Raw genomic sequence first — 144179 nt, forward strand, 5'->3', positions numbered from 1 at the left:
ATTGCCCACAGATGCTGTTGATCGTACAAGTAGAGAGTTTGTGCCATTCACTAGTCAAAATCCTGATCAGAGAAGAAAGGACTCTTGGGCATTATTATCACTGTGCCCAAGGTAAAGCAAGACCAGCCTTCTAATTTAGAGTCCTGCGAATACCCACGTCCAGGGATGTTGGCTTTTTGTTTTTGGTTTTGGTTTTGGTTTGGTTGTTTTTTTGTTTTATTTTGTTTTGTTTTGTTTTGTTGCCATCTGATCAGCACCCGTCAGACTCTTCCCAGTTGAGTGAAAACACAAGGAGTCATTTGAGGCCAGACAGCTTCAGGATGCTGTTTAGTGTGACAGTGCCACTGAGGAAAAAGGTATTTCAGCTAAAGTATTTGTCCTGCTAGCCTCTCCTGTGGAAAGTACATTACCAGTGCTTAAGGTATCCAATCAAGAAGCAGGAGTCTCATGACTTTCTGGAGACCAGGTTAAAAGTCTAGAAGCTTTTGGAGCCTCAGCAGGACATGACTTTTATGCCCCGCCACCTCATGGTGAAAATCTTCAGGTTACTTCCCACCAAGAGCTTCATGGCTCTTAAAGATATCTGCTGTTGTTTCAAGTTTATCATTGAATACTGCAACATCAGGCCTGCGGATTCCGGCTGGGTGCGAGATCCACAATATAGAGAGGATCCTTGCAAGCAGTACAAGAAAAAATACATGAAAGAGGATGTGTCCTTGGGCTGGTGGCAGCCCAAGCCTTATTGCCAGACATTGCCCTATGGGCCGGGATACTGGATGTGCTGCCATCGGTTTCAGAAGGGCTTCCCTGGCTGTAAGCTGGGTCCCTCCTTGCCACAGCTTTAATCAGGCAATCCAGAAGAAAGCAAAGGGACCAAAACTGAAGAAGAATACTAAAGTCTATGCGAGAGGCAACAAAAGGACCAATTTTTAAAATTGCAAAAACACCTACATCTACCATTCAAGTGAATGTTGCCTCTCAAAGCCATCACTCAAGGAGAATCTGTACTTATTTGATTGGGACTTCCATTGCTCAGGCATTTTTTAAACTCTCGCTTTAAATTAATTAATTAATTAGTTAATTAATTAATAAAAAATAAACTCTCGCTTTATGAGCCAGACAAGGAAATTGGTCTCCTTGTTTTATAGTGGTGCCTCCCATTTGGTCCAGGATGGTATCCCACAATTTGATTCATGTGGCTGTGATTATGCCCATTCTCCCAAATAAAATCCATCCTTAGAGGACAAAGACTTGCCATCATCAAGGACTTTCAGAAGAGTTCATTGCAAACTATGGAGACAATTCCCAAAAAGGGGTTCTAGAGACGTTGTAAACGCTAGCACCATATTTGAAGTAAGTGAATAGTGTCCTATGGAAAGAAGAACAGCACTCTCAGATGAAAAGTATGCTTACAAAGGAAAAGTCAGGCACCTTACCTGAGCCCTTGAATGCTTGCTCTGTGAGACTGAAGTTTGTGGTTGGAGATGGATTTCTTGCCCTGTGGTCTTTAAACTGTATGTGATGGTCGTCTTCTCACAGGGTTCTGAGAGTGCACATTAAACCTCAGCGCCTTTACCTGAGATGAGAGCTTTTGGCCCTCTGTAAATAATGCTATTAAAACCAGTTGTATATAGTGGACAGCAGACTGAACATAATCTCCACAATGCAGCTAGGATAGTGTTATGGCTATATTAATTGGGCTTTTTTATTTTATTATTGTCTCGTCTTAAATTGGTACATCCTGTATAAAAGATGAATGTTTCCAAAAAAACTATGACTGTTTCCTGTAAAATATATGAATGTTGGGATCCCTGGGTGGCGCAGCAGTTTGGCGCCTGCCTTCGGCCCAGGGTGCGATCCTGGAGACCCGGGATCGAATCCCACGTCAGGCTCCCGGTGCATGGAACCTGCTTCTCCCTCTACCTGTGTCTCTGCCTCTCTCTTTCTCTCTCTCTCTCTCTGTGTGACTATCATAAATAAATAAAAATTTAAAAAATATATATATATATGAATGTTTCCAAGAAGAAGCTCTAAATAGTTAAGAGATTAACCTGTTGAAGATATCAAATTAATGGTTTAACTGGACAACCTTAAAATTAGTACAGAGAACAATCCTGTTATATTTTAGCAATCCATCAAGTGTAAGAGGATATTATATAGTCAAATTATAACATTCTTGGCTACCTTACTCCTTCTGTCTGGTTATGATTTTTTTAATTTTAATAAAAACATTCATTTAAAAAATAATAATACTATAGTACTAGACAGTAGGGTCTAGTGAATATGAATTTTGAGGGGACACACATTCAGTTAGTAACAGGAATATATCACCAAGACTTATTCCACTATTAAAATTTTCAATCAGTTCTACCCACCTCCATTGTAAGAAATGGCAGAAAATAAAGAAAGATATGGGAAAAGAAAAAGCACAGTTGTGAGTATTTTCTAATCATCTGTTCATAATTTTTGTTGGTAGATGGTATAAGTCAGGATTTAACACTTTTTTTTTCAAAAGACAAGACCTACTATTCTAGGACAATCTATTTCAACTGCTATAATATGAATCCTTAATTTATTCTACACTGAACAACTACTACTGATTCTAAGCTTTCCTTTATTCCTAGTCCAGTAATTTGTCTATTTTTGTGGAAACTAATATTATATTGTTTTTATTACTTTAACCCTGTAGTTATTTTCATTGTCTATTGATGGGTTCAGTTGTTATTCCTTTTTTTCTGAAAATGTATTTATAGATATATTTTATTTATTTATTTATTTATTTATTTATTTATTTATTTATTTATATTATTTATTTGAGAGAGAGAAGGAGTGCATGCAAGAGGAGGGGGAGCAGAGGAGAGGGACGAATAGACTGTGCTGAGTGTGGAACCTGATGCAGGTCTCAATCTCATGACACTGAGGTCATGACCTGAGCTGACATCAAAAGACAGAGGCTCAAATGACTGAACCACCCTGGTGCCCATATATATATATGTATATATATTTATATATATATATATGTATATATGCATATGTATATATACATATATATGTATATATGTAGTTTTTAATTTAAAACTTCATATACCATCATAAGGTTTAAAATATCCTGCAACTTAAATACTTGATATCCCACAACTTAAGAACTGAGACTTAACTGAACTAATACATCTTATGTTAGTTTATAAGGGGATAAGATAGGCAAGAAAATAAAAATGTGTGCTATTTATAGAAATATATTCATAATTAATATATTATTATTCACTGAAGAAAATACTCTTACAAAAGTAGTCCTGATTCTGCAATTGGTTACATGGCTGTAGCTTGTATTTATAAGTATCTTTTTTTATAACCCATCCATATTTTCTTTGTCTTCAGCAATTACTTCAACTGGTTATAGTTCTTTGCATGATGGGACAACCAAAACTTGTATTCCTCAAATACATGAGTCATTTAGTCCTGCCTGAATTGAATTGTTGTAATTTCCCGTTGACACAATGTCAGAGTTTATATTCTCAGTGCTACTAACTGAAGTAGGAACACTTGCCTCGCCTTGATAAAATTTTATCAGGATAAATTAAAATACATCGTCAAGGGGGATCCCTGGGTGGCTCAGCGGTTTAGCGCCTACCTTTGGCCCAGGGCCCGATCCTGGAGTCCCGGGATCGAGTCTTGCGTCAGGCTCCCGGCATGGAGGCTGCTTCTCCCTCTGCCTCTTTCTCTCTCTCTCTCTCTCTCTCTTCCCCCCCCCCCGTGTCTATCATGAATAAATAAATTAAATCTTAAAAAAAATCATCAAAAAATTTCAGTGTGCAATACAGGTACCTGAGATTTATTTTGGAATATAAGTAAAGATAAATTCATGCATATGCATATATGCATATAAATTCATGCATTTATGACTGTTGAGTATAGCAATGAATATGTTGTTAAAACATAAAAAAGCTATTTAAATGCAAACTTGAATATCCATCTAAAGGAAAAATAGAAAGTGCATGGTGTTACAATGAAAACCATTATTTGAATGGCTTATAATTACTCAACACACCTTCCATTGTTATTGTCCACCCTCAACCCTCAGCTCTTTGCAGTTTCTCATGCATAGGCTTCTATTATATTAAAGTAATTGCTGTTTTTCACTATTCCATCATCATTTTGGTCTCTGTAACACCCTCTACCCCCACATACTAAACCATTTTCTTTATACACATTTTCACTTTTTTTTTTTAGTGAACTCCTCATTTTAAAAATCACATTGCATGCTTCTCCATTGTGAAATCTCCCATGAGTGAAATTTATAGATGTCTTATTTTCCTTTGCAATATCCCTGTGTTACAGAATATTTAATATTTTAGAACAACCTGCATTTATCTCCAATATATTTTGTGCTTCTTTTGGATACTAATGTTGTATATTTCAAAGTATGTACCTCTAGTACATCATCAGACAATAGGAATTGCCCTCAGAAATTACAAAATAAATGAACATTTATAGATATGCTCAAAATAGTATGTGAATGACACGTCCTTGTCATTTTTAAATTTTAATAAATTCATTTTATATGTGCATAAAAGGATATTAGAATATTAGGGAAACATGTTTGATAAACTAGGAGTCATTATTCATAAAAATGTTCCATTTTCATGAAACAGAGTTGCATAGCCATTTTGGGTTAGTAAGTTTTGCTTAAATCAGAATTATGAGGGCACCTGTGTGGCTTAGTCAGTTAAGCATACAACTCTTGATTTCTGCTCAAGGCATGATCTCAAAGTGATGAGATAGAGCCCCACATCAGTCTCCACTCTCAATAGGGAGTCTGCTGGAGATTCTCATTCTCTCTTTCCCTCTCCCCCTCCCCACTGCTCATGCATGCATTCTCTCTCTCTTAAATAAGTAAGTCTTAAAAAAAATAAGAATTAGAATTTTGTAATTAAGCAATAAATAATAATAATAGATTTAACAATTTATAAAAAATTAATCTGGAGATTTAAACCAACAGTAACTGGGTTTCTACAAGTAATCACATAAAAATCCATATGCATAGTATGCTGCTTACCATTTTAGAGTGTCTGTATGATGTAAAATATTTTGAAATGATATTTATCCAGTCATTTCTCTGTATGATACAGATTACATCCTAAAACTTTTCTTATTTTATCAATATTATGGCTGTAGAGTAAAATAACTTGATCATAATATTGCTTTTTTGCTTTAAAAATTTCATGAATTTAGGGTTAAATTAACATCGTCTTAAAACCACCGAAAAATCACTTAATGTAGATGGGTTTTATTATATGCTTACTAAGTTTCAGGAATGTATTTGATCTCTTATATTAATTGTATCTAATTTTATAATACATTTTCATTGTATTTATTTTTGTTAATTTTTTTAGCTGAACCAATTGATTGTCACAGAAATTAATTAGTTTCCTTCAAATTACTTTTATTGCTGCAGCCAGAAGTAGAATGCATGCCTGTAAAACTGCAGTCAGACCTATATCCTAGAAACCATGTTTTGTTTGTATTTTGTTCACTCATAAATGTATTAACTTACATCAAAAATTTATATAAAATAGTTTACTAATAAACATGTGGAAATTATACTACCATAAAATTTTAAAAATATCAAAGAACTACTACAAATTCTTAAAGACGTTGAGTTCCGTACAGCTTAGGTGGTAGAAGTTTCTTGACTAAAATATTTTTATGTTACTTTCAAATTTTTATGGGGCAACCAATTTTTAAAGATATTTAACACTAATTAGATAATCCATACTATTTTGTAATCTTGGGAAGTGGGAATGTGCTGGTTATTTACTTATTACCTCTCAAGCTGATGGTCCCCCTTATGCCCTGCTCTCTATACTGGGTCTAGGGATCCCTGGGTGGCGCAGTGGTTTGGCGCCTGCCTTTGGCTCAGGGCGCGATCCTGGAGACTCGGGATCGAATCCCACGTCGGGCTCCCGGTGCATGGAGCCTGCTTCTCCCTCTGCCTGTGTCTCTGCCTCTCTCTGTGTGTGTGTGTGTGTGACTATCGTAAATAAATAAAAATAAAAAAAAAAATATACTGGGTCTAGAATCTGAGGATCTGTTTTAAAACTACTTTTCTGTTAGTGTCTTAGGGTTATGACCATGCAAAGCATTGGTGGGTAATTGGAAGGCAACGGGACAAGGAACCTTCTATCTTTCTGTTTCTACATGAATCAGCATTTCTCCAGCCTCCAGGTTGGCTGGATATTCATATGTGTGTTTTGCACTTCAAACATCAGCTCTCTGAGCCTCCTCAGAGACACCTCAGCAGGATCCAGCTCTGTCTCTCTCAACAGTCTGAATCCAGGACATGAGTCTAAGGGACCCTCTCCAAGCTCCTAATTTTTGGCAACCCACTTCTTCCCTTTAGTTATTAATGCTGTGGATGGTATCTGTTTGCTGCTTCAGGGTTCTATCTGACTTGCAGCTTTCTCAACAACAGTGGAACCCATTCCCCATATCCCAGTCTAATAGGCAAACCAGACCTGGACTTCTCCACTACCAATATAGTACTTTGATCAGAAATATTTTATTTTTAAATCTGCAACCTATCAATTATTTGGCTTTATCATTGAGATATTTTATAAATTATATTTATTTTATACGGAGCAGGGGTTTTTTTAATACAAAAAGATTTTTTTGATTATTAAAACAAGGCAAATAAGATAATTCCTATATTCACACTTGTATAGATCTTACTGAGAAATTAATCATGGTATTTCAAACATTTCTGTCATATGTCCACCAGTGCTGACATTCCACATGGAAGCTAATCTTGACAGTTTCATGTGCTCCGATAGTTGTTCTTGCTTTTCTCTCCCGGTTGGAACATCCTTCTCTTGTACTTCTTGACCCTTTTCAAATTCAAAGGAAGTTACTTGAGGCTTGAAATGAGGCTTCACCTTTGATATTAAGTTTTTCAAAATGACAAAGACATTTTGTTACCTTTTCTGACAAAGAGTTCATTTTTCCTTTAATTGTATATATTCCAGAATTTATCATAATTTCTATAAATTTGGTGTGCACATGGTAGAAACAAGGATCCATATAGTCATCTATTTTAATTGATGAAATCCTTTAACATGGTATTTCATATATTAACTGAATTTGGTTGAATCATACAAATATAATAACTATAAATATGTTTAAAAAACATTATAGAAACCAATATCACCAATATTTTATTGCCAACAATACTTCATCCAAAATGCGGTACTATATTCTACTAAGAAATAAAAAAAAATCAACTAAGACCAATTTATATGTGAATGATAATTTAAGTATTTTCAGTTAAATTCCTAAATTTATTTACCTTTCTATAAGTATGTTAAGAAGTTGAAAGTCACTAATAAAATACACTGCTAAATAGAAATATAAGGCTTTGTTTTTAACACTGAATAACTTTAGTAGACAATTTTATAACCATAAATCTGTTCTATAACTGTAAACAAAAAAAGACTTTACAAAAAATTCATAAACAATTTAAGCAAAATAATACATAATTATTTTTACCAGTTAATATTGATTTTAACTTTGTTTATAGAAATCATAATTTCAACTAAAGTCTTTGGTATATACTCTTTGGACTATGGTATTTTCTTTTCATCCAAGTGGGCTGTTATCTAGCACTAACTACCTCTAATATATTATGATGGTATTGTTAAACTTGTTAGAATAAGCAATATTTAGCAAATGTGTTTTCTCTGAAATGAAGGTTAAATTTTCCCATTAAGTATCTGAACTTCAAAGATATATTTAGCTTGATATTTTTTTCTCTTTTTCTCTATAACTAGTTTTACCCCTCACTTCATTTTTCCCCGGGAAATTAAACTTCTATTACTATGCCTATCCATTCAACAGATTCTAATATTTAATTATCTCATGCAGGCTAGGCACTGATATTGTGGTAATAAATTGAAAAGATTCTGCTCTCACATTGGCTTACAGAATTTGTGGAGGTAAATGGTAAACAAATGAAGGTGCAATTAAACATGTAATTTTAATTGTGATAAGTACTAAAATTATCAGATGTAAAAAGTCCTGATGCAGAACATTTGCTTACTTTCTTTTGTGTCACATTTCTAGTACCAAAAACAGTGCTTAGCATGGCATAATCAGTAAGTTTTGTTTTTAGTGTTTTTTTAAACAAATGATTTAAAAAGACAAGATGTTTAATTTTCAAAAAGAATACAAAAGTGAGCGTCTTTTTTTTTTAAGTGAGTGTCTTCTATTAAAAAACACACTGTCCTTATGTAGAAAACAAATATGCAAAATTAAACAACAGTCTGAATCAGGAGATAACTTATATCAAAAGAATAGCAAAATGTGAACATAAGACATTTCCCAAAAATTAGGTTCAGATGCATTTGTCTGAAATTACTTCCCCTGGCATTGTAAAATGAGGAGCTCTGCTCAAGTCGAAGGGCTAAAGAATTACTTGATCCAAAAATTTGGATATTTGTTTTTTTTTTTAATTTTTATTTATTTTATGATAGTCACACAGAGAGAGAGAGAAAGAGGCAGAGACATAGGCAGAGGGAGAAGCAGGCTCCATGCACCGGGAGCCCGACATGGGATTCGATCCGGGGTCTCCAGAATCGCACCCCGGGCCAAAGGCAGGCGCCAAACCGCTGCGCCACCCAGGGATCCCCAAAAATTTGGATATTTGAATTGGAACTTGATGGCAAAGAATTTACATGTGTGGAAGGGGTATTATTGTGGTTATTGAAATACTAGAAGAGGAAAGCAAATCTAAATCAACCAGACTTAACAATAAAACCAAGAGGTAGTAAAAGGTATATTTTACATTGTGTTGCTCTTGCTTGAATCAAGATTTTCTAATAAATTAGAAGTAAAGTAAGAAAATTAATCAATTTCACCTAACAATCAACACGTTTCCTATCAAAGCATGGTATTTTAGAATGGATGCTTGTGCCCTCTCCAAAACAATTCATATATTGAAATCCTAACCCCTACTGTGATGGTATTAAAAGATGGTATTAAAAGATCACCTTTGGGAGGTGATTAGGTCATGTGAATGGGATTCTCATGAATGAGATTAGTGTCCTTATAAAAGAGACTCCAAAGAACTCTCTTGTTTTTTCCCACCATGTGAAAATAACTGAGAATGGACTAAGTCATGTGGGAAGCAATTTTCTTCCATTAAGAGAAACCCTTATGCAAGCATCATAAGATGAAGATAATTTGGTAGAGAATAATCATACTTCTTGCCTTCTATATACAAGGTGGCAAACAATGAAAAAAAAATAGCTAGTCTTATAAAGTTTATGAAAGCACTATATCTTCAAGTCTCAATAGAGATAGAAGATCAAAAAACATTGAAAATAATCTATCAATTTAATGCAAGTCTAATGGGGAAGACTGGATGATATAGAAGAGATTAAATAGAAAATGAACAACTAAGAAGAAAGAAGATTTCCAAACTATAGTTAATTTATAGAACAGTTATAGAGTGTAATTTGATGCAATTACAAAACTTTTTATACAACACTTAAAACAGTATTTTTAAAGTATTGAAAACATAAGAATTACATTGTTATTGTATCTGGCTTTGTAATCTATTTGTATTAAACTGTTTCTTTAATTATACAATTTTATTTCATAATATATCATGAATCTCAATGAATAAGAGTGGTTTTACCAAATGCCAAAAAAAAAAAAAAACACCCTCAAACATAGACTTCTTTTTTTTTTAAATATTTTATTTATTTAATCATGTGAGACAGAGAGAGAGGCAGAGACACAGGCAGAGTGAGAAGCAGGCTCCATGCAGGGAGCCCGACGTAGGACTTGATCCCGGGTCTCCAATATCACACCTTGGGCTGAAGGCAGGCACTAAACCATTGAGCCACCCGGGCTGCCCTCAAACATAGACTTTTAAAAGCAGATGTACTTAAATAAGTTGTTCAAAGAACAATTCCTAAGAGAGTTCTTAGTTAAACAATGTACACAGCAATATTTACAGTGTGGTCCTTGAAAAAGAAGTTTTTTTTTGAAAAAGAAGATTATATATCATACAGCATTACATTTCGGTGTAGAGACACAAGCTTTATTGTGAGTATGTCATCCTCGAAACATAACCAATTTTTTTGAGCCTCAATATTGTCAAATTAAACATCTTTAAAAGCAGCAATTCACATTTATAATCTAAATTAAGGATCATGTTCAATAAAATATTGCATCCTGGCATATAGTGTGAAATTGAAGTGTGGCATTGGGTACAAAAAGCAAATTCAAGAGTGTAAACAGAAAATAAGGTTGGGGAGAAACAATATCCACATTAGTTTCTGAGTTTCAATGGACTTTTACACAAGGATAATAGTACTTTAGAAAATAAAATTGTGATTTTTATTGCTCTAGGTCACTGCTATTGTTAAAGTTGATTTTTGATATATCCTTTTCAACCTTTGTAGTAAAAATTAAATAAAGAAACAAACAAAAGAGTAAGTTTAGTGTTATTTCTCTAGGCTCAAGTTTAAGCCCAATGTCCTTCCAAAAGATTGTCACTCACTCTAACCTAGTTAACCTAGTTAACCTTCACATTGCCCAAGTCATGGGCTTTGCATGTTTTAAAATGTTCAACTTTTCTCAATTTGAAGCTTATGGAAAAATGAGCTTAAATGTACATTATTTGTGATGTTTAGAATTTCAAAAAGTTTTGAAGACATTGATCATTAATGGTTATTTTACAAAGTTACTATATGTCTATTGTTCAACTAACTTCTCCAAGATTACACCTAAAATTATAACCAGAAAAAGAAAATATTTTTCAGTCTTTTTCAATAATTAAGTTTGTTCCTAAGATTTGCTGTACCAAAATTTTGTTTGTGTTTACATACTTCTGGATTTGAATCATATATTATTCATGTAAGCTTTAAGGGAAAACTGCTCCATTAAAATAAAAGTGAAGTCCAGAAAATCTAATTAAAAAATAATTACCATGAGTGCAAAGAAGTAAAAAATATTTCAGACTTTGAAAAATGCTTCTTCTATGTAAGCCTTACATTTGGTTATCACTATTTATTGAGATATTCAATATTTAATGTGGATTTACTACACCTAATAACATTTTTTTAAATGTAACCCACTCTAAATGTGTTCACTTGGGAGAGGCCCTCACTCATATTTCACTAGGGAAACAGGGAAAGTCATCAGAAAGAATCTCTTTAAATTCTTGGTAAAGACTCATTCATTTTGATAATAAACTGTTCAAGCATCTTAATTCTAACACATTAAATTCATCTCCATTGCAAAGAAAAACATTTCATTTAATACATGAGGGTTACATTATGGAAAATAGATTATACAAAGCAAGAATACATATAAAAGAAAATATATTAATTCTTAGCTTACAAAACATCTAAACAAGTCACACTTATTAGGGGAAATCAGCAAATTTTGAAATACGGCAATATCAAGGATTTTGAACATTTTATAAAGACTTTCTTACACTCAACCTTAACCCAAAAAGTAAAGAATAATTTTGACAAGTTTCATTGTTTTCTTAATGTGAGAAGGAAATATGAGTTGTTCACAGTTTATTTAGAGTCTATGATTGCCTCACATAAAGTAATGATAAAGTAAACATATAAACACTGAATTTTAAGAGAAAAAGCTAACATCACAATGTCTTTGCTTGATGTACTGTGTGTGTGGGTGGAGGGCACTCATTCTCTCTCTCTCTCTCTCTCTCTCTCTCTCTCTCTCCCCCCCCCTTCTAAGGGCATTAATCCCATCATGAGAGACCCTCTCTCTCTCTTTCTCCCCCTTTTTCTAAGGGCATTAATCCCATCATGAGAGACCCAACCTCATAACCAAATTTAACCCTAGTTGCTTATAAAGACTTTATCTTTATTTATTTATTTTTTTACTTTATCTTTAAACACCATGACAGTGAAGATTAGGGCTTCCACATATGAATTTTAAGGGGATGCAAATATTCAATCCATAGCAAGACTTCAAAAGATTGGTAGGGAAAGATATGGCAAGCTATATACTAAATGAGATACCAATGTCCTATAGGGAATTAAGAAGGAAATGCTCAAACTATTTATTTTTAAGTCTTATTGTCTCAATTATTTCTACCCTTAGCTTACCTTCCTCTTGAAGATATAAAAAGGCTAAAGTTAAAGAGGAAAGGAAAAAATACATTTGGAAGGAAAGATGAGTCCCTCGCTGTCACTGTCTCATCCTTATGGAGGGAAGTGGAGGGGGTGGTAGGGAATTTGTCATCATATTGACAGATCCCCTTGGAATTTGGGAACAGCAAACAATGTGCAATTCATGCATGAATAGCCTGAAGTTTTTGTATCTGCCTGAGATGGCAAAACAGGGAGCAACGTCATTGGGACTAGCTACACTTGTGTAACTTTGGATTATTTCTCATGTACCAGATGTGTGCCATGCAGAGAAGGAACCAGGCTGATGCCATTTACAATGCTGCTTCAGAGGACTATCTGGAGGGGTCATATAATGCCAGCAATAAGGTGGACGTCTGAATGAGCAGGCACTGAGAAAATCATAAGCAATCAGCCTAAGAAAATGCACTGCCTTAGTCAAGAAAATGGAATTTCAATATTCTCTAAGCAGTCATGTTTTAAGTGAAGAAACTGAAAATGTACTCTACTTGAGCATTATCTTTGATTGCATTCCGAACACCAGGAGAACCAAAATCAAGCCATTATGCAACTAGGCGAGTAAAAAATGTTTCTGCCCTTTAAACTTCCTTTTTAACCTTTTCTCTCACTGTTTCCCTAGGGAAATCATACTCCATGTTCAAAAAGCAAGGGAGAAAAATAAAAGAGTAAGTTAGGAAAAGAGAAAAGGTCTGCCAAACATTCCTTTCCCACTTAGAAGTCGACCTTGAAGGGGGCCTAGATCAGGGAAATGAAGAATCTTTACTTTAAATAAAGTTTAGTTTTGCTATATTACACAGGATAATTTAATTACTATGTAAATCTTTGGTGAAACTGAAAGTAACTGAGGAAGTTTTGTTGTTGTGTTGAGTAACCACAAAAGTGATGAAAAAAATCTTGAATTTTATCCTAGGAAAGGGAAAGAATTAGCCCCTCAGAATGGATTTGTTCAAGAAGTATGACCAAAAAAAGAATGTTTTCTCCTGCATCTTGTGGAATTCAACTCTAAATCTTCACTAAGCATGAAGTGAAGAATATTGCACAGTATTTCTGATGCACAAGACCTCTAAATGTTGTATAATTATAATATACCTAAGCAATAAATGGTGGTATCTGGGACTCAGATATAATTTGAGTAAAAAAAAAAATCCCCTCAATTTCTAGTGCTATTCTCTTTCTCCTGGGATCTTAGATCTAATTACTGAACTTGACTGAAGGCTTTTTAGAAGCTAGCAATCTTTTAAGAAGTTCACATGTATTAGTAACTATTTTAATCTTCACAAGAATGTGTATATGTGAGGAAACTGAGACAGGGGAAATTAAATGATATGACAGAAAGTAGAGGTAATCACCAGAGTCAGGATTTGAGCAATGGATGTGTACATTCACAGCTTTGTCTTAAATGCTGTGCTTTACTGTTTATTTGTGATATCTGATAGTCTGGATTGGTTATACAACTAACTCTTAAGGACCATATTTTGATGTTCCTTTATGGAAACTCACTCTTTCCGCTTCTTTCCTTAAATTCATCATGCAATTTGAATTAATTTGAACCATGCTGGGAAAATATTTTAACAAACTAACCAGTAATTACCAACAATGAATTATATTTAAGCTATAGATCATCCTAGACAAATTTTATATTTTTCAAATTCTCAATGTCTTCCCACTTTGTCTGATCTGATGTAGGTTAAGCATTTTATTAAATTCTCTATCAAAATTGTTTTTGTCAATTCCCATATAGTTTTAAAAAATTGTGATTAAGATTATAAGTTATTCATTACTTAACAGTTGAACTATTTTTTTTTAATTTTTATTTATTTATTTATGATAGTCACAGAGAGAGTGAGAGAGACACAGGCAGAGGGAGAAGCAGGCTCCATGCACCGGGAGCCCAACGGGGGATTCAATCCCGGGTCTCCAGGATCGCGCCCTGGGCCAAAGGCAGGCGCCAAATCGCTGCGCCACCCAGGGATCCCTGAACTATTAAAGTCCTATTAAGAATTCTCCCTTTTGGGGCAGCCCCATGGTGCAGCGGTTTAGCGCCGCCTGCAGTCCAGGGCGTGGTCCTGGAGACCTGGGATCGAGTCCCGCGTTGGGCTCTCTGCGTGGAGCCTGCTTCTCCCTCTGCGTCTTTCTCTCTCTGTGTGTCTCTATGAATAAATAAATAAAATCTTAAAAAAGAATTCTCCCTTTTACCTCTGCATAATGATCCTCTAATCCACAAGATGTATTTTGCTTAAAATCTTGACTGGCTGTTATTAATGACACTCTTATTTGTTTGTATTTGCCTGGCATGTTGTTAGCATCTTTGAAGAAATTGTTTGTTTATGAAATATTCCATACACATCTGTGATAGTTTGACTAATGGTTCACCAAAGATGTGCACACTGTAAACCCTGATGCTACACCTGTGAATATCTTAACACCACATGCAAAAAGGGAATCAAAATTGCAGCTGAAATTATATTTGCTAATCAGCTAATCTTAAAATAGGGAGATTATGCTGGATTATCAAATGGTCTCATTGTAAACACATGGGCTCTTAAGACTGGAAGATGGAGGCAAAGTGTGTCAAAGAGATTCAACAGAAGAAAGAGGAGGAGAGATCAAAGCATGAGAGGGGCTCAAGAAAGCAGACACCAGACAAGTAGAAGTCCTAGTCTCAGCAATCAGACAACATAAAGGACTAAAAAGCACTCAAATCAGCAAAGAAGTTCAACTTTCACCATCCACAGATGACACGATACTCCATGTAGAAAACCCAAAAGACTCAAGCAAAAAATTTTTAGAACTGGTACAGAAATTCAGCAAAGTTGGAGGATATAAAATCAATGCACAGAAGTCAGTTGCATTTGTATATACTAACAATGAGGCAGAAGAAAGAGAAATCAGGAAATGGATCACATTTACAATTGCACAAAAACTATGAGATACCTAGGAATAAACCTAACACAAGATGTAAAAGATTTGTACTCTAAAAACAAAGGAACACTCAAGAAAGTAATTGAAGAAGACACAAAGAAATGGAAAATGCATTCTATGTTCATGGATTGGAAAAACAAATATTGTTCAAATATCTATGGTACCCAAAGCAGTCTACACATTCAGTGCAATCCCTATCAAAATACCAGCAATGTTTTTCACAGAGCTGGAACAAATAATCCTAAAATGTGTATGGAACCACAAGAGACACTGAATAGCCAAAGGAATGTTGAAAAAGAACACAAAAGCTGGATGTATCACAGTTCCATACTTCAAGCTATTTTACAAAGCTGTAATCATCAAGACAGTATGGTTCTGGGACAAAAACAGACACATAATCAATGGAACAGAATCCAGAATCCAGAAATGAACCCTCAACTCTATGGTTAACAAATCTTCGACAAAGCAGGAAAGAATATCCAACAGAAAAAAAGATAGTCTCTTCAACAAATGGTGTTGGAAAAACTGGACAGCCACATGAAGAAAAAAGAAACTATACCATTTCTTTACATTATACACAAAGTAAACTCAAAATGGCTAAAATACTTAAATGTGGGACAGGAACTCATTAAAATCCTAGAGAAGAACATGGGAGCAACCTCTTTGGCCTCAGCCACAGCAACTTCTTGCTAGACGTGTCTTCTAAGGCAAGAGAAACAAAAGCAAAAATGAACTATTGGAATTTCAACAAGATAAAAAGCTTTTGCACAGCAAAGGAAACAGTCAACAAAACTAAAAGACAACCTACAGAATGGGAGAAGATATTTGCAAATGACACATCAGATAAAGGGCTAGTATCCAAAATCTATATAACTTATCAAACTCATCACCTCAGAAACCAAAAAAGTCCAGTCAAGAAATAGGCAGAAGACATGAAAAAACATTTCTCCAAAGAAGACATAGACATGGCCAACAGACATGAAAAAATGTTCAACATCACTTGGCGTCAGGGAAATACCAATCAAAACCACAGTGAGATACTATCTAACACTGGTCAGAATGGTTAAAACTAGGGGCACTTGAGTGGCTAAGCTGATTAAACCTTTGTCTTTGGCTCAGGTCATGATCTCAGGGTCCTGGGATTGAGCCCCATATTGGGCTCCCTGCTTAAAGAAGCAGGGATCTGCTTCTCCCTTTGCCCCTCCTGCTGCTCATGCTGTCTCCCCCTTTCTCTCTTGTTCAGTCTCTCTCTCTCAAATAAATAAATCTTTAAAAGGAAAGGCTAAAATTAACAACTCGAGAAACAACAGATGCTGGCAAGGATGTGGAGAAAAAAGAACCCGCTTACACTGCTGGTGGGAATGCAAACTAGTATAGATACTCTGGAAAACAGTATAGAGATTCTTTAAAAAGTTAAAAATAGAGCTACCCTACAACCTAGCAATTGCACTGCTAAGTATTTATCCAAAGGATACAAACAATGATTCAAAGGGGGCACATGAACTCTAATGTTTGTAACAGCAATGTCCACAATAGCTAAACTATGAAAAAATCCCAGATTTTCATCGACAGATGAATGGATAAAGACTCAGCCATCAACAGGAATTAAATCTTGCCATTTGCAACAATGTAGATGGAGGTAGAGAATATTATGCTAAGTGAAATAAATCAGAGAAAAACAACATGATTTCACTCATATGTGGAATTTAAGAAACAAAACAGATGAACATAGGGAAAGGGAAGGAAAAATAAAATAAGGTGGGTGAAGCTATAGAGGGAGGCAAACTATAAGAAATGCTGAACTCTAGGAAACAAACTGAGGGTTCTTGGAGGGGAGGTGAGTGAGGGGATGCAGTAATTGGGTGATGAGCATTAAGAGGGCATTGATATAATGAGCACTGGGTGTTATATGCAACTGATGAATCACTAAATTCCACCCCTGAAAATAATAATACAGTATATGTTAACTAAATCAAATTTAAAAGAATAAAATGAATACAAGCAGCATATGTAGGTGACAGCCTACAGGGAACTCAGTTTCACAACTAGAAGGAACTGAATTATTTCAATAATCTGAATGAGCAAGGAAATGGGTTTGCTTCTAGAATAGCCCTACCCACACCTTGTTTTTAGTCCACTCAGACCCATGTTAGACTTGACCTTTAAGAACTTTAAAATAATAACTCTGTATTATTAGTCACTAAATTTGTGATAATTTGTTATAGTAAGAATGTAAGACTAATATAAAAAATATTGTATATCAAAGTATATGCAATAGAATATTAAGGTGATACCCATTTGCCTCACTTTTGAGTACAGCCTGAATATAATAGATATCAATTACAAAAGTGAGTGTGAATATTATCCTTATATGTAATACTTATAGATAAAACGGAGGAAAATTAATTCTATAATTATTAGAGTTCTCAGAAAGGTCAAAAACATCAAAAGGGAGACAAAGGATAGAGAATTAAGTTCCGGAGTATTTCTTTGAAAAAAGCCCTGCTGTCACCTAAATTCCTGCTCCAAGGTCAGTGAGTTATACTTAAATTGAGAGATCCTTTGGAGAATTACTAAAACACGTTGTACATGACCCCTGCATTTGGGGCACACTCGATTGATTTTGAACTTAGGCCAATAAAAATATTGGGCAAATGAAAGAATTGGCAAGATGCTGTCATAGGAGAAAAGGCAGATGTTGGGAAAGAGGAAGAGAGATTAGAAGTACTCATAATCTTTTTCAAATTGATCTAAAATAAGTGAATCCCCAAACAGATGTAGAACTTGTAGAAGTGTTTACCTAAGGTGATTTTTAAAGGAATTTTATAATAGAGAAGTTATGCTAGGGGTAAGTCTCCAAAAGTTGTTCTTATAGGGTAGACATTGGTGAGCCAAAAGCCGAGAGAATATTCTAAAGGAAAATATGCTTTTTTCATTTTAGGACCTTGCAGTCACCAATGATAGGAGTCTCTCCAAAAGCAAAAAAGACAAAAAAGAAAAGTAAAAAACTAAAAACTCAAAAAAGTTCTTTACACTCAGGAAAGTGGCACTTTATATTGTCTTTATACCTAGAAAGGAGGAAATCTTTCATCCAGGTAAGAAGTAACCAGTTCCCTGAAATGAAACCTCTTTTATCCCACTGGAGGGAAGCAAAATATCAAGTAGCAAGTTGAGTCGGAGTTAAACTGTGAAAAAAGAACTGACCACAAACCAGTTCCAGATAAAAAGAGGCTGCCATTAGTAGACCTTAGCAGAAGGAAGAGCAAGGGAAGACTTAGCTACTTGTGAATATTAGAGTATGTAGATTTTAATTTTTGTACTGAAATCGTGTTGCCAATTTGAAGTTTCTTCAATGGTGTTATTACCTAAGAGCAAACAAAAAACTCCTGGAAGTAGCCAAGTGATCAACCAGAAATTTACTACTAGGGAAGAGAGGAGAAGGAATAGAAATTTACCATGAATAAGTTTAAAGGATGACAAGATAAAATAACTTTTATTATGATCAAATCAAAAGTTATGTTTGGGGATCCCTGGGTGGCGCAGCGGTTTAGCGCCTGCCTTTGGCCCAGGGCGCGATCCTGGAGACCCTGGATCGAATCCCACGTCGGGCTACCGGTGCATGCTATGTCTCTGCCTCTCTCTCTCTCTCTCTCTCTCTCTCTCTCTCTCTCTGTGACTATCATAAATAAAAATTTAAAAAAAAGTTATGTTTGTTCTGCATGCTTGATACAATTCAGTAAAAAATGTATTAACACATTTAAAAAATAGGACATTTCTTGGAGCATACTCCTCAATTGCCTATGTCTCTCATTCCACAAGGCTAACTAGTCCTATAAATTTTGTTTTTAGTTTTTTCTCGCATTTGGTAATAGTTTAATGTTTATTCATATTTCCCAATAGGATACATTCTTATTTTTTTATATTTTTAAAATTTCTATGAATGCTGTTTTATTATCAATTCCATAAGTCCCTTTTCTTTACTCAACATTTTCTTTTTGAGAGTCACTCATCTCGGTACTAGAACTTGTGATTCACTTATTCTAATATTAAAAAAAATAATATTTAGGATTTTATTGCTTAATTGCACAAGAATGTCTTTAACCAATCTGTTGTTAATGAAACTTTGTGTGATTTTGTTTTTCCTGTTATAAACAAGACTACTATGAATATTCAGATAGACATTTCTAGTACACATATACTCAATTTTATCTAGAATACCTGACATAGTCACATTCATTTTTTTTACTAAAATACTAACACATTTTGTTTTAGATTTATTTATTCTAAGAAAGATGAGATTAGACTTTATTTTTTAATGGACATCAATATTTTAAAGCTTTCAAATCTTGAACACATGATTTCTTTTTTCTCATATCGCTCATAATTTTTTATTTCCTTTGTCATTTATTCAGTCCTTAAAGAAACAGTTTCTTGCCTTTGTTTTTGGCATATATGTGTGTGGAAAGGTACTTTCAGCAGATAAATTGTAGAATTTTTATATTTGGATATCCTGTTATAGTAGAACAATAATAATAAAGATGATAAATACAAAATAAGACACTCCTGATATTTTTGTTTTATACATTAGAAAAGCAAGGATCGCCATTTGCTTATGATCACACAGCTAATCAGGGCTAAAATTAGAGAAAAAATCCTCTGTGTTTTTGCACAGATAGCAAGTTAATTATTGAACAGTTACAATATAGAAAGGATGATCAGTGTTAAACATTTCTGGGTTCGTTGCATTTATATTATTCTACTTAGACATGCAGATATTTTAACAAGCTCTTATTGTTGAAATAAAGAAACATACTTAATGTTGTAATGTTATTACATGAATATTTTGGCTTATAATCAATGGAATCTTAGAATTATAGAAAATTTATTTGCATAGCAAAGACTTATCAATAGAAACAACCGATAGGTAAGTCATGATCTTTTATTGTAATTAACTTTATTTGAAAAATATATATAATTTGTATTTTATTTATTTATATTCTAATGTATATGCTTATTTCATACATATATGAACACATATGTATATATGTATATGTATTATAAAATAAAGTAAAACTGAAAAGCTAAACAAGAAAGCCATACAATAATACATCTAAAAATTCAATGCAAATTGCTAAAGCTATATGCTGTATCTATATAAAATAGACAGCCTAATATTTATCACCTGGTTTTATCAGACTGAGTTAAGATCTGTAACAATCCATAAAGACAAATTGGAAGAAAAAGTTGGTATGTTCTTAAAAATTGAGAATCTTCTTCTAAGAAGGTAATATAATAGGCATTTTAATAATACAGCATCCCCGCCCACCCCCCCCCCTTACCTGCCATTTTGTTTTGCATGATTATGGTTACCATGGTAGGTGATGTCCTGAAGCAGATGATCCTCCTACTTACTATCAGAAGGTCAATAGTAGCCTGAAGGCTATGTCACAATGCCCATGACATTCCTCTCACTTCATCTCATCACGTAGGCATTTTATCATCTCATGTCATCACAAGAAGAAGGGTAAGTACAGTAGCATTAAGATATTTTGAGAAAGACAGGGACTGCATTCCTATAACTGTCATTTTAGTACATTGTTATGATTGTTCTATTTTATTATTGTTGTTAATCTCTTATTGTGCCTAATTTATAAATTAAATTTTATCATAGGTAGGTATGTATAGGGGGGAAAATGTGTATATAGGATTCAGTACTATCTGTGGTTTCAGGCATCCGCTGGGGATATTCCCTGCGGATAGAGGAGATTACTGCTAACTGTTCAGAAATTTCATGAGACCATGAAGCAGTCAATGACTGCCTTGGGATACCAACATTGTTTCTACCTCCTTAAAAGAATTTCTACCAGTATGCAATTAGTATTTGTCAAATTATCATTTTATTATTCTAATGTTTATAAACATTTAAACATTGTATCTAGTCTCACTTCAATCATAAAAAATGTGGGAAGACAATGAAAAGACTTTATAGATATTACATTATAAATGTTTGTCATCAAATACTACAATGTTGGCAACTTAATTTTTATTATTCACAGTATGCTAATATCACTTTAACTGTTCCCTTATAAAAACCTATGTGGAAAAAAATCATCATTGGCTATTTTGATTGGTATTTATTTTATTTTATTTTAAACTTAAATTATCATTAAATCTGTGAATACATTCATTCAGCAAATATTCTTAACATCTTTTCTTTCTAAGCACCAGAAAATATGGTAAATGTAAAAGAAAAGAATGAAACATAAAATAAAGGCTATACTCATATTAAAACTTAATTAGCAAAGATCAGTGCACTAAAGCCTGATTATTTACATTCAATTTGAATAGATTTTCTTTTACCAGATTGTTTATTCATTCAGCAAAACAAATGAATGAATTTGAGCATGTAAATCCTAGGATAAAACTGTATATTTGAAACCTATTCATTTCACTTCTCTTTAGTCTCTAACCAAAAGAATGGATTATTCTATTTCCAGGATGGTTCCACTAATTAAAAAATTATGCTGGAGGTTAGGAAAAATAGGCAGAGAATAGTTAACATAGTGATTCTCAATTTCCCATTATACAAACCTACTTCTTTCTAACATACAGAGACTATGTATTTTGCTGAGAATAGTGAATTCATCTGAAGAATCTTCAAAATGCTTGCAAATGTCTTCAGAAATTTAGTGAAAAGATAGGGCTTCCAACATGACCCTTCAGAGAGAGATAGTAAATGGCATCATCACAGATGGGGATATTTTTTCAAAATATGACAGTTTATTATGTAATCATACTTATGGATGTTCCCATTTTATTTTTAAATTTATTAATTTATTTGAGAGAGAGAGAGTGAGCATGAGTTGGGGGAGAGGCAAAGAGAGAGAATCCTTAAGCAGATTCCCCACTGAGCTCAGAGCCTGACACAGGGCTTGATCTCATGACCCATAAGATCATGACCTTAGCTGAAACCCAAGAGTTTGTTGCCTGACTGAGCCACTCAGGTGCCTCTGGATGTTCCCATTTTATTTTATTTATTTTTTTTTGGATGTTCCCATTTTAAACTATGGATTCAAACTGACAGAAATAGACTTTAAAATATAATTTTTTAAATGCAAAATAATGACTTTTTCTGATCAATATTTTCCATTTAAGTGGAGTTAACATGTATATAATTCTCAGAAAAGTAATCACATACTTGGTATTATTTCAAGGGTATATGGTTGAAAATTTTTGACTGTAACACACAGTGAAAAATAAAAATCTCAATCTAATTTTTGAATACAAAATGGAATTCAGATTTTTAAAATGCAAATCTTAATATTCAAAGACATATTTATTTTTATTTTAATGCTTATTTTTCAAGTGATATATATGTATGTGCATATGCACGTGTATATATATATTCAGGATTTATATATATATAAATATATACATATATAAAAATATATATACACATATATATATATATATTCAGGATATTATGCCTAATGCTTCTACTGTCTTCCTTAAATCTCTAATATATGAAAATCCAGAATATCTATTCCACAAATAAAAGTGCCTACATACCTCTTTGAGTCCTGCAAGTCACCCAAACCTATTTCAAAAATAGGTTTATATCACAGCAAATGAAATATAGATAGACAAGTGTCTAGATAAATTATTACTCTACCATAAACATAAAATTATTGACCAAATGTCTAAATGATTCTAGTTGGTAGATTTAGGTTTATAAAACCTATAATTTATATATGTAATATGTCCATCAGCTGAAGTTAGTAAATAATTGTTATTAACAATGCTGTTTTGCTAGTTAATAATGACTTATGAATCCTATTTACCACAAGGAAGAATAATTTGTTGGTTCTAACGACATTTAGGGCTACTTTAGTGCATGACTTCAGTACATACCTTTCATATCTAAGTCTATGTACACGTAGTGTCTAGAGCTATAAGGCACAGAGTGTGCAACTGTGCACAGTGGCTTTGTGTAGAATCCACTGATTATATATGCAAATGGAAGGCCATCCACAATTTGTCAACCTATGTTCCTACACTTAGTCCTGGTTTAAGGTTCAACAATACACGTAATATCGATAGCTCAGTTTATTCACGTGTAAAATAGGATTAAATTAGTATAATATTATAAAAGTTTTGTTTTATAAAAGTTCCATAGGTATAAACTACTGGATTCTGCTCACATAAGTAATCAAAAGTATAACTTAATTTAATGTTACTATTGAATTATAAATTCTTATCAATTTAATATAGCTATTATTTGATAGCATTAGGAAAACAATTTCCTGGCAAGATGAATAACTAGATATTTTGAAGTGATGTCAGTTTTAAGACATACTTAAAAATACTACCCATTAGGTGCTTATGATCAAGAGAAGTGTGACTTTAGAGAGCTCAGTCAAATGAATGATGCACAAGCCAAAGAGAAACACATTGGTTCATAACTATTATTTTCTCTACTTAGATCTTAAAGATTATGCCTCCTTTGTTTGGCACAGAAAACAAAAACAGATTTATAAAGAAGCATTCACAACCATGTCTACATGATAAGAAATCAGTCTAGAGTGCTTACAAACAAACCCATGTCTGAAGTAAAGATAGCTAGTTATTGCCCACAGCACTCAGTTTACTACGGGGAAAACTCAATTCTTTTTTTTTTTTTATCACAAAGGAACGTAGAATTGGGAAAAAATTAATTGTCAGAACCAGTAAGATTACCTGATGCTATAATAGAAGAGAGATTAGCAAGCAGAGGAAGAGCTGGGAGAAAAAGAAAAACTCTGATGAGAACACTTTATTTGTGAAATTTTGCAAATGACCTTCTGTAAAGAGTATATAAATATATCTAAGTTTAATGAATTTTCACTGGTGAAATTGAATTTATTACATCAAAATTTATTTTGATGAATTACTGTTACAATCCAACTAATGAAAATTCAAGATACAAGGAAGCACATGGACATTTTAAATTCTAAATGAATTCATTGGTAATGCTATATGAGTCTACCTTTGAACTCACTAAGTGGGATTTCTCAATCTCAGATGTATCTATCTTAGTAACTCAACATATTTCCTCTTTACTCCTTCATAACCTAGTAATCCAGGCAATTAAAAATAAAATTTGTCTATTGTAGAAAATCTTCAGTTTTATTCATCAATTCAACTTACTGAGTACTCATTGGATCAAGCAAAAGAATATAGTGATGAAGAATATATTTTTTATGAAGCTTACTTCTACTGAAGGATGTTGAAATTAATCAATATATACATGTAAAATGTCCAACATATTGTCTATTCATAAGAACAGAGAAAAATAAACTAGGGAAAGGAGAATAGGAGATTTTGGGGAGGTGTTGCAATAGCTCCAAATTTAGAACAGAGCTACTAGAGATTAGGTTTATCATTTATAAAAACTTGGAAGTTTATGGAAAAAGCAAAAATGCAGAGAATATCAAGAGATCAGCTCTAGGTGTGTTAAATTTTTTATATGTATTTGATATTCATTGGGGTTCATGAGTATGTTGTTCAAAGGAGAGATTTAGGTTAGAAATAGAAATTTATAAATAATTAGTATATGTATGTAGGTGGTATTTAAAACCAGGGAAACATATTGCCAAAGGAGTAAATATAGATAGATACTCAGTTCAAGAGCAGAACAGACTCTAGTGTTATGATGTTAGGATGTTTAGATAAGAGGAATCTAGCAGAGCTTACTGAGGAATACTGGCTAGAGAAAGAAGGAGAATAAGTTTACTGTGGCAAACTAGAAACCAAATGAAGAAATGGGTTCCAATGAGAAAATAAATTAAAATGACAAGAGAAATGTGATTATATATATGTGTGTGTGTGTGTATACATATATATGTGTGTATAATATGAAGTCTGATTATATGTGTATATATGTATATGATTATATGTGTGTGTATGTTTATATATACCCACACACAGATATAAAGATACATACACACATACAGTCTGTGTTAAATGCTGTTGATAAGAAAGATGAATATACAGTAACATGGATATTGTTGTAAGTGAAATGGGTTCAAGGGAGACTGGAAAGAGAAATTTGACACAATTTATACAGAAATTTCCTTCAAGGAATCTTGTGTAAAGAAAAGGATAGGGCTGTAAACGGATGGAAAATGGAGTCAATAGCAATTTTTTTTTTACTTTTTAAATTTTGTTTGTGTGAGAGAAATTTTAGCACATCTGCATTTTTATGGAAACAATCCAGTAAATAGAAATACTTGATGATATTGAAGAAAAGAAGGAATAGTATTATAAGGGTAAATACAAATTTAAAGAAAAAGTAATACTTTTTCCCATCCAAAAAGTGAGATACTCCATGTCTTACCTTTTCTTAGAATTTTCTAGAGACAGAATTTTCTTTAGGTAATTGTAAATTCTTTCTCTTCCCCTTTAATATATGTATGAAAATCACTTAGAAGCTAAATAAACCTCTTGCAGGTCTTACAGCCCAGGAATGTTTTTCTCAGGGACCTGGGAAGCTTCCCTTTAAAACACACCATCAAGGAATTTAAAGCCTTCATTTCACAGTTTCTGAGAGAAGGTAAGGAAGGGCTTTATTCCAAGTTGCAAAACTACCTTCTGTCATAAAGATAAACATTCATTTTTCCTTTAGATAAAGCCAATTAGCTAACACAAATGGTCAGAATTACAGGTGAATTTAGGATAAACTATGTGTAACCAACTGTGCTGTCAAGTCCTCTTAGTTAAGAACAGTTTGTCTTAAGAATACGCATGTCATGGGTTGTATCAGCTTGACTTCTATGAATGGGTGATTTTTTTTTTCTTTCTTTAGTGGACTCCCTTTGATGTACATCACATTCTGGTTCAATGCTTATTCAATGATGAAACTGTTTTCTTTCTCTTCTTTTGTGAAGAGCTATCCTGGGTTGGCAGGAAATTTTGTTTTTATTCCCCCAATAGCGTACAGTGACTAAGTAGAAAGGTCTTAGCTAGGAGCTGAGAGGTTGTTCATCTTTATAGAAAGAGAGAAAGTAACAATCTATGGCCACAAATAAGGTGAGTGTTTCATATTAAAGACAAGACAGCAGGCCCCAAAAAGAAATTACCTATGCCCCATATCACTGAACTGTGACTTAGAGTAATACAATTTCTACTCTCCTAGAAATGGGATCTTAAACCAGTCAGTTGGGAATCACCTGATCAGCACTAGTTAGGCAATCTGTCTGATAGACACCTGCCATTTCCCAGAAGAAAGTATCCTTGCAAAAATGAATCTGCTTTTTTTGTGTAGTGAAACTTCCTAGTCCTGCTCCTTTCTCAGCGTATAAAAGTCTTTCATTTTGTACAGCTCCTTTGGAGCTCTTATCTGCTAGATTGGTTCAAATTAATTTTTAAGATAAACTTAAAATTTTCAATATGCATCAGTTTTAACAGTAGAGATGGTGGTAAAAAGTTATGGAAACTCTCTTTTGATTATTTTTCTTTTCTTGGTGATAAACGGAAGTGAAGCCAACAATGAGAGGATATGATTTTTGAAGTGCAAAAGCCTAAGATCACAAATGGGTACCTAGGTGAGTGGGTGGGTACCTAGGGAGATAAAGAAATGTAGCACTTTTTCTAGGCATTGCTAAGGTCCATATAAGAGTAGTGTTGATTAATTTAAACTGAGTCAAATAGAATGGAGATGTTTTTCTCCAAATATCTTAAATCACAATAGCTTTTGTACCAACTTGGTGGAGAGTTACGGGGTTATGTCTCAGATCAGTAAGCATGAAGAACAATAGAGAAAAAGAGGATAAAGTCATTGAAGGTTTAAGCAAGATAATGATTATAGTGATTGATGGTAAAATTCAAACTGATACAAATATAACAGTTACTTAAGACATATTAATTGCCTATTAGAGACCAGACACTAGAATAAAATACAAAAAAGAGAAAGTCCTTTTTGTTTATCAGGGAGAGAACTGTAAATTTATGTAAACACATACATAAGTTTACTATCAGAATTGTTAAGCGCATGGAAAAATATCAAATGGGAAAGTAGATGTAGAACCTGGGAGGATACGTCAGGGTAGGCCTGACTGCAGAAGGTCTGAACTGAGACCTGAACACAAAGCTACCCTCGTAAGATTTGAGGGAATCACATTTTCAAAAAAAAAAAAAAAGTAGCAGTGACGACAAAGATTGAATGAGCTTGACACATGTGAAGGATCAGGTGTCCCCAGCACAGTCAATGAGGGTTAACTGGTTGAGGGGTAGATTTGGGGGGTAAGAAGGAGCCAGAACAGGAAAGGGACTTCATAGGATTTTATTCTGATTACAGTGGGAAGACATTGGAGGAAATTAAGCAAGAGAGAAGTCTTTTAAAAATACACCCCTTGAAAATATAACTATGGTCATTCTGTGGAGAATGGATGTGGCATCTAGAAGTGGATCCTGGGAGATCTGAGGAGGGTTGTTAAGGGGATGCAGGTGGGAAATGATGCCAACTTAGAATAAGGCTTTGGAAGTATAGATGACTAAATGATCAGATTCTGGTATGTTCTGCAGAGTGGCCTCACAAATATTAGTGAAGCATTAGAAATAGAGGTAAAGAAAAGAAGGGGATGGGCCTAAGATGAAAGATAATTATTGCCCTCAGCAGCTGAGTATTTGTTAGTACTGTTTACCTGATCTCTGCAACACTTGAGATATGAGAGTGAATTGGGTCTTAGTTTCATGTTCCTTTTTCAAACATATACATTACTATATACTTTTTTGTTCTCTTTGTCAAACCATCATCTAGGATTTCAGTTGGAGTTTTTGGTATGCTGACCAAGTCCTACCTCAAGAATGTACATCTCTTCTCTTTTCCTCTCTGTCTCAGTATTTCTTTAAAGTTCTAGAACCCTTGTCTCCCATATAAGAGAATGTGGGGGAATGGAAACAATTAGAGACAGTCCTCAATCAGTAGAGGGTGGAAGCTGTGGGGAGATATGCCAAACCTCCTTTCTTGCAGATGAACATTCACTCCTAAGAGGCAGTCTGTTCCTCTCAGAGGTCCTGATAAATTGACTACCCAATGGCTACATTGCATTCTCAGTAGTAGACCCTAATTGCCTTTCTCCTTTTCTGCCTCATGCTCTCTTCTTCCTTACTTCTGCTTTGTGGTACCATCTTCCAAATAAACTAGCTGTGTCTCAGTCCCTGTCTTAGGTTCTACATTTAGGGTAAACCAAACTAAATCATATGTTTTTACTTAAGGATAAAAATAGAAAAGAAAAATTCATTAAGGATAGCAATACTTCAAAAATTTCAGAGCTTAAGAACAATATAAAGAAACTCAAACTTGCTGATAAAGTGATAAGGTAAAAGGATTTTGAAACTAGAATTCTAGACTCAGCCTGTATATACAACTAGTATGGAACAAAAAATACAATTTTAGACATGCAGTGCCTCAGGAAATGTACTTCTGAAAAATTAGCCCATGGATTCACTTAGCAAAATAGTAACAAAAACATGAATTAAAAAGAAAACTATTGTGAATGAAAGAATTACCATGATAATTAGGGTCTGGTTGTAATTGCTCACCCCTGAAGAGTAACCAAGATATCTTGGTAGCCGTTCAGTGTACATATTTGAAGATCTACTTATGGGAAATTATCTGTATGACTGCCTGTAAGTAGTAAAGCTCAATTTATAGTCTTTATGTTCCATACTTTTACCCTGGGATAAAACATAGAGGAAATATAAGTTTTTTAGGTTCCTGAAGATTTTGTCTTTATCTTTTTAAATATTTTCTAGTAGTAAGAATTTAAAAAAAGTTGATTACATTTCTTCTGAATACTATTCCTGCATATAACGTATATTATCATATAGGTCTTTAAAAAGACAATAAAAATGACAAGATAAAAACTAAATTAAAATAGCAACTCTTCTTAAGTGCAGCATACCAATATGCTATCATAATAACCTCACATTGGATACCACTGCTACCAATATTAAGTTCAAAAGTAATTTCTAATGTAGATTAGGTTCCATTTAGTTTTATAACAAAAAGAATGTTGAAATTTCTCTATCTTTGATATCCTTTTTACCTGTTGGTAAACCTACTGATAAGTTTGTGGGCACATGGAATGCAAAAAAGTACTTTAGTGTACTTTTCTCATCTGTCCTTTATTTCCTAATTATAAACTGTTTTTAAGAAAAAAGAAGTTGAAATGAGAGGGAATACAGTGATACAAGCATGGACTTTGGAGATGGGAGGCAAAGGAGGCTAGGCAGAGGATAAAGATGAAGAGGAGGAGGAAAGGAAGGAAGAAGAAAAAGAGTCTCTGAGGCAATTTGGGATTTCCTTAGACGCAAAGGAAACTTCTCAGAAACTCCGCAAAACCCCACAGGACTCCTCCCTAATGTTCTGCTGTACTCTGAATACCTGGCAGGACCTCAGAGTGTCTGTGTGGTATGTGGAAGGGTTCCAAAGCTCTGAACTTTGCTAGTTTGGTAACCCAAACATGAATAGCAGTTGACCTAGAGAAAATAGGGACTGGAATAAAGGGGATTTCATTAGTAACTATTACATTGACAATTGAAGGGGACCATTAGACACTCTGGCCCCAAGAAACCAGGTTCTGTTCTCATGGCTAAAGGAGACTATTGATAATGATGTAGCTTAAATGTCTCATTCCCTGTTGGAATAAATGCTTAAAATCAAGATTAATTTGATTTCTCAAAAATGCACAGAGGAAATATATCTTTAGGATTTATAAACTAAAATTCAGAGCAGTTTTATTAATTGCCTCATTCCTAGGCATTCAGTCATAGAAATGTAAAAACAGTAGAATTGGGAATAAACTAGCATAAAAATAACTCCAGTTTGAATCCTATTGGTCTGATTTGCTTCAATCTCTTCTGTGACCACGGTTAAGCATGGAATCAAAGGCCGCTGACTGAACCACATGCATAGGTCCTGATTGAAGGATTTCATTAAAGACATAGAAAGTGTTGTATAATTATGATAAAGAGATAGTGTTTTTTATCTGGTCTTTGGCTGGGTTTTGTTTATTTATTTTAATTTGAACACATTCAGACAGATATTTTGGTTTCCAGTTCCCCTAGAAGCATATCCTGAGGCAAATATTCGCATGCAAGTAGTTTGAGTAGTGATCCAAGAAACTCTGGCAAGAAATGTGGAAGTGAGACAGAGAAGGGAAAACAGCCAACATGGGGTGCATTATCAAGTAAGCTCCTGCTGTGGGTAATTGGAGCTTAATCTTGCTGGTGAATTCTGGGAGCAAGTCTACAACAAGCACCTCAGAGTTATTCCTCCCATGGGGCAGGGGAGCCACAATATTAGTACACAAATTTCCATCATTCATTGGTTGAGGGCTTTCCTTGGGAACCTTAATCTTAGCACATCTGGTTGGCTCTGTGAATCTGAATGTAGCAAAAGAAAGCCCTCAGGCAAAAAGAATCACATGCTGGAATTTAGGAGGCCAGCTCAAGGACTGTGGAGATGGGGGCAGGGGAGGCAGGAATTAAGAAAAGCATACACAATACTTTTATGACAGAATTTACAGTTTTTTGATGTCTGGGTGTTTGATTTACTGATAAACGTGACTGCCTACCCTTTCTGTTCACAATTCAGACTGACATCACCAACTCTTTGATACACATGATTACAAATTTCTTACTATCTTAATGCTAGAAATGAGATTTTAGAAGAGTTTTGAAGGGAAATCACACCCAAATGAACTTGTATTTTTTTAAGACTTTATTTATTTATTTATTTATTTATTTATTTATTTATTTATTTATTCATAAGAGACAGAGAGAGGGAGAAGCAGAGATACAGGCAGAGGGAGAAGAAGGCTCCATGCAGGGAGCCTGATGCGGAATTCGATCCCAAAACTCCAGGATCACGCCTTGGGCTGAAGGCAGGCGCTAAACCACTGAGCCACCCAGGGATCCCCCCAATGAACTTATATTAAATTAGCATTCTGTAAAGATGTGCATGCAATCCAAAATTCACTTGGAGGGAGCCACAGAAATGTTTTCTGAAACATGAATAAATGATAGCAAGAGAAAAATTATGTATATCTTTCTTTTTCATATTCTGACATTACGAAGTTATTTGTTTAAGTAATAAAGAGCACTAATTTTCTGTTTTCCATATTCAAGCTTTCATGCCACTTAATATAATTGAACTGAAAGTATAGGTCATTTAGAAGGTTAATAAGAGAGATGAAGACGTAATTCAAATTTGATAGTCTTTGCTTTGGTAGTGAATTGATTTGGAACATTGTAGAGTAATGGAAAAGGATATGGTGCTGAAGTATGCTTATTTTAGTTCCACATGATTAAATTAATATTCATATAGGCAAAGAAGTTTGGGTCAAATCCTTTGATTATTAAACTCTTGAAAAATGAACAAAAATGAATCAAACCATTAAGCTGTATTATATAAGTCAATGCTAAATGTATGGATTGTCATGTTTTAAAAGATCTGTTATTTACCTTCCATTCATTTTTTTTCAAAACTCACATACATCTACAATATCATAGATCTTAAGAATACTGTACACATTTGTTATATCAATAGTGGCAGAGCCTGGTACTTTCTTTGGCCAAGTCATCTAAGTGGGAACACAGGCATTCATATTAAAAATCCCTATGATGTGACAAATACTTCCTATAATTTAAAAGATAATAACCCTGGTTATCTGCTTGCTAATTTTTGCTAATGCATATGTAAGTGAATACTAGAAATTTTGATGCATAAATAATAATGAATGATCACAACAGTGGTATTTTCAGCCTTATTGCTTCCAAAAACAGCTGGAGAAGAAAGGTTTGGTTATAATTCCTGATCTTAAACTTGATCAAAGAATATAAAATAAATGATATTTTTATTTCATTTTATAGTGTTCTATAATATTTACTAAAGTACACTGAGCGTTGAAAGGAAGGATAACTAGAAACAAGTAACTCATTTTATAATATCAAATTTAAAGATACAAGAAGTTACTAAATTTTAGAATTTCAGTGGATTTTAGACATAATCTTATTGGAATCATTCTTTTTGAATGTGAGAAAAATGACACTCAGCTTATTGGCATGCCTAAGCTGAGATAGTCAGTGGCAGCACCAACATTTGAGCCCAGACATCCTTTCTCTAAAGTTTATGTACAATGTATCATTGCTTCATTAAGAGTGGCAAGGGATCCAGTCTTCTGCAAACACCCGTAATTATGTTGTTCACCTATCTTAGAGTCAATATTTCTGTATTCCCCTAACTATGTAACACTGGTGATCCAGCATCTACAGCCCTGATTATAGTCCTATAGTAAATGGAGCAGAATATGTTAAATGTTTATTGGGAGCACAGCAGGGATTTAAGCTGTTTGTGGATGTGTATGCTCTAGATTATATATAAATCCTTGCCTAGCACACATGGCAATGTAACAATATTCAGCTCTGCCGGTGACCTTAAATAAAAAACCCCAGGCATCTTTACCCAGCTACTTACTCATTCCATTTGATAAGATTTTGGCTGATAGAAAAAGCTCTAGTTAAATGGTTCCACTGAAATGATGTAGATGAAATGTAGGAAAAACATGACTGCACTGAGGGGGAAATAATGGTGGATTATCCTTCCACTGAAAATAATGAATGAATAATTATTTCATCCAGGGAATTATCTATTAAAATAAACTGTCAAAGATCTTAATATGCTAATTTTTTAAAGATTTATTTATTTATTTATTTATTTATTTATTTATTTATTTATTTATTTATTTATGATAGACATAGAGAGAGTGAGAGGCAGAGACACAGGAGGAGGGAGAAGCAGGCTCCATGCCGGGAGCCCGACACGGGACTCAATCCCGGGACTCCAGGATCGCACCCCGGGCCAAAGGCAGGCGCTAAATCGTTGAGCCACCCAGGGATCCCCTCTTAATATACTATTAGATGGAGCCAGATATTTCCTACATTCAACTTATTCTCTCAGTTTGTTAATCATCTCTTAAACTTAAGACTAATCAGTTTAGGGTTCAGTTTGTTAGATCAAGACTTTGTTGTTTTAAACTTCAGTTTTTAAAGTACTAGGCAGCAACTATTGTATTATATGATCATTATATCTCTTATTGAAATTTATAAGAATTCTGTACTCAAATGTATTAGTATAACATTCATAAACTTGGGGGGGGAGGGGCAAGATGGCGGAAGAGCAGGGTCCCCATATCGCCTGTCCCCACCAAATTACCTAGATCACCTTCGAATCATCCTGAAAATCTACGAATTCGGCCTGAGATGTAAAGAGAGACCAGCTGGAACGCTACAGTGAGAAGAGTCCGCGCTTCTATCAAGGTAGGAAGACGGGGAAAAAGAAATAAAGAAACAAAAGGCCTCCGAGGGGGAGGGGCCCCGCGAGGAGCCGGGCTGAGGCCGGGGCGAGTGTCCCCAGGACAGGAGTGCCCCGTCCCGGAGGAGCAGGAGCTGCACCAACCTTCCCGGGCGGGCGGAAAGGGGCTCGCAGGGAGTTGGAGCAGGACCCAGGAGGGCGGGGATGCCCTCGGGCTCCCGGGGACACTAACAGGCACCTGCGCCCCGGGAGAGCCCCACACCCCGCGGCCGAGCTCCCTAAGGGCTGCAGCGCGCACGGCGGGGCCGGAGCAGCTCGGAGGGGCTCGGGCGGCGGCTCCGCGGAGGGGGCTGCGGGGCGGGAGCGCGAATCCACCAGCGCAGGCCCCGGAGCACAGGGCGCCGGGACACAGCCCAGGATCCGGCCTCCCCCGGGACAGGCAGAGGCCGGGAGGGCCCAGGACAGCGAGGACGCTCCTGCCCCGAGCTGAGCAGATCAGCGGCCCCGCCCCGGAGCCTCCAGGCCCTGCAGACAGAGAGCCGAGAGCCCCGAGCCCCGAGCCCCGTAGTTCCTGCGGAGGCTGAATCCAGGCTTCCAGAGTTGCCATAGCAACTGCTGCTGTTCCTCCTGGGGCCCAACGGGGTAAACAACCCCGCTGAGCCCGGCAGCAGGCAGGGGCAGAGCAGCTCCCCCAAGGGCTAACACCTGAGAATCAGCACAGCAGGCCCCTCCCCCAGAAGACCAGCTGGACGGACCAGTGATACTCCCCCGTGTTCCAATACAACTTGTTTCTGGCCACTCTGCACTGAGCAAAATGACTAGAAGGAAAACCTCAACTCAAAAGAAAGAATCAGAAACAGCCCTCTCTCCCACAGAGTTACAAAATCTGGATTACACTTCAATGTCAGAAAGCCAATTCAGAAGCACCATTACACAGCTACTGGTGGCTCTAGAAAAAAGCATTAAGGACTCACGAGACTTCATGACTGCAGAATTTAGATCCAATCAGGCAGAAATTAAAAATCAATTGAATGAGATGCAATCCAAACTAGAAGTCCTAACGACGAGGGTTAACGAGGTGGAAGAACGAGTGAGTGACATAGAAGACAAGTTAATGGCAAAGAGGGAAACTGAGGAAAAAAGAGACCTTCAATTAAGGACCATGAAGACAGATTAAGGGAAATAAATGACAGTCTAAGGAAGAAAAACCTACGTTTAATTGGGGTTCCCGAGGGCGCCGAAAGGGCCAGAGGGCCAAAATATGTATTTGAACAAATCCTAGCTGAAAACTTTCCCAATCTGGAAGGGAAACAGGCATTCTGATCCAGGAAATAGAGAGATCCCCCCCTAAAATCAATAAAAACCGTTCAACACCTCGACATCTAATAGTGAAGCTTGCAAATTCCAAAGATAAAGAGAAGATCCTTAAAGCAGCAAGAGACAAGAAGTCCCTGACTTTCATGGGGAGGAATATTAGGGTAACAGCAGACCTCTTCACAGAGACGTGGCAGGCCAGAAAGGGCTGGCAGGATATATTCAGGGTCCTAAATGAGAAGAACATGCAACCAAGAATACTTTATCCAGCAAGGCTCTCATTCAAAGTGGAAGGAGAGATAAAGAGCTTCCAAGACAGGCAGGAACTGAAAGAATATGTGACCTCCAAACCAGCTCTGCAAGAAATTTTAAGGGGGACTCTTAAAACTCCCCTTTAAGAAGAAGTCCAATGGAACAAACCACAAAAACAAGGACTAAATAGATATCATGATGACACTAAACTCATATCTGTCAATAGTAACTCTGAACGTGAATGGGCTTAATGACCCCATCAAAAGGCGCAGGGTTTCAGACTGGATAAAAAAGCAGGACCCATCTATTTGCTGTCTACAAGAGACTCATTTTAGACAGAAGGACACCTACAACCTGAAAATAAAAGGTTGGAGAACCATTTACCATTCAAATGGTTCTCAAAATATACCCTAAAAACTATAGAACACTTCTGAAAGAAATTGAGGAAGACACAAAGAGATGGAAAAATATTCCATGCTCATGGATTGGCAGAATTAATATTGTGAAAATGTCAATGTTACCCAGGGCAATTTACACGTATAATGCAATCCCTATCCAAATACCATGGACTTTCTTCAGAGACTTAGAACAAATTATTTTAAGATTTGTGTGGAATCAGAAAAGACCCCAAACAGCCAGGGGAATTTTAAAAAAGAAAACCATATCTGGGGGCATCACAATGCCAGATTTCAGGTTGTACTACAAAGCTGTGTTCATCAAGACAGTGTGGTACTGGCACAAAAACAGACACATAGATCAATGGAACAGAACAGAGAACCCAGAAGTGGACCCTGAACTTTATGGTCAACTAATATACGATAAAGGAGGAAAGATGATCCACTGGAAGAAAGACACTCTCTTCAATAAATGGTGCTGGGAAAATTGGACATCCACATGCAGAAGAATGAAACTGGACCACTCTCTTGCACCATACACAAAGATAAACTCAAAATAGATGAAAGATCTAAATGTGAGACAAGATTCCATCAAAATCCCAGAGGAGAACTCAGGCAACACCCTTTTTGAACTTGGCCACAGTAACCGGAGAAGGACAAACAGTGTATGTTCTCATTCATTTGGGGAATATGAATAATAGTGAAAGGGAATATAAGGGAAGGGAGAAGAAATGTGTGAGAAATATCAGAAAGGGAGACAGAACATAAAGACTTCTAACTCTGGGAAATGAACTAGGGGTGGTGGAGGGGGAGGAGGGCGGGGGGTGGGGGTGAATGGGTGACGGGCACTGAGGGGTACACTTGACGGGATGAGCACTGGGTGTTATTCTGTATGTTGGTAAATTGAACACCAATAAAAAATAATTTATAAAATTAAAAAAAAACATTCATAAACTTTAGACTTAAAGCGTAGGTACTATAAGAGCATTACATGTTAACAAGTGAAGTGTTCTATTTGGGAAGGGATTTTCAACTTTGGATATAAAACCAACTATTGTCTTACTTGATTTCTAAAAGTACATTGCTAGTCATAATCATCAAATACTGAGCCATCACAAAGGAAAAAAAGTGGTGTTGCATTTTTGTGTGTGAGAGAGAAGTTTCTAGGAGTTATAGACACACTTTTTACATAATCATCGTTCACTAAACAGCCATGAATATTTTGCACACATTCTTTTTCAGCATATGAAATTCAGCACCTGAAAAATGGAGTTAAACCTTGTTCAATTTAATTCAGAATAGTATAATAGAATGAAATTAGGTAAAATATTTGAGTACATTTTGAGAATGAAAACCAGTCTATAAATATTACCTCTACAAAAGTATTTGAGACATAGATAATAAAAAATAATTCTAAGTATAAAAAACCCAATAAACAAACTCTCATTAAGAAAGATGCTTTTTGGGTTGCCTGAGTGACTCAGTTGGTTAAGCATCTGTCTTGATCTCAGGGTCACAAGTTCAAGCCCCATGTTGTTGGGCTCCATGCTCCATGGGGAGCCTACTTTAAAAAAAAAAAATCCTTTTCAGCAATTTTAGGAATTGCTCTCTCTTTCTTTCTTTCTTTGTTTTTCTTTTCTTTCTTCTTGGTTTTTTTTTTTTTTTTTTTTTTTGGCTGATCACTTATTCTCAATGCTAGTAACATAACTGTAATCCTTAGCACTAAAATTTTTTTGCATGGTGCTTCTAAGTCCTTTTACTTCCTATTAGATTCTCTTTCACTGGCCTTATTAGGATTTTTTTCACATATATGAGCATAACATACAGTTATTACTCATTTGGCAAATCTTTGATTTTAATATGGCTTTTATTCAAGCCTGTAAACAAAAAAATACAGGTAAATCAGTGTCATCTTAGTATTCTTTCAGAGTTTGAGACAAATTTAGAGATCATCAACACAACTTTTTCATATTTTGCAAAAGCTACAATTTTAAATGATTTCTCCTCTATTATACAAATAAGTAATAAAATACCAAAAGCAGATTAACCAAGAACCATCTGAGAAACACAATGGATGCTAGAATCAGAAAATAGTTTGATTCAAGGATCTGCCATTTACTGGGTTTATAATATGGAGTCTGTGCCATTTTTTTTCACCCTCCTCAAACTCTACATGTGAGAAACTATTAATAAAAATAGCATCAGAAATCAAAAAGAAAAGAAAAAAGAAAAGCAAAAAAAAAAAAAAAAAAAAAAAAAACACGGGGGAGTATTTCTGTAGACTTTAAGTCCCTTGACTTCCCCTGGAACTGGTCCGTCCAGCTGGTCTTCTGGGGGAGGGGCCTGTTGCGCTGATTTTCAGGTGTGAGCACTTGGGGGAGCTGCTCTGCCCCTGCCTGCTGCCGGGCTCAGCGGGGGTTGTTTACCCCGTGAGGTCTCAGGAGGAACAGCGGCAGTTGCTATGGCAACTCTGGAAGCCTGGATTCAGCCTCCGCAGGAACTACAGGGCTCGGGGCTCTCGGCTCTCCGTCCGCAGGGCCTGGAGGCTCCGGGGCGGGGCCGCTGATCTGCTCAGCTCGGGGCAGGAGCGTCCTCGCTGTCCTGGGCCCTCCCGGCCTCTGCCTGTCCCGGGGGAGGCCGGATCCTGGGCTGTGTCCCGGCGCCCTGTGCTCCGGGGCCTGCGCTGGTGGATTCGCGCTCCCGCCCCGCAGCCCCCTCCGCGGAGCCGCCGCCCGAGCCCCTCCGAGCTGCTCCGGGTCCCGCCGTGCGCGCTGCAGCCCTTAGGGAGCTCGGCCGCGGGGTGTGGGGCTCTCCCGGGGCGCAGGTGCCTGTTAGTGTCCCCGGGAGCCCGAGGGCATCCCCGCCCTCCTGGGTCCTGCTCCAACTCCCTGCGAGCCCCTTTCCGCCCGCCCGGGAAGGTTGGTGCAGCTCCTGCTCCTCCGGGGCGGGGCTCTCCTGTCCTGGGGACACTCGCCCCGGCCTCAGCCCGGCTCCTCGCGGGGCCCCTCCCCCTCGGAGGCCTTTTGTTTCTTTATTTCTTTTTCCCCGTCTTCCTACCTTGATAGAAGCGCGGACTCTTCTCACTGTAGCGTTCCAGCTGGTCTCTCTTTACATCTCAGGCCGAATTCGTAGATTTTCAGGATGGTTTGAAGGTTATCTAGGTAATTTGTTGGGACAGGTGATTTGGGGACCCTACTCTTCCGCCATCTTGCCCCTCCTCCATAGAAAACCCAAAAGCCTCCACCCCAAGATTGCTAGAACTCATACAGCAATTTGGTAGCGTGGCAGGATACAAAATCAATGCCCAGAAATCAATGGCATTCCTATACACTAACAATGAGACTGAAGAAAGAGAAATTAAGGAGTCAATCCCATTTACAATTGCACCCAAAAGCATAAGATACCTAGGAATATACCTAACCAAAGAGGTAAAGGATCTATACCCTAAAAACTATAGAACACTTCTGAAAGAAATTGAGGAAGACACAAAGAGATGGAAAAATATTCCATGCTCATGGATTGGCAGAATTAATATTGTGAAAATGTCAATGCTACCCAGGGCAATTTACACGTTCAATGCAATCCCTATCAAAATACCATGGACTTTTTTCAGAGACTTAGAACAAATTATTGTAAGATTTGTGTGGAATCAGAAAAGACCCCGAATAGCCAGGGGAATTTTAAAAAAGAAAACCATAGCTGGGGGCATCACAATGCCAGATTTCAGGTTGTACTACAAAGCTGTGGTCATCAAGACAGTGTGGTACTGGCACAAAAACAGACACATAGACCAATGGAACAGAATAGAGAATCCAGAAATGGACCCTGATCTTTATGGTCAACTAATATTCGACAAAGGAGGAAAGACGATCCACTGGAAGAAAGACAGTCTCTTCAATAAATGGTGCTGGGAAAACTGGACATCCACATGCAGAAGAATGAAACTAGACCACTCTCTTGCACCATACACAAAGATAAACTCAAAATGGATGAAAGATTTAAATGTGAGACAAGACTCCATCAAAATCCTAGAGGAGAACACAGGCAACACCCTTTTTGAACTTGGCCACAGTAACTTCTTGCAAGATACATCCACGAAAACAAAAGAAACAAAAGCAAAAATGAACTATTGGGACTTCATCAAGATAAGAAGCTTTTGCACAGCAAAGGATACAGTCAACAAAACTCAAAGACAACCTACAGAATGGGAGAAGATATTTGCAAATAACATATCAGATAAAGGGCTAGTTTCCAAAATCTATAAAGAACTTATTAAACTCAACACCAAAGAAACAAACAATCCAATCATGAAATGGGCAAAAGACATGAAGAGAAATCTCACAGAGGAAGACATAGACATGGCCAACATGCACATGAGAAAATGCTCTGCATCACTTGCCATCAGGGAAATACAAATCAAAACCACAATGAGATACCACCTCACACCAGTGAGAATGGGGAAAATTAATAAGGCAGGAAACAACAAATGTTGGAGAGGATGTGGAGAAAAGGGAACCCTCTTACACTGTTGGTGGGAATGTGAACTGGTGCAGCCACTCTGGAAAACTGTGTGGAGGTTCCTCAAAGAATTAAAAATAGACCTGCCCTACGACCCAGCAATTGCACTGTTAGGGATTTACCCCGAAGATTCAGATGCAATGAAACGCCGGGGCACCTGCACCCCGATGTTTCTAGCAGCCATGTCCACAATAGCCAAACTGTGGAAGGAGCCTCGGTGCCCATCGAAAGATGAATGGATAAAGAAGATGTGGTTTATGTATACAATGGAATATTACTCAGCCATTAGAAACGACAAATACCCACCATTTGCTTCAACGTGGATGGAACTGGAGGGTATTATGCTGAGTGAAGTAAGTCAATCGGAGAAGGACAAACAGTGTATGTTCTCACTCATTTGGGGAATATGAATAATAGTGAAGGGGAATATAAGGGAAGGGAGAAGAAATGTGTGGGAGATATCAGAAAGGGACACAGAACATAAAGACTCCTAACTCTGGGAAACGAACTAGGGGTGGTGGAAGGGGAGGAGGGCGGGGGGTGGGGGTGAATGGGTGACGGGCACGGAGGGGGACACTTGACGGGATGAGTACTGGGTTTTATTCTGTATGTTGGTAAATTGAACACCAATAAAAATTAATTTATAAAAAAAAAAAAAAAGAAAGCAACTTTGGAAAAAAAAAATAAAAAAAAATAAAAATAAAAATAGCATCAAGCTTAAAGAATGTTGTTACTAACTCCATGCTTCTAAAAAGCAATCAAAATTTCCAAATTTATTTGTAAGATTAGTTGAATATTTACTTGTAATTTTTTTTTATGTTTTCCAACTCAAGTAAAATATGGTGGGAAGCATATGAACATCTTATGTTTGCTTATTTAAACTAAAAACAAATGAAAAAACAATACCCAAAGTTGTCTTTCTAGACATCATTTTCTGGAAATAAAGGTTGGTTTTTGTTGATGCCACGACATCTTGTAAGTCTAAAATATAGAAATTCATATGAACAATGAAGAATCCCTTCACTGAAAAAAAAAAAAAACCAGAGAATTACTAAATAGTTGATTGGCCAAATAACTAGAGAGTTATCAAAACAACTTATATAAACTATTGCAAGGCAGATAATTTTATTGTATGAATAAAGAACACAGATGTTTAAACATATGCTATCCTTTTCTAATTACAATTAGTTTAAGTTTTTTTATTATTATTTATTTATGATAGTCAGAGAGACAGAGAGAGAGGCAGAGACACAGGCAGAGGGAGAAGCAGGCTCCATGCACCAGGAGCCTGATGTGGGATTCGATCCCGGGTCTCCAGGATCGCGCCCTGGGCCAAAGGCAGGCGCTAAACCGCTGCGCCACCCAGGGATCCCCTTTTTTAGTTACAATTAGTTTAAAAGAATCTTAAAGGGCTATCAAGTATTTTTCATCATTTTCATTTTTGTTTGAATGTCAAACTTAATTGTTTGGCATACCTTAGTCAGAAGTAGATAACATAAAATTTTAACTCTGCTAGTATCTATGTGGTAGATGTTAATGTTTCAACTCTATCAATGAAAATTGCCCATTAATTCTACAAATTACATTTTCTCCAATATGAGGGAAATGGGCTACAAAAACTAGAAAGAGATAGGAAAAAAAAAAAGGGACCAGCACTCTCAACTTTCATCAACTCTCTCTTACAGAATTCTCAGCTTCTTCAAATTTCTATGTAGTGCTGTTGGTTTCTAGAACATTCTTTCTGATATGATTTGATCCTCAGTCATTCCTTGAAATTTGCCATCATGAATGTCTTGCATTTATATAGTCAAGAAAGGGTGTCTCAAGAGCACCTATGAGTTTCTGTCAAGTGAATGATTGTGAAATAAAGCTGTGAATATCTTTCCTTACCACAATTGAAGTTATTGTTACATAAGTATTTAATCAGCTCATGCAACTGCTAAAATTCAGTCAAAAGTTCTTTAGGCTTTATTTATGTTCTCATTTCAGCATTATTTTTTTTTTGGACATGGGTATGATCCAATGATGGTCATGTGATAAATTCAGTGACTGATATTCTACCCAAATGGCACCCTTTCCCAGTAAGATTTAAAGTTGCTCAAACAGATGGAGCCCTTATATTTCATTCATCATTACCTACATCCTGTCATATATGGAAAATACTTAACTCCTTCATTTATAATTAATTCACCTAATATTTATTCAAGATTATGCTGGAAAATACATTCACAGAAGAATTAGAGTATGAAGTGATAAGTGCAAAAGAGAATGCTGATTAATATCAGAGATTTAGAAGCAAGTGCCTGAGTTACTCTCTGTATAAACATGAATAAATTATTTAACGTTACTAAATCTCAGTTTGTTAATCTGTACTAATAAAGGTAATAATGACACTCATTTTATATGATGGAGATAAGGACTCAATAAAATTTTGCATTTGTCTACCTAACACATATAATAAATATTATTATTGCTTTTATTTTGTGCTTATTATTTCCACTAATGTTCAAATTGAGAAGGTGCAATTTCATCTGAGTTTAGAAAAACATTTGAGTCTAGAAAAAAATAGGTATTAGAGTGTGAGTGAAGATATATAAAGTCAGTCAATGTAGAAACAATAACATTAATAAAATGGCATATGATTAATAGAAAAAAGATTATAAGGGAAATTAATTTTCTGCTCTAATTTTGCCTAGTCCTCCAGAGTTCTTTAAAGAAAAAAGAAGGGTGCCTGCATAGCTCAATCAGGCATCTGACTCTTGATTTCCACTCAGGTCATGATCTCATGGTGGTGAGACAGAGCCCTAGTTGGGCTTCATGATCAGCGTGGAGTCAATTTGAGATTTTTTTCTCTCCCTGTGCCCCTGCCTCTGCTCATTCTCTCTCTCTCTCTCTCTCTCTCTCTCTCTCTCTCTCTCTCAATAAACAAAATCTTTTTTTTTAAGATTTTATTTATTTATTCATGAGACACACACAGAGAGAGAGAGACACACAGGCAGAGACACAGGCAGAGGGAGAAGCAGGCTCCATGCAGGGAGCCTGATGTGGGACTCGATCCAGGGACTCCAGGATCACACCCTGGGCTGAAGGCAGGCCCTAAACCGCTGAGCCACCCAGGGATCCCCCCCAAAATAAAATCTTTTTAAAAAGAGAGAGAAAGGATGCAGAGCAGAAATATTCAGAATAAAATTTCTAAAAAAATATATACAATTAGAAGAAAACTGTAAAACTCTAATTTGGTGTACTTCATCTTATAATTATTGTCGGGCTGGCGGGGGCCAACCCAAGGGGGATGGGGAGGCACCAACACAATGCCGGCAGACCCTCCATCTTGTTACCCTCACCTGGGGACTTTCCTGCCACCAGCAGACTGCCCAAGGACGCATCATCATGGGAAAAACAGGAACAATGCAGGAAACAGGAACTGCACCTTACCCAACCCCCCATATAAGGGCATAAGCAGTTATCGCCCCATACCGATTCCACCAGTAATATGCCCTAATACCTATCAACCCATACAGACACAACCCCTTACCGCCCCCCCCCCCAAAAGCTTGCATGTACTCCCCTGGGCGCGACTTCCTCGGCCCTGCAACTTCCCGGCTTCACTCCCTTGGGGGCCAGGGAACCTCACCCGAGAGTGCTTCCATTAATAGCTTGCCTCCACCCACCTTTGCCTGGCCTCTCTATTTCATTTCACTACCAACAGGATCAAACCTGACAATTATGGTTTAAAATATTACCTCTAAAAAGTGTTCTAGAAAATAATAAAACACACCTTTCAAATTTATACAAAACCACTTAGAAAAATTGGAGTTTTAAATGAGATTGTGACAATTAAATATGGTTATTGCTATAGATTTATCATAACTGTATTCTAACAAACATGCCTCACAAAATGAACGTACCTTTCATAGAATTGGGAAATTCGCATTTTCTTGGTTTGCATAAACATCTTTAGGGTTGTTAGAATGAAAAAAACATGAAGGCACTAATGCCATGACATTTAGGATAACATTTTGACCAAAACTGCTTTTGGAGATGCCTGGTGGCTCAGTGATTAAGTAAGTGTCTGCTTTTGGCTCAGGGTGTGATCCCAGGGTCCTGGGATCAAATCCCACATCAGTCTCCCTGCATGGAACCTGCTTCTCCCTCTGCCTGTGTCTCTGCCTCTCTTTCAGTGTCTCCCATAAATAAATAAATACAATCTTAAAAAAAAAAAAAACTTTTCAAATTCTTATTAGTTCTTGGCATTCAGCCACTTAGCTGAGCATTTTTGCCAATGCAAAGAAATGAGGGCAATAATCTCTTATTACATATATTCTGGAAAATTCTAATCTACTGGAGGAAAAGGCTTGTCTTCAAAATATATATCTACATGTCTTTATTCATAATTGCAGAGACATGTATCTTATTTTCTAGTCCAGAGTTTTTAGTTGTACAATCAGAACCCTCAGTGCATTGTGAAACCTATTATATTTAAAACACATTTACATAAAAGATGGTTCCATGGTATTTAAAAATGCCATGGGGAGAAAGATATGTAAAAAATCAAGTTTAAATTCTCTTATTGAGTTTGATAAAGCTCATATTCTTCCTTTGATTTTAATTACATATCAGTTTTTACAAATTATTTTAATGAGATTGTCATTGTCTACAATATATCATGGATTTCCATTAGAATTATTTTCTTTTTTGTGTTAGATTTGAATGATTCATACTGTCTATAAATTTTGACTTCTGTATCCATTAAATAAAAAACAGAACAGCAGACTTACATGATTAGGGCCACATATTTACATTAGGCAGTATCATTTGAAGCATTTGAGCTCTATCTGTGATGACTGGTTTCCTTTGAAACCAATTCCATTTTCTAAAGAAAACCTAAATGTAACCGGAAGGCAGCACATCACGGTGGTTAAGAGCATGGTAATTAAAGTCAAACACATGCTCAACAGTTTATTCTGACACTTAAGATAGAATTTTTCAAAGTAATGGAATATGCCAAATTTTAAGTTTCATAATCTGTTAAATGGGGACAGGGATAACTCCTCCAGTTTGTGTGAATTAAAATCATCTCTGGTCTAACAAGTAATAATTAAACTGCATTTTTTTAAAAGATTTTATTTATTCATGAGACATGGGGGCGGGGGCGCAGAGGGAGAAGCAGGCTCCAGAGAAGCAGGCTCCATGCAGGGAGCCCGATATGGGACTCAGTCCTGGGTCTCTAGGGTCACACCCTGGGCTGAAGGCAGTGCTATACCACTGGGCCACTGGGGCTGCCCCTAAAACTGCATGTTTAATTTAATATGGATATGAAGAAAATCATTCTTCCTATGCACATAAATGAAAGGCATTTCAAGATTTAATGATCAGAGAGAGGATATGGTTCAAGTTGAGGAAAATAAACCAGACCCAGATAGTAAATGATTATATAGGATCAGAGCACTAACAGCAAGAGTACATGAGGAAATGCCAGGGTGAAAAAATGGAAATCCAAAGCAACAGAAAGCATTCAGGTATTTATGTGTATTAGCACAGAGTATGTGAAAATGTGGTTCAGACTTTTGAGTTAGACAGATATGGACTGCATTTTAAAGCCAATTCAATTATTATCTGTGTAAATGCATTTATGACTCAGTCCACTCAACTGTAACAACAGAAAAGATAATATTCTCTCTGGCTCGTAACAAATGCTAATCATTGCTATTGATGTTTTGTAGTTATATTGGCAAAGGACTATCCAGGTTTTGAGGTACCTGAAACTGATACAATTTGTGGAGCCCTCTTAGGAAAAGAATGTAAATTGCAATGATCAATTTACATAAGAATATGAGTTTAGAATGAGAAAAGTAAATTACAAATTACAAATACCACAAATTTCACAAAGTCAAAAATAATGACAAAACAATTTTATTAAGGAACAGCTCTACACAGCTAAAGAATGTTTTATTTTTCCTAAAATATCATTGGCATATTTTATGATGACTTCTTCCTAGTACAGTGAATTCATAATGCAATTTTATGAAAGTTATAGTTCGCTCTCTCCTCTAGGTTACTTAATTAAAATTTATCTTAAATTATTATTATTAAAGAAAAGCTAGTTTAGAAAAAAGTTCACGAGTTCACAACTCAATACTGGAAACATCATGCAAATATTCAGAATTATTATTAAATTTGAATAAACCATTAACAAAATTCTTTCACTTATACTACAATAATGCAGGGCATTGCAAGTTTTCATTTGCTGTGATGTCTTAAATTTTGGCTGAACTGAAGCCACTACTTAGGTAGTTTACCGTGGATGATTCTACAGCATTACTTATATAATAGATTTTGTGTGTTGCCTTTGTCAATGTCAGTATTTTGTATCAAACCAACAACATAGATCATGGCCAATGAGTTCATACAATGCAATGATAAGCTGTAATATATAAAACATTCAGTCCACCCAGTAAGTACTCAATATTTGTTTTAATGCTGTAGGCTCATTCTCTACAAATACAGAATTTCTGATATATTCTACTTCACATAATTCCAATACAAGTAAAAAATTATTTTCTTACATTGTATATGCTGCATTACTGAGAATATTCCTGGAAGAACACTACTTTTTAAAACAGACATCAATGAGAACAAGGCTTCTTCATATAATATTATATTCCCCATGATAGTATAGTTTCCCACAGAATAGCTTCTGGCTCCAAATATTTGGAATCTTGTTACTCCTCCACTCACATCTGATGCTAGGCAGTTTGTCTTGCCATGGTGATGTCATAATATCATTTCAAGTTTTACTCCTCTGGCACAGTATGAAGTAAACTGACATGGTAGGCAGTAAAGTTACTTCCAGAAACCAGTTCTATTCCAAGACTGACAGCAAAAACTGCTATCGTTGGAGGTGCCAGAGTTAGACAAAAACATTTATTCCATGAAGTTCAGACTTTATCTACTCAATTTTTTTCTGGGCCAGATCCTAAAAAGGACTGTTAAGCACTCCAGCACCACACAACAGGAGAGATCAGGCCTTTATGTTAAAAATACTTGACCACATAAGTATGGATCAATTATTGGGTTTGCTTTTTTTTTTGGGGGGGGGATTCTATATTCCATTCCATTGATCCATTTGTCTGTATGTATTCCAATTTCATACTGTCTTGAATATAATATTTCATATTGTATTACTTTCTTTTGGCATTAGAAGGGAATTACCATAAATTTGGTGGCTTAAAACACAGAAATTTATTCTTTCATGGTTCTGGAGGTGAGAAATCCAAAATCAGTTTTACTAAGCTGATATCTAGGTGTCAGCAAAGACATACTCCATCTTTAGTCTTTTCTTTTTTTTTTTTAATATTTTATTTATTTATTCATGAGAGACACAGAGAGAGAAAGAGAGAGAGAGAGAGAGGCAGAGACACAGGCAGGGAGCCTGACATGGGACTCAATCCTGGGACTTCAGGATCACGGCCCTGGGCAGAAGGCAGGCACTGAGCTGCTGAGCCACCCAGGTATCCCCCTATCTTTCGTCTTAAGGGGGAAATCCATTCCTTGCTTCATTTAGCTTCTGGTAGCTGCCAGCACTCCTTGACTTGTGACCTCATCACTCTAATCTCTGTCTGTGGTCATATTGCCTTCTCCTTCTATGATCTGTCCCATCTTCTTCTGTTTCTTTCTTATTAGGATAATGTGTCATGGCATTTAGAGCCCACCTAAACAATACAAAGTGATCTTCTCATCTCAAGATCCTTTACTTAATCACCCCTGCAAAGAGCCTTTTTCCAAATAAAGTAAAATACACAGGTTTCAGATATTAGGATATTGATTTATTCTGTGGATATATTCATTTATTCAATTTCAAACTATTAAAGTAACTTTATACTTAGTTTTGAAAAATAGGCAATAAGAGACCCCTGGATTTGATCTTTTCAAAATTGTTTTGCTCTTATAGATCTTTGTATTTATTTTATTTTATTTATTTATTCATGAGACACACAGAGAGAGGCGGAGACACAGGCAGAGGGAGAAGTAGGCTTCTCAGAGAAAGCCCTATGTGGGACTCCATCCCAGGACCCAGGGATCATGACCTGAACCAAAGGCAGACACTCAACTGCTGAGCCACCCAGGCATCCCAATTCACTGAAGTTTTAACGGGATTATTTTATATCTATAGAATACTTTAGGGCATATTGTCATCTTAAAAATATTGAACCTTCAAATCCATTATTTTCAGACCTTTAATCTTTCTCAGCACTATTTTGTATTTGTCACTGAACAATTATTGCCCATATAATCACTGTCTTCACCCTCTAGTATTTTATGATTCTTGTTGCTATTGTAAATTATTATTTTTTTTATAATTTGATTTTTTTAAGTAACTTTTTTTGGAGATTCCTTAGGATTTTCTTTGTATGGAGTCAATAATTGTAAATAAGCACAAGTTGATTTATATTTCATTTTGTTACCTTGTTACATTGGTTAGGAGTTCCAATATAATGTTGGCTAAAAATTATCAAAGAGGATATCCTTACTTTATTCTTGTTCTTTATATTGTCTAGTTTTACAGTTTTTTTTAAGCTTTATTTTAGAGAGAGAGAGTGCTTGAGATCAAGAGTGAGTATGTGAGTTGGGGGAGGGGCAGAAGGAGAGAATCTCCGGCAGACTTTGCTGAACCTGTAGCCCTATATGAGGCTTGATCTCAGGGCCCATGAGATCATGACCTGAGCTGAAACCTCAAGTCAGTTGCTTAACAGACTGAGCCACCCAGGCACCCCTGGTTTTACTGTTTTTGTTGCAGAAAGGCACAATCTAGTACCAGTTACTTCATTATGACTATTCTGATTACCATAGCTGTGTCAGAACTTATTTTGAAACTGAGTGATCTAAATCAATGATGGCATTTATGTTGCTCATGAGTCTAATTTGGACAGCACTCAGTGTATCTTATATATCTTATATTTTGAGTAAAACTCAACTTAGATTCAGCTGGGGTAGCTCAAAGGCTAGGGCTAAAGTTATCTACAGGCTTTCTTACATTTTGGCAATTGATAGTGAGTTTAGGCTGATAAAGACTCTAAGTAATAAATAGGGATCTTAGCTGAAATATCCACATGTGGCTCTCTATGTTGCAGAATTTTGTTACAACATGATGACTGCATTCTGTGAGCAAGTGTCCTAAGAGACATAGCCAGACTAAAGCTTCATCATGTTTTATGTTGTGGTCACATAAACTACATTATTACTTCAATCAAATTTTATTTTTTGAAGCATTTACAAATTTATAGCCATTTGCAAGCAGAAGGAAAGTAGGCTTCACTTCTTAATGGGCATGGTACATTTCTGGAAAGGCAGGAATAAATATTCCTATAAATATTTCAAAATACAGGACGTGGTAATCATTCAATGATTTATTCTAAGGCTGTAATCCATTTGTGTATTCCACAAAAAATGAAAAATGCTACATGTTCATCCTAAAGTAATGAATTTACAATGAAGTATTATATAGGTGTTAAGAAGAGAAAGCTCTACATTTTTTTCCAAAGTGTAATTTCTAGGTAAATAAAACAAGTCCCCAAAAGTGTGCATGGTAGCATAGGTGATACAAAAATGAATATAAATACATAGGTATGTGTATATATGTCGATGACTCTCATAGAATACATAAGATATTAACAACATAACTGCCACAGGATAATGAAACTGAGTGACAGGAAGAGAGAGATAGAAGGAATAAATTAGCTTCCTTATTTTTTTTGTGGATTTTAAATATTAGAACACATGTAATTTTTATATAACATATACATAACTAGATAAATAGTATTAAGCTGAAAAGACAGCTGCTTATGTATCTTACAATGTGGTGAATATTTATCTTACAATGCGGTAAATATATTTTTTTTTATTAATGGTTTCTTTTTTTTTAATTTTTTATTTATTTGTGATAGTCACAGAGAGAGAGAGAGAGAGAGAGGCAGAGACATAGGCAGAGGGAGAAGCAGGCTCCATGCACCGGGAGCCTGATGTGGGATTCGATCCCGGGTCTCCAGGATCGCGCCCTGGGCCAAAGGCAGGCGCTAAACCACTGCGCCACCCAGGGATCCCCCAATGCGGTAAATATTATCAAAAAGATGTCATGAAGGAACTCTTGAATAACCCAGTACTTATGGGGAAATTGGAGATGACTTTACCAAGGAAATGACATTTGACTTGGATGTACTTTTTTCCTAATGTTGCCTCATTTCAGTACTCATATATTTATTTTATCATTTTACAATTAACATTTATTTTAGATTTGTTTAAACCTTCTCATTCACTGAATATACATCAGCTTATTCATTTTATTTTCTAATCATTGGTGATCAGAACTGAGTCCTGGATTCAGATGCATGTAACTGAACCATGAACATTAAACATGGGACATGCAATCTCAAAATGGGAAAGAGGAAGATTGATTTATACCTGTTGGCTCTCTCTAAGGAAATAGTATATTGAAGTTTGTGTTTATTTATTTATTCCCCCAAAAATGTTTTCAACCAAGATGAAAAAAATAATAATTTTATTAAATAACTAGATCATTCTGGAGTGCCTGGGTGGCTCAGTCAGTTGAGTGTCTAACTCCTGATCTTGGCTCAGATCATGATCTCAGGGTAGTGGGTTAAGCCCCTCATAGGGCTCTGTGCTTAGCAGAGAATCTGATGGAGATTCTCTCTTGCCTTCTTCCTTTGTGCCTCCTCCACCTCAAATAAGTAAATAAATCTAAAACAACAACAACAACAACAACAACAACAACAAAAAGTAGATAATTTACCCAAATACCTCAATATAGATTCCTATGACTGAAACATGGCTGACCCATGTGTTCTTTCCTTTACTTTGTCCATCTGGATAGTCTACTAAGTTAGAGCATATAAAAGTTTTCAAGATATATTTTCACCAAAGAGAAAATAAAATACAGACTGAAATTAGTTCTTATTGGTAAATATTTTCGGGAGGAAAATTATGCAGTGTCAAGTGGAAATAGACCTAACACAAACTTACTACTCTATCATAATTTGATCACATCAGGAGATCATAAGTATGCATTTTGGTAAATAAAGGACTTTAGGAAATCTGAAAGCCAAATAACAGACCTTATATGTCTAAGCTCTTCCGAGAATTCAATTGTTTTACCTTCATTACCAAAGTATTTTTTATAAAACATACAACTGAGTTTTGAATTCTACAATATGGTGTTTTTGTGCAGGGTTAAAAATGCACAGTTTTTAGTGACACAATTTTAAAAACTGCCCTATAATTATTCACTTCCAGTTAGTCACTATTTAGAGAATCATGACAGACATTCTAGAAGTATGTTTGAGAAATTGTTGCTGAATTTAGCACTTAGTTATTAGATTATGTTATTAGAAGAGTGCTAAATTTCAGGCATTGAAATTTAACAGACTCCTGAAACCTCTTGTTGAGGGTACTTGATTCTATTCCCATGGAAACTGTTCTGCCTTGACAAATAACCTGTAAGTAGTTTTTGAAAAAATGAGTGTTAGAGTTTTAAGCCTATGCTGTTGGTGACACTTTTAAGCATGGCAATATACTTCAAGTGATATTTCCCTTTCGTTAACTTTTTGGTATTACAACTAGAAAAACTAGACTTCTCATAAAAAATATTCCAAAATTAATTTTTATGAGTAGTTGGTATTTTATACTGTATGCAAAATGATATAAATACCATTTGTAGGTAGGCTGTAATAAATAAAAATATTATTTTCTCAAAACTTAGGGAAATGAAGTAAAGATATAGAAATAAATTTTTAAATAATAAGCCATAAATAAAATGGAATAATAATATGACAGAGTAAGAAGAAAAAAAGGGAGAAGGAGAAAAAGTAATGATGGATTAAATAAAAAACCAGCATGGTGAAAGACTTAAAGTAAAACATATCAATATTCACGATAAACTAAAAATATTCTAGGGACACCTGGGTGGATCAGCACTTGAGCATGTGCCTTTGACTCGGGGCATGATCCTGGAGTCCCAGTATTGAGACCCTGCATGGAGCCTGCTTCTCACTCTGCCTGTGTCTGTGCCTCTCTCTTTCTGTGTCTCTCATGAATAAATAAATAAAATGTTTAAAAAAATATTCTAAACTTCCAATTAGAAGAGATATATTGTCAAATGGGATATACATACAACACCCAATTACATGCTGCTTATAAGAAAACACTTTAAATACGGACATGAAAATATTAATAACTAAAGGATGTAAAAAGTATATCATGCTGATAATCAAAAAGTCTATAGTGTCTCTATTAATATCATCTAAAATAAATTCCAGAGCAAAGAATATCACCAAGGGCAAAGAAGGTAATCTCATGATTAAAAAAAAAGGGGGGGGTTGATTGATCAAGAGAATTTAGCACCTAATAATAGAGCTTCAAATACAGGAAATAAAACCTCATTAAATTATATGAAAAAATAGATAAACCCACAATCACAGTCAAATACTTCAGTATCCCTCAATAATTGATAGAGGAAATAGAAAATCAGCAAGAATATAGAAAATTTGAACACTCTGGATCAACTTGACTTAATTGACATTTTTAGGAGATTTTCTAACACCAAGAATGTTTTCTGCTCCATAAAATAAATCTTATTACATTTGAACAAAGTCAAGTCATATAATATGTTCTCGGATCACATTAATACAGAGTTGGAAATGAACAACAGAAAGATATCTGGAAGATTCACAGATTATGTGAAAAGTAAATAAAACACTTCTTAATTACCCATTGGTCAAAGAAGAAGAAATCAAAAATATTAAATTAGAAAGTATTTTGAATTGAAGTAAATGAAAACACAACGTATCAAAATCGATGAGATTCCCCTAAAGCAGAATTTAGAGATTATTTATAACAGTAAAGTCATTCTTAGATAGCAAGAATAATCTCAACTCAATAAGCTCTGTTTTCACCTTTAAGAAACAAAAAAAGGGAAGAGCTCAAATTGAGCAGAAGAAAGAAACCAGGAAAGATTAGAGAGAAAAATCAATGAAATAGCAAATGGAAAAATAATAAAGAAAATCAATAAAACCAATAACTTTTTGCTTGAGAAGATAGGTAAAACTACTCAGTGTCTAGCCAGAATGAACCAGAAAAACATATAGAAGGTACAAATTACCAATATCTGTAATATTATACAGATGGATGCCAAAGAAATATTGCAAAAGTGGTATGCCAAAAATAGGACAAATTAGAAGAGATTGACAAATTCCTTGAGATAAAAATCTATCAAGACTCAGTAAAGAAAAAATAACTTAAAAGCAGTATCTCTTTTAATGATATAGAATTGTAATTAAATTTTCTCATTAATGGAAACTTCAGGCCCAGAAAACTATACTGGTAAATTTTATGAAAATTTTTGCTTAATACAAATAACACTTACCTTGCAAAAACTTTTTTCAGAAAAAGTAAGAGGAAAGAATATTTTTCAACTCATTTTTTGAAACTGTCTTTACACTGATGCTAAATCAGACCAAAACATTACAAAAAAAAACAATCTATTTTTTAATCTTTAAAAAAAATTTAAAATTTTTAAAAATTTTATTTATTTATTTATTTATTTATTTATTTATTTATTTATTTATTTGAGACAGAGAGAGAAAGTCAGAGACAAAGAGAGAAGCAGGCTTCCCACTGGAAACCTGATGTGGGACTCAATCCCCAGATTGGGATCACACCTTGAGCCAAAAGGAAGATGCTCAACTGCTGAGCCACCCAGGCATCCCCCAAAAAGTCAATCTTTAGATCAATATCCCTGATGAGCATAGATGAAAGAAAAAAAAAAGCAAATTTTTGAAAGTCAAGTCCAATAATTTAAAAAATGATATTATATCATGATTCAGTAAAGTTTATTTTAAGAATGCAAGTTTGTTTAGCAATTATAAATTAATGTAATTTATTATATTTAAAAAATGAAAAACAAAACTCATATAATTATCTCAGAGAATGTAAGAAATCTCACTGGATAAAATCAAACATTATTTTTTGATAGCCACTGTCAAAAACTAGGAATGAAAAGCACACACAAAAATTTTTTTTAAATTAAAAAAAAAAGAAAAGCATAATCCTACCTGGTAAAAAGAGAAAAATCTATTGTTTTTAAGAAACATCTATATTTAATAACAGCTTAGTGATGAAACACTGAATAATTTTCCTATAAGATCAGAAATAAATGAAAAGATGTCCATTGGTGCTGTTCAACATTGTATTGAGGGTTCTGGGCAGTATAATACATTTAATAAATGAAAAGAAAGAGGGATGGATATTCAATGACAAAAAGGAAATGTAGAAATCTAATGGAATCTACAAAAAAAAAAGCTACTAAAACTAATGAGTTCAGCTAGTTTCTAGGTAAAAAGATGGATATACAAGCATCATCTGTATATTCATATTCCCTGAATAATTAGAAATTGAAATTAAGAAAGAAATATTACTTATATAGCATTAAATTTTTAAGACACAGAAAAACCTGACAAAATATGTACCAAACTGCTCTGAAAATTACACTATTGCTAATAGAAATTAAAGAAGGTTCAGATAAATGGAGAAATACATAGTGTTTATAACTCAGAAGATACAAAATATTATAGTGTCAAAGCCTTTCAAACTGTTCTGGAGATACAATGAAATCTTAAAATCCAGCAGGCTTCCTGTAGATAGTGACAAACAGATTCTAAAATTCATATAAAAACATAAAGAACCTTGTCAAAGTAACTGTTAAAAAGAACAAAATTTGAAATTTAGCATTAGTTAGTGTAGTAGCATTAAAAAAAAGACATACATTTCAGTCGAATGGAATAGCATCAAGAAAAAAATTCACAAATTTTGCATATCAAATCTGCAGATGGATATACTAAGGTAATTCAGGAAAGGATAGTCTTTAACAAATGGTTCTAGAGCAATTATATATCCATATGCAAGAAAAAAATTCCATCTATGGATTGCACCGTATACAAACACACACATATACACACACATTCAATGGACCATAGACCTAGTTGTTCATTGATTTAATTAGGGGCCAGCTGGAAAACATGGAGACACCTATAAGATTTTCCCCCTCAAAAGGATCCCTGAATTAAAGAAATACCTTTAAAAGCCCATGAGACTTGCTATAGTTAAAGAGGATTACAAATTTCCCATAATCTTGGAATGAATTAGTGACTCAGAGTTAATTATGATTTGGTTGACATATTATGTTTTAAATTCTGTCAGAAAGAGGGTGGAGTCAGCCAAGAGAGGAAAGACAGTCTCTTGTTTGAAAAGTTTTTTGGAAATTTTACCTCATTAGGGAAGTTGATAAGAGAAGAAAACGTTGGAATAGTTCATGATAAGATCACCTGTCTTAAATTTCTATCCTGATGATTGATTGACAAAGTTTGAGCCATGTAAAAATTATATACTAATTATTCTCTTTTATGTTTCACCTCCAACAAGTTTCAGAAAATGTATTTAACATCATATATTTCCTAATATAGTAGAGTGTGAATTATTCACAATATATGGCTTCTCAAATAGCTACTTTTGGTAACTCAGAATGGACTAGTCGGATAAAGGCAAAATTTAGGTCACTAGAATCTAAGATATTCTTTTTTTTTTTTAAAGACTCTTTATTCATGAGAGACAATAGAGGCAGAGACATAGGCAGAGGGAGATGCAGGCTCCCTGCGAAGAGCCTGATGCAGGACTTAATCCCCACCCTCCGGTATCACACCCTGAGCTGAAGGCAGATGCTCAACCACTGAGCCACCCAGGCCACCCATAATCTCATTAAAATAGTTTTTAATATATAATGATAAAAATATTATATATAGATATATATGCCATTGGCTTACTTTAGCAGCTAAAATATTTAATTGTATTTGGTAATAATGTAACTCAAATGTAGCTCACTTCTCAAAGTTATATATAAATAATATAATTTCAGTAATTTGAAGATGGGTGGAAATTAAGAGTGACAGAGGAAGATGGAGAGAATCTTAAGAAGCCTCTACACTGAGCTCCACACTGAGCAAGGAGCCTGTCACTGGGGCTCGATCTCAGTACCCTGACATCATGACCTGAGCCAAAACCAAGAGTCAGTTGCTTAACCAACTGAGCCATCCAGGTCCCCCTTGACTTCATAATTTAATAAAATTGCTGCTTATGCCCCATGTGGAATAGTTTGGCAAAAATGAATGTAGTTTGTTTATATTGTCCATTCAACCCCTTATGTATTATATGTTAGAAGACCCCTGCTGAGAAATGATACTGTTGGTTTCACACATTCTCTAGAGCCTTGTTTCTCATAAAAGCACACCTGAAATTTGGTTGCTTCAGCAGCCTAAAGAAATTTAGAGGAGCCTAAAATCATGGCAGTTAAAGTAGTTGGAAGCATGGTAGGCAGCTTTTTATCACATCTTATGGTATGTGTGTGTAGAGGGAAAGAGTGTTGCTGGAGGAATTCAGTGTACAAGGATCTACATGTTTGCCAAAAATGGTATCAGATTTATTCCTTTTATGCCACCCCATCTGGACACAACTTCTAGGTTCTGGGATCACATTTTCTTATACCAGAGTTACATGATCTAGTCATATATAAGGCTAACGGATCATTTTGTATAATTTAGCTTCTATTATATTTTTTACTGGACCACTGGTATATTTAAGGTGTCAACACAGCTATCCTTTCCATGGCCTGACAAATCATTTAGTTGGGGATGTTAATGGCAAGAACTTAATCACAACTATTTTTGTTACATAATTGTATACCGCTACCTCTTTAATCTGAAAGAAAAATACATCTGAATCCCATATTCCAAAATTTTATTAAAATTTATGAAAGATAACTATATTAAAATATCTTGCCCTAGTCTCTAGTGATGGATTTAGGTATTCATCTTTGCCTCTAAAGATAAATCTGGGAAAAAAAAAATAAAGATAAATCTGGGTAGAATGACTTAGGCAAAAACAAGGTGCAAATTGAATTCTTTTCTCCTTCCTCCCTCCTTTTTCTTCTGTCTCTTTTTTCTTTTTATAAGCAATAGTTAGAAGGTATCCATTTTATTTTTATTTCTTCAACCCTGTACTTTAACAACCAAGTCTAAAATTCTTTGTGTTTTATGGCTCTTTTAAGCTAATATGGTTTAGATTAGCATTCATTTCTTAACTACAATTAATAACTATTGTTTTGAAAGAAGGCTTGGTTCACAATTCCCAAATGATATGTTTTTCCATAATAAATTAAATTGTCCATATCATAAACAAAGCTTGGTGTTTACAAAAATAAACATAAGTAGGCATCACCAACGTATAAGTAAGGTAATCTTGGAAACTGGCATTGGTCTCATCTACAAGCTGCAACATTAGCTTGCTGATTGGATTAAGTATCAAGTCCTACAAAACAAATTGCTTCATTCCATTTTGTCAGTTTATCTGGATTGGTCTATTTATTGAAGAAATATTTAGAGAAATCACATTTGAATGGTGCATGCTTCCTAAAAAGAACTTGTATCTAGTAACAGAATGCTGGAGTTGTTCCTGCATTCTTTTTAGTTGCAACCAAACTAAAGTTGATCTTAAAGCAGTAGAGTTTTGAAGTGGGAAATAAACTTCTGAATTCTTTCCCTGAAAATAATTTCCTGTTGTCTCCTTCCACCAAAAATTCATATGTAGTAGAGCTTGGCTTAGGTTTTCGACTTTATTGATCTGAATTTGTGTCCATGTTTTTGTGAAATAATTGTGGATTTCTCTTTACTTATAGCCTCCTCTGCAGCCCACGTGGTCAGAGGCATACTGGGTTTCAGAAGCAGCAGGCTATCAACAGAGTGTTGCCGAGAAGCACCAGTGAAAGGATCTGCACAGTAGGGCTGTAGTCCCGTCATTTGCATTTCTTTTCACCATATTCACTCTTAGATCACCTCATAGAGGAGCTACAGCCCCTTCTTTCTCTTTCATGAAAGTTTTTCATGCACCACACCCCAGACCATGTGCCCTGGTACCTTCAAATCTAGCCTAGTAGCCTAGTAACAATAATGGTCATTCAAGGAGTTAGAATTCAATTAATGGAACATTTCCCTTTACCCAACATATGGTTCTTTCTGCTTGAATAGCCCACTCCTAACACTAGAAGTAAGGAAAATAACCAGCCTCCTCTGCTCTTTTCTTTAAGAAGAAGCCAGGAAATGGGACTCCAAGTCACAGCTTGATGGTCCCTTTTCCTTACTTATTTTAATACCCTGGCCAAATCTCTCCAGGTTGTTGGGACTTCCTAATTGTTCCAAATTATACATTTATCCTAGAAAAAAATGCTACTGAGCTTCGGTATCATACGCAAATTAAAATCATACTGTCATAAGTAATATAAACATGCTGTCAGTTTTTAAAACCTCAATATTCAGTAAGATGTAAATCATGCTTACTTTAAAAGGATGTGGTCACTGCAAGACACTGTATTTTTGGTAAAGACACAGAAACTACAGGGTAATGCAAACCCTAAGGGTGAAAGAAAATTGCATTTCATTTCAAATACTGTATTATATTGGCTATCAATCTGAAAGTATTTTTCTGACATTTAAAGTCAGTTAAGCACTGACATTTTAGAAATTCATCTCAATAATGTGTATAATTTACCATACAATTTGTTTATATATGTATACATTAAGATAAAATATATTCATAGTCATCAACAAATTGACATATATTAATTTTATCTGCATTAAAAATACTAGGAATCAATATTCTAAAAGGCCTTAAGAGCTGTGTTGTCAACAGTTACCCTCTCATAATCCTCTGGTAAAAAAAAAACATTATTCTTACCATGTTTTACAGGTGAAGAAACTTACAGGTTTAATGCCTCAGCTAATGATATACAGAAAGACAGCTACAGCAAGGGTCAACAATCAGAATTTATTTGGGGATGTCACTTTCAAACTACTGTTTCACATTGACCTCTGAAAGAAAATCAATTATATAGAGCTTACTGGCTTAGAGAATGTCAATGCAATGCAGTTTAATTCATCATTAAACCTGTACTGTCTATTTTACCAGTCTGTTGTTTTCTGTTAATAGTAATACTGAATAAAAAACCACAGCTGGGGAATAAGGAAACGTTTATTTATTGGGATGTCTACTAGACATCAGTAACATTCCTACTGAAGTGCTTTTCTATCACACTGAAGACATTTTTTAAAGGTTTAAATCCATTAAATGATATTGAAGCAGAAAGTAGAAGTGATCCTCATTCTATCGTACCAAATGTGAAGTACTATTGCTATAATTTCTGGAATTGCTTTAAAATATGTGGGGGAAATGAGCTTTCTCAATAAAAAAGAATGGATTCAAAGGATAGCTGGAGTGACAAAAAGAGGTAACTAATTTTCCCAATTCTAGATAGTTTCCTGTCTGACAAAAGAAAGCATATATCTATTTGGGATGGGGTGGGTGGGGAGCTTTGTCATCTTCTGGAACTGCATACAGAGAGGAAGAGGGAGTCATTTAATAAATCCTCTTGTAAAGAAAATATGACAACAAATATAATGCATTCAACTGAAAGTATTGGCTGAAGAGATACAAATTATTCTCAAATGAATACTTCTTGAATTCAATATCAGTGAAATAGATAGTTAACTTATAATTTACTGAAGTAATTTTAGTGAGAATTAAAACATCTAAAAGAATGGCTTAAGATTCCTATGAATAGTTCTCAGATAAAATTCTTAAGCAGGTATTTTGTAGGAGCTGGATTGAAATCCTTTCCTAATTTAATTTGATAATAGTAGTTGTGCAAATAAAATATCCTGTGGATTGAAACTAGGAAATATATGTTAGAAATAATATATGAGGGAGGAAATGGGAGAGGAGTCTTTTGCATTGGACCATGCATGTTATACACTGTGTAACTCCAGATGGCACCATTTATATATGCTCTAAAATGAAATGTGGCCCTGAAATTGTTCATGTGATGACCCTTACTGTATTTTCTCTAGTTTAGTATAAAATTGGCCTTTTATATGTGATGCCAAAGTGAGCACTAAAATCGGCCTTTTGCATGTAAGAGCTCTAGTGTTACTACTCTTATTTAAATACTACAGAATCTTATGTCCATCTTTCTGTGCTTTGTTTTAGCCAGTTGCTTTAGATCTACCTTCCAGTACTTTTGAAATTTCTCCTCTGTTCTAAAATTTGCTTGAGTTCTCCACTGAATTTTTTTAATTACATTAAAATTGTCTAGACATTTTACTTATATCTTTTAAAAATTTTGCTCTGAAATATTTTTTTAAAAAATTTAAAAATAATAAGAATTTTGCCCCTTAACATTTTTCCTTTGCTGTAATTATGATTTAATTTTTTTATTTATCTGTTTATACATTTAATGCAAATATTTTTGTAGCCTTTCTCAGATTGTTTTATCATCATAAATTGTTTTGTTGTTAATGATTCAATTTTGTTAATTCTGATGTACCTCCTCATGGATGATTACTATTGTGTCTTTTATAACTTTAGATAATGCAGTCATCCTCAACAGATTCAAGTTGTTTTAACTCTTGGAATCCCTGACTTCCCTGTAGAGCAATGAATGCTGCTGAGGACTTTTATCATGAGAGAGGGTAACTACAGTGACTCTAGTGTTAATAGTTGAGATTTTGCTTTATTTTCTTCCTCCCTGAATTCCTACAACATGTGGACACTGTGAACATGGCTCCCTCAATTGTACATGGAACAAATTTAGGAATTAAATTTTTTACAGAGGACAGTTCTCCCACCTCCAGCATTAAGGCATAGGACAAATTTCTGGTACTTTCCTAGGTCCATATGCAGTTTTTCTCTAGTGCAATTTTCATGAGTCTTGGATTAAGTTTTGTAGCACTGATTTTGGTTCTAGTTTCTGACCTCGTTTAGGCTCAAGGTCAAACCTCTTCCTCTCTTACTATTTATTAAACCCCTTGTCTAGAATTAGATCATATGGCTTTTTCTTTTTAAAGACACATTTACTCAGCATCATGATCAGACTATTACATTTAGCAATCAACAGCATCGGTGCAAAAAAAAAATCTATATTATCGCCCCTTGTTGGAATGCTTTATACTTTCCACAGAACAGAAACTAAAATGACCTGTTATACAATTAGTCACAAATACAGTCCTTGAGTTTTTTGCCCATACACATGAGTATTGTCTAAAACATGTCTTCTTTGTAGCAGTTAGGCCCTGCTACCACTGTGCTTGGCTGAGTTCACAAATCTGTTGTAACTTGTAGCTTCCCTGTCACTTCTCTGGCTCTCTTCTCCTGCTAAACTTTGTTTCTTGGCAGTAATTAAAATCTTCTGCCACTGCCATAGCTGCTGCTGCTCGAACCGCCATAGCCACCTTGGTTTTGTGGTTTGACAAAGTATTGGCCTCCACCACCATAGGGGCCAGAGCTTCTGCTTCCAAAATGTCTTCCTTTCATGGGTCCAAAATTTGAGGATTGATTATTGTAATTGCCAAAATCATTATAGTTTCCACCACCTCCAAAGTTGCTTCCATCATTACCAAATCCGTTATAGCCATCCCCACTGCCTAAACACTATAGCTATCCACCACCACCTAAACCATCACCAAAACCACCTCCACGATCACTGGCCATCTCCTGCTTCAATAGGGCTTTCCTTACTTCAAAGTTGTGGCCATTTACAGTATGGTATTTTTTTTTTATAAATTAATTTTTATTGGTGTTCAATTTACCAACATACAGAATAACACCCAGTGCTCATCCCGTCAAGTGTACCCCTCAGTGCCCGTCACCCATTCACCCCCACCCCCACCCTCCTCCCCCTCCACCACCCCTAGTTCATTTCCCAGAGTTAGAAGTCTTTATGTTCTGTCTCCCTTTCTGATATTTCTCACACATTTCTTCTCCCTTCCCTTATATTCCCTTTCACTATTATTCATATTCCCCAAATGAATGAGAACATACACTGTTTGTCCTTCTCCGGTTACTGTGGCCAAGTTCAAAAAGGGTGTTGCCTGAGTTCTTCTCTGGGATTTTGATGGAATCTTGTCTCACATTTAGATCTTTCATCCATTTTGAGTTTATCTTTGTGTATGGTGCATGAGAGTGGTCCAGTTTCATTCTTCTGCATGTGGATGTCCAATTTTCCCAGCACCATTTATTGAAGAGACTGTCTTTCTTCTAGTGGATCGTCTTTCCTCCTTTATTGTATATTAGTTGAGCATAAAGTTCAGGGTCCACTTCTGGGTTCTCTGTTCTGTTCCATTGATCTATATGTCTGTTTTTGTGCCAGTACCACACTGTCTTGATGAACACAGCTTTGTAGTACAACCTGAAATCTGGCATTGTGATGCCCCCAGATATGGTTTTCTTTTTTTAAAATTCCCCTGGCTGTTTGGGGTCTTTTCTGATTCCACACAAATCTTAAAATAATTTGTTCTAAGTCTCTGAAGAAAGTCCATGGTATTTTGATAGGGATTGCATTATATGTGTAAATTGCCCTGGGTAACATTGACATTTTCACAATATTAATTCTGCCAATCCATGAGCATGGAATATTTTTCCATCTCTTTGTGTCTTCCTCAATTTCTTTCAGAAGTGTTCTGTAGTTTTTAGGGTATATTTTGAGAACCATTTGAATGGTAAATGGTTCTCCAACCTTTTATTTTCAGGTTGTAGGTGTCCTTCTGTCTAAAATGAGTCTCTTGTAGACAGCAAATAGATGGGTCCTGTTTTTTTATCCAGTCTGAAACCCTGCGCCTTTTGATGGGGTCATTAAGCCCATTCACGTTCAGAGTTACTTGAACTTCTTCTTAAAGGGGAGTTTTAAGAGTCCCCCTTAAAATTTCTTGCAGAGCTGGTTTGGAGGTCACATATTCTTTCAGTTCCTGCCTGTCTTGGAAGCTCTTTATCTCTCCTTCCATTTTGAATGAGAGCCTTGCTGGATAAAGTATTCTTGGTTGCATGTTCTTCTCATTTAGGACCCTGAATATATCCTGCCAGCCCTTTCTGGCCTGCCAGGTCTCTGTGGAGAGGTCTGCTGTTACCCTAATATTCCTCCCCATGAAAGTCAAGGACTTCTTGTCTCTTGCTGCCTTAAGGATCTTCTCTTTATCTTTGGAATTTGCAAGCTTCACTATTAGATGTCGAGGTGTTGAACGGTTTTTATTGATTTTAGGGGGGGATCTCTCTATTTCCTGGATCTGAATGCCTGTTTCCCTTCCCAGATTGGGAAAGTTTTCAGCTAGGATTTGTTCAAATACATATTCTGGCCCTCTGTCCCTTTCGGCGCCCTCGGGAACCCCAATTAAACGTAGGTTTTTCTTCCTCAGAGTGTCGTTCATTTGCCTTAATCTGTCTTCATGGTTCTTTAATTGTTTATCTCTTTTTTCCTCAGTTTCCCTCTTTGCCATTAACTTGTCTTCTATGTCACTCACTCGTTCTTCCACCTCGTTAACCCTCGTCGTTAGGACTTCTAGTTTGGATTGCATCTCATTCAATTGATTTTTAATTTCTGCCTGATTGGATCTAAATTCTGCAGTCATGAAGTCTCGTGAGGCCTTAATGCTTTTTTCTAGAGCCACCAGTAGCTGTATAATGGTGCTTCTGAATTGGCTTTCTGACATTGGAGTGTAATCCAGATTTTGTAACTCTGTGGGAGAGAGGGCTGTTTCTGATTCTTTCTTTTGAGGTGAGGTTTTCCTTCTAGTCATTTTGCTCAGTGCAGAGTGGCCAAAAACAAGTTGTATTGGAACACGGGGGAGTATCACAGGTCCGTCTAGCTGGTCTTCTGGGGGAGGGGCCTGCTGTGCTGGTTTTCAGGTGTTAGCACTTGGGGGAGCTGCTCTGCCCCTGCCTGCTGCAGGGCTCAGCGGGGGTTGTTTACCCCGTGAGGTCTCAGGAGGAACAGCAGCAGTTGCTATGGCAACTCTGGAAGCCTGGATTCAGCCTCCGCAGGAACTACGGGGCTCGGGCTCTCGGCTCTCCGTCCGCAGGGCCTGGAGGCTCCGGGGCGGGGCCGCTGATGTGCTCAGCTCGGGGCAGGAGCGTCCTCGCTGTCCTGGGCCCTCCCGGCCTCTGCCTGTCCCGGGGGAGGCCGGATCCTGGGCTGTGTCCCGGCGCCCTGTGCTCCGGGGCCTGCGCTGTGGGATTCGCGCTCCCGCCCCTCAGCCCCCTCCGCGGAGCCGCCGCCCGAGCCCCTCCGAGCTGCTCAGGTCGGTCCCGCCGTGCGCGCTGCAGCGCTTAGGGAGCTCGGAGCACTCCCCTGCGCTCGCAGGTGTCTGTTAGTGTCCCCGGGAGCCCGAGGGCATCCCCGCTCTCCTGGGTCCTGCTCCAACTCCCTGCGAGCCCCTTTCCGCCCGCCCGGGAAGGTTGGTGCAGCTCCTGCTCCTCCGGGACGGGGCTCTCCTGTCCTGGGGACACTCGCCCCGGCCTTAGCCCGGCTCCTCGCGGGGCCCCTCCCCCTCGGAGGCCTTTTGTTCCTTTATCTCTTTTTCCCCCCGTCTTCCTACCTTGATAGAAGCGCGGACTCTTCTCACTGTAGCGTTCCAGCTGGTCTCTCTTTACATCTCAGGTCGAATTCGTAGATTTTCAGGATGGTTTGAAGGTTATCTAGGTAACTTGGTGGGGACAGGTGATTTGGGGACCCTGCTCTTCCGCCATCTTGCCCCTCCCCCCTACAGTATGGTATTTTTGAATGACAATCTTGTCTACAGAGTCATGGTCGTCAGAGGTCACAAAAGCAAAACCTCTCTTTTTGCCACTGCCTGGGTCAGTCATGATCTCAATCACTTCAATTTTCCCATACTGTTTGAAATAGTCTCTTAGATGATGTTCTTCAGTGTCTTATTTAATGCCACCAACAAAAATCTTTTTCAGTTAAGTGGGCACAAGGTCTTTGAGAATCTTCTTTTGACACAGCCCTCTTTGGTTCCACAACACTTCCATCCACCTTGTGTGGCCTTGCATTCATGGCTGCATCCACTCCTCCACAGTAGCATACGTGACAAACCCAAAGCCTCTGGAGGGCTTGGTGTTGGGGTCTCTCATTACCACACGGTCCATAAGCATCCCCCATTGCTCAAAATGGCTCCTCAGACTCTCACCGGTTGTTTCAAAGCTCAAACCTCCAAGGAAGAGCTTTGGCAGCTGCTCAGGCTCTTTGGGAGACTCTGACTTAGACAGGATGGCGGTGGAAGGGGAGACTTTAACGATGCTTACTCAGTGGCATCCAGGGGCAGAAAGCTCATACAGCTTTTCTATCCTCTTTTCCAATGTATTCATGGGTTTTCTTCTCCTGCTCTGCATTGCCACAGATTCTTTTCTAGCATTTTTTAGTATTTATATTTAGCTTGGTAGTATTTAATAAGATAAGGTTGGGTATTTATCTGCATATGCTAGTTTCAGCATATTTCCAATATGTAAATAACTTTGTAAGTGTTTTTTGTACCTTTAGTGTATCTCTCTCAGTCAATGTGCATTATTTCCTTTCTGGATCACACATTCCTGTTCAGTCTTCTGCATTTTTCTTTTCCTCTATGTCATGGTCACCCGATTATTAATTTACATATATAGAGGTAATTCATATTGGATATTTTGTGAAGCTAAAACATTGTTGTAAGGGATATTAAAGATCATGTCTCTCAATTTCTTTCCATTGCTTGGAAGTAATGGAAGGTAAAGAAAGTAAAGAAATTCAGACTGAGAAGAGTCAATGTCATTCAGCATGATATCCTGGCACAATCTCACTAAGACACTTATTCTGTAAATAAAAAACTCATGGATCATATATTTGTAAAATTTGAGAAATTTTATATTGTTCTATTGAAGTAGCACCAGAATTACTATTTGTGCTCTCCAATCATAGATCTTCATTAAAATGAACTAGAGATAGTAATATGAAGCATGAAATTGCCTTAAATTACTTTAGAACAGTAACCTTGATTTCTACACCTATCATGGCTTTTATTTGGCACTGTAAATGTTGAAAAATGATTGTATTTTTACTTTTCTGTTTCCTAAATGGTTCTGGTCATATTTACTTGTAATTAACTATTTTTATTTAGTTCTTAAAATGTAAATATTACAAGGGTATTTATAACTAAAGCTTAGTTTTATCAAATGAATATTCATATTAAATCATTTATCATATTATATTCATATATAAAATCTGTTTTTCAAATTACAAAAGTTCCCCCATACTAGACCAATGAGTTAGAAACTTTGAAAATGTCCACTACTCATTTTCTACACATTAATCTCCGTAGTATTAGTACCTCTTAGAATGAAGTACAAAAATTCTTAGGGATACCTGGGTGGCTCAGTGGTTGGGTGTCTCCCTTCGGCCCAGGGCATGATCCTGGAGACCAGGGATCAAGTCCCACATCGGGCTCCCTGTGTGGAGCCTGCTTCTCCCTCTGCCTGTGTCTCTGCCCCTCTCTCTCTCTGTCTCTCATGAATAAATAAATAAAATCTTAAAAAAAATTCTTAGCATGTCATAACTGGTTGACTACCTTTTGGCCCATGTTTGCTTATCATCCGCATCTCCCAAAATTCCAAGCTAACCCCATTTCCTCCTCTTCAGGGCATTTGCAGCATTTTATGTATTCCTCAAGATTCCATCTCATCTTATACAATTTTTCATCAGCATAAGTTGCTTTCCTTTCTTGGTAGTACTTACAGTTTCTCTGGCAAAGTTTGATTTATACCTGAAACATCAATTCAGATATCACCTGGTTTACAAAATTTTATAGTCCCATCCAGGAGGTGAGAAGGAAATGAAGCATGTTTTGAGGCAGTAAGTTATGTAAGAATATCCATTTAATAATTAACACAGTGTGAATGTGCGTGGGCCTTGAATGTTACTGACAAATGCTTTTTCTAAATTATGTAAAAGATAACTGGTGATGCTCCTTGTGTCTGCATGCATCTAATCCTCTGAACTACTCACTCTGCTTCCCGTGACTTGACCATTGAACTTTAGGAGCTCCTTCATTCATAAGACCTGTGGAGTTATACATTTATGTAGATTATCTCTTAATCCTTCATTTGGGAGTGTTATGAGGGCAAGGAATGTTTTACAAATGAAGACAATTAAATTTAAATATAAAAAAGCCCTATTGGAACTCCTGGGTGGCTCTGTGGTTGAACATCTGCCTTTGGCTCAGGTCCTGGGATCCAGTTTCGCATCAGGCTCCCCACAGAGAGCCTGCCTCTCCCTCTGCCTATGTATTTGTCTCTGTGTATCTCTCATGAATAAGTAAATAAAATCTTAAAAAAAAAAGCCTTATTCTGCCTAATTAAGAATGAAACAAAACATGAAATTAAAACACAAAACAAAACAAAACAAGGCGTTCTCTCCTACCTTAAGGCCACTTGCCTTTAGTTTCTCACCGCTGTGGTAACCAGAATCTTAAGATAGCTTTAAAGATCTTTAGTCATGTAGTTTTCTTGCACAAAAATAAAATCAAGAGAAATTATATTCATTTTTAAATTAAATTTTATTTTTTAAAATTGAGATATAATCCGCATATTTCATTGTGTAAGTTTAAGGTGTACATGGATATGTTTCTATAGTGCAATATGATTTCCAGTGTAACATTAGCTAACAACTCTATCAAGTCACATAGTTATGATATCTTTTTATGGTAAGAACACTTAAAATCTGGTCTCTTAGGAATTGTAAAGTGTATAATACAATATTATTGACTGGAATCATTAGGTTGTGCCTTAAACATTCATTATTAATCACAAAATATATGCATGTTTTAAATACAATTCAATAATACAGTATTTTAAAAAGTCCTCTAGAGAGCACAATTGAGAGTAAAGTTTACTAAAACATTCCTACAATTTATGATCTAGACAGTATTATCTATGAATTCATCTTTTAGATGTTCTCACACAATTGCTCACTGATACATTATATGTAAGAAAAAAGAAATGAAGAAAAGAAAATTCAACCATCTAAAAGACCATCAATCAAGGCATTCTGAGATAAAAGCCCTTAATCCTATTCTAATCCTACCTCCTGAAGCTAACTATTATTAATAGTTTCATATGTATTCACCCAAGATATATGTCTATGCAAAACCATCAAAAGATATTTTAACAAAAGGAATAACATTATAAATGCTACTCTTTAATTTACTTATTTCACTTAATAATACAATAATGTGGGCTATATTTTTTACTATTCCAATGCAATTGTATTATTTTAACACCTACATAATGATATTTAATACATTACACACCTTCAAAATAATAATTCCACTTGTTATGGTGAATTTAAGTGATATTTTATGATACCTTACTTACTTTGTGATATTTTATGGTGTCTCAAGCATACAGAAATGTTGAGTACAAAAACAATGTTAGTATATAGATAAGCTTAAAAACAAGAGAAAGGGGATATCCAAGTGCTAACAAAAAAGAGAACTCAAAGCCATAGTGGTAAGCTGGAATTAAATGTGCATGAGTGTTTCAGTGTATTTTAACTGGATATATGTTTAGTGGCTTGGATTTTAAGATTAGTTTGGAGATCAGACACATGCATGGTTGTAACTAAAACTAATAAAACTTCATAAAGCTGGATGATATTTGGGGCAGAGTATTTGGAAAGAAAGCAGCCATTCAGATATCTGGAAATTATCTTTTTAACTTGAATTGGGTAAGAAAAACAATGCACTCTTTGGGAGGCACTTTGGAAAAACTATAAATGTTTATATTTTGTAATTACTGATATCTTATAAAGTATAATATATTTACAATTTATCTATCTAGGATTTGATAGATAATAAAGATCTCTCTCTAGACGATATAAATAGAGATAGAGATGATATAGACATAGAGGTAGAGATAGAGGCAGAGGCAGAGAGAGATGCAGAGAACATACAACAACCAAGATCTTCTCTTTCTGAATTCAGTATATTTCCTTATGTCACATTGCTGCTACTCCAACTACCTTTCCCACAAGAAATTTGCTTTGATTGCTTTGTAAGGTAAATGAACTAGTTTTTCACCTGCAGGGTTTGCTTATTCTTCTTAACACAATTCAGAGTTAATGATCCCAAATAATTGTTCAAGCTTGTTCAGGGACCATCTGCCAAATCAATGGAGACATTTCTGCCTGGGAATGAAAATGTGTCTGCATATATGCTGTTATATTTATGTCTGTTGAGGAAATAAGTGTTGCATGGGGGCTGATAACAATGAACTTTAGTCATATTTTATAATAAGGGGATTCATTTTTTCTAATGATAATAATTATTGCCACCATTTTCAGAGCATATTTTATTAGGTCCTTTGCTAATGACTTTATGGGAAAGTATTATTAGCTTTCTTTTCCAGAAGAACAAATTACATTTAACAGAGATTATTATTACTTGCCAAAGATCACCCAGATAATAAGTGCCATAGATAGAATAAAAATTGGGAGAGCATTCTTAGCCTTTATATCACACTATTTTAATTTACGCAAACGATATGATTCTATGTCTATGTTTCTATTTATAAAGGTATATGCCACCTTGAAAGTGTTAAATTATTCATGTTTTCTATATTAGTTGAACAAACCTTAATCTTCTGCTTTGTTGAGAATAAACTGCAGAGAGGATATGAGCAGAAGAAGGAAAACCATTTAAAAGACTAGACAGCAATAAGAATAGAGACTATTTTTAATAGCTCACAGAGGTTGCAGTGAAAAAGTGGTGAGAAGTGATCAGATTCTGTTGTATTTTTCAATAGGATTTGAAAATGAATTGGGAATGGAGTGTGTGGGAAAGTAATCAAGGACTGCTTCAGGATTTGTGGCCGATTGCCTAGACAGATAGTTTCTATCCACTGAACTGGATAACTCTTTAGAAGAAGTAGGTTTTGGAATTAGGAGATAGGGCAGCAAAGGGCAGGAGTTAGTTATAGACATGCTAAAGTCAAGATGCTTATTTTGCTCCTGAATGGATTTGGGTTCATTCAGGAAAACAGATTTGATAATGAAGTTAAAGATTATAGTGTTGTTGGATGAGATGAAAGTTAGGGTACAGTATTTAAGGAAATCACCTCTGAAGGTCAGGCAAACAAATGCTAAAGCACATAGCCCATAATTTTCAAGTATCACTGGGAAATTTGATGACTTATTGATAAAACTTCTACTATCTCAGTCTGTAGCAATAAACCAGATGAATCTCAAGTGATCACTCTTTTACATCTGGATGTTCCTCCCATAATTAGTCTCCTTTTCTTTTACCATACAAATTCTGTGAGTTTTCAATGGAAGCCCAATCCCAGAAGCAGAAAGGGAAATAGATGCCAAAAAATGTAGTTCTTATCTTTTCCTCACCATGCAGAGAGGATCTTAGAAGGAGATATTGGTGATGCCAAATTGGAAAAAAAAAAAAAAGTCCAGTACAATTCCTAATCAAAATGTCTAGTAAGCACTTGAATAAAGGAATTTATTTTTTCAGAGAATGAATTAGCATTAGAATTATAAATTTGATAGTTGTCATTGTTTCCTAGGGCTGCCATAAAAAAGTACTACAAACTGAATGGATTAAAAAAATATTGTCTCATAGTTCTGGAGGCTTTCCAATATCAAGCTGTCATCAGAACCATGCTGCTTCTCAGACTCTGGGTAGATTCCTTCCTTGTCTTTTGCAGATTCCGGTGGTGGCCATCAATCTTTGGTGTGTCTTGGTTTATAGCAGCATCACTTCAATTTCTGTCTGTTATTATGTGAATTCTCCCTCTGTGTCTGTGTCTTCAGATGGTGTTCTCTTCTTCTTATAAGGATACAAAGCATATTGGACCTGGGCTGGTCCTAACAGCCATCTTAACTTGATGCAATGATCTTTAAAAAAAAAAAAATGTCATGTTCACACAATCACTGGTATTGGGGGTTAGAACTTCAATGTATCTGGGAGAAGGGAAACAATTCAATCTCTAACAATAGTCTTCAAAGTGCTGAGGGATCAAAGACATAAGTCTGAATAAAAACACATAGGAAGTAGATTTGGGTAAGGAAAATCTGTGGCTCAAAGATTCAAATCTGGAACACAGAAGAGATAAGCAATCAGCAAAGAATATTGAGAGAATGGTTATTAAGTAGGAGGGTATATTTGTTTTCTCTTGTTGCTGTAACATTAGATCCACTACCATACAATAGGTTACTTGCTGATGGTTCCATGAGTTTTAGAAATGAAAAATGAGCATGAATTTAGCATGAAAAACACTGGTAATATGAGAAGAGCAGTTCATGTATATTGATTTGGATCAAAGTTTGGTGTAAATAATTCAGGTGACAATGGTAACAGAAAATACAGATATAGCAAGTATTAACAACTCTAATATTTATTGGAGGTTTATGATGTATCAGTTGTTACTGAGTATTCACATAATCCTCACCAAAACAGTATTTAATAAAGTGGACACTTTTGTTATTCCCATCTTTGTAACATGCAATAGAATTATTCAACATTCTTTGATTGGTTTCTATTATTAATATAATTTTAAAGTGTGTCAAAAAGCTACAATGAGTATTATATGGTGTTAAACTATTTAAAATTGTATGGTAATGGATCTAAAGTTGTAATTCTGCATTAATCTAAAGTAATATTTTTTTTTGAGGTAGGGAGCAAAACATCTCATGATGTTTCCTACTTGGGAATTACTAAAGATAACATAGAGATAAATATTTATATATGTTTTCTGTTTTCTTTTTGATATGAATAAAAATTGGGAAAAGCCAATCAATGACAAAAAGTAATCAGATCTTTTAAACAAAAGTTATGTCTGAGTGTTGATGATATATTTTGATAGTCATACATTTTTGCTATTATGAGTACACACTTTTTCGTATGGGTTGATGAATATTTAGTTATTAAACATTTATTTTTCTTTTTTTTATACATTTATTTTTCTATACTTGACTGTGCAACTTAGCTTAAACAGATTCAAAAGTTTTTGTCCTTTAAAAATAACAGATTTAAAGTTTTTTTCTGTATTAAAAATATTCACAGTGTACTCAATATGTGCCAAGCACTATTATAAGAACTACATATATAGCAATTAAAACACACATGCATGTGTGCATGTACACACACACACACACACACACACACACATACAGCCCTGCCCTCATGCTGCTTACATTCTATGGGAGGATAGATTTTAAGTTAAATTAAAATATGTATTTATTGGGGATCCCTAGGTGGCGCAGCGGTTTGGCGCCTGCCTTTGGCCCAGGGCGCGATCCTGGAGACCCGGGATCGAATCCCACATCGGGCTCCCGGTGCATGGAGCCTGCTTCTCCCTCTGCCTATGTCTCTGCCTCTCTCTCTTTCTCTCTCTGTGACTATCATAAATAAATAAAAATTAAAAAAAATATATGTATTTATTAATATTAGATAACATCTTTTAAACCATGTGGATTTTTAAATAGATTTTTAATACTGAAACTAAATTTGATATTTTTAAGGACCTGTATCATAAAACTATATATTAATGTTACTTTTTTTTAAAAGATTTTATTTGTTTTTTCATGAAAGACACACACACACAGAGAGAGAGGCAGAGACACAGGCAGAGGGAGAAGCAGGCTGCTGGAAGCCCGATGTGGGATTCCATCCCAGGACTCCAGGATCACACCCTGAGTCAAAGGCAGATGCTTAACCTCTGAGCCACCCAGGAGTCCCTAATGTTACTTTTTATGAATTTTTATTTTTATGTTTGAATATCATGATTGAATCAATTGAAAACTTGCCGAAAAAATTGTGATGCAATTATAACTATGCATAATGAGGCAGCAAGGAAGTTTGAATGAATGTTTTAGTTTTATATGTATTTTAATAAAATTATTATAAAATTGTGATCACAAAACAAATTCAAGCCAAAGTTTTTAAATAAAATAAATACTGATTTTTAAGTGAAAATTAATATACATAACTTTTCTATTCAAATATCAAATATGTATAACCTTCTTATTCAAATATTATATTCTGAGGAGTTACCACAGTTTATTTTTTTTTAGAAATATAGTCACCATGTTTTCAAGATACTGAATATTTTCCTATGAATATATATAGTTTTTAAAGTATTTTATAAAATGTATCATTTTTATTTCTCCTATATTGAATTCCTTTGAATAGCAAATGAATATTTTCTTATTATTTCCTAATATCTTAAGATAATGTAGAAGCAATATTATCATGAACTTTTAAACAATATCACATTATTATATATTCCCAAATTTGTATGCATGCAGTTGTCATGAAACTAATGTCTAAAAAGCCAAAGCTTTTCACAGAATGTGCAATAATTAACCAATGTTCAAAATTGCTTTTTCTATCTTGATATACTAATAGGATGCAATCTATTTTGCTAGAAAAATTGCATAAAGATTATTCTGCCATAGTTTAGTACTAGCTAAGTAATTGGATGCATTAGGAGTCTAGGAATTTCAGCAGGAATCTGCATTAATCCCCACCACGCTTGAGTTAGACATAGTAGAAACCCTAAAGAATTCTGTGCTCTTAATTACTACTCCTTTCTTTTTCAATATAGAACTCCCCTGGTGATGAGCAACTGAAGAGAAATCCATCACTGAGGCACTCAAAGTTTATAATCCTACCAGTGACCTTTCCATGAACCCAAATGTAAGGACATTTTTAAAGGAAAGAGTGTGTAAGTATAACAAGAAACTAACTTAATTAAAACAGTAAACATTAAGCTGACATGAAAGCAATTTCTACTAAGTCACCTGTCAGCATACCAAACAATAATTTTTGGTTTTGTTTTGTTTTTTTTTTGTTGGTTTTTTTTTTTTTGGTTTTGTTTTTAAACTGAACCTCCTGAACAGAGACTGATTTTTTTTATAAGAGATAATTGTATTTTAAAGACATTTCTTAAAGGTCACAATAGATTTAAATTTACTATGATTAGAAATAAACTTTTAAAAATAAGATTTTAATATGAATATTTTTAAATTCTCATAGTCTTTGACAAATATTCATATTCAGATAGTCTTAAATATGACTGCCTATTCTTCACTGTAGCTCCTTTTGATTCATTTCATTTCTAGAATGATTTTGAGAATTGACAATATAGTAGTCATAAAGAAACTCCAAATACTGAGATTGCAAGATACTTGATATTTCTCAGTATAAAGCATCGTTTAAGTAAAAAAATTTTCTTTTGTTGTCATTCACTTGAGCCCTCAGTACTCTTGTACTATTGCCTGTAGTGTGCACAATATTTCAGTCTTTTATTTTTTTAAGATATTATTTATTTTTTTTCCAGAGAGAGAGATAGAGCATAAGCAGGAGGGCTGGGGGCAGAGGGAGAAGCAGATCCCCTACTGAGCAGGGTGCCCCAAATGGGGCTTGGGGCTCTATCCTAGGACCCCAGGATTATGACCTGAGCTAAGGGCAGATGCTTAACCAACTGAGTCACCCAGGCACCGCTATTTTGTCTTTTGTAAACTACCTTTACACAGATGTGTTCAACTGCTCTGAACACTAAATCTAACAATTTAGTGGGTATTCATTAGTTATTTCAATGTTTGTCAGTCACAGTTTCTGGAATCTAAAATGTGTTTAAAGTTTGTTGGGTTTCTGTGTGATCTCAACTGACCTGATAATATTGAGGAAAGTAAATAAGGAAAACAAGAATGGTTCATTTCCTTCCCAATGAAAATAGAAATGTTAGTTCTTAAGAGTGTCACAGAAACACTGTTACTAATGCCACGATTTCCCCTCTCCGTTCTGTTTTCACTGCTTTCTGCTTTGGTGTCCCAAATTTGCTATGTTAAACTTGTTAAACGTGTGTAATCTTTTTATTTGACTTTCTTTTCTGTTGGTTCAGATACTTCTGCTCCAAAGAGCAGAATGTTAAATCAAGCACATGTTAACCAAACAAAAAGGGAATTGGAGATGGGATGACTGTCAGGGAACCTCAGGACCACTAGAAGTGGAGTTGTTTCTGTGAAACTGTGTTCTGGGACTTGAACATTGTTAAAATCCATCTCTACCTCTCCAATTGTCAGATTTCGTTTTCCAGAATAGCTACTCTAAAGCAAGAGACCTATCAGATACACCCTAGGTTGCTATTTTAAAATAGAACTTCGGAGAATCACCAAAAAAATCTATATAAGCAGGGAGCTCCCAGATTTAATCATGTCATTCACATAATTGCTACAAACACTGCATCATAAAGTTCAAATTATTTATGTTAAGAAAAAAGATAATTGTAGTAACAAGTTATGATCATGCCTGGCATTAGAGTGCTTGTAAAACCCCCCTGAGAGTAAATCTCTGAATTTACCTGCTTTTACCTTACAGCAAGGTAAAATAAAACTTTGACATGTACTCAAGCCTAAATTCTTTGAAAAAAAATGTACTAGCTATTATTTTTTCTTAAGACAAATACCTATTTATGATGATATCTTCTTCTCTTCAACGCCACTAGTGTTATACTACTTCACTTCCTTGAAGAAGTCTTGTATGGTTATGGTAAGAAATTGGATCAGATGTGATGATTACTGACTGTAATCTGTAGATTTCAGACCTCTGAGCAGAAAAGGTAAAATTCTTATCCATCATGGAACCTAGGAAAGGATATATCTTTTTTCTTTTTATTTAGATTTTATTTAATTATTAATGAGAGACACAGAGAGAGAGGCAGTGACCTAGGCAGAGGGAGAAGAAGACTCCATGCAGGAAGTCCAATGTGGGACTCAATCTCGGGACTTCAGGATCATTCCCTGAGCCTAAGGCAGATGCTTACTGCTGAGCCACTGAGGCGTCCCCAGAAAAGGATATAACTTATCATTAGATGATTTATTTTAATGAGTATCTAATTTACATATAAAGTCATTTTTGCCTCTTACATGTTATAACAGTGGAAATACAGTTGTGTTGATGAAACTTAATTGCTACTCTATTTCAAATAATATATTGTGATTATTGATGTTTTCAGATAATTTGCAAATGCAGAATTAATATTGCCAAAAAATCCCATAATATAAAAGCTATATAGTTAATACTTTTCTGATTTTTCAGATAACTTACAAAAGCAAAATTGATATTACAAACCAAATTCTAATATAAAAGCTACAATAGTTAACACTTTTCTTCTCTAGATACAAAAATTTAAAAACTAGATGAAATAAATTAAAAAAATAAGTGTAAACTCCAAAGATAACTTATCTAAGAATGTTGATATAAAAATGATTTATAATGCTAAAATTTTTTGGTAGGTTACAGATTATATACATTCCTATGAAATTCTTCAACCTTCCAATTCTGTTGACATACTCACTATTATTACTGTAACTGGATAATATTTATATACTCTATATACTCTGTTATCCAAGCTAAATATAATTTCCCTGAGTATAAATTTTAAAAGTGTCCATATCTTCAGTAGCATCTAGCACCAACTATATTATTGTATCAGAATCTGTCACTCTTCTTTCTTACTATATTTTAATATGGGACAGAAGGTTGTCTTGAAATATAATACAAATTAACATTATGATCTAATACTTACTAATCATTTTAAAAACTCAAACAATAAATTTCCCAGTAAGAGTATTAGAAGTGAGGTGTCATCTAAAAAATACTATATTTTAGGGGCAATAGTAATCTTTAGGCTATATTTATAATTAGATGAGTCTACAAGGAGCTGTATTAATGTTCAAGACTGAAAGTAGAGTTGGTGGTAAGTCAGATTTTAAGTAATATTTGACAGAATACATATGAAATAATTTTTATCACAAAATGTTTAAAAATCTCATTTCTGCAGTATGATTTATTCATTGACTTGTTCCTTCTAAGGTGAATAATAGAGCTTTTGGATAGTGCATAGCTCTTGAAGTGATCTTAGAGGTACTTCTCCTGATAGCCAAAGTGTTTGTTGAGGCATTTAGTATAATTTTGCAAGTTTTGAATATCTTTCAAAAATACTAACTTCTCCATATTCTCCCCCTTAAGTCAATTCAACAATGTGTTTCCATTGAATCTTAAGATTCTTCTGGCCTCCATGACCATTTTATTGTGGTAATTTTGAAAATTCCCTCAGATCTAGATGGAGGACATACCAAATAAGTTTCCTATCAACAATAGGTGATGCTGAGGGATAAAGACTGACTTAGTTTAATTTTACTCAACTCAATCTTTTCATTCATCCAACAAACATATATAAAGTACTTCTTATGGATAAGATACTTCAAAAGGCCTTGATGATACAGAGAAATATTAAAATATGGACAGATTTTAAGATGCTTATGTTTTAATAAGATAAATAGATATAGAAATCAGTGATTATAAAACAATGCTTGAAGGGCAATGGAGGCTATTGCAGATCATTGAAAGAAAGAACAATCCAATATTTGAAGATTAGCTAAAGTTAGGCACATTAAGTAAAGGACTGAGACATTTCAGAAACAGCATTTGAAGAGCCTGAAACATAAAACAGTGGCATATTATGTACTTGGAAAAGAGTTTAGACCAAATTTAAATGTCTATTCATGATTGAGTAAAATGTGACTTGACAGATAAAACTTAGACATAAAACACACAACACTGGTGAACTGGTGAACAAAAAAAGTAAGCAGATTTTGGTGGAAGTACATATTCACAGCAGGGGAATTTTACAAAGTAATTCCCATGTTTTGTGGATTTTACCCTGAGGTCATGCATTGTCAGTGCAACAGTGAGGGGGCAGCTGTAATGAACAGTCCAAACTTTTGGACCTGGAGATTTTGAGACCTGAATATGTAGAGTTTTCAAAGAGAGGAAAAAATTATGTAAGGAAGAAGAAAAAAAAGTGTCTCATATCACTTTTTGACCCCTCAATCATGCATGTTTAGACTAAAAACAAAAAAACACCCCAAAAAAACCCTCCACTAAAAACAAAGAGTCTGAAATGAGAGCAGCGGTATGGCCCATGAAACAGTTTCTGATTCAAAGGTCAATTAAAATAATTGAATGCTGGGATGCCTGAGTGGCTCAGTGGTTGAGTGTCTGCCTTTGGCTCAGGGCATGATCCCAGAGTCCTGGGATCAAGTTCCACATCAGGCTCCCCACAAGGGGTCTGCTTACTCCCCTGCCTATGTCTCTGCCTCTTTCTGTGTCTCTCATGAATAAATAAATAAAATACTTAAAAAAAAACAACAATTGAATGCTAAAGCAGAAGAAATAGCTCTCAACAGAGAAAAATAAAATAGTCTCCTGTCTCCCCCAGGGGATATTCATAATTTCCAGGTCTCAATCTAAAATTAACTGATATATGAAAGACCAGGTGAATGGAAAATACTCTCAAAAGAAAAGGAAATGAACTGAAACCAATAACATGATATTATAAATATCAGAAAACATGGTGGAGGTGGGGCAAGATGGTGGAAGAGTAGGGTCCCCAGGTCACCTGTCCCCACCAAACTACCTAGATAACCTTCAAATCATCCTAAAAATCTACGAATTCGGCCTGAGATTTAAAGAGAGACCAGCTGGAACGCTACAGTGAGAAGAGTTCGCGCTTCTATCAAGGTAGGAAGACGGGGAAAAAGAAATAAAGGAACAAAAGGCCTCCGAGGGGGAGGGGCCCGCGAGGAGCCGGGCTGAGGCCGGGGCGAGTGTCCCCAGGACAGGAGAGCCCCGTCCCCGTCCCGGAGGAGCAGGAGCTGCACCAACCTTCCCGGGCGGAAAGGGGCCCGCAGGGAGGTGGAGCAGGACCCAGGAGGGCGGGGATGCCCTCGGGCTCCCGGGGACACTAACAGACACCTGCGCCCCGGAGAGCCCCACACCCCGCGGCCGAGCTCCCTAAGGGCTGCAGCGCGCACGGCGGGACCGACCGGAGCAGCTCGGAGGGGCTCGGGGGCGGCTCCGCGGAGGGGGCTGCGGGGCGGGAGCGCGAATCCCACAGCGCAGGCCCCGGGGCACAGGGCGCCGGGACACAGCCCAGGATCCGGCCTCCCCCCGGGAGCCAATTCAGAAGCACTATTATAAAACTACTGGTGGGGATCCCTGGGTGGCGCAGCAGTTTGGCGCCTGCCTTTGGCCCAGGGCGCGATCCTGGAGACCCGGGATCGAATCCCACATCGGGCTCCCTGCATGGAGCCTGCTTCTCCCTCTGCCTGTGGCTCTGCCTCTCTCTCTCTCTCTCGCTCTCTCTCTCTGACTATCATAAATGAATAAAAATTAATAAAAAAAAACAATAAAGCTACTGGTGGCTCTAGAAAAAAGCATAAAGGACTCAAGAGACTTCATGACTGCAGAATTTAGAGCTAATCAGGCAGAAATTAAAAATCAATTGAATGAGATGCAATCCAAACTAGAAGTCCTAACGACAAGGGTTAACGAGGTGGAAGAACGAGTGAGTGACATAGAAGACAAGTTGATGGCAAAGAGGGAAACTGAGGGAAAAAGAGACAAACAATTAAAAGATCATGAGGATAGATTAAGGGAAATAAACGACAGCCTGAGGAAGAAAAACCTACGTTTAATTGGGGTTCCCGAGGGCGCCGAAAGGGACAGAGGGCCAGAATATGTATTTGAACAAATCCTAGCTGAAAACTTTCCTAATCAGAGAAGGGAAACAGGCATTCAGATCCAGGAAATAGAGAGATCCCCCCCTAAAATCAATAAAAACCGTGAAGCTTGCAAATTCCAAAGATAAAGAGAAGATCCTTAAAGCAGCAAGAGACAAGAAGTCCCTGACTTTTATGGGGAGGAGTATTAGGGTAACAGCAGACCTCTCCACAGAGACGTGGCAGGCCAGAAAGGGCTGGCAGGATATATTCAGGGTCCTAAATGAGAAGAACATGCAACCAAGAATACTTTATCCAGCAAGGCTCTCATTCAAAATGGTTCCAGCAATTTCACTGTTGGGGATTTCCCCCAAAGATACAGATGCAATGAAACACCAGGAAACCTGCACCCCGATGTTTCTAGCAGCCATGTCCACAATAGCCAAACTGTGGAAGGAGCCTCGGTGTCCATCAAAAGATGAATGGATAAAGAAGATGTGGTTTATGTATACAATGGAATATTACTCAGCCATTAGAAACGACAAATACCCACCATTTGCTTCAACGTGGATGGAACTGGAGGGTATTATGCTGAGTGAAGTAAGTCAATCGGAGAAGGACAAACAGTGTATGTTCTCATTCATTTGGGGAATATGAATAATAGTGAAAGGGAATATAAGGGAAGGGAGAAGAAATGTGTGGGAAATATCAGAAAGGGAGACAGAACATAAAGACTCCTAACTCTGGGAAACGAACTAGGGGTGGTGGAAGGGAAGGAGGGTGGGGGTTGGGAAACAAGCTAGGGGTGGTGGAAGGGGAGGAGGGCGGGGGGAGGAATGGGTGATGGGCACTGAGGGGGGCACTTGACGGGATGAGCACTGGGTGTTATTCTGTATGTTGGCAAATTGAACACAAATAAAAAATAAATTTATTATTAAAAAAATTAAACATGGTAAAGTACGTATTAAACATTAAGAAAAATTTATCACAATATTCTCCTAATGAAGAGAAAGGAGTCTCAACAGACATATAGATATGACAGGAAGGAAGCAAATGGAAATTCATACCTTCATACCTGCAGTAAAAAAAAAAAAAAAAAAAAAAAAAAAAAAAACCTCATTAGATAAAATCAACTGCATAAATGAGAAGGAAGGGGAAAATAAAGTAACTTTGAAAGTAGTGTAATAGAAATGACCCAATGTGCAAAACAGAAAGAAAACATATTGTAAACAATGAACAGAGCTATGGGACTAGTAGATAATATCAAATAGTCAAACATCTGTATAATTAATATCCCCCCAAAAAAATAAAAAAAATATAAAAATATAAATTAATATCCCAGAGAGAAGAGAAAGATTGAAGGTGAAACCTGTGTGTGTATATATATATATATGTGTGTGTATATATATATGTGTGTGTGTATACACGTATATATATACACATACACATAAATACATAAACACGTACAAATACATAAATATGCATACAAATGTGTATGCACATATAAACATGTGTATCATTTAATTTGAAGATATATAACTCCTTTGATTTCTCCACATTTGATTAGAAAACTTTTCAGATTCAGCTCATAGAATTTGATCGATTTTTTAGTTTGCTTTCCATTTGGTGATTTTGAAAAAAAAGTCTTTCTATGTGTGTGTGTACATTATATATATATATATATTTATAAATAAACACACATGCATTATACATGTATATATACACATATATGTGTATATGCATGTGCATATTTAATAGTAAATATATTTCATGTATTTATGTATACATACATACACACATATATATAAGATTTAGTACTGTTATGAAATTTAATTTTGTTATTGCACTCCACAAAATACCTTGTAACATAAATACAGGCATAAAAATATGGGTCAACTTCATAATTATATGCCAGTTTGCTATTGCTATTGCTATCACTAACAGCTATTTGCTTTTGCTTCACCTTGAACTGCCCTCTCCTTGCTATTGATGCATAACAGCCTGTACCCTCCAATACTAAAACCTTAAAAGGCAATACAGAAGCTGATGTTATGGGAGATGTTATGTGGTTTTCTGCATGAGGGTCTCCATTATTTAGTATGTTTGTTTATTTGAAAAAAAAAAGTATAATCTCTTTGAAATTTAAAAACTGCCAGAATAGTCCCTTATTAATTGAGCAGTCTTCTTTATTATTTATAGCTATTGGTGATGCTAACTTTGAATGCTTGGTTGAGGTATTGTCATAACTATTCATTATAAAAGTTTGATTTTCCCTTCTGAATATATTATTACCAATAAATTTACACTCAAATGTTTGTGTGTCCATTTACTGTATGAACTTTAGTCATCTTTTACATCAAGGTTGCAAAGTTCGTTGTTTTTTTTTTCTAATTTTAGCTCTACCTTTGCTTCTATATTTATTTCCAGCTTTCTTCTACAAAGAAGCAGTTTTTATAAAGGTCAAATTTTAAGTTATAATAGATCTTGGAGAAATGCAGGGAACATAGAAATTTAGCAGAGAGAGAATGAGACAAGAAGAGGTTGTGAACCAATGAAAAAGACTTTCTCAGAAATATCCTGGAGAAAAATCTTACAGCACTTTTTAAAGCTGCAGTGGCAGAATCAATAGTAAGAGGTGTCAGAAAACCACTCAGCACTGATATGTCTAGATTTGAGAGGATCAGTACAGACTACTTCAGGCCTTATTAGACGATTTAAAACACATACAATTATTCTAGTTTTGGAAGAATAAATGGCAGGTTCCTTAAGCTACATGCCTGGGAAATTTATAGAGTTAAGATGCTTGAGGAAGGAATATGGAAGATAAGACTTACTAAAGGTGTCAGAACAAGACACATCAGGGACTGAGTTGTCTTTAGACTGATATATCATCTTTTTATTGGGATCATAGTGATGCATAAGAAGTTGTAAACAATTGTTTGTACGATTGACAATTGGGTAGACCTGGAATTTAAATTATATTACTTACAATAAAGGGACTCCCAAGATAGTATAAAAGAGAACACATTATAAAAATAAATGATACAATTTAAAATGTAAATCCAGGTTTCACTTATGCCTAAGAAGTAAGAAGCTGGAAGGAGTGTCACTTTGCCACCACCTCAACCAAAGCAAGATAATCTAAAAAAAAACCCAAAAAAAACAAAAAACAAAAAACCCTTAAGCCCACCCATCAAATATCTGAAGTTACAAAGCAATGAGATGGCCTAACATCTAAAAAAAGACAGATGAATGTAAGAAGAGACCGAGCTCAAGGATTACCTCACTTATGGCAGAGGGTAAGGAAGAGGAACATAGTAGTGCTTTACACAGGAGTAAGAAGGATTTAGTTAAAATTCTTAATTCATTGCTAAAGATTGACATGGCTTATAATGAGAGCTGCAGAGGTTTTGTCGGCACAGTTGTGTTTTTCACCATAAAACTCCACAAGGCACACCCAAGGAGAGGAAAGGCTGGATCAAATCACCCACATTTATGAGCCTAGAAGGTAGAGGCAGCCACAAGGAGAAAGGCAAAAAGCCTTGCCCAAACTCTTCTCTTCTAAGGACAAAAGCCTGAAATTGAAAGGAGAGTAACAATCCTTATGGACCATAAAGTAAAGTTTAAATGTATTGGAGATGGAAAAATAAAAATAAAAATAATTCTTTCTTAAGGGTGTGGTCATTTGCAGGCATACACGTAATTTCCTTGGGCATGACAGTGGGTAGTGAGAGTATTCTCAGTCTCTGGACACCCTTAGCTTTTAGAATACTCTTTATTTCTGGTCTAAGAATCCAACATTTCTCATTGATTCTGCATTTTCTCCAAAAGGCTAGCATACACTGGATACAGGAAACAGACATCTATCACAGGGGAAGAACAATAATACAGAAAAATTAGAGATTTTGTAGCCATAGTTTTCTTTGAGAAAAAGGTGCAGGGAAAGCCCTAAAATTGTGGGTAAACTAAGAACGATAAGGGAAACCTCTAGTAAACTACCCCCACTCTCTAATCATAGGTAACACTAGAGGTCTTTGAGGTTGCTATTAAACTCATGTTAACTATCAGAAACAAAACCAAAACACAGTTCTGTTGTTGACTTAGAATAATTCAACCCCCTACATTCATGGCTTAGCAGCTAGAAAAGTGTTGATATTCAAAGTCATAAATATAATTTTTCTTAGAATCATATGTTCTTCACAATATTTAGAATTCAAAAAAACATATGACACACACAAAAATACAAGGTAAAAACCCATTATAAAGTTAAATTTTTTTTTATTTATTTATGATAGTCACAGAGAGAGAGAGAGAGAGAGGCAGAGACATAGGCAGAGGGAGAAGCAGGCTCCATGCACCGGGAGCCCGACGTGGGATTCGATCCCGGGTCTCCAGGATCACGCCCTGGGCCAGAGGCAGGCGCCAAACCGCTGCGCCACCCAGGGATCCCAAAAACCCATTATAAAGTTAATGAGCAGTAAAATAAAACAAGAGATGAGATGAGGAATTTTATTTTTTATTTATTTTTAATTTTTAAATATTTTATTTATTTACTTGTGAGGGACACAGAGAGAGAGAGAGAGAGAGAGAGAGAGAGAGAGAGAGAGAGAGAGATGCAGGCTCCATGCAGGGATCCCAGGTCCCCAGAATCATGTCCTGGACTGAAAGTGGTGCTAAACAGCTGAGCCACCTGGGCTGCCCGAGATAGAGAATTTTAAATAAAAAACCCTAATATGTTAAAAGAACTAATGGAGGGGACTTTCTCTTTCTGGTGTTCAACATAAGGAGCTTGAAAGTTGTCCCTCCATCCTAAGAACAAACAAAAAGCTGAAAAATCAACAGCTCTTCAAGTAAGAACACAAGACAAACTGCTGCATCTATGATTGGACAGGCAAATGCAGAGAATAACAAAGGAGTGTAAATGGTTGCAGTAATGAGTGTCCACAGGAGTAGAAAAGCCTAAATTATATTTGATGAATTACTGGAGACTCAGTGTAGACAACTCTGAGACTTAAAAAATCCAAAGGAACCCTATAATTTTCTAAGACTCATAGTAAATATGGAGAAAAATCCTCTCCTGCTTCCATCAGAGGAAAGAGAAAAGGAACCATTTTTATATATGTCAGAACACTCTGTTCTCATGAATAGGGCCTGACTTCAGGAGAAACTACTTAGCTAGAGCCTAGCCTGCTGGGATATTATCAGAGCCTAACTGACTTGAAGGAAAGTAAACCAAGCCCATCCATTTCTAGTTTTCCATGTGAAAGAAGAAAAATATCCAACTTCAGCTCAGTCTGGGCATTCTCCCCCAACTTAAGAGTAAAGAAAAGCAAACAAACAAACCTGAAAACACTTGTCAAATACTTCTCAGTCCAGAGGCATAGGCTCACCAAAGACTGATACATAATCATAGGACAATAGAATGCTTTCTCTCCCCTGACATTTTACCAGCACATTACTAACAGTCTCTTTTACCTGATGCATCATGGCCAACTATCCAGAAAAAATTGTAAGCCATACCATAAGGCTAACAAAAAAAGATGAAGAGACAATACAAGCATCAGAACCAGGCATGGTAAAGATGTTGGAATTATCAGAATGGGAATTTGAAACGATCATGATTAATATGCTTAACATTCTAATGAATAAAATAGATAGCATGCAAGAACAAATGTGTATTGTAAATAGAGAGATGGAAACCTAAGAAAGAACCAGAAACACCTGATTTTCTTGAGATAAAACACATTGTAATAGGAAGGAAGAGTAACTTTGATGGGCTTATTAATAGATGACATGGCTAAGGAAGGAATGTCTGTGTTTAATATAAATGTCCAAAACTGAAAGCAAAGAGATCAAAGACTGTAAAAGAAAAAAAGATCAGAATATCCAAGGACAATGGGACAACTATGAAAGATATAAGGTAAATAATCTGAATACCAGAAAGAAAAGAAAAAGATAAAGGAACAGAAGAAATATTTGAAAATATAATCACTGAGAATTTTCCAAAACTAATGTTAGACTACAAACAATGAATTCAGAAAACTGAATGAGAATTCAGAGAATGCCAAGCAGGATAAGTGCCAAAAAATTTGCTCCTAGGCATATGATTTGAAAATATAGAAAAATCAAAGATAAAGAAAAAAATCCTGAAAGAAACCAGAGAACTAAAAACACTTTACTAATAGAAGAACAAAGAATTACATTTGACTTCTTTTCAGAAACCATATAAGCGAGAAGAAAGTAGGGTGAAATATTCAGTGCTGAAAGAATAAAAAAACAGTACCAACCTAGAATTCTATACCTTGCAAAATATTCTTCAAAAGTCAAGGCAAAATACTTTCTTAGATAAACAAAACTTGAGGTAATACACTATCAGTAGACCTGCCTTGCAAGAAATGTTAACAGAAATTTTTTAGATGGAAAGAAAATTATATACATCAGAATCTAGGATCTAAGCAAAGAAAGGAAGAGTATTAATGAGGTGAATGTAAATAAAAATTTTTATTTTTCTTATTCTTAAAAATGTATTTATTTTAGAGAGAGAAAATGAGAGAGAGCACAAGTGGGAGGGAGGGGGAGAGGAAGAGAGAATCTCAGGTACACTCCATGCTGAATGAATGAGGAACATGACATGGGGCTTGATCTCACAACTCTGAGATCATAACCTGAGCTGAAACCAAGAGTCAAATACTTAACCAACTCTGCCACCCAGGCACCACTTAGTTTTCTTACTTATAATTGATCTAACAGAAAATAGTTCCTTTAAAATAATCTGAATAATGTACTCAATTATGTATGCTTATGTATATATCTCATGAATATATAAGATTACAAAGTATAACCATACACTTTTTATGCTTATATATAAGTAAATAAATGACATCAATGATATAGGGATGAGAGGGAGGAATTAGGATTTATTTTGTAATTAAAATGTGCTCATAGTACTATGAAGTAGTGTAGTGTTATCTGAAAGTAGACTTTGATTAGCTGTAAATGTATATTGAAAACTCTACAACAACCACTAAACAAGTTAAAAAAAGAAAGAAAAAGAAAAAAGGTCATACATAATTTTCAATTAAAAGCACATACACAAAAAAGAGAAAGACTGGAAGACAAAAATAGTAACAGAGTAAGGGCAACAAACAGAAAACAGTAACAGTTGTGGTAAATATCAATCTAACTTATTAATAAGTTTGAGTGTTGAGCCAAAATATACCAGTGAAAAGACACATATTCTCGAATGGAATAAAAATCACAAACAACCACATTGTTTACAAGAAACCTACTTTAAATATAAAGACACATATAAACTAATGTAAATGGATGGAGAAAATATACTATATAATGCTACTTTAAAAAGAAGCAAGAATAGCTATATTAATTTTAAACAAAGTGGACTTCAAAGTAAAGAAAGTTATCAGGGATTAAAAAAAAAGAAACATTACATAGTGATAGGGTCAACTCTCTAAGAACATGACAATCTTACTTTGTAAGTGCCTAACAAACTAGGTGAGGAAAAAATTAATAAGACTGCAAGGAGAAAAAGATTAATTCGCTATCATAGTTGGCAACTTTAATAGCCCTCAGTTAGAAATGGACAGACTCAGCAAGCAGAAAATCAGTAAAGACATAGCTGAGCTTAACAATACCATCAATCAACTGGATATAATTGACCTCTATAGATCACTTCTTTCAACCATAGTAGAATGCATACTCTTCTCACACATTGAACATTTGCTAAGATAAGCCACCTTCTGGGCCATAAAATACATATAAGGACATTTAGAAGAAGGGGGCTTGCATGGCAAACTCAGTTAAGCAACCAGCTCTTGGTTTTGGCTCTGGTCATGATCTCAGGGTCGAACCCCATATTGGGCTCCACACTCAGCGTAGAGTCTGCTTGGGTTTCTCTCTCCCTTTCCCTCTGTCCCACCTTCTTGTGCTCTCTCTCTCTCTCTCTCAAATAAGTAAAGAAATCTTTAAAAAATTTAAAAGAACAGAAATTATCATTTTATTTGGTCTCCTCTCAGACCACAAAGGAATCAAACAGAAAGATAGCTGGAAACTTCCAAAATTGTTAAGATTAAGCAACATACTTCTAAATAACAGATGAATCAAAAAAGAAATCTCAAAAGGAGTTTAAAAATATTTTGAACCAAATAAAATTGAAAATCCAGCTTATCAAATTTTGTGGGATGGAGTGAATGCAATGCTTAGAGGGAAAATAATAGCATTGAATGCATATATTAAACAAGAATTAAGATCCAAAACCAATATTAAGTTTCTACCTTAGGGAACTAGAAAAAGAAAAATAAAACAAGTATTTGATAAAGGCCAACACTTATTAATTGTAAAAACTCTCAGTAAGGCATTGAGGAGAACTTCCTCAACTTAATGAAGCATAGCTCAAAAAAAAAGTTATAGGTAACATTATACTTAATAATGAGAAACCTGTAGTTTCCCAACTGAGATCAGCTCAAGGCAAGGATGTCCCCTCTTGTCACTCCTTTTCAATATATTAGAAGTTCTAGCTAATGAAATGAGATAAGAAAAGGAAATAAAAGTATATAGATTGTGACAGAAGAATAAAACTGTTCAGAGATGACATGATCATTTATATGGAAAATCCAAAAGAACTAAACAAGAGACAGAAAATGGAGTACCAACCTTAAAATTCTGAGAACACAAAACAAACTCAACTCCAGTGCACTATACTCAGTGAAAAAAACATTCCATTATAAAGGTAAAATATATTTTTTAGAGAGATGAGTGCTTTTACTTCCATCAGACTTTTGCTATAGGAAATATTTAAAAAGATTCCCCACACAGAAAGATGATAATTCCAAGCAGAAACATGATTCTTCATAAATACATTAATTCTATGGAAGTTGGTAAAGATAAACATCCTTACTGTTGGAGAGGATCAGAGCTCTAGAATTAGCACGCGTAACCCCTTACTGTTCTTTTCTACCTGCAAATATACTAAATATGTATTGGTCTGTTTATCTATTGCATGCCTTACGCACCCAAAAATCTAACACAAATGTAGTGATTTTATTTTGCTCATCATCTTCAACTGTGCCTGACAGTGGTAGTATAAATTATGCAGATGCAGAATAGAACAAAGCAGGAAAATAAACAACAGATGACCATTAAAAACTCAACAGGAAACTTGGAGTAGTGGTTCAGGGATAATATTCATGTCAGGATATCTCTCTCCTTTCCAAGAAATTTTGCAATTCCCTGGGGACTTAGTATCACATCAGTTCAGGGAGAGGAAGAGCTGTAAGAGGTAGACCACTTCTTAAAGTGGTCTAAAAGAGCTGTAGGAGGTAGACCACTTCTTAAAGTCTTGTTCCAAAAGTGACACAGGTCACTTCTGTCCCCATCTCTCTTGGTTACATATGTGTCTGAGAAATCCAGTTCAGAAGAAGAGGGAATGGATTTTGGTGAGCTGCAAGCAATTCTTTCTGTGGGATAGTTAGAACTGGTTTCCTTCCAGGTCATTACTAAAGAATGGTGGCTAGTTTCCTTAGGAGGAAGAGGTTGAAGGGAAATCCAGGAAGAGAATGTGCATATGGAAAGGTCTGGAGGCAGGTAAGAGTTTGGAATATTTCATATCTGAAATAGGATGTGCCCAAAGGGACAGTAGTGAAAACTGATTTTGGAAAAGTATGCAAAGACCAGACCAAACAGGATATTTGTGCAATATTTTATAATTATATATTTATATTGTATATCTTATGTGCAAAATGTTTAGAATTGTATTTGCATTGTGTATTTGTGTTGTAATGAAAAGCTGCTTAATAGATATTAACCAAACAGAAAGTGAATTGATTTTGAATGTTTTAGGGATCATTAATCCTGTAAATACAGAATTAGCATGAAGCCCAATATACTCATGGTCAATTAGGAAACTTTGACTAACAGAAAGGCTGTGAAGATAAAAAATAAATATATAATGTTTATGAGGTAAAATCAATAGGAAATGGTTGACACAGACTTGCAACTTTAGCCTGGAAAAAAAAAGCATATTTTTCCAAATACTTGAAAAGATGTTATGGAGTAATGTTTTGTGTTACTATTTGGAGTTGTGTTTTAAACAGTACCTTGCATAGAATACATCCTTTATATATACATTTTCAAGTAAGGAGTGCTTTCAAATACAGAAAAAGTACAACACTAGGGGCAGAAAAAAAGAATAGTTGCTGTGTATGGGGGACATTCAGCTCACTATAAAAAAGTGGTCTGAAAATAAGAAAATGTCTTCATATGAAACCAAATTTCTTAGAAGCCAATGGCCTTTTCATGAAAGAGGCTAGATTATCTGAGGTTAGACACTGAATCACAGAGAAAGAATTACTCACTCAACTGAAGCCCCGAAAAACTGTTCAAATTTAATGGACAGGGAAACTTTGTCCTAAAATAATTATTTGTAAACAATGTAGACAAAACCAGAGTCTAGCAGAGAAGCAAGTGCTTGCAGGTGGTCTTTCCTTCACCTAGCTTTTCACAGTGGCAATGAATTAGTAGTAGCAGAAAAGATAACATGTGTCCTAATAGATGATGTGCCCATGGCAAAGATAAAGAGCATTCAAACCTGCGTTCTATACATGTCATTCATAATTTTCCCTGACACTTTAACAAATACATCAATATATTTTATTTAAAAGAAGCAGTGTTTAGATTCCTCTAATATGACTTACTTGATAAGCAATACATTTTATACTTTAAAATCACATTTTTTTTTGTGGCTAAACCAACCTGAAAATTGATAGTTGGTATAAAAACATATTCTTATTTTACTATTTTTTGAAAGATTCTTAGTTTACTATTTTTTGAAAAAATGATTGGAGTCTTGATTGAACCTATTACCTACTGTGAAAATGAGAAAGATTTTTAATTAGCTTTATTGAAGCTGTGCAGGTAGTGATAAGTGATAAAAATATTTTTTAATTTTTGCTTGTTTTCATTATTAATATTTGTAAAATGGAATTCAAGTCACCTCAATTGTTTAGTTTTCAAAGTACATTTTACTGAGATACCTGTCATTAGAAAAATTTAACTTTCAAGATGGAAAATCTCTTCAAATCCAAATGGCAGTTAAACAAAATAGTTCAGGTTGATTCTCTCATTAAGGGACAGAAAAAGTGGGTCTGAGTCAAAATACAATGGGAAAGGAAGGCATAAAATGAGGCAGCATAATGACATGTGTTCATAGAGGTTTCTTAAAAACTCAAAAGTAAATTTCTTTAAACTGAAACTCAGATATGAGCATTTCTTCAAACAGCAGAATTCACATTGTAGTAGTAGCATAATCAGCAAAAATACCATTTCCTATGTTATTTCTTTTCTCCTCTCTGTTGGCAATGACAGAAATAAATTGAGTTTTTGTGGACATTCTCATCAGGATCAATAGTGTGTGGCAACAATCAAATCATAGAGTCCAGGGGTCTAATGTTTTCCTAAAGAGAAGGTCTGATCAGCAAACTGAACAGGGACCCTCAGAAGTAGTGTTTTCATATTTGCTGATAATGAATTTTAAGGAAAACTATTTTAATCTAAGTCTATAACTCCAGTCAGCCACTACCATCATCTCCCTCCTAGTACACTTTCTCTTAGGTACAAGAGATCATAGACTTGCAAGTATTCTTTTCTCCCTAGAACATTTAGAGAAAAAGGATTTTGACTCGCAGTAGTTTTTCGAGTCAGCCCATTGTAATACCTAGTTCTCCTTTATTTTCTGATTCGGTCAATCTGCTTGGCCCACTTTTGAATCTGTTGCTTAATGTGATCTGTATGTTATAGTTATTTTTCTCCATAGTTCTGATGCTGCCACCCATCTACCAGCCACATTGGAGCCACATAGCTTCCCTAGCACACCACTACCTTTGGTCTCTTCTAGGTAGTCAGCTTCCAGACAGAGGTTGAACATAATAAATGGTAATTTCAGCATCATCCAGAACGTGGTTCATCTCTTCTTTCCTAGTTGTTTGAGCTTCTCTAGCTCTGCCATCCCCAGGCTTGGCCTACAATTGCATATCTCAAAAATGCTCCATTGACTTATTGAAATCTACACAAGGAAATAGTGAAATTTTGAAGTACAACTTTTCTGAGCTGCCATTGTCATCAATCTACGTGGTATAACCATTTCAATTCGTAACTAGGAGAATGATATATTTTTTATGTAGTTAACTGTTCAAGCTTTGAGAGTAATAGCTGTGGATTTTCCCGTTACTAGGATCAATATGCTTGACCTTCATTCACATTAATTTATTGAAATATATTCCCCTTTCATCCCTTTCAACCATTGGGCACCATTTTATTTTTAAGTGAATTTCTCGTAAGTAGGAAAAATATAAATTTAGCTTTGCTCCGTTTGATTCTCCAGCAAGGGAAATGAAGGCATTCATGTTTAAGGTGTTGACTAATATTTTCATTTTTATTGCTGCTATCTCAAAAAGTAGTTCATTCCTGCTAGCCATTTCACTGATTTGTTATATTTTTAATTTTTTTATAGTAATTACATCATATTATAATTACATTCTATTTTTAGATGCCCTAATATTGTATATGGAGATATTTAAAATATACTTTTATCAATATCAAGACGCAGCCTTTTTGATAGCCCAACTTTCATCCCAGGGATCTATTATAATAAGTTAGTGAGTGAGTTAAAGATTCCCATTAGATTGTGAATCTCTCAGAACTAGAACTTTGCACTATTTCTATCTCATTTCCCAGTGTCTGAACACTTCATGAGACAGGAATTCATGAAAATGCTAGAGGGGAACACAGGCAGCAACCTCTGTGACCTCAGCCACAGCAACTTCTTGCTAGACATGTCCCCAAAGGCAAGGGAAACAAAGGCAAAAATGAACTATTAGGATTTCATCAAAATAAAAAGCTTTTGCACAGCAAAGGAAAACAGTCAACAAAATCAAAAGGCAACCAACAAAATGGGAGAAGATATCTGTAAATGACACATCAGATAAAGGGGCAATATCCAAAATCTGTAAAGAACTTATCACACTCAATACCCAAAGAACAAATAATCCAATTAAGAAATGGGCAGAAAACATAAACAGGTATTTCTCCAAAGAAGACCTACACATGGCAATAGACACATGAAAAAATGCTCTAAATCACGTGGCATAAGGGAAATACAAGTCAAAACCACATCTCACACCAGTCAGAATGGCTAAAATGAACAAGTCAGGAAACAACAGATTGGTGAGGATCTAGAGAAAGGGGAAACCTCATACACTGTTGGCAGGAATGTAAGCTGATGCAGCTACTCTGGAAAACAGTATGGAGGTTTCTCAAAAGTTAAAAATAGAGCTACCCTACAATGCAGCAACAGCACTTCTAGGTATTTACTCCAAAGATACAAATGTAGTGATCCAAAGGGGTAACTGTGACCCCAGCATTTGTAGCAGCAATGTCTACAAGAGTCAAACTATGGAAAGAACCCAGATGTCCATTGACAGATGAATGAATAAAGAAGAGATGGTATATATGTATACAATGGAATACCACTCAGCCATTAAAAAAAAAAAAAGTAATCTTGCCATTTGCAATGGCATGGATAGAACTGGAGGGTGTTATACTAAGTGAAAAAGTCAGTCAGAGAAAGACTGTTATATGATCTCACTTATATATGGAATTTAAGAAACAAAACAGAGGATCCTAGGGGAAGGGAGGGAAAAATAAGATGAAATCAGAGAGGGAGACAAACCATAAGAGACTCTTAATCATAGGAAAAAAAAACAAAAACTGGGGGTTGCTTGAGGAGAGGTGGGTGGGGAGATGGGATAACTGAGTGATAGACATTAGGAGGGCACATGATGTAATAAGCACTGTATATTATATAAGACTGACGAATCACTGAAATTTACCTCTGAAACTAATAATATACTATATATTAAGTAATTGAATTTAAAAAACTAAATGAACAAAGTGCAAAAAAAAAATTTCATGCCATACAGACTGAACTCAAGGGAATAAGAATAAATAGATTATTTCCTAGATCCTAGTGCAATGATCTTAAACTCTCCTTAAGGCTTATATCTTCTTCAGTATCCATCTTTTACTTAGCAATGCAAGTCTTTCCATTTTACTTGATTATGCTAGGAAATACATCTATGCAATTGTTCATTTCTTCCTCAAGTAGTCTTCATTGTTTCTATAATATTTCTATGATATTTCCCTATTCCAGCATATATTTGAATTACACTCTGCCTTTCATTTGGTTTGTGGCTGGATACCCATTATCTAAGTACTCCCTTAGTTTTTTCAAAATCAATCCGTCTCTTCAGAATTTAATTAATGGCTAATTTAATTAAGGGTTAAATTTCAATTCCATTCACATGCATTTGCAAACAGGGACATTTTAAAACTATATTCAGTAATTATCGAACACTTGTTAATAAGTAATAAGAATACAGAGGATTTGAATAATGGTTTTATTTGCAAAGAATGTCCAAAGTTTAGAATTACCTGTATCGAAATCAAACATATGCTTGGACTATTATAAAAATGCATTTTTTACATTGAACTAAGTTAATTAAAATATCATATTCACTCAAAGGGTATAAGGTCTCAGCTGACCCAGGATTAAATTCTATAGCTTCAATTTTTTATTTATTTATGGGAACTGAATCCTAGAGGATCATTGATAAATTCGAGGATCCAGGGGGGTTTTCAGAAATAATTGAAGAAACTGGTAATGTTTAATTTGGAAAAGAGAAATACTATAGGGCCTGCAGTAAATTATATTTAAGTGTTTGAATAAATTTCCTTGAAAAATTAGACTGCCTTGTCTCAATGAGAGAACTCATAATCATATTGAAGGAGATAGAAAGTAATTCATTATCTGAAAGGACTGTTAGATGTCCATAAGTGAAATTGGCCAGCTTGGAAATTTTTAGATCTTCTGTCAGTGGGAACCTTCAGAGAGGCTGAATAGCCAATCACTGAAATAATTCAAGAAAAAAGGGTTAGTGTGGGACTTTGTGACTGATCCTTTCAGATCTGTTCCAACCTTAAATTATTGAGCCTGTGAAATATTTTTAGCTGCCTCCTCTTATTCTTAGTATTCTCGTTTTTACTTTTGTAACATTTAAAGATATATAATAGAATTATCACAGTCTAATGGGATAATTTCCTCAGAAAACAAATGAGTAAACTGAAGGCAGATGTATAAAGTGATTTCTATAAATACCCATAGGGAGTTCCAACGATGGAAAATATGGTGGGTTGGAAACTTAAACATACTCTAGAATGACTAAATTCGTTGGAGGTACAAACCTAAATATAAATATGATACAGTTAGTTGTTGTACTGAATAAGTAGAAATTTCCATTTCAATTTATGGAAAAGAAGATATTTATGGAAAATAAAATATTTCTTATTATTTAAGGAGCTAGCTAAGGGACCACCATGCTTTACCCTTGTGAGATTCTATTTCTATATTAGTTCTAGCTCTTTAAAAAAAAAAGTAGGGTTAAGGTTAGGTTTGGAGTTATTTATAAATTGACAAGTCAAATAATTGAGTGGATAAACTTTTTTTTTGATAAACATTTTTTGATAACCTAATCTAAGTATGACATTGATAACATAGTACATTGTTTATTTTAATAATACACCAAGGAAAGATTTATTATCCATTTGAAAATAGGTAGAACTTTTATCCATCATAAATGGTCCATGAATGTTTGTATAAGTAAAGCAATATATGCAAGAACATATGACATATATGATGCAGGAAAATAGGATGATAGGGGAAAAATTGCCTTTGGATGCTTAGATCAGAAAGCAGTTAGGAAAGAACTTAATCACAATAGTTGGACAATCATATAAATGGGAAGCCAAGAAAGAGGTAAAGGGGAGAGAAACATAACTTAAAGGAGCACCTGAAGAGGAAAGATGAGAGTATGATGAAAATACTTTCAAAATTGTGGGATTTGGGAAAAAGGCAAGGAAGTCTGGAGAGTAATTCTAAGAAAATTTCTGAGTAATGACCTCATAGAAGTCATGAAGATCCTTTTAGGGAAGACTCAATTTTTTAAAAATGTCATTCTTTGGGGTTCCTGAGTGGCTCAGTCTTGAGTGTCTGATTCTTGGTATCAGCTCAGGTCATGATTTCAGGTCATGAGACCCAGCCCCGGAGTCTGGCTCCACATTCAGTGGCAGTTTGCTTGAGATTTTCTCTATCTGCCCCTATCCTGCTCACACTGTCTCTCTCTCTGTCTGAAATAAACAAATACATCTTTTAAAAAAAATATGTATCATTGTTGTTTCTGAAGTCAGATATGGGTTTATATTAAATTGTATTAAAAGTATATAAATCCATATAATGTAACAACATGCAGAGACTGAACCAAAAAGGAATACAATATTTTATAAGTGATTCCCTTCATATAGAATTCTAATTTCAAAATCCAAGTTATTTCCAAAGACTTTATTTTATAATTTATTGTCACCTGCATGTTTCCACATAAAATTTTTCCAAATAATTATCTTTAGAAAATAATTGGGAATTTTGTACCTTTTTGGGCCAGATAAACATAGATTGTACTCTACAACACACAAGAAATGCATAATGATTAATTACCTTTGGTCACCAGAGAAAATGATTAAAAATCTATTATAATAAGCACTAATAGGTAACTAAGTTTAGAATCATGCCCTATTATTTAAACTTAAAAAACAACATAACTTGAAGCAATTACAGGTAATCAACCTCTATTTGAGAATTGTCCCCTTCCTCATACAAAGAAATGTGCAGAGTTGAAAATAGCATCATTGTTTTTTGGTAGTTCACTGACTCCCCGCTGTATATTTTCACCTAAAGTAGCATTTTAGAACAATTAGTGACTGTAGAGATGATTATAATGTCACAAATGTGGGATTATGACTTTAGCTAAAGAATAAACAGCAGGAGAAGAAAGTCTATTAAGGAGTAAATATCCTCTTTCCTGAGAAGTATGGTTTGCAATTAGAAAGAAATGGGAACAAGAGAGAACAGAAAGACTCAGTTATAAACACTTATGAATTTTTATATTGTTGTTAGTTTTTTTATCAGGAAAACATTCCTACTAAGTAAACAATCCAGTGATAATAAAAAAAAATCAGAACATTGTAATTTTGAGATGTTATGCTTTCTCTAGGGTATGAGAATCAAATGCTTTTAGAATGGCAAAAACGATGAAGACCAATGAAGTAAAACATTACCAAAAATACTTGAAAAACACTAAGCATATATGTAACTCTTAACTTTAAACAGCTAAACAGACCTAATTTAGTAAGTTGAATGAAAAGCTCTGCTAAAGTACATGGAAAGGAAGTAGACATCAAGAATCTTGAAATAGTCACCTCACCCATATCGTGATATAAACCATATTAAAAATGGGTAGATTCAAGACCTGGGGTGTGAAAATACTTACTCTTAATTTAGATCATCATTATTTTTCAAATAATGTGGCAAGAAAAAGAGAAGATAGAGTGATAATAGATATAGATGATAGATGATTAGATAGATAGATAGATAGATAGATAGATAGATAGATAGATACAAAAAGGTGGTGGGGAGACAATTGAGGTTATAGATCATATTTTTGAGGAGATTTCTTTCAAATGAAATTTCCTTCTAAATTCTTTTATCTTTAATTACCTTAGTAAAATATATATTTATAGTAATTGAAAGGAAAATACTAATATATCTGAAGGACAGGTAGAATTTTTAATTTTAAGAAAGCAAAACAAAATCTTAAACTCTTAACTCCATGTCATAAGTAAATTCCACATGAAATAAGATGTTTGGCAACAGTTTTCAGGAAAAAATGGAATTTTAAAAGACATAGAGAAATATGATACAATGATGACCAAATTAGGAACCTGAACACCAGAGGGGAAAAAAAGCAATGAGTTCTAATTCAAGAATGTTAAATCCAAGTTAGTTGTCCCTACAGTAAACTGGGTAATGGAGACAGTAGTGACAAATGAGACTGGAGAGAAGACACAGGTAGACCATTGTATTAGTCAAGGTTTTCCAGAGAAACAGAACCAGTAGGATATTCATGTGTGTGTATGCATATAAACATACATAGACATGCAGATATGTGTACATACCCACAGAGACTGAGTTTAAGGAATTGACTCCTACAGTTATGGAAACTGGCAGAGTTAAATCTGTAGGGTAGGTCCACAGGCTAGAAATTCAGGTAGGAGTTGATGTTATAGCTGTGAGGCAGAATTTCTTCTCCAGGAAATCTCAGTTTTTGCTTCTATGGATTTTTAACTGATTGGATGAGGTCTATCCGCATAAGTGAAGGTAATTACTTTTACTTAATGCTAACTTATTGTAGACGCTAACCATCTAGGTTAACCGCAATACCTTAATTAGTGTTTGATTAAATAACTGGGTACTCTATCCTAGCTAAGTTGATACATAAAACTAACCATGAATATTAGGTACAGTCTTTTGGACCATGTCAAAAGAATAGCATTTAGTTTAAATGCAGTGAGAGCCTTTGATGGGTAGTAGGCAGATGGAAGGAGATACCCAGACTGTAAACCTGGGGACTAACAGCAAGACGTTTGTTTTATCTGATTATTTATGATGGTGGTTTGGAACAGTAACATACATATTTAAAGAGTGATGATCAAGTGGAATATGAACTGATTTGCTTAAAGAAAACTTCCCAAGCATCTCAAGAAAATTCTCAGTAACACTAGCAAGTCTCCCAAGAAGGACAAAGAGTTCATTTCTGTAAGTGTTTATAAAAATAATTTACAAAAATATTTAAGGTAAAGTATACAGATATTTCCTTAGACTGAATTTTTGCTTTGTTTGCTTTTCAAATTTCCAAATATTCTTTAAAACAAAAGAAATTCAGATAAATACAGTATATTCCAAAAAAAAAGATAAATTTGCTATAATTTTATTTGGTAAAAACAGATACAGTATCTAATCAAAGCAAAGATGCTGCATATATATTTTTAATAACTAAAACATAAATTGAAGTTTACTGATATAAGGAGAACATCAGTTATATTCTAAGTCAATTTATACGATCAATGATTGACACTGGGAAATTGGACTTAACAGTTATGGCACACAGGGATAGAATGATAATGTAGGTGCATTAAAATATATTATGCTTTTATGACTTTTCTATCCTATATTGTTTTTGTTAAGAGAAAGATATTATCTCTAACTTTTCTAATAAGCATAACTAATTTTTTCTTTCCTAGTTATGTTAAAATTATATACTATCACTGCTAAAATTTTAAAACTCAAAAATAGTATTTAGTTCATAGAAATTGTTTTCTTAATATGAGTTATCTAGCTTATAAAAATTATAACTCTTTGCATTCATACGGAACTCTTTCTTAAGGACTCAGATAACTTTTGTCATTAGCTAATTGAACCACCAAATAATTACATCCTTGTAATTTATAAAGCATTTAATGGTTTCCTTCCTTTCCTTCTTGGATATTAATATTTATTTGGATTGGAAATATGATACTTTGATAGGATCTGTTTTTATTATTTGGAATGGCTTAGGTAAAAGTAACTCAATTTATAACAATTATAACAAGAACAAATTTTTTTATAAAGGAAATGTAGGGCCTGTTTCTATAACAGGCAGTCCAATTCAATACTCGAATTTCAATTTTTAATAATGGTTCTATTCTGGACAATTTCAGAGACCGAAAAGATATATGGAAATGTGCAATACAGAGTATATAAAAGGTGTAATGTGATCCCTCGTAAAGTTCTGTTGTAAGTTCATCATAACTAGCATACTTTTTTTGGAATAGATTGGTAATAATAGAAATGGACTCAATCATTTTGAGGAATGCATAATTGACTACGTAATGAGAACATACATACTGCTGAAATTGTAGGGGAACTTGGCTTGTATGGATAGTTGTTTGACATTTAACACTGTACTCCAACCTGACTCAGAAAGTCTATCTTCAAATGCAGCTCCCATGGTACATTTCAACTCATTCTGTGTGGATGGTTCCCTATTGAGTTCATCTATAGCTTCTATCTTTGCTTTTGGGGACCTTTGACTTCTGAAGTTACTCTGAAGAAAAATCACAATGGTTCTAAGAGTTACGGAAGCCTCATAACCTCTACTTAAAAGTTCTTGTGTTAGTATTACTAAGGTAGGACTCATTAGTAATATAGACTAAAGAAAGAAAAGTCTGCACAGAATGCCACAATAAATAATAATTCGATCAATAAAATTCTACTATTTTTAAGATATTTTTTCAAAACATTGTTGATCAAGAGGTAAAAATGTATAAGAATAACTTAACTGGCAAATTATTCCTGTGGTTAGTATAATATTTAAGGATTATTTAGAAGTCACAATATTCTATGTATTGCTCACACAATCCAGAGTAAACTATTTTAACCTTTTTTCTTTCTTTTTATTTGTACAATGCAATTATCCCAATTTTATAGAAATTATATCTTCCTAAATAATCCAGAGATTTGCAATAAGAAGTTAAGGAAACTTTACAAAATGTATTAAATTGTTTTCATAAAATAACAGAGACAGACCTATTTATCCACTCATACATTTAACAAATATTATGAGATTCCCTACTATGTGCCAGGAATACTGCTAGATACTGGGAATAAAACTGAGTAAAAAGAAATACAGTCCTTGCTGCTATGGAACTTTTTGTCTAATGGATACACCAGCATTGGGAAAAAACAAATAATAAGTGCACTGCTCCAGACTGAGATACATTCTAAAGGCAGGCAAAGGATTTCTATGAAAAATAAGTTAGGAAAATGTTCTGATTTTGGATGGGTTGTGGTTGGTGAGGAAAAAGCATCTGAGGGAAATTTATTCCTGCCTCAAATCCTGATGTTTGAGTGAAGTTAGAAAGCATAATGTTAATTATCAAAGATTTGACTTAAAATGAAAACAGTACAGAAAGGAGGGAAATTATTTATGAATGTGTGGTCAATAAAACATGGAACTTTGGGGGAGCTAAAGGTGGTTCAGTGTGATCAAGAGCAGATTCATAAAAAATCAGGATAGAGATATAGGCAGTGATCACATCACTGCATCTGAAAACTTTTGCAGAAATGATTTCTTTATCCAGATAGCAACGGGAAACTGTTAGAAATGTTTAAAAAGTGAGTAAAATCATCGGTTTAAAATGTTTTGGGCTTTCATTTGTAAAATGGATTAGAGAAGACCAGAGTCTTTTTACAGAGACCAGCATGAGGAACATGGAAGGTCCACCATAGAGATGGCAAAGAAAATCTAAGACTTTGGACTTTGTGGATTGACTATGGTTTGTGAGGAAGAGGAATAGATGAAGGACTTCACATGTTCTGGATTGTACTTCAGCACTTATTTACAATATTTTTGGGAAGGTGGTACTTTCATAGGATAATTGAAATTTAGTTTTAGAAATTATTTGGGATGTTGAGACATTCAAATGGAAATGTCTAGTAGCTCGTTAGGTATATGAGCTGGTAGCCTAGGAAGAGATATTGGCAAATACATAAATGTGGACGTCATCCACTGATAAGGACCAGTGAAGCTCAAGGTTTATGTGATTTTCCTAAAGGAAAGTAAAAGACAATTTGGTAAGACAGCCTAAGATGATACCATTAAATATCAGGATTTAAATACTAAAAAGGCAGCCTTGGGGAAACAAGGTATTCTAATTTGGGAACAGTTTGCAGGGACAAACATAGGTTTCAGTGTTTGTTGCAGAAGAGAAGCAGCATATTAAAAATGTAATCTCTCTGCTCTGGAAGGGATAGGCTCATTAATTCCACTTGCATTAAATATTAATAGAAAAATATTTTTCTCAAATGCTCATTCTTGGAACTCCTCCCATGTTCTTACTCAGTTTTATTTTACTCTTAGTATTCTTCACCCTTTAATATACAATATGCTTATTTATAATATCACCTTTCTATTTTCTCTGAAAGCAATGCAAGCTCCAAAAAGGAAATTTTATCTTTACTGTTTTTCTTTGAAAATACCTTGAATACAGCTGGTGCTCCATGAATAGCTACTGAGTCAATGAATAAGTGAATGAGTGGGTGAATTGTAGGACAGCGATATGTTTGAAATCATTGAGGGTACAAGATAGTGGAATTCTTTGTTGGAAAAGAGGCTGGAAATGGTATCTGAGTCCAGGTTATCATAGGACCTTGAAGATTCTTAGTTTTTTGGAGCTTTATCATTTAGGTGATTGGAAGCTACTATTTTTTTTTTAATAAAAGAAATGACACAATAAGAGTGATGGTCTTGAATGGTATTTCACAAATCTTTATTGGATTATGGTAAAACATAAGTATGATTTAGAGATCTGTCCTATCCCACAGACCCTTGGAAGAGTTAATAGCAGTTTTGGGAAAAAAATGTATGGAAGTCTTATCATTGCAATCTTGATAAAGTAAGTAATGAATGAATAGCAAACCTAGAATTAGGAAGCAACTTAGTACAATAGAAAACCTAGGGTGGGGTGTGTGTGTGTGTGTGTGTGTGTGTGTGTTAAAATGTGTCACGAAGATGAGACTCAGGAATTAGAATCTGTTGTTTATTTTTTTTTTTGTATGGATTTCATGTGCAAAATTCTAGATGTTCCTAACTAGCCTAGCTCTTGTCTGTGTCTCAAAACATAGCTGATGAATGCAGAGCATCCTTGTTTCATGCCCTTATATATTGTATGGGGATATAAGCAATTATTCTCAACTTTTGTCCCCTGCTAAGTCTTTGGGTATTTCTATCCTGTAAGCTGACACTCAGAACATCTGGATCCTTATGTTATGTTGAGTCCAATTTTCATTTTCATATTGAAAAGACAAGAAAGAGAGGAAAGAAATTGTATTCCCTTTCTTTAACTACTACGAGTGATTTTGGCATTTACCTGCTTTCATTGGAAAGCATAACCTCATTAACTAGGGAATAGTTCTTCTTGTAATCATTTAAATTTTTTTTCCTGAGTTCTGAATAAAATGTGCCCCATCTGCTACACTGGAGGAGAGAATATGGCTCAGCCTGATTCATCAGTGTATTGAGCTCTGAGTATGTAATGGGAAAAGGGAAAGTGCAATATAAATGCCCATCCATAGTTAATTAGGGGCTTAGTTATAAAAATAATGCTAATAAAACCAGACACTGACAACTGGAAAACAGCTATTGTATGAATAATGCACTTTCTTATGCCAATGACAAATAAAACCTCTGAGATACCCTAGGTGAAACCGAGGATGAAGCTTCTACACTACTACTCTAGTCCCCTCCCCCACCTCTTTGTGAACTCTAGAATCCAAATTCACAAGGAGCACACAAAGTAAATTTGATTCCTGTAATTTGGCATATCTTATGTTTAAGTATCTCATCATATATTTATTTGATATTTTCTAGTGGCTCAAAACAAACATCAATGGTTGTATAGGATTTTTTTTAAGTTAGCAAAACCATTCCCCTCTGTCACTATTCCATGCACATTTTCCATATGCTGAGTTACAACTTAATTTATGGCAATGTTGCAGACCTATATGTAGATATGCTGTGAGGGTCGGAGTCACAATGAGTATATTTTAACCCTATCCCAGTTACTTTTTATACACCTTAGTTTTCTCACTGAAAATAAAGATATCATCTATTGAATAGAGTGCTTTTGAGGAATCACTGACATAATTCATATAGGGCATGTAAACCCAATGCCTAATTTGTAGAAAGCCCTCAAAATGGTATGTTACTATGACCATTAGCATAGCCAGTGATCATTTTCAAGAATAATACATTACAAATGCATCATTAGATGGGAATAAATTTATTACTAACTGTGATTCAGTCAGGGTAGGGTTCAGATTACATTGTGGTTTTTTTCATTGTTTATTCACTCAATTAAAAAAATCTATAATTATTTATATTATTACATGTAGAATTATTGACAAAAAATTGTTTGAATCACTTGATTTAAAGAAGTGTTTATAAGTAAGGAATATGTGATTATAGTATAGGAAGGACAAAATTTAATGAAGAGTGAATTCATTGTATATCCAAGTATGGGAATTATGATTTTTTTTCTATTTACCTGGATAGAGTAAAACTCATATTATAACGTATGTATTATTAATTTTTTCCAGTCAAAAATAGTTTATTACAAACACAACAATATTAAGAAGACACAGAATCTGAAGATCACTGAATGCAAATATTTGTTTTATGTATAAACAATGTGAAGGAAAAAAAAATAAAATAAACAACGTGAAGTACAAATATGTGTCATTGGGCTCAAATTATCCAGAAATAAATATGTTCATATTTTTTTTCATTCATGTGACTATAGCTTCAGTTCTTCTGGAAAAATCTCTGCTAATACCCATCTAAAGAGGCATCTCTCATCATTCTTTATTCTTACATGGTTAAATATTCCTCCTAATCCGTATCATATTTTAACATTTATACATCTATTACATATATTATAGATAGATCGATAGATTAAGAGATAGATATACAGCATGTATATATATTTTTGGTTATTTCATTAATTTACATAATACTAATACTAACTAGATAAATTGCTTTAGTCTCTTATATTACAAGATATTTATATTTTGTTTATCAGCTTGAAAAGCTATCAGCTACAAATAACAAAAATCTAATTAAGAGGGGCTTAAACTATACAGAGATTTTCCCACTTTACAAGAAGGCTAGACGGAGGTGGTTGCTGGCATCAGTTACTCTGCTCAACAAAATCATCCAGAATCTGTCCTCTTCCTTTTATTCTCCTCTATAATCCTAGCCTTTGGGTTTTTTTCCCCTCCGTCTATCACCTCATGGTCATAGGAGGACTGCCAAAATCTTTAGCATCAAATTTACACTTTGGTTAGGATGAAGTAAATGATAAAGGTTGCAACACACTTTCGTAAGAAAGTAAAAGTTTTGCCAAAAGTTTCCCAACCAACTTGCCCTTATGTTTTGCTAGTTGAAGTTGGGCATATTGTCACTTTGAACAAAGTAGAGAAAGGAGAGCTGTAAACCAGTGTTGGCCTAATAGTATCTTCTGTATGTATACTTTACTATTTCTAGCTTCTGGACTCTATGAGGACTTTAGCACTTTAACTTATCTTTATATGATTGTGCCTAGTACTGTTGAATTGTTTATAAATTGGGTGATTCTTTCTGTTCTTTATCTTAAAAATCATCCTCCTGTTCTGGTCTTAGGCATTAACAATGATTAATTTAATATAAAAGAACAGGGAGCCCCTCTCACCAGTCCTTCTTAGTGGTGGTTCTGAATCATACGTTGAGTTAAATTATATCTAACAATCTGCTATCTGTTTGTCAGATTTCTCTTCCAAATGTAGATACTGATAGCAAAGTTCTTTTTTTTTCTTTTACTAGTGAATTCATATAGATTTTAAAAATTGCCAAAGACCCTAAATAAAGCTCCAAATTTTTGCCATATTTTTAAAAAATTGTTAAAAGTGATGAAGTGCATTAAACCAATGTCTTTTGCAAATATAATAATTATAGCACATCTGGCATCATTTCTGCTGGCCCTGCCCTGCTGTTTTTCCTCAGTGGGGATGTGGGCTCCAGATGTTGCTGATGCAGCTGGATAGTCACCCACATTCTATCACCCTAAGGCACAAGGGCTAGAGCCAAAACCAACTAAAAATTCATGCTGCCAAAAACTGTCAGAACAGCAGAAGTGCCTTGAAAACAAATAATCAGGCCCTGAATTATCAAAAGTCAGGTTCACAGAAATTGTTTTATTTATAAAAATAGGCAAAGACGTACAAGTTGTTTTATTTTTTCCTATAAAATATTTATAAAATTTTGCTATGAAATTCCTTAGTCATTGTAAACTATATCATAAATGTTATCTATTTTGAAAATTATTTTATTTTGAATAGAATTAATGTCTGTCCTCCTGATACATGTAGTAAGATTGCCTAAGAATTGTGGAAAAGATGTTTTTCCTTTGACTTGACAGTTATATTTTAAGAGGTAAAATATATGTAAAAGTATTAATATATATATATTTGTGAATGAAGCTACTTTCACTGTTTTGTGCTCCTCTTCTCTCACAGCTAAAGAAAGTTTAATAAATGATTTCTTCTAGAAAAGCCAAGGTTTAGGTTTGCTAGCAGTACTTTTTTGCCTCTTCAAAATATCATTTTGTGATATGGGAGAGCTTGGTTCTTGTCTCATGGAGTTGAAGAATGAATCTTGCTAACAACAGAAAGTGAGTAAATGGATAGAAGTTTATTAAGATACAAAGAAAGCTATCAGGAGTGAATGGGTCCTGCCAGGGTTGCCACTGAGGGCTTGTAGGGTTGGTCTTTTATTGACAGCCTCATCAGGGAACCTAAATCCTTTTAACATATCCATTGCTAGTGTTACCATTGAGTAAGGACTAGTGATAACAACTTTAATAGTTTACTTCCTTTTTAGAGTCTGATGATTTTGTTGGTTACCTTAGGGCAGGGTGGTCTGGCTTGTTCACTCATCTCTGGTTTCCTTACACCTCAGTATTTTGGGGATTTTTGTGAGCCTGCTTCCTTGGCACCCTACCTAGCCCTACCAAGCCCCATTTGTCCCTAATTCAATTGTAAGTAGAGACTAAGAGTCTTATAGTCTTCCTTGGGCCAAGGATCAAATTCCAAGGAGAGACTAAACTCAGGTATGTAAAATTTGAGTACACATGTAGAAAACTTATTTTACCATATTCTAAAGGCATGGATTCCCAAAACAAACTCAGTTCTAATGTGAAACAAAGAACGATAGAATTATTATAAAAGTTAAAATTTATCCAATTGAAGAAACTCGGCAGGATGATTTACATTTGGGAAATATTTCTAAAGAAATTCTTCAAGAAATTAATTATTTTGTTTGAAACAGGAAGCATCTACTGTCTGAAATATTTACATACATAAGATATGGTACTAGTGATATGATACTTGCAGTTTTTCTGTTACTAAACAAACAACATTCTTTTGGAGTAATTGATAATTTTGCTAATAATTTCATCATTTTATACTTAAAAGAACAATTATATAGCCTGTAGACATTATGGAAAAACATTCAAAATAAGTTTATATGGTGAATCTTCAACTTTGAAGCCTGAATGAGGTTTCTGGTTATACACTGGGCATGTATACTGGTTATACATTGTTTCTGATTATACATTATACATTATACATGTATAATGTACATTATACATTCTGGTTATACATCTGGCTATACAAAAGTGAATCCTTTCTTTGGGCACACATTTGACTAATACGTACATTTGACTAAGACAATACAGATATTCTGTTGTACTAATCAACTAGTTATCTTTCCTGTTTCAAAGTATGTGAATATACTTTAATTAAGACTCTGATTGCATGCTGATATTAAAGTATGTAGAAATAAATTAAGAATGTGGAGGTATTAAATAAAATGGTAAGTTTTCATCAGCTCTAGAATGTATAGACCTTCCTACCCTTGACAAATAGAGATAGAGATAGTTGTGAACATTACTTTAAGTCTTGATTTCATTTTATGTTTATACAGCATGAGGTATAATTTCTTCTATTTGCTCTTTCATGGATCTCTAGTTATCTTTATTTACTTTTGTTATGAAAAATGTAATTTGACCATATATTTTTCTTTCCTTGAAATTTAGGATATAAGCAATCAATCTTTATACTCCATCATGTTGCCATGAATTAAATTAGTTGTCAAGTGAAAGGACTATCGGTTCAAATACTTCATTGTGCAATATGTACATTATAATAGAAGAATTACCTTACTTGCTACTCATCTATCATTTTCAAGCAGTCTTTAAAAAAGACATAAGCAGATGTCAGACATCTGGAAGTTTCAGGTGACAGGCCATTTTGAAAGAAATAATTTAAACTTTGAAGGTGAAAATGGAAATATGTAGTTACCTTATGCTATCATGGAATTAAAAAATCAATAAAAATCTTTCTTCTTAAGGTTTGTATATGTTGGGATCCCTGGGTGGCGCAGCGGTTTGGCGCCTGCCTTTGGCCCAGGCGCGATCCTGGAGACCAGGGATCGAATCCCACATCGGGCTCCCAGTGCATGGAGCCTGCTTCTCCCTCTGCCTGTGTCTCTGCCTCTCTCTCTCTGTGACTATCATAAATAAATAAAAATTAAAAAAAAAATAAAAAAAAGGTTTGTATATGTTTTGAATATATAGCTCTATGTTTTACAGGTTTTACATGCATGGCAAGGAGAGAGAATTAATGAGAGAAAAGAAGGGTAAACTGTGAGTTTTACCATGTATAATATCCTCAATAATTAAAAAAAATCTTTTTAAGTTTTTACTTAAATTCCAGTTAGTTAATGTACAGTATACTATTAGTTTTGGGTGTACAATATAGTGATTCCACACTTCCATACAATAATCAGTGCTCATCACAACAAGTGTAATTCTTAATCCTCATATTTTAAATTCCCCAAGGCTAGATTAATAGACCAGAATGTATTAATTTTATTAATTTTGGAAGAAAAATCGCACATAAGAAATTGGAATATTTCTTTTTGTAATGCTAAGTAAGGATAGCATTAAGCATGTTTGGAGTAGGAGGCCAGAAAGATAGGATAATGTAATACAAGCTAACAATTTTTAACTAAATCTAATGCTTTATATTAACTGAGCTGAGTAGTTTATCTTATATAATCCTTTTTCCAACCCTTTGATACTAGGCTTTAGATTATCTATATTTGAGAAGTAATAATGACTAGGGCTATACATGTTAAGTAAATGCTTAACATGTAAAATGTAAATAGTAATAAAGCTAGTAAGTGCTTAAGGTCTGGAATTTGAATACATTCATTCACTCAACAAATGAGTTAAGCAGGTGCCAGAACACTGAGGATGCAAAGTCCTACCCTCACTGACTTTACGTTATACATTCTACAGGAAGAATCATACAGTAAATTGATAGTTAATAGATCAGGTGATAGATAACAAGAAGAAAAAAAGTAAAACAGAGATAAGAAATTAACTGCACAAATTTACAAATATGTCGGGGAAGAACATCCCCTGCAGAGAAGCAAGCAAGTATAAGGCCTGTGTGTCAAGAAAAAGAAAATGCAAGACACCATCATTAAGACTCTGATAGTGATTGCTTAGGAGGCACACCAAATAATGTGTGGCCTGGCTTTAGAGATTATAGTAGGGACTTTAAGTGTAGCCTGAGACAGGAAGACATTTGATAATTTTTTTTAAATATTTTATTTATTTATTCATGAGAAACACAGAGAGGGAGGCAGAGACATAGACAGAGGGAGAAGCAGGCTTCCTGTGGGGGTCTGATGTGGGACTTAATCCTAGAACCCCAGGATCATGCCCTGAGCCGAAGGTAGATGCTTAAAGACTGAGTTACCCAGATGCCCTGACATTTGATAATTTTGATCAGAGAAGGGACATGCCATAGCTTACATTTTAAAAGGATCACTACTGCCTATTGGTAGAATTGGGATGGAAGAAAGGATGAGACAAGAGAGGCCAAATAGAGGCTAATTGTCCAGGAGACAAAATATATTTGCATGTACAAAATAGTAATGATGAGAGTGTTTAAAACTTTGCAACCGTTTTGAAAATAATCTCTACAAGTTTTGGACATTGATGAGAGTTGCCAAGTAAGAAGTTTGATGTTGAAGTGTGGAGGACTACAACATAAAAATCTTGATAAAATAGGGACTATAATTGGAAGACCTCCGCCCTGGGTTTGGATGATTTTGCCTGGAGAAGGGTTGTAGGCGTAGAACAAAGCTATTAGCAAAACATTAGAGAATGACTAGAGAATGATTTAGGATCAAACAGAAAAGAAGGTAGTTGGAACAGGGAGTTAAGATTAAGTGGACAGTGAGTTCAAATGGAAACAAATAGGGGTGCCTGGGTGGTTCAGTGGTTAAGCATCTGCCTTTGGCTCAGGTCCTGATCCCAGGGTCCTGGGACTGAGTCCCATATCAGGCTCCTTAGAGGGAGCCTGCTTCTCCTTCTACTTATGTCTCTGTCTCTCTCTGTGTCTCTCATGAATAAATCAATATAAAATCTTAAAAAAAAAAAGGAAACAAGTAGAAAGTACTGTCTTAAAATCAAAGAAATCTGATATCTTCCTAATTGGCTAGGAGTAGGAAGTAGTAGGAAGTTCTATCTTAAAAATCAAACAAAGCCAATTTCCTCTTAATTGGTTAAGTAAGATGACATAACTTAGTTTATGTTAGTTGAATACCATGAACTAAATGGCAGCTTTGGTTGATGATAACATTAAGAGTATCAACAGAAAAGTGGGAGACATAAGCCAGTTTGAGGTGAGTTAAAGAGTGGAGACTTAAAAAAAATCACCTTTGAATAAAAATAACCTCAACAAGACTGATACAACAATAAACTAACTACATATTTTCATATCAAATGGCTGGTATTTAGTAAAGAAGTCACCAAACCTACCAGAAGACCGAATGACTAAGATTTAAGGAAAAAATAAAAATAAAAGGAATGCATGCGAATATATTATAGAAGCTGTAGTTGATGTGAGGTATGTGAGTAAGTTTGTTTATAGGTGTTGGCTTTCTGTGGGGGGGGATGGTTATTTTTATACCCAATATTGTGAATGGTGGACTAATTTTCGATAAGATCGTGATTGGTGTTATAAGGAAATTGAGAGAGATTGAAGGAGTAATGCTCTTCTGAAACCTCAAGGAAATGGAGATTCAAAGAACAGAATACAAGTGGAGTGACTTTCTTTTTTTTTTTTTTCAATAAATGAAGGGACATATTTTTCTCTTAGAAGAGAAGAGAAGAAAGAGAATGGGTGAACATGTAGATAAGATCATAGGTATGGTAAAATGAATGATGTCCCCACTAAATTCCTATGCACCAATCTCTCAAACCTGTGAATATGTTAGCTGCTGTATCAAAAGGAATTTTGGAAGTATGACTAATTTAAAATTCTTGAGATGAAGTGATTAATCTGGATGATCCTAGTGGGCCAAAATGTCACCACAGGGTTCTTCAAGGCAGGAGAGTCAGGATAAAGAAGGTAATATGAAGATGGAAGCAGAGATCAGAGTAATGCCATTGTTGGAATATGCCCATTAACCAGGGCATGCAAGCAACCTCTAAAGACTTAAAGCAAGTTCTCTCCCAGTGCCTCTAGAAAGAATGTTGCCCTGCTGGCACTTTAATTTCAGTTGCTTAAGACACACTTTGGGAAAACTGACCTCTAGAATTTAAGAGAGTAAACTTGTGTCTTTTCAAGCCAGTTAGCAGTAATTTGTTAGCAATAGGAAACTAATACTAATACTAATAAATTTGATTGTGGGAAGATAAGGAGATTGCAGCTTTCTTTCTTATAAAAGAAAGTATGTCCTAAGATGCAAATAGAGCATTAGAGAGTGAGAGGTAATAGGACAGAAGAGCATGTATAAAAAATTTCATACAAAAAAATGGAAAGTTTAACCAAAAAGAAGTAATAGAGTTTCTCATGAAATAAAAGAGAAAACAGTCTCACGATGTGTATAGGTTTTACTAACAAATCTTCAGTCTTGGATGCAAAATAGAGAGATGTATCCTATGACTGATGCAGAATTGTTTTCAATGTGGCAAAATGAAGTGAAGGATGCACAAGTGATGTGAGAACATTGGCTGGAGAGTGAGTTTTATGAGGGGTAATGAATTATGACAAGAAGTTCTGAAGCCAGAAAATGCCTGATGAATAGTGCTCCAAAAGGTGAAGACAGATGGTTTAGAACTGAAGAGGTTGATGGTTTGTACAAGGTTTGGGGGTGGAGGGGTTTGAATGCATAATTATAGAATATAGTAATCAGAGTAGATAGCAGTGAGAGACAGAGTCCAGGATTTTGGATGATTTATCATATTCATTTTACTTAGTGTAAAAATCACTAATAATGGTACAGAATAATAATTTGAAAAAAGAAACAAATTTAAGTAAGGAACAAAAGTTTTCATTCAGGGAGAATAAATCATCAAGAAGTCAAAAGTGGCAGCAAGAAATAGATGAAGATGATGTAAATGACATTTTATAGATGGAGCTGGCATTTTTCTAATGGAGTAATTTTTTGGAAAGGAGGATTCAATGTTTGGATATTCACAATGAGAAACAAGGATGATATTATTACTACCTATTTAGTTGAGAATACACATGTAGATTTGAAAAATGTGTATAAAACCAGCTATTTAAAATAATCATTAGCACGATAATGAATGATTTCAAAAACCTTTTCATAAACAGGACATACCACAAAAATAAAGCACAATGACATAACATCACTCAGGTTTCCTTAATATACTGATCATTTATTTTTACTAGAAATTTCTAAAGAGAGATATAATGAGAAAATTATTCTTCCTAATAGCCTGACATGGATCTGCTTTAATCTATTATAAATATGAAAAAAATGTCTTAAGGTATGATTGCAAATAGATGCCATAGAATGTTTGATCATCTGTTTTGATTTATATAATATCTCATAAGGGACCTCTGAGTACTTCTACTAATTGCAACACAGAAAATGATAGTAGAGTAATAAAACACTCTCTGGAAAACCAATCCAAGCCTGCAGTGGAGTTTTTAAAATCACACCCTTAGGTATAGCAGCTTTGGACAGATCTGGACTCCAAAGAATTAAAGGAATCTTCAGGCATAAGGTCCTCCAACAATAACAACAACAAAATCATTTCTATTAAATTTTGGCAGCCCAGGATTTGAAACATGGGGATTTTTAGTAGACCATAAAACTCTCAATTAATTACATTAATTAAAGCGTTTTAATTAAAGCAATCATTAATCCTCGATTAAACATAAATCAATATCTCATTTCTAAACTCAGGTTATTTACAATAAGAAAGGAGATACAGTTCATCAAGTAAAAATGAGATGAATTTTAACATTAGCTCTGTTTTTTTTCTACAACTGAAATGGAGTTACCATAAATGCTGCAACTTTTATAATCGTGTCAATAGGTATTGTTTTATGATTCATGTAACTAAGACTTTTTTTCCTAGCATGTTGTTGCTTTAGTCTCCACTGGAAATTAGTTATGTTATAATCATTCTGTTTAAATTGCATATTTATTTCTGAGGACACATAGTGGATTACCTTGATGCCATGTCAGGAAATACATTTCCAAAGTAATTTTCAGAATGACATATTAAAATAGATTCCTTTCAATTTAAGAGGTATTTTTAAAACTGGTTACAAATTTTATTTAGTGCTTTTAAGGAAAAAAGTGGTCCAAGGACAATTTATGCTTCTTAGGGGCATATGCTTATTTAGCAGAAAGACTACTATCTTATTTGGAATTTGGTTAAGCAGAGACATTATCATGAAATTCTACATAAGAAATGTGAAAGCTATAACAGATTCAAAACAAAATGAACCAGATAATGGATTTGCAAGATTAGTTGAAGAGAACAAAATGGCAGTAAGACTCAAATCTTACTTCATTCACTTCCCTAGTCAGACTAGTCTCTCTCTAGTCTTCCTAAAGCCTTTTAACATCACTTTACATATGAGTTTATTCCATAGCTGTATAAGGATAAAAAGAAGGTCAGTGTGAGGCTGTGCATGACTCACCTTATCTCTCTGAACTTTATGTATAAAATTTTAAGAGTAAAAAGCCATATTTTTCTTAATTTGGGTAGTGGCATTACACACATCTGTGAAGTATCCTTCTTACAGAATATTGACAGAGGAACAAAAGGTTGGGTGTTTTTTGAGTGTCTCTCAACAATTAAGATTACCACATATCCTAGCAACTGGCAGAATGAGATTAAAAGGAGGATTTATTCATGATATTTCTATGCATTTGGAAACAGGATTCCATTGGTTGCTGCTTTACCTGAGTTTTTATTTTGAAATTTTTACTTTTTTAAATTGACACTGTGGTCAATTAAAAATTGACAATAACAACTGTGGTATGACACTTTGTTACATGTAAACTTCCCTGTCCTTTCACAACCTTATCACTACTTAAAGCTGCCCCCACCACCCTATGAACATGTCTGCTTCTCTGAGACCAATACCACTGGCTTTGCAGTCTTCTTGGGATCACTACTTTTATCTATTGAGCTTCTGGCTCCTCATCCCCCACCTTCTTGTATTAACAGTAGCAGCTGCTTTATTCAAAATCCTTCAGTGGTTTCCCATTATATCTTGAACAAAACCTAAACTCCAAAGCTGATATGATCAAGCCCCTGCCTACCTTTGCAACTTTGCCCCGAACTTCCTCTTGGTCACCAAGCATTCAACATACAGGTTGTTTTCTAGAACCTCAAATAAGCCTATTTTCTCCCATCTCTGAATTGTAATACATATTTTTTCTTCTTCTCATCAGCAGCAAGATGCTTCTCTTTCTTAAGAACTCAAGCTAAATGTTCTTCTCCCAGAATTGTGGTATAAAAGAGTCCATTTGTTCAATAAGACTGCTCTGTCCTTAATACTAAAATTTTCTCATTAAGTGTTGGTTCATAATAAAAAATTGACTTATGTCTTCCCACAGTAGAGAAGACCCATTTGACTTTTATGAGACAATCTTCCAGGACTCTGAGCCATTGGCAACCTTGAAACAACATTTAACTATCATTGTCAGGCCCAGAAACTATTCATCAATCTCTTTCTTCTATTTGCCTTCAGGAACAAGAGTCCTCTACTGCTGTATGTTGAACCACAATTTAAAACTTTCCTCCCCTTTCCCAACATTGCGCTTTCCAAAAAGGTTGCCAGTTTCTGATGTATTATATATAATCTCTGGAGAAGAAGCAGTGTTGGGATAATCACAAGTCACAGAGTGGGATCCCAGACTCCAGGTGATTTTTATCTTGGCAGCAAAGCATATTTGATATACACTTCATTTTTACCTCAATAAAATGTTGAAAATGTGTACTAAAACACATACTGGAATCGTAAATATTATAAAAATTTATCCTATATTAGACATTCTTGGCTTTTGAATCATTTCAGGTATATGAGAGTCCAGAGTTTGGAAGAATTCCTGAGGAACATCTTTATTTTCTCTGGTTTGTAAGCCCATCTTTCCATTGTGCTGACTGATGCTGACTGACATTCCCACCCAGGCTTTCTTCAGAACTTCAAGACTGTCCGTCTTTCCCCCTCCCTTGTGGTTCTATACATAGCCAGTCTTTTGACATTTCATATTGTATCCCAAATCATTTAAAAATTATTTTCCTGCAAACAGTATTATTTTATTCCCTAAAGAGCAATTTTGCATCACATTTTTACATAATAAAATATCTCCTGCTTATCTTTTAATGTAATGGGTTATATTAAAAATCACAGACCTTTTATTATCATGACATGACTGGATATTTTGCACAAGTCTATGTTATCAGATTTTATTAATTACTCACTTGGTTACTGTATTTAATTTTAGTAGCATCTTATTAAGGATATTAATATGTCTATTTTTGAGATAGGTTCATGATTGTAAGATTGTGTTTATTGTGTGCTTTCAGTTCCTGCTTTTTATAAGCACATGGCTCCTTATCAGGCAAGAAGCAAGAAACAAAACATGATTTCTCTCTTTTTCTTTCAATCTCCATAAATGTCTCCTATAGGTAGATCTTAACTGGAAACTAACTGTAGAATATGGAAGGATGAATGTGAATCTGAGTGAGTGAGAAAATTTGGATAGCTAATACTGCCCTTGTTTCTTTATCTTGTCACTAGACTGCAGTTAAAATGAGCTAAAACCTTCCTCCATTACTCTTCTCACTTTTACTTTTTTCTGTTCTTAGCTTCCTTTTGTCCTCAGCTATTCTAGTTAATTACCTCGATGTGGCTTAGGTGGTCACTGTTTCATCATTTGCAACATGGCTCAAATCTTCATTCTCAGGTAATCTTAGCCTTCAACAGCCTTGCTTCCATGAAGTTGCTGTAAATTTTCATTAACATTGTGACAGGAATAGTAGTATTATGAAGCAGAGCAGAGCACACCATGGGTTCCTTGCAAAAATCTTCCTCATATGCACAATGCAGCAAATTTGAGTAAGAAAAATCACTGCTTTAGTCTACATCATACTTCTCTTATTGCCTATTATGAGTATTATGATCTCATAAGACTAAAATAGCAGGCGTGCCTGGATGGCTCAGCGTTTAAGCATCTACCTTCAGCTCAGGTAGTGATCCCAGGGTGGTGGGATGGAGTCTCACAATGGGCTCCCTACTGGAAAACTGCTTTTCCTTTTGTCTGTGTCTCTGCCTCTGTGTATCTCATGAATAAATAAATAAAATATTTAATAAAAAAATACTAAAATGGCCAAGAATCAATCTAAATTTCTAGATCAATTGAAGCATTGTTAACTACCCTGTCAAAGGAAAAATTGTATTGAACAAAGCTAAAAAAGCAAGACAGATTTTATTCAAAACTATTGCAATAGGGGAGGGAAACCAGAATTCATCCTGAGCTTAACCCCATTCAATTAAAAAAAAAAAAGAGAGAGAGAGAGAGATTTTAATTTGAGCTGAAGGAGGAGGAATCATAAGCCATTTGCATTTGCTAACTGGCTTTACTCAAAGGTAAAGTAAATCTGCTATTTTCATGGCAGTTTTTACAACTTGGTCTGTCATAGTTCGGCTCCTACATGCCCACAGACTGAAATACAAGGGGCTCTATCTCCTTCGATAATTGCATTTCAAAGAGATGGTTCCCAGGTCCTGGAGAAAGACATTCCTGGATTGTAAAACTGGCAGGAGTTATTAAAAAGGATTTATATTTAAAAGACAAAATTTAGGAATAAACAATTACAAATTTTCTGAAATAAATGCTATAAAAAAAGGGCGATTGGAGTTTAGAGCCTAGAGTCAGGAAAAAGCCCATGTAAAGTTCAGTCTAGTTGAAGTTAAGGTCAATTAATTGGTCAATCCTGATGGAGTTATTTCTACATGACATAGTAACACCTGTAAATAGGAAACAAAATGTTTATGTCTCTCTTACATCTACTTTTCGATACCTGAACTAAATGTCATTCATATAGAAGAAACAGAATTATTTGTCAGTGACTGATTTAGAACCAATGCTGCATCCTAAACCATAGCCCACAATCAGTGACTCTCATTGTCCATCCCAGGAAGGGCTAGACAATAATGTGTAAGAGCTGGAGATGTTCATTCCCACTGAGAACTCAGGGCTATTTCATTGGCTACAACTACCCACCTCTACCAGGGCATTCCAAAGTACATCTTTTTGCGCTTTTTTTTCTAGGATGTTGGCCCTCTTTTTACAAATAAATTGCCCAGTATTAGCAAACACTCCTGGGTCCTGTTAGTTAATAGTTAGTTTGCCAAACATACATGACAAAATGGCTTCAAAACCACAATATCTCTAATTCTTTAGTTTCTTTTTTTCTGGAAATATAGTATCAACTGTATATTTAGTGTTAGCTATATATATAATTTTAAACTCTGTAGTAGCCATATTAAAAAAAGATTTAAAATATTTTACTAATATATTTTATTTAATTCACTTATTAAAACATTTTAACATTAAATTCACTTATTAAAACATTAAAACAGGAAGTGGATATTGTAATGGACACAACAATATTTGACTTCATCCAGAAATGTCCAGTACTGTAATCTCATGCTGAGTATATGACCACTAAATCTGTTTCAGAGATTTAGCTGAAAGACGAGAGAGAGAGAGAGAGAGAGAGAGAGAGAGAGAGAGAGAAGACATTGCTAGTTGCTAGAAGTAATGCTTTGAACATAACATATTTTTCCTCCCCTTTTAGTTTAGCAAACTCTTTCACAAATTACCCATGGTCTGATTATATGAATTTGAAAACCATAGAACACTTTTGACATCCCAGGTTCAACTTCTTAACTGGCACCCTGGGATAGGCTGGTGTTGGAATATAATTATAGATCAAGACTCATCGCCGAGTGGTAGGAATGAAGAAAATTGACAGGCACTTGAAAGATAAGTACCTAAATTAAGGTCTTAATGGACTTCCAATTAATGCAAGACAGATTTCATCAGACAGTGGAAGGAGGAACTATCTTTCCTGACTAGAAGGGCTCAGTGGAATGTGGAGTTTGTGGTCCTTGGAATACTTAAATGTCATCATTACAACTTTCAGGGACTTTTTTTTTTTCCAACGAGTAACTTTACCAAAGCAATCTGGGAAGTCTGTGAATTCAACCTACATAACAATTTATTGTGCACTGGTAACAAATTCATCATATGATTTTTGGCAATCTGATAATATATAATATATGACATATATATATATATTTTAAATTTGCTATATTTTTATGACAGTAAGAAACTTCATGCTTTTCTTTCTGTACCTTACCTTGAGCATCAAATTGAAAAAAGCCTGTTGTTTTCTCTCTTTGATTTTTCAGTGCTGTGAGAAGCAAGGGCTTCAGAACCCTTGTCTTTTGCATGGCGAGTGCAAGTGTTCTGTTTACCAGTGCTTGGTCCTCTATAGCTGTGCCTTCCCTTCTGCAGGCATTTTATTCCAGAAAAACCACAGGTAATGATTTAAATGACAGTTTTGACATTATGTGCCAGAGATTACTACAGTCCATTCTCTAATGTTAGTCTGATCCTCATTGCCTTTAAGCCTACAGCAGGTCAGAGAGCCCTCCTCCTCTTATCCTTGAGGGTGAGCTATTTGCCACCATATTTGGTACCGATTACCGAGTCACTCAGTACGTTTAATGAAAAAGAAATTTAATACATTGGAATCTTCAAAACAGCAACAGAATCCCAAAGAAATTGGAACCTAAAATATTTGAGCTACTCAAGAGAGAACATATAGTGTCGTATATAAATTGTGAGATAAGTAGATTTCCACAGATATTTAATGTGTTTCTTAAGTGATATATTTTTATTGTAAATTAGTATAATCATATTTATTGATCATTTTCCGTGTGCCATGAATCTTGAGATTGAGCTGTGTTTTATTTGTATTATTACACTGATCACAGAGGAATCATACAGGATTAGTCCTGGTACAATGATTTCTTTGCCAGTAAAAATATGAGGCAAATGGTGGTAAAGCAACCTGGCCAAGGTCACACTATTGTTAAGACCTGAACCAGGCTTGAGGTTGAGTCTTCCTTTTCTGACTGAAAACCCCACGTTTTCAACTATTATGTACTACAGCATCTCAAAATATAAAGTCACTAGTGGTATCTGAGAGGGCACTAAATTTTGATAGAAGAGCCAGTTCTTGCCAAGCTGTTAAAAACATACATTTAATGTTTGTTTCTTCTCGTGCCATGCATAGGTTAATCTAGGAAGAAAAGTGAAGTTCAGAACAATGTACAAGTATTTTGATTTAGAACCTATCCATTATTACACTATTATCATTGTAGATGATATTTGAAGGAAATTTTTAATGCCCATCCTTTTATTTGCAGGGTATGCAGTAGCCAAAGAATATTATTTTCTTGATTGTATTCTTTCTTGCAAGGAGAGAAATGAACAAAGTGATCATACATGTTCTTTCCAGAGGTTTTGAATTTCTTTCTAATTAGTATTTTAAAACTTTAAAACTTATACGCAGAAAAATACAGATATCATAAACATATCTCTCAATGCATTTTTATAAATCGACCCTTTATAAACCTCATCTAGATCCTGGATTATAATATTACCTGCACCTCAGAAGCCTCCCCCATGTCTCCTCCCAACACCACTTTCATTTTTTCCAAAGTAACCTTGTGTTGTCTTCTAAATCCATAATACATTTGCACGATTTAAAATTATATATAGAAGAATCATGTGATATATATTCTTTTGAATTTGGCTTCATTGATTAAGCATTATCTCATTTATGTTGTTTATATCTGTAGTTAGCTGGTTTACTTTGATGTATAATATTCTACAGCACAAATACCACTATTTATCCATTCTATCATTGCTGAAAATTTGGGTTATTTTTCATTTCTGGTAATTATTATTAATAACGTTTTAATTAGAATTCTCATTCATATTTTTGATGAATGTTTACACACATTTCCATTGGGTAGAAACATGTTCAACTTGGCCATAATATTCCTAGAATTTACAACTCTGATTTTGACTCCCATTGACTGTATGAGAGTTCTTGTAGATCTATGTCTTCACCAACATTTGGTTTTGCTAGTCTTTTCCTTGTAACTACTTAAGTGAGTGTGTAGCTATGTTTAATTGTTCTTTCTGAACGCGTTTTTGCATGATTGCTAATATAATTGAGCACCTTTTTGCATATATTTTTGACTAAGTATCTCTTGAAGTCTCTTGCCTATTTTTCAGTTATGTTGTCTTTCTTGATTTACACAATCTTCATATACATTTTGGATATTAGCCTTTAATCAATTATATGTTTTTCAGATATTATCTCACATTTACTGGCTTGCATTTCCATTCTTGTGTGTTTTAAAGAGAGAAATTCTAATAACATTTGGAGATATATTATCCTAGTGAGAGTGTAAATGTGGTTTCTAAAGAACAGTTTTTGTGAATGACTTACGTAATAAGTATTCTGAAACTGACATTTCTCTTTTATATAAGAAAATTATCTACTAACTGCCTGAAGTGGCTCAGTTTCTTGACTGTAATTGATAAGTCTCAGGGCTTTAAGTTGCAACACTTATAAAATCCAAACTGAAAAAAAATTCCTTCAGAAGATACCTATATCTACATATTCTCCTTTCCTTTGCAAAAAAAATATAGTTGTTCATATATTAGTAGTTCAAGTTGCATTTTTGTTTTAAAAAGTCCCTCATGCCCAAGAGGAATGTGTTCCCATAGTAACAGCATAATATATTTTGTTTTTTCTTCTAGGCTGATAGCACTACAGACTTTAGGTTTTGACTGATAATGATCTATTTTATTCTTCTTTGTAGACTGAGGAATATGCATTGCTCATTTTAACAGGAGACTAGACCCTATCAGTTTCCACTATTTTCAAAATTTCTAACACTTTCCATGTGATATTTTGAAAAGTGTGTCCCATTTCAGATTACTTCTGAGGAGTTGAGACTTTCTGTTTTCTTATAGACTAAAAATCTCTGTGGTCATGGTCTTGTGAAATATATTTCATCTTGTTCTTTCTTCTGCAGAAAACAAGTGAAGAGCAACTTCTTGGTCTTTTAATCCACTCTAATGCAGGTCATACTAATATGGATTTTATGCATTTCCTGAGCATATGAAGGTGACATTCATGAAAGTATAGACATGGACTTGCAGGCCAGCCTGGGGCAGAGTGAGGAGTGTGTGTGTGTGTGAGTGTGTGTGTGTGCTTGTGTGTATTAGTAGTTAATTTTAAGACTATTCTCAGACACCAGAAGTGAAAAGAGAGTTCATATTTTTTAGGGTGACATCAGATAATCTGAGTACATTAGAGAATTTCCTCATAGGAAAGAGTTTCATTCAATTCAGTCACTTGAAACAGCCAATATTATAACATTAATTAACCAGAATCATAATAGGAGAGACTGAAACACAATACAAAGTAAGTATCAATCATGGCATGGTTATTTGATTCCCTGCCAGAGTTCTCAGTTTCTTAAATGGTAAATCAATCATCGATGTTTAAATAGATTATGAAGGAAGAAGAAAATTATTGAAGTGTATTGCATATTTTGACAACAATCCCTGTGTTAACTCTTAATTTTACAAGTAAGCCTCACTTACTTCAATAACATCATTGTGCAATGTTACACAACACATAAGGTGAGAATTTAAAATTCAGTCACAGTCTTGTAAGACAACAGATCCCACATATGCTGTTTTCAGTCCCCCATAGGTCTTTGGAAGTGATCTTGAAACTGGGTTATTTGACCAGCTTCTAGGAATTCTGTGGAGGATGTGGTTAATTCTCACCATGACTAGTACTTGATATTTCTAATACTGTTCCTGGAACACTCACAGAAAAAGTGTTTTATTTAATATAGTACAGTTCTGTTTGGGGCAAATTAATAATACATAAAATCACACTAGTTAGGTTGTTATTAAGAATAAGCTTGATACTAGGACTAGGCAGAGGCAGGTAATGAATTTCCTTTTTTGTTGTTGTTGTTTAAGACTTATTTATCGATTTATTTATTTATTGATTGATTTTTTGAGCAGTTTTAAAGAATTGACAGGAAGGAAGGTACAGAAATTTTCTATAAACCTCCTGGCCCCAGACATACATGGCTTTCCCCATTTTCCACATCCCCACCAGAGTGGTACATTTGTTAAGATTGATGAACCTACATTGATACATCATAATCGCCCAAAGTCCTTAAGTGACATTACTGTTCACTCCAAGTGCTATATATTCTGTGGTTTTGGACATATGTAGGATGACGTGTATCCATGATTATACCATGCAGAATCTTTTCACTGCCCTAAAAATCCTCTGTGCTCTGCTTCTTTACCTCAACTACTCCAGCAACTACTGATCTTTCTAGTATGCATAGGTTTGTCTTTCCCAGAATATCATATAGTTTGAATCATATAGTATGTAGCCTTTTCAGATTGGCTTCTTTCATTTAGTATTAATATGTACTTGAAGTTAAGTCCCTTGTTTTTATGATTTTTTAAAGTACTTTTGTGGGAGGGCTGAGTCACTAGGGTAGAGAAGTGTTAGTCTGTAATACTTGCTGAAGCAAAGAAAAATTGGAGAATCTGACAATTGGTAAAAACCAACTGATAATGAAGTTAATCCTGCAGTCATCTGATCAGGTAGGCATTAAGATCAACTGCGCTAAAATTTTACGTTTAATTAAATTTAAATTATGCCTTTCCAAGAGGTGGTCACAGTACAAATAATTAAATTAAAAGTTAGTGGATGCGGTAGGCAGAATAATAAGATAGTCCTTATGACCCTTGTCCTATGGTATCATTCTTGTGCTTATATTGTATTATGTGGCAAAAGATAGATTTTCTTAGTGAGCCTACTCTAATTACATGATTCCCATAGAAGCAGAGTTTTCTCCAGCTGGTGACAGAAATCAGAGAGGTTACAGGTGTATAATATTCAATACACTCTTGCTAGTTTGAAGAGAAAAATGGTCTCACAAAAACATTATTAATCAACTCATGGTCCCAATCTCATCTAAATCCCATCAGCTCCAAAGTCCCAGATTTCATTATCTAAACAAATTAATTCAGATTTAGAGAAAATTTTGGGCATAATCCATCTTGAAGCATAATTCGTTCATATCTGTTGACCTCTGAATCTAGAAAACAAGTCATTAATTTTGAAAATACATTGTTGGAACTGGCATAAGACATAATCATAGAAATAGTCATTCAAAATTGAAGAAAACTGAAGGAAAAAAGAAGTTATGAGTCCTAAGCAATTTTGAAACTCAGCCTGGCAAAATCTATTAGGTTTATTTTTTTTTTTGAGCTTTATTGAGATACGATTGACAAATAAAATTCTTGCTGTGAGATCCCAGAATAGAAGCCAGCCTGGTGACATCTTGATTTTAATCTTGTAACATCCTAAGCAAAGTACTCAGTGAAGCTCACCAGAATTCTAATCTAAAGGACTGTTTGATTCTGGAGAATTTTTGTTAGTAGACTTATGGTGAATTTTAGTAAGAATCTTTTTTTAAAAAAATGCTTACAATCTTCTACTTAATAATCTGTCTCAGAGTGTAATAAGGTTTACCATTTATAGTTCACAGAATATATTTTCTTTTTTATGAACTAAAATTTTTAAAGAACTATTAGGTTTATCTGATTTTATTCTCTCTCTTCACCTATGATCTGTTTTGTTTCTTAAATTCCATATATGAGTTTGATAATTGTCTTTCTCTGATTAACTGATTTTGCTTAGCATAATACCCTGTAATTTCATCCATGTCATTGCAAATAGCAAGATTTCATTTTTTTTTGCAAGATTTCATTTTTTGATGGCTGAGTAGTATTCCATTGTGTGTGTGTATATACCACCTCTTCTTTATCCATTCATCTGTCAGTGGACACCAGGGCTTTTTCCATAGTTTGGCTATTGTGGACATTGCTACGTAAATATTGGGGTGCAAGTGCTCCTTCAGATCACTACATTTGTATCTTTGGGGTAAATACCTAGTAGTACAGTTGCTGGGTCATAGGGAAGCTCTATTTTTGACTTTCTGAGAAACATTTATCCTGTTTTCTTGAGTGGTTATACCAGCTGGCATTCCCACCAACAGTGTAAGAGAGGCTTGGGTTTTGTTTATTTGTTTGTTTTTGCCATTCTGACTGGTATGAGATGCTATCTCATGGTTTTGGTTTGTATTTCCCTGATGCTGAGTGATGTTGAACATGTTTTCATGTGTCTGTTGGCCATTTGTATGTCTTCCTTGAAGAAATGTCTGTTTGCGCCTTCTGCCCATTTCTTGACTAGATCATTTGTTTTTTTGGGTGTTGTAGTTGATAAAATATAGATTTTGGATATTAGCCCTTTATCTGATAAGACATTTACAACTATCTTTGTTCTTTTTTAAGTTTATTTTGTGTATGGTGTAAGAAAATGGCCTAGTTTCATTCTTCTGCATCTGGCTGTCCAATTTTCCCACACCATTTGTTGAAGAGACTATATTTTTCCACTGGATATTCTTTCCTTCTTTGTCCAAGATTAGCTGGCCAGAAACCATAAGAGACTCTTAACTATAGGAAACAAACTGAGAGAAACTGGAGAGGAAGTGTGGTGGAGAAATGGGTGATGAACATTAAGAAGGCATGAAATGAGCACTGGGTGTTATATGCACTGATGAAATCACTAAACTCTACCTCTGAAACTAATAAGACACTATATATTAATTAATTAAATTTAAATTAAAAGAAAGAAAACACCTCTATCTCTATGAATAAAGTTGTTAGTTGAAAAAAAATTGCTAGAAAATAAGAGTGTTGGGATAAAAAAGAAAAAAAGAAAAGACTTTATTTTTAGACCACTTAATATGCTAATTCTGCGGTGCAGAAATTGAAACTAGTATATAGGCAATAAGTGACATGATTTAATGACATCTAGAATGCCATGATCATAGGGCATCCATTTTGGGTATTCTCATGGAACATAAGGTATCATTTTGTAAATCACAATAAAGTTTGAAAAGTATCATCAAAGTCTGGCCTCAAAAATTCGGGGGGTGTTTTGATTCAGTATCTGGTATTGTTATATAACTATATGATCAGTTTGTTGTCCATTGGTGTGGTGAGAGGCAGAATATAAGAGTCATTGAAGAGAAAATAAATATTCAATATCAGTAGCATAGATACTAGTAATTCCTAGAAGACATACTCACGCTCCGCTATAAAATGACAATTTATTCGTTAGGGAGTTCTGAACAAATTACTGCTTAATAAAAGCCAACAAAGAAAATCGGCTCAAGGTATCCAAAAAATAATTCTGTCATCCTTCTTCAGAGAGTTAATTCTGATGACTATTATAAAGAGGGGTGCCAGGGATATCGGGGAATAATATATTGGTAAACCCGATCGATATTAATGGCGATTGTGCTTTGATAAAAATGATGTTTGAAACAAGGTGCTGGGTATCAGTGATCATGTACCAAAATTTAACTTAAAGAATATTTTTAAATTTCTCCAAATACAGCTTAATAAATGTAACTGAGGTCCAAGAGTCAGCCTTAACTTCTATCAAATTTTGTTTTTAAATACCTGTTTAAGACATTTAAAGAAATTCAGTGCTTGAGTTAGAATTTAGTATAGCTAAAAGATTCTGAAAATCCACTGAGATTCACATTACTAGGGCCCTTTTTTACATATAAGAAATTTCTGAACTTAACCAGTGGTGAGGTTTTATTATTTTTGTTTGAAATCTATTAGGAGTAAAAGATTCTTTTAAATTGTTTACTTTTTCATGAAGTTATTAAAATAATCTAACGCCTTAAAACTACAATCTTTGTTTGGAATATAACATCTCACACTGCTAAGTATATTAAACTGTTGAGTTTTAAAGAGATATTAATAAATAATTCATAGTAGATTAAATAAAGTTTTAAGAAGTTATTAAAAGTAAATTTTTGTGTTCTTTAATCATCCTGGTTTTATAATAAAATATGAATTAGAGTTACTTCCAGAGAAAAAGGCTAATACTGTATCCTCCAAATACTTAATACACTGAAATTGAAGATAATCAATTAATGTATTAAAAAGATTTGAATAAATTAGCAGTTTGTCAACAAATATCCATTTATATTAGATCATGTAAGTATTAGACTAATCATGCTCCTGCTTATTATCTTTAAAAACAGATCTCAGGTTAAACAAGAAAGATAACATGCTAGTGTGTTACAGTGTATGAAAAAATGCTTTGTGATTAAATTCTGCTTCAGACCTATTGACAGTGATGTGCATCTATAGACATATCACCGGATTGACTATGTTATGCAGTGAAACACATCACTGATTGGACTTTATTCAAGGTAATGTGCAAAATAGATAACATATTTAAAGGACTTGAAAGAATATGTGATTCTTAGTAGCTTTAAATATTAGATTTGTTAAGTTTTCCTTCTTTAAAAATAAAAAAAAAATCCATTATATTCCTTTTTACTATGGACAATTCAGTTAGATAATTCATCTTTGGATAAAATAGGCACATTTTCATACAACCTCTCTATCTCTCATCTCTTTGTCATTGTATCTCTTTTCTTTTATTGTTCCTAAAAAAAGTGACAAATACTACTTTTTTAATTTCAAAAATCAATTCCAGTAAGCTGGTACTAATTTTAAGAGTAACTTATGATAATGGGAAGTTTATATGGGAAATAATAGCAATAAATTGTCATTGTTTATATATCACCAGTCAAGTACAAAATAAAATTTATTGGATTGAGAACATTTCTAAACACAAAATTTTATCATGTTCAATAATTAATTAAATAATACCACGCTGATCTAATTAAAACTTTTATACTTTACATATATACGATAAATACATGCCAAGAATGTAAGTGCTAAAAGAAAAAAGCAAATTAATCTTTCATAAAAATAAAAGTGCTTAATATGTTATATAATAATAATGGAATATATTATTAATATAAAAAGACATGCATATATTTTCTACTCTACTATGAAATTATTAGCTTTCATTAAGTAACTTTACTATAAATTGTTTAAGGTAATAGATTGTATTATTTCCACTGAAAATGTACTGTGAGTTTTTACTACTACTTCTCACCTTGACTTAAAGGAGAAAAACTATTTGCTTAACTTGAGTTAGAATACATTAACCTGAAACATTGTGATTTTGAAGAGAATAGAAAATAACTTTCATATATAAAGCTATTCTATAAGTATGTTGAAACTGATAGCATTAAATTTTAATCTTATGTTAAATATATGTTGATAAAATGGAAATTGCTTAGGTGTTTGTTGTAGGTCAAGGATTTTTCTCATTTAAGTCATTTTTACGTAGATATTCTATCATATGGTGAGAGGAAGAAGCATATAGCTTAATAAATATAGGCACAAGTTCCAGTCAGAAATTACCTGGGTTCAAATCTCACCTCTTCCACTTAGTGCATGATCTGAGACAGTTTTTACTATCTCTTCAGAGGAGCCTCTTTAAAGCTCTGCTGTTGTTATCTTGAAATCCTTAACATTTTTTAACAAAGAGATTTGCATTTTCATTTGGCAGTGGATTCCACAAATTTCATTGTTGATCCTGTTCCTAAGTTAGTATGTACGAAAAATTGTCCTAAGAACAATGCCTGGCATGAAGTGGCAATTAATTAAATTCTTAGGTTCCTAAAGTTCTGAATATATTTACCAGGAAGTCAATTACATATATAGCTATTATGAGGCACTTTTTGTTCTCAAGTACACTGTACCTCCAGTCTCCTGTATTGTTAACAAATTGCTGCTCATCAACATTGTCTTTCAGTAGCTACTGTGTTCATGCAAGTAATCAATATGTTAATGTGAATAATTTTGGATTACAGGAAACACATTTTAATTTCATTTTTTATTTGTCAAACAGTATTCCTCACCTAAATATGTTTTTATTTATTTATTTTTAACTTAAAGGCAAAGTAAATCCAGGAGAGTAATTTATGTTTAATAGCCTGGAAGGTCTTTTCCAGTAAATGATGAAAATGTTACTATACCATTATTAGGATCCTTACTTGTCCTCTTAATCTTTTAATCTACTTCAAATTCTTAAACTAATATTTCTGGTATTTTTTTTTGTTATGACAGTAGAGGAAAAATGAACCTATTGTCTCTCATTTGTGTGTATAATTTTTAATTTTTCTTATTAAATTTAAGGTCCACAAGAGTAAGAAATAGTTAATGTTATCATTGCTGAAATCCTTATTTCTTTACAAAGAATAATACATCAAGATCTATTTTTGAATGAATAAATTGATGTATTGAAAATGAAATGTAAATTAATTGTCACCAGCCAGACCAAGGCTTCTGGATGGCAATCCTCCAAAAACATATGTCCACCTTTAATCTGACACATAACAAACCTTTTCAAGCTTCAATCATTGTGCATAAAAATATTATATAATATTATATAATAATATTACATTATTTTATAACATTTAAATATAATACAAATAAATATACTTTTATACTTTATATTTTAAGAACTATTATACAGATTTATAATAATTATTCAATTGTATTTTTTACAAAATATTTTTTTGTAAAATAATATTTTCTTTCTTCCATTATATTAGTGGTCATTGCTTTTAATGCATTTTGTCCAGAATTTCCATCAGAAATTCCCATATTTAAAGGTTTCATCTTTATATTATGGGAAATTGGTTACATAAATGTTGGAAGAAAGTGTTTACTGATGGAGCCAAAGGAGAAAGGGGATCATAGAGACTAGAATGGAAGAGGAGCTCCTTCTGTACCTTGGCTCAAACACATGACTTGTGTCCCTGATATTCTGAATACTGAGCCACTATCAGTGGTTGTGTTGGAATAGCACTTCTATCAAGTAAGAAACCAAAGCTGATGCTGCTGAAGACCATTGCAGCTTCTGCCTGCTACTGTTCTTCCTGGAAGATCAATCAGAAGTAGGAATTGAAAAGAAATTAAATGAAAGAATGACTTCTCCCTTTGATTGAGGAAAAAAAATAATAATAAATAAATAAACATTTCTTTGTCCTGTGCCTGCTAATCTATCATTTTTTTCTTACATTCACATATATCTCCTTCAGTTCACAGAATGTTGAGTAAAAAGCATTCTGTGAATGTCTCTCATATTTTATTAATAATTAGGTGTCTTTTCTGTAACACATCTCTAACTTTGGGAATATAGATTGCATTAAATAGATCATTCCTGCCATTGTATGAAGTCCCTTTGTATGTCACTAGAGAAGTCATCAAATAAATATAAAGTAGAGGAAGTAAATATCTTGTGATAGTAAGAACTATATGGAGAATTAAAATGATGGTACAATACTTAGTGACTTGTTAGCTATTCTAGATAAGGTGAAGAGGAAAGCCTCTCTGAGAAGCTAATATTTTATGTATTGTTTGAGTGACAGGAAGGACCCAGACATCTGAAGATAGAGGCAGCAATTATCTTAAGCCAAGAGAAAAACCAATGGAAATGTCATAAAGCAAGAAAAAAATGGCATTCTTCGACAACCAAACAAAGGTAGAGTTTGGTTGACCTTAGGACTTTAATCAGTCTAAAGAATTACATTTTAATTATTTTAATCTAAGTATGATGAGAAGTCATATTTTTTTTTAACCAGAGGAGTGATTTAATTAAAAAAAAAACAGCCTTGAGTTTCCATTGATTTAGAATATAATGTAAGTAAGGAGATATCACCTCCTCTATTAGGTTATAAAAAGACTGTGGCTTTATCTCATAAACTCTCTCTCTTTGCTTTTACAAAAGATGTCCGTCATGTTGTGAGCTGTCATCTGGAAAGTCCTACATTGCATAGAATATAGATAGCCCACTAGCCAACAGTGAGGAGCTGAGGAGCGGCCCTTAGTACAATAATCTGAACTGAATTCTAACAATAATTATATAAATGATCTTGGAAGTGGATTCAGTTGAGCCTTAGACTTCAGCTCAGCTAATTTCCCCTGTTAAGACTTCAGATAAGCCTGTAGTTCTGTCTGGAAGCTTGACTGTCATCTCATGAGACACTCTGAACCAGAAGAACCAAACTAAGCCAAACCTGAGTTCCTGATTCATTGAAACTAAGACATGGCACATTTTTTTAAACCACAGTGTTTTGAATTAATTACTTCATTAATTAAATCATGCATACCACTTGTGTGTATGTACAAACATTTTTGATTTAATATTGGGATAAAACATATAAAGTATATATAAATATATTGTGTCTCAATTTTTCAAGCTATGTGTAAAAAGTTGAGTGCAATATCATTAGCTACAACTAAGTCAAACAAGTTTACAGCATTTCTCATGAAATCTTCATTTATCGAGTGGCCAGGAACATTTAATGTCCCTTTAGCTAGAAGAATTGCTGTATCAGTTTCAAGTTTCCTTTCTGGATACTTGAAATTAAAAAAAAAAATTAAGTATTTGAAAATTGGCAGTATGTTCAGATGTTAAGGTAGAAAGAAAGATTATGATTTTCTTTATGCATGAGAATATAATGAGAGGAATGCAGAAATGAGAAGCGAGAGGAAAATTTTGAAGATGAAGGAGACAGGCTATAGCAGTAGCATGACAAAGAAGCAGACAGTGGAAAGCAAAGTCATATTAATAGTGGAACATTAGTGGAAAGATTTATTAACTGTTGCAGTTACTTATTGGGTAGAACAGCCTTAAATCTTCCAGGGCCCATGACTTGTATGTAATGTCTGTAGACTTTGAAAATGTTATCCCCTGAAGGAAATTTTGAACTGAAATACAATGAAAGTCATGTATATAGTGCAATTTTTCTAATAGCCACATTAAATAAACGGTAATAAGTAAAATTTATTTTAATATCTATCATTGAACTTGTTTATCCAAAATATTATCATATCAATACATAATCAACATAAAATTTATTAACTGGATATTTTACATTCCTTTTCCCCAAAAAACTAATGTGTATTACTTACAGCACACTTCAATTCTGACTAGCTGTATTTGACGTACTTAGTGTTTACACGTGGCCAGTGGCTACCACAGATTCACCCCTTATACCATTCTGCATTTATTCTTTTAATAAAACCAAACAATCATCATTTATTATGACTGAGGTTTGTTTCTTGAAAACAAAAGAGCCTAGCTAAAATACAAATTAACTATAGCTAATTGAATTCACATGGATTATTGAAAAAAAAAACTGTTAATGTGAAGGAAAATCGCAATGTCCTTGGGTTATATTTTAGGACCCGTGTCTTTCAATATTTTTGTAAATTACTTGATTAAAGATGAAACATAATGAACTGATAATAAAATTTTCCATGAAAATGAAAATGTGAGGATAGTTTAGAATCAGAATTCCTTCAGGGCTCAACAAGACTGTCTACCAAGTCTATAGTTGATAGAGATAACTGTAAAGCTCCAAATTAATGTTTAAACTGAGCTTTGCAGTGCAGAACAGGAAAGGCATAGCTTATGAACACCATTTAGAGCAAACATAGAATTGTTAGTTGATGTTAAATTATGATAATCCAGCAGTTTTACAGTTACAGTTTCCTTGGTAACAGTAAGAATAGCTGGAGAGAAATCATGATGATACCTCTGGCCGATCTGGAAGGAGGTTCTCAGTTTTCACTAGAGACAGACTTAAAAAAAATTGAAAGCTGGATAGTGAAGTAAGTAGTATAAACTAGGACTCAAACCACATTCACAGATAAATGAATACAGAAACTACAAATATTCTACCTGAAAGGGAGTAGGCAGTGTGTGTGTGCTTGCTGGGAAGCCAGAAATGGGGCCTGGCAGTGAATGAACTCGAAAGAGAGTAAGAATTTAGTCTAAAGAATTTATCTGAAGAGTGAGAGCTGAAAGAATTATATTTGAAAGAAGGAGTAAATGTACTACAACTCAGAAGAGATAACTAGGACCATTGCTACAAGTGTCTTCAGGACTTTTGCCATATATATCTTAAAGTTTCTCCCATAGGAAGTTGGTCTTTCAAAGCAGTGATTATCTGATTGTTGTAATTGTTATAGCAAAAATTAGATGACTCTTGGCTAAACTTACATAGGATCCCTTTTATTTCTGAAAATCTTGCATCCATGTTATTCTTTAAAATGCATATATTTTGGCCTGATAATTAACAGTAAGAGAAGAAATTTAAACAAAATAATTTAAGTATTTATAAAGTAAACATTCAGTACCTAGAAATAAAACTTGACATGATTTTGGCGTCTAAGTAAATTCACTTCTAGTATTATTTTTAGACATTTAAAAATTTTGTGTGAAAATATTGGTATGCAATCTCTTATTTTAAAAAGAGAGTTATACTATATATATTTATTATGTTACCATTTTTAGTTTGACAAGATTTATTACTTCTCTCCAGATGAATACTATAGATCTAATACATTTTAACAAGTAAATAATATTCTAAAATATAGATGTGCCACAATATATTTAATCATTTCACTATCAATAGACATTTATACTTACTCAGTTTTCACTAGCTGTAAGTGGGCATCTTTTTATACCTGTGAAAGATTACTACAAGTGCAATTGCCTGGTCAAAAAATAAAATTTCATTATTAATGTGATGCATTTATTTAAAAATGCAAAATAATAATAATACATCCACAAAATGGCTGTCATAAAGGAAACACATTGATTTAAAAAAGGAATATATAACCATCAAATAAATCCTGTTAGATTTCAAAGATCTGAATTTTGTGGGGATCCCTCGGTGGCTCAGAAGTTTGGTGCCTGCCTTTGGCCAAGGGTGTGATCCTGGAGTACCGGGATCGAGTCCCACGTCAGGCTCCTTGCATGGAGCCTCTTTAATCAAGTAATTTACAAAAATATTGAAAGACACGGGTCCTAAAATATAACCCAAGGACATTACGATTTTCCTTCACATTAACAGTTTTTTTTTTCAATAATCCATGTGAATTCAATTAGCTATAGTTAATTTGTATTTTAGCTAGGCTCTTTTGTTTTCAAGAAACAAACCTCAGTCATAATAAATGATGATTGTTTGGTTTTATTAAAAGAATAAATGCGGAATGGTATAAGGGGTGAATCTGTGGTAGCCACTGGCCACGTGTAAACACTAAGTACGTCAAATACAGCTAGTCAGAATTGAAGTGTGCTGTAAGTAATACACATTAGTTTTTTGGGGAAAAGGAATGTAAAATATCCAGTTAATAAATTTTATGTTGATTATGTATTGATATGATAATATTTTGGATAAACAAGTTCAATGATAGATATTAAAATAAATTTTACTTATTACCGTTTATTTAATGTGGCTATTAGAAAAATTGCACTATATACATGACTTTCATTGTATTTCAGTTCAAAATTTCCTTCAGGGGATAACATTTTCAAAGTCTACAGACATTACATACAAGTCATGGGCCCTGGAAGATTTAAGGCTGTTCTACCCAATAAGTAACTGCAACAGTTAATAAATCTTTCCACTAATGTTCCACTATTAATATGACTTTGCTTTCCACTGTCTGCTTCTTTGTCATGCTACTGCTATAGCCTGTCTCCTTCATCTTCAAAATTTTCCTCTCGCTTCTCATTTCTGCATTCCTCTCATTATATTCTCATGCATAAAGAAAATCATAATCTTTCTTTCTACCTTAACATCTGAACATACTGCCAATTTTCAAATACTTAATTTTTTTTTTTAATTTCAAGTATCCAGAAAGGAAACTTGAAACTGATACAGCAATTCTTCTAGCTAAAGGGACATTAAATGTTCCTGGCCACTCGATAAATGAAGATTTCATGAGAAATGCTGTAAACTTGTTTGACTTAGTTGTAGCTAATGATATTGCACTCATCTTTTTACACATAGCTTGAAAAATTGAGACACAATATATTTATATATACTTTATATGTTTTATCCCAATATTAAATCAAAAATGTTTGTACATACACACAAGTGGTATGCATGATTTAATTAATGAAGTAATTAATTCAAAACACTGTGGTTTAAAAAATGTGCCATGTCTTAGTTTCAATGAATCAGGAACTCAGGTTTGGCTTAGTTTGGTTCTTCTGGTTCAGAGTGTCTCATGAGATGACAGTCAAGCTTCCAGACAGAACTACAGGCTTATCTGAAGTCTTAACAGGGGAAATTAGTTGAGCTGAAGTCTAAGGCTCAACTGAATCCACTTCCAAGATCATTTATATAATTATTGTTAGAATTCAGTTCAGATTATTGTACTAAGGGCCGCTCCTCAGCTCCTCACTGTTGGCTAGTGGGCTATCTATATTCTATGCAATGTAGGACTTTCCAGATGACAGCTCACAACATGACGGACATCTTTTGTAAAAGCAAAGAGAGAGAGTTTATGAGATAAAGCCACAGTCTTTTTATAACCTAATAGAGGAGGTGATATCTCCTTACTTACATTATATTCTAAATCAATGGAAACTCAAGGCTGTTTTTTTTTTAATTAAATCACTCCTCTGGTTAAAAAAAAATATGACTTCTCACCATACTTAAATTAAAATGTAATTCTTTAGACTGATTAAAGTCCTAAGGTCAAACATGGTCAACCAACTGAAGAAGGTTTATAAAACTATTTATTTATTTATTTATTTATTTATTTATTTATTTATTTATTTATTAAGAAACACAGAGAGAGAGAGGCAGAGACACAGGCAGAGGGAGAAGCAGGCTCCATGCAGGGAGCCCCACGTGGGACTCGATCTGGGGTCTCCAGGAACACGCCCTGGGCTGCAGGCAGCTCTAAACCGCTGTGCCACCCAGGCTGCCCTATAAAACTAGTTTTAGAAGAAAAAATCTCCTCTCTTTAAAACGTGTCTTTAACTTTTTTCCTACTGTAAAAAATAATTATCACTTAGATTGACCATGAATACACTGAATGCTGCAACTTGAAATAAAACATAAAATTGGATAAATATTTCCCCTGGCATATTTAATAAACAAATTATTTAATAGGATTTGAAATCAATGTTTAAATATCTTTTATTAAAGTATCTTATATTCATGCTATGCTTATTTTTATTTTTATGACCTTGTAAGTTGCTTTTCAATATCAAAAAATTGCTATTCTCCTATGTTTTGTTTTATGCAGATTTTAGTACAAGTCAATTCCAATCAGGATTACTCCATATCCCTTAGCTCCCATACACTATTGAATTATCTTTCTAAGTAGTCTCTGCTGCCTCATTCAGAAGCATTTTAAATTATGTAAGACCTGTTTCAATTACTCAGAACATTTTACAAGTGATTTCTGGACCCAATTTTATGATATTATTAAAATGTAAGGCATTTCTATTTGAACAGTTTAAATTCCATATCTGCATGTTGAAATACTGAACACACAGGTTAATAGACAAAATTTTGATATACAAAATTGCAAATCCTTTGAATGTGCAGCTTACTTTGTTGTATCAAAAAATAAGTATATCTGGATAGTCTACAAAGATTGTGCTTTAGCTTGTTTTAATACAATTTGTGTACAGAGTTTGGCAAAATTTTCATCTTTAAAATATAAGCAATATATATCTAAAATATCCAGAAAATTGTGATATCCTCTATGCATATCACTACTTATTTATTTAAATGTTTCTGTAATTTCACCTAAATAAGGAAATTTAAAGTCTAATATTTTAACACTGCTCTACCTAGGAAAATTATTGTTACAAAAGTAAGGCCTTAGGAATATGTTTATATAATTAAAGTATGTCTCTTAAGACTTAATAAAGAATAAGAAAACAGTCTAATTAAAAAACAGGCAAAAGATGTGAATAAACATCTTACCAATATATATGGAGGCAAAGAGGTCTATGAAAATATGTTCTTTTTTTTTTAAGATTTATCTATCTATTTATGATAGACCTAGAGAGAGAGAGAGGCAGAGACACAGGCAGAGGGAGAAGCAGGCTCCTAGCAGGGAGCAGGATGTGGGACTCCATCCCAGGTCCCCAGGATCAGGCCCTGGGCTGAATGCAGCACTAAACTGCTGAGCCACCCGGGCTGCCCGAATTTTCTTTTTTTTTTTTTTAAGAAAATAATTTTCTTACTTAAAAATGAAGAATGAGCAAAGGATAATATATCATATCATGGGCAGCCCTGGTGGCTCAGCAGTTTAGCGCCACCTTCAGCCCAGGGTGTGATCCTGGAGATCCGGGATCGAGTCCCATGTTGGGCTCCTGGCTTGGAGCCTGTTTCAATCTCTCTCTCTCTCTCTCTCTCTCTCTGATGAATAAATAAATAAAGTCTTTAAATATATATATATATATATCATATCATATCATATCTTGTGATCTCTTCTGAAAAATACATGAGACTAAAAATAGGAAAATCTTGAACAAGATCACCTTTCAGATTAGGAAAAGGATTTTGAAAAAAATCTCATTATTATGCTCTTTGCTGATACCTCACCAAAATTCTAGGGAATTGGGGATAGTCAATCAGCAAAATAAGTGAAATATTTTTATTTCATCTTAGGAATCATCTTAATGACTCCCCAGATCATGGCTACCTCAATTTCTCTGAAGCAGACTGTATTCTATCTGCTATAACATAGAAAAAACTAGAAATTTCAGAAAACCCAGAAATAGAATCAAGAATATATTTTCATATGCTTTTTATAATCTACCAAATGTTCAAACCACATGCAGTATGAAGTCCAGCCATAATGTTTGTCCTGAGGATGGAAATCTTCAGCTACTTAGGCAGTCCTATGCCCCAGGGCCAGTATTGTTCTGTGGGTGCCTAGCGATGGTGGGAGATGCTTCTGCCTGCTGATTAACAGCCACTTTAGGGAGTGCAGGACAAGACTTATCAAGGAGAGATCTTCAGATACTTTAAGGTCTTCTCTTGGTCGACATTGTTAAACAATGACAACTTCCCTTTTTCTTACTTGGGGTGAAACAGGGCATGTTTCTTCCTAAACTATGCAATGATAAAGAAGGAGTGGGATTCCTACTAACCAAGGGAAAAGTAGAGGTTTTAAGCAATGAATTTGTATATTCAACTTATTCTTTCCAAGTACAGATAAATGAACGTCACAAAGACCTTTAACTGCTTAAAAACACTCATGTCTGCCTTGAAGAAGCAAAAATTATTATGTGGATATGTCAGATCATCTCATAACATTAGTACACGAAAATGAAGAAGTATGTATTCATCTTTGTCATGATGCTGAGTAAATTTGGATAAATATGTATTAATAACTTAACTATGCAAAACTTTTTAGATATCCAAAAGTATCTACCAAAGAAGGAGAATGCATTACACTTGTAACAGAAAAATTGAAAATATGCAAAGCACACATATTCCCTTTTTTCTGGCAAATATGTATCTCAATTTTCTGACTAATATATGGCTTTATTTTTTAATGTGTGAGGTTTTTTTTAATATTTAAGAAAAATAGATCACTGGAAATTGGACTAGGAGTATTTTGTTGCTTTCCAGAATGGCAGAAAGATAACTATTTAATAATTAAACAATTTTCATTTTTGCACCATTAAATTAACATAATTAAATTAATCCCCAATTTGGGGATTAAAATGGAATAACTATAATCTATATTAAAGTGTTGGTTAGGCTATGGAGCTGAGAGACACCTGGCCCTTTCTAGCACAGTAATGAGAATAACACTGACAACTCTTTCTTGGGAATTTAATGTGCCTTTAAGATGACTGCTAGAAATCTCGACATATACTATGAACATTTCATCCATGCTTATGTTTATGTAACTTCAAAATTAGTCTAAACTGTACAAAAATAGACCAATTATATTACAATATGTTGCCCACTTAATTAGCATAATAAATGCAAGGAAGGAATAACCTTCTCCAAATCACCTGATCTCTTTTAGTTTTTACTCTTTCACTTCCATTATGGATAAAAAATTATTCAACCTGGAAATTGGAGAATTTCATTGGGAAAAACTTAGCATTATGTTAGCTGTTAGTGTGTCTGGAGCTCTTACTGTCTGGCAGGAATAGCAGTGCAAATATTTTAGATGTGCATTCTCTCCTTTAATTCTAGGACAGTTCCACAAAGTAGGCATAATAAAGTTAATACCTGACCCAAACCCACGAACTGTTAAGGAAGAGAGTCAGTGTTTGGACTCTAATACCATATCACATTGTTTCTATACCTGGTCAGTACACAAATACAGGACCTAACAGTTTTCTTGATTCTTTTTTCCTTAAACCCAGATCTTGGCAGGTCTTTTTTTCCACATAACAGTGTTTGTATCCTTGCCAATGAATTGTGTCTGAACTGAAGGATCATCTACCCTTACCCTATTATTTGCTTCTATTTAGTCTTCTTTGTGCAGTCTGTTTATAAGTGTGTTCTTACACCAAATAGCATGCTTTTTTGTATTTTATTTACCAAAAGTAATGCTAACCAATTTTCAAAGGAATACAAATTAATTCTACATGTATTCTTTGGAAATGAAATCCATATGTGTTAAATTCCGATTTAAAACAAAGTCCAGTGGTACTCCCCCACCTGCAGGGTATCTGTTCCAAGATCCAGCCAGCGAATGCTTGAGACCACAGACAATACCAAACCCTATATATACTGTTTTTTTCCTGTAGGTAAATGCCTATGAGAAAGTTTAATATATAAATTAGGCACAGTAAGAGATTAACAAGAAGAGGTAATAAAATATACCAATGCTAACAATATACTATATTAAAAGTTATGTGAGTGTGGTGTTTCTCAGAATATCTTATTGTACTGTTTTCAGCATTTTTCTTCTTGTGATGATGTGAGATGATCAAATTTTACAGGATGAGATGAAGTGAGATGAATGACCTAGGCATTGTGACATAGCATTAGGCTACTATTGACTTTCCAATGATGTCAGATAGAGGATCCTCTGATTTTGGACCTTGGGTAACTGAAACAGGGTAAAGTGAAAGCACACATTAAGCAGGACTACTATGCTGAATAAACCAACTTGAGAAAAATTATGAAAGGAGAATGCCCATGTTGAACAGAGTACCATGCACAAGCTACCAATCACAGGGGAGGATGAAACACTGTCTATTGCATCTTGGTATGGGAGTCACCAAGGAAAATGCAAAACAGTTAAGCAGTGGGTAGAACACTGCTTTACTCAGGGAAGAGACAGAGCAAGATGCATTTCAATAAAAGGTGTTGGTCTTCCATAACTAGGGAGTCTCTTCTTGCAGACCACACTGGGCAATTGATCCATGCAGACATTTCTTGTGTCATAGTAGAAAGACTTCAACCTCTCCTCACAGGACAAATGTAACAGTGGAGTTGGATAGGTACCATGTGACTCACAGGTTTCAAGCTGAGACAAAGAGCATTCATTGAGACTGGAACAGGAAAAGTACTCCCACACAAGATGATAAACTCAGCAGAGGCTGTGTAGGCCTTTCACAACTCTTGGTAAGAAATGTTCCAGGCCCAAAACCCATTCTTATACTGCCTAGTAGGGGGTTATAAAATGGAATGCATATTTTAACAAATTAATTTTAATTTTTGACAAATATAAATTATATGTTATTTAGAATCACTGTATTATATTTTACTTAAATTATTACATATTGAAAAAGGAAACAAAACATATTTCATAACTCCAGACTACATTTTTTGTCTTTTTTCCTCAATATATTTTTTTAAATTTTTTTGTATTTTTTCTTTCAGGGCCATAAAGTAAGAAAAATACAAGTTTTCAAATTCAAACGTTTCTAAACATTTATAATGAGTTTGTTTACTTTTCCTTTTGATTCAACCAAATGGAGAAAGCTATCACAAAACTCAAGGCTTCTCAAGTAATTAATATATTTTTTTCTTTTCTTGTCTGTCATGGTAAGCATCCTCTTGAATCAATGTTAGATGTTAGCAACAAAGCTCTTTCATTTTCTGGAAAAATAAAATTGAAAATGGCCATCTGTTCAACCTTCTGTTATCAGAGCTGTCTCCTAGTTGTATGTCTGTAGCATATTTTCAGAAGTGCAGGGGGAAGAGGTGACTAATATAAAAATATGTTTGTTACTGTAATCTGTAATAGTTTAGAAATACATAAAAATAAAAGAATAATCATTAATTAGGTAAAATTTTAAACAACTTTTACTTTTAGTTTATATTCAAGTAAACATTTTTAAAAAGAGGAGTCATTTTATTTATTTTTTTATTTATTTATGATAGTCACACAGAGAGAGAGAGAGAGGCAGAGACTCAGGCAGAGGGAGAAGCAGGCTCCGTGCACCAGGAGCCCGACGTGGGATTCAATCCCAGGTCTCCAGAATCCCGCCCTGGGCCAAAGGCAGGCACTAAACTGCTGCGCCACCCAGGGATCCCGAGGAGTCATTTTAATATCAGGTACCATCATCTTTAATATGCTTCCTTTTACTATTTAATCCTGATAAGAATGAGAACTAACAAGACTTAAAAATAACTTTTCAATAATTCAGGGCCTTCATGAGTATAACTGAGATTACAAAAGCTAAATTGCAATCTTTCTTTTTTCAATCTCTTAACATTGTCTTATAATTTTGGTGCATATAGAAAAACTAAATAGAATTAAAAATAACTAAAAATTAATTTGACCTGTTTAATATATAAACAAATAGATCCTAGAATTTAAATGAAAATAAAATCTCAAAGTTGTTACAATGTTAAAGAAACTAAAGCAGCACAAAAAATGCATTGATTGCCCTCATAGCTGTAAATGAGAACATGAGTAGAAAAATTGATTAGAAGGAAATTCAGATAGTGATTTTAATGTGGTTGTTTTGTATGGTAGTCTTACAATATGAAACAATTTCTTATTGTTATAATGCCTATAAGAAGCATCAATCTATTAAAAATATTTTTTGAAATATCAATATGAATCATTTCCCTAATGATGAGTGATCTCTTTAAAAAGGATGTGGACATTTTTGAAAATGTGCCAAGTATCTTAATAGTACACCATCTGGGTGTAATATAATAACGATGTACTAGGAAAAAAAAAAGAGTAACCCGAATTTCTCCATCCATTTCTCATATTTTTTTCTAACTAGAACTCTGTGCTAGGATATTGATTGTGTCTTAATCCAGAATTTTAGAAGAATGATAAGAAAATTACCACTACAAGATATCACTAACCCAATCATCCATCAAGGATGGTTGGGAGAAGTTAGAAAAACCTAAATCTAAAACTTTATCTTCTGTTTAAAATATATATGTAAAAGTGGGTCATATTTTCTTAGGGCTTAAGTTATTGGTATATCACTGATCATTCTCCAATTGGTACATGTGATGCTTAAATGGCAATTATTTATAGTTTTTGGTTTTGTTTTTATCGCCTAATCAACTGCACTTAGCATACCATGTGATCTATTCCTTGAATTTGTGTGAATAGTCATGTGGTTTCACAATATCAAGTAATTCCAATGGAAAGTAATTTAAATTATTGCCCTGTTTATATATACTTTCAAATACCATTATTAATGTTTTATTGTATTTGTGTATATCTTGGTCATTTGTCTGTAAAATGTCAGCAGAAATTTTTATTTTTATATCACCTATATGATTTTTCCTTTGAGAAGGAAATAGGATTTTTGTTTTACATATATTCTTTTCCTATTACCATGCTCATTTATTCTTGCAATAAAACAGAAGTTTTAATTTTTTAGTTTCATTTTGTGTATTCAGATTTCATTTATGATAAATTAACACTGAATAAATCTAAATAGTAAAACCTGTGATTTTTTTTTTAACAGGAATTTTTGGTGGATTTTCCAAAAAATTCTATTGGGTAATTCTAAATTGTATATATTGATTTTCTCTACCAAAATGGGTATTTTAAATAAACAATTTATTTTCATCTTTCTTAATTCTTCTGTCATGAAAATTCAATGAGTATTTAGCTTTTTTATATTTATTTTAGTTTGCTATCAAATCTTCACTTAAAAACTGTAAGTTATTACGTCATGTGCTTATATGCTTTAAATAATTCCTAAAGTTTTGTAGTTATCTATCCTCTGCGCAAGTGGAAAATGTAGCTTATATTAGAATAGGTTACATGTTAAATGTCATTTTTAGCTTCAAAATAATTACATGATGGAGAGCTACTTTCTTAAGGAAATCATATTTCAGGAAGTCCCATGTCACATAGATGCTGGGAATCCAGCTCAGTCCCTTCTGATTCCTGAAGAACTGTGTCATGTTGCCTTCTTGACAGTGATCCCTCAGCACACAATATATCATTTGAAAAGTGTATCTTTTGCATGAAATTTTTATTAAAATTCATAAGGGGAGTACATCCCTCACACATAGCACTCTTACCAACAAAAAGATGTAATAGTTTAGTAATAGGATTGACTGCTTTCTATTGATTTTCTTTTCAAATGTGTAGAGTTTACAGAAGGTTAGAATTAGAGTGCAAGTGTTTATCAGAGTAATAACAGATCCACAATACAATAGTCTCATTGTATCATTCTAAACCCAAGTTCCTCACTTACGTTTGGCTTCATATGAGGTATGTATACAAGAATTCTACGTATCAGACATTCTTCCATTGCAGGAAGACCCTTATTTCTCTTTCTCTATTAATCTTGTCTCACCTACTTTCTAACTTCTAGGAACTTGACATTAATGAGTCCCATGCTTACCTTAAGGTACAATATATTACTTCATTCCTTTTATATAGAATTTATCATCTCCTTCTGTTATGTCAAAAGGCTTTTAAGAATGAAGGAGAGTGCTATTAGACTCCATTTTAACTAGAAACTTTTTATAATTTTTAAGATAATCTCTGTGGGTCTCTTTTTTTCTGCTTAGTTTAGGGTGATACATATTGGAGTATGAGTGGAACATTTAGACTTAAGGGAAGTTTGCTATTCATTGATGTGAATTTTTCAGTGGCTACATACAGTTATAGCAAAAAAAAAAAAAATCCCTCAGGCTTCTGTGTGGGATGGAATCTGGGGCAGATGCTGCAGATAATGGTGTCATGACCATAGTGGTAGGCATGGAGGTGATGAGAAGTTGTGTGGCCTTTGATGCATTTTAGTGGTCATAGAACTAACAGGACTTTATACAAAAATGTCTTTAAGACACTGCTTTCAACTATTTTGGCTATATACCCAGAACTGACATTATGGTAACCCTATTTTAAATTGTTTAAGAACGTCCATATGTATTCCATAATAGCTGCACTGTTTTACATTCTCATTAAAAAGTGCACAAAGGGGATCCCTGGGTGGCGCAGCGGTTTGGCGCCTGCCTTTGGCCCAGGGCACGATCCTGGGGACCCGGGATCGAATCCCACGTCGGGCTCCCGGTGCATGGAGCCTGCTTCTCCCTCTGCCTGTGTCTCTGCCTCTCTCTCTCTCATTCTGTGTGACTATCATAAAAAAAAAAAAAAAAAAAAAAAAAAAGTGCACAAGGTTTCCAATTTCTGTATATTCTTTTCAACTCTTGTTATTTTCTGGGTTTTGGGGGTTATTTTTTTTTATAATAGCTATTCTAATGGGTATGAGATGATATCTTATTGTGGTTTTGATTTGCATTTCTTGAATGATTAGTGGTGTTAAGCTTGTGAATATGCACATACTTCTTACCCATGTGTAGCTCTTCTCTGAAGAATATCTATTCAAGTCCCTTGCTTTTTTAAAAATGTAGTTATTTGCATTCTTCACTGGTGCATTGTAAGAGTTATTTATATATTCAGAGCATTAGCCCCTTAATAGATATATGACCTGCAAATATTTTCTCCCATTCCATTGGTTGCCTGCTCATTCCACTAAATGTGTCCTTTGATGTACTGAAGTTTTAAAATTTGATGTTGTTGCACTTGTTTATTTTTGCTTTTGTTGCCTATGTTTCTAATGTCATATCCAAGAAATCACTGCCAAATCCAATGTCATGATGTTTTCCCTCTATGTTTTCTTCTAGGAAGTTTATAGTTTGAGGTCTTATAGTTAGGTCTTTAATTCACTTTGAGTTAATTTTTGTATGGTGTAAGGTAAATGTGCAAGTACATTCCTTTGTATGTGTGGATCCAGTTTTCCCAATGCCTTTTGTTGAAGATACTGTCTTTTCCCCATTCTGTGATCTTGGTACACTTGACAGAAATCATTGGATCATTAAACAGAAGCTTATTTCTGGGCTCTATACTATCCTTTTTAAATTATCTACTTAATGCTACTTCACATTTCTGAGGCTTTGTTCATTTCATTCTTCCTGTTTTTAGACTATAAAATCTCCACAGATCCATCTTCAAGTCACTGATTATTTCTTCTGTCAACTCAAATCTACTGTTGAATCCTTATAGTGAAATTTTTACTTCAGTTACTAAATTTTCAGCTCCAGAATTTCAAATTAGTTTAAAAAAATAATTCTACATCTTTATCAAAATTTTCTCCTTGGTAAGTACAGTTAGTCATCATGCTTTTTCTTTACTTCTTAAAAAGGTTTATTTCTTTGAAGATACTTATAATAGCTGTTTTGAGATCTTTGCCAGCTAAGTCTGACATCTAGTCTCTTCTAAAGGCAGTTTTTCTTGTGTTATATTTCATGTGTATGTAATAATTCTGCCTTCTTCATTTCTTACTATTGCTTTTAACTAGATACT

General features: G+C 34.6%; 2 pseudogenes; one reads left to right on the forward strand and one right to left on the reverse strand.

Annotated features, from left to right (window-relative positions):
* Positions 1 to 933, forward strand: part of LOC129516479 (F-box only protein 34-like) — a 2222-nt pseudogene extending 1289 nt beyond the window's left edge.
* Positions 934 to 6740: 5807 nt separating this feature from the next.
* Positions 6741 to 119260, reverse strand: LOC129516480 (heterogeneous nuclear ribonucleoprotein A1-like; annotated as a pseudogene).
* Positions 119261 to 144179: the final 24919 nt, after the last annotated feature.

The sequence above is a fragment of the Nyctereutes procyonoides genome, unplaced genomic scaffold, assembly GCF_905146905.1.
Source record: "Nyctereutes procyonoides isolate TBG_1078 unplaced genomic scaffold, NYPRO_anot_genome, whole genome shotgun sequence".
Classification (NCBI taxonomy): domain Eukaryota; kingdom Metazoa; phylum Chordata; class Mammalia; order Carnivora; family Canidae; genus Nyctereutes; species Nyctereutes procyonoides.